Source organism: Neolamprologus multifasciatus, chromosome 19 (genome assembly GCF_963576455.1).
Source record: "Neolamprologus multifasciatus chromosome 19, fNeoMul1.2, whole genome shotgun sequence".
Classification (NCBI taxonomy): domain Eukaryota; kingdom Metazoa; phylum Chordata; class Actinopteri; order Cichliformes; family Cichlidae; genus Neolamprologus; species Neolamprologus multifasciatus.
In genome coordinates this window covers 11647494-11787375 of record NC_140457.1, presented here as the reverse complement: position 1 = coordinate 11787375, position 139882 = coordinate 11647494, and the positions used below count along the sequence as shown (strand labels likewise).

Genomic DNA, 139882 nt, shown 5'->3' with positions numbered 1-139882 from the left:
AATGGGTTTGCAGTTAGAGTGACACACTCAGTCTTCAGAAATCACTGGAAAAAGACAAAATACGTCAAAGAGGACTGACCTTTGGTCAACCCATGGTGCTAGCACATGACTCAACCATGTCACTTCGTCTTTGTCAGGTTGTCTCCCTGTTTTTGTCTCTTCCTCCTCCAGGCTAAATAGGTTTTGGTAACTGAAATGCACATATGCTGTGAATGGTTTCCTTTTTTAAAAAAAAAAAAATGCTGATAGTAAATGGTTTGACATTTCTAAATGAGATCTTCTCAGAGGTTCTCAAAGGCCATTTTGTATTTTTAAATAATATTTTTCAAACCAACAATAGGTTTATGGTTTGTCTCAGGAGTGGTGTATTTACACAGCAAATGCATACCTTAGTATTTATGAATTCATTATTTTCAAATTATGGCTGGGACAGAAAATGTCCTGCAATCGTATGTTGACCCAGATATCTGCAAATAGGAGGATACTTATGGCTGTGGCTGATGTTTATCTGATGTTCCACAGCACTTTTGTGGGGGCTAAATTCTCAAAGATAGTGTGACAAAGAGCTTAAAGGCTTTAAAAAATACTGAGAATTCTTTGATCCCCTGACAGAAAAGAGAGAATAAATAACAAAAATAAAATGAATGAGAGTACACATTAAAAGAAAGTAAGTCAACGTAATCATTGGAATAAACCTAGTAAAACTGCTGTTCAGTTACAGTGCATTGCATGATGCCAATGACTAATCTCAAATGTAATTGAATCAAAGCTGTGCAAAACAGGAAATTATTAAGACTCGGTTTCCAAACAAATTAAATCTTCAGCTGTGCTGAATATACGCTATAACAATTGTTCCACAGCAATGCACCGTAGTGGTGCAGGGAAAATATCACAGAGCGTGCTAGATAGAATCAAACAGAAATAACTGTATTGCAATCTTGCAGTTTTTTCTGCAGATGGAGCTATATTACAGTAATCTTACATATCTTTTCACTGGATATTTTATTTTTATTCAGATAAAATGGGATAGTCTTTTTACAAACCACATTTTCTTAGGGTTGTATTTTTAGTATTTTCATTTTTAGTATGTTATTATTGTCATATGCAATATATATGTGTAAAAGTAAGGATTTAGAAACTGTGATGTAAATCTAACTCTACTGCAGTACTTTGCTGACATTACATTTTTATTATTTATATGTGTTATGTCTGTGTCATGACTTCTGTATGACTTCATCTCTCAAGTCTCTCCCATTGATGCAGATGAATTTTGGCCCACTTTTTCTTTACAATGTTGTCTCTGTTCATTGAGGTTTATAGGCCCTTGTTTATCTTTAGCTCTTTTAAGATCCACTAAAGCATTTAAATCAAGTTGAAGAATGCCCTTTGACTGGAAAATTGCAACACCTTGATTCTTTTCCAGCTATTCAGTTTTAGATTTGTAGGTGGCCTTAGCGTCTTGGTGCCCAGGTCCTGTGGCTGAAAACCAAACCCATATCATAATGCTTTCACGGCTGTGCTTCATCGTTAGTATGATGTGTTGATATGCTGTGTTTGGTTTTGTGATTTATGGTCACACATGTCCACTTTGGCCTCATCTTTCTAAAGGACATTGTTCCAGAATTCGTGTGGTTTGTTTAAATGCAATTTTGCATACCCAAGCTGTGCTACTTAGAGAGAAGAGACTAGAGAAGATGGATTTTTTTTGCAATTTCCCCTATATCGCACTGTGTAGCATTGTAATAACACACATCTGAGTCCTGCGGACCAGCAAAATGCCAAAACCTCTGCTTTTATAGAGATGCTCACACTTGCTGATGATCATTTGATTACACCTTGCTATTACTTGCCCTCTTTAATTAGAAGTATTTTGTGTGCACTTGGCTTTTCACAGAACTCTATGCAGTCCTGTTTAAACTTTCTATTTCACATGACCGAAAGCAGAGTTTTGAGGTAACTTATTTACCCCAACTCCATTACAATTGTTTTACTATATCATATTTCCTTTCTTTAGATTGAACTACAAGAACATCACGTAATCACTACATGTAAATGCAACATTCTTTGACAATATCTTTGCTGTCGCACTTTTTTTTCTGTTCCACTTAAATAAAAACCGTGTATCATATGTTTTGTATTGTAAAATACACTTTTCATCACTGAGTCTTATTGTTTGTATAGCAATGGCGTCTTTTGCTTAATGCCGCCCCCTAGTGTTATTGATTAAAAAAAAACGCCTTTTGTGGCCGCGTTCCAAACCAAACCGATTGTATCCTTCATATTATCCTCTAACATCATTTTCTCATATCTCCTTTGTACGTCCATATACGATGACACTCCGCATACGCTTTGGGCTGGGAAAACAAACGCAGACGCGGTGACTGTGTACTGCGCGTGCGCGCAACGCTAAACCGCGGAGACGAGCTTTAAAGAGGGCCCCCTCGCGCGCGTGGCCGTGCTGTTGCGAGGGGCGATCGAATCGGGGCCGCGCGCGCAGGAAGGCTGCTGATCATCACAGAGTTGTCACGTCACGGATCCGCAGCGACAGATAAAGATGCTGAGGTGACAGGCAGAAGGAGAAAACGGACGATCACACTCAGACATATTTCCTTCGCTCCTCCATTCGCTCTTTTATTTTATTTCCAGTCACCGACAACTCCACTACCACCTCCGCCTATGGACGCTTCGCTCGCTATGGGATTCCGCTCGTTGTCGTCCCCGCCGCCCCCAAACCAAAAGGATTTTTCGTAACCACACCCGGCTCTTCTTTGGAACAAGGGCTGGCAGCTCAGACCCGAGGTAAGGATCCAGATGATTCAGTGCCTCCTCTTTTTTTCCACCACTCTTAACACCCCCGTGTTTGTCGGCGGCAGCTGCGTACATGCGTTCGGTTTGTTAACCTGCATGTTGTCAGCGCTTAAAGTCAGGCAGGATGGGCTTGCGTGGCCTGCGGGTGGCCAATGTGCGTGGACGCGCCTGAGTAAATCTGCTGTGGCAACCAAATCGCTATGCAACAGCTCTCCACAGCAAAGCCGGGTCAGTCAATGCAGACAAGAGAAGGGGTTTCATTTTGCAGAGCGGCGTGACACCTTTCCTGGAACTCGGCTGTAGCTTGTTATCGACACATCCCGTTGAATACGATACAGAAGGCCTCTCTGTATTTGCTTGGTCACTGTGGTATGCACTAATAATGATAAAAAAAAAAAAGATGCACTGGAGGCAAGTGTAGCTCTTTACGTGAATGCATCTTTGATTCCCTATATAAACACACTTTCTGGTCCCATCCTTCCCAGCTTCCCAGTCTCCTCTTGATAGAACCCACAGTTCTGGAGAGAAGTCAGTCCAGACATTAATGTTCATCCAGCAGCAGTCTCTCCGTCCTACCACTGAACCAGGCCACTCTTGGATTAGGCAGAAGATATTCTCGTTGGATCCAGGCTAATACGCATGTATGCATAGCAAGCTTTCAGGGTCAGGTCTGATTTGTTGTTGTTGTTTTTGTGAATATTCACCATCAAATCACATTTATATTCACTCTCAAGGAGAGCTACTTTGCGGCAGAATCACTCATTGACATTTCATGATGCTTTTTGTAGCTGTAAACTTGCAGCTTCCAGCAGACCGAAAGGGCAGAGGCGATGACCAGCTGCAGTCAGCAAATGAAAATGGCACTGCACCATCGTCGCCATGGAGATGCTGGGGTCAGGAAGCGGGATGCATTATGAGGCAGGAGCTGGCTGTCATACGCGGCTTTTAATTTTGGGGTCCAAAGGCTGCTTCTGGTGGGCTTGTTGTTTTCTCTCTCGTCATTGGCGGTGTCTGGTATGGAGGAGGAGGAGGAGGAGCGGAACCGTGCCCCCTCTGTAAGGCGTTAGATTAGTCACAGCGTGAGGCAGCCGGGCTGGCTTGTGCAGGTGTGTTGATTTGTGCAATATGTGTACAAGGTTATGTTTGAATGAATGCTGGTGTGTTTGTGGGTCAAAGATGGCCTCAGATGAAGCCACTATTTAAAACCTTCTTTCCCCACACCCTATTTGCACGAAATAACAACCTCCAACTTCTGACTAATTGTAAGCCAATTATCTGCTACAGCCTCTTATATGTGATACCCAGGTGTGACCCTGTGGAAAAAAACATCCTGAAGGAAAGCACTGGAACATGGGATGACCTTGAAGTTCTCACTCAGAGCACTAGTTATTCAATCACAGAGAAAGTTGCCCATCCTTTGAGGATATGAGCATTTTTGTGTAGCACGTTTGATGGCATGCTCTGTGATTTTGCATAAGCAGCAATTAGCTCAACGTTGAGAATTTACAGTTGGCTCAAAGATTTGCTGTGTTCATCTCTAATTTATCAACAAAAATACCTTTATAGAAGTTTAGTTTAGGATTAAAAATATTTCCTCTTTTGATTTACCTTTGATTCTCTTGAACCAAAGCATGATAAAAGATTCAGGAGGTATGCTCAGGAGAGAAGAGGAGTTAGAGAGAGACAGGTGTAACAGTGAAGCTGGGGGGAGCGGAGGTAGTGAAGGTGGTTGATTTGAAATACCTGGGGTCAATCTTTCAAAGCAATGGAGAATGAAGAAGAGAGTGCAAGGCAGCGTGGAGTGGGTTGGAGAGTCAGAGGCGATTTGCGACAGTAGGATGTGAAAAGGAAAGGTTTACAAGATGGTAGTGAGACCTGCTATGACGTATGGTTTGGAGTTGGTGACACTACCAAAAAGACAGGAAGCCAAGCTGTTCAGGTTGAACAGTTTGTAGATAAAGTTAGAGAGGCAAGGCTGACACGTGCAGAGGAGGGATAGCAGATATTCTGGGCAAAGGATGTTGATGCAGGTGCAAGGGAGGCGGAAAAGAGAAACATCACAGAGCAGCTTCATGGATGTAGTGACAGAGGACACGCAGAGGGTAGGTGTGACGGAAGAGGATGTTAGGGATCATGGGTGAGATGGAGGCAGAAGATTCACTGTGGCGAGCCCCCGAGGGAGCAGCTGAAAGAAGAAGAGTGAATGACCCAATGCTTAAAAGAACTAATGGTTAAATGAATGTCAGCACTCACTCTGCTGTGTTTGGTATAGTAATTGGAAAATTCTAGCATGTGAAATGGTGACCGTGATCTCTGTTATTCCAAGCCTGCTGACAACAGAATGAGTGGCGCTCCTGTAGAGCATACTCTAGTATAGTTCGACAATCTAAAATGTTTTAATATCATTAAATATGGTTTTCAGTCATTTATACACAATAAAATGTAAGGATTAGGATTAGGGTTAGCCTCAAGGCTTCTTCAGCAGTAAAACTGTGCTACATCCTAGTTCATAGCAAAACAGTACAATGTAGAGATTAGTGGGCATTTTAAACTAAATCAGAGCATATATACTGAATATTTGCAGTGTTATAAATGACCGCACACAAATTTCCAACCTTGCATTGTCACAAGTCTGATCACTCAAAGCCGCTTCATTGTACTGCACTGGCCAAAATGCACAACCACTTTAATGTCATCTGATATTTTTTACACTGTGCTGTTTTTACGACATTTAGTAAGTCATTGTTGATTTCGAATTATCGCACGTCTCTTGATTTCAGTTAAGTTTTTCCATTATGAAGATATTTGGTTTGTCGTGTATTTTGTTGAGCTCTATGCATGCCATTTGTTACATGTTTGATATGTTTAACCGCCTATAAATAAAGCATAAATTAGCTTATTATTGTCCTCGCTACACCAATTCATGTAAAACAAAAAAACTGAAAAGCTGTAGGAGATGTAGACACATTCATAGCAGGAAGCATATATAAATATGCAGCTGGGGTCATAATCAAGCCCCTTCTGTCCCGTGAAGGTAAACATTTTAAAATAGACTGTAGTGTTAGTGTAATGTAAGTCCATTACAGTAATTGCGAGTCATTAAAAGGGATTTGTTTGGTCCAGTTGTGTTGTTGGATCTGTGTAGCTTCAACAAAGGCCATCTTACTCCTGAGCCTTAACCTTGGGTCACATTTCATGCTCATCACTTCACTGTTATCTACTCTAACCACACTTCTCCCTCTTCCCAGCCTCACTAGCATGCTGCATGATGGGATTGATTCCCTCCTTGATGCCGGGATCATGCCCTGTAACCAAATAGTGTTTTGAAGGCTCGTTGCGTAACCGTAGATGCTTGGGCGCCGTGTACAGAATGATGAATCAAAGTCGGCTTGCTGTAAGTGAGTGTTTGAAGGCGGACTAAAGGAAGTATCTAGCGAGTGCTCTCCGGAGGAATGTTTATCTGCGACACGGATGTTGTATAATGCAGGAACACGGACTCAGTTTTTCAAAAGGAAATTCCATTTTAAAGTTGATGTGCGCTAAAGGAGTTTGGCCACATCATGTCAGCCTAATTAAATGATCAGTAAAACTTTTTAACAGGTTGTATTTTATAGAGATTCTATAAATTATTATTAAGTTTATTAATAATTATTCTATTAATGCATTATAAGCCTTCAATTTGGCTCCTCTGGAAGGTGTTTATCCTCCAGCATGGTGCTTTTTAGACATCTAGTCCAAAAATGTTTTATTAACAAATGATTACCATGTGTATATGTAGTAATACTGACACAACTAACTTTATTTAATATGAACTGTAAGTTAGAATTATTACAGAATGATTCAGTATTGTGATAAATGTGATAAAAAGAGTTCATCTACAGCTGGATTTGACATGAATGGTCCATCTTTTCTTTCTTTTATCTTCATTCAATTTCCCAGTTGATGCCGATTTTTCTTTCTTTTGTATCAGGCGTAGGTATTATGTAAGCTGTAGCTTCAACCTACACATTTTTTAATCATTCAATTTCTCGTGATATAAATGAACAGAATAGAAATAACGACTGCAGATATCCATATTTCTGTTGTGTGGAATTAAAAATAAACTTAAAACTGTCTTACAAAATGAAACGAATGAATATGTAATTTATAAGAATAGTTGGTGCTTTGTGTAAATTCAGTTATTTATAAAAATGTGAATTTTTCTGTGGTTTGTTTTTAACCAGTTCACTACTGAGTCGATTTAAATTAAGGAAATTAAACAGACTCATTACATCTGATAATACACTCATAAGATCTGCTGCTTGGCTTTCATACACAGAAGAGGGAAAATGATACTAAGATGATGAAACCTCTTTGTAATGTAATAGTTTTGCCTGTGAGTTTGTTGGGGGAGCTTGTCTAGAAGGACAGCTGCTGGCAGCAGGTGTGGCAGCTGCTGCAATGGTCACGTATCAGAAAGCTTCAGCTATTGAGGCAACGGTCGGTCTCTCAACTGAGCGGCATGCATGCTTTCTGTAGTGTTTTTAATGCTGTAAAACCCACTGGATGTTAGCCTGAGATCCTAAAGTGCAGCTTGGTCAAATGTAACCAGATTACAGCTGATTTACTCCTTCCGCTTCTGACTGCTTTGTTTCTCTCTTGGACTTCTGTAGGGTTCTCCATCAGATCCCAAATGCTCGGCCCAGTGTGAGGCTGCTGGTCGTGGGGGAAGCAGTGAGGGCAGCGTCCCTAGATTTGCTGACGGGATGAGTGGGGGAGCAGAGCAAACTGACATCTTGAGCGTGCTCTCCCTGGTCAAGGAACGATGGAAAGTGGTAAGCGCCGTGTTTTCCAGCTACAATAGGCAGCGTGTTTGTGCAGCCCCATCACTGCCTGTCCCGAGGTCACCCTCTGTTCCACAAACAGGATTTCTTTGTTCCTTAAACAATGCTTCCCCTGCCTATGAGCGCCACCGCTTTCTTTTTAAGTGTCTCACCTGTGTTTTCGACAGTTTGGGGTCATGTCTCTCTGTCCAGGTTCTGCTGCTGCAGTACGGGTGATCCAAAAATAGCCTGTATAGCTATTTGTGGCAGTGCATTGTGCTATAGGCAGCAGCAGCAGTGCTCCCCAAAGGCCCATGTCTCTCACTGCTGTGCCAGCCTGGGCTCCATGTGAGGCTGTTATTCCTAACTGGCTCCACTTCCTGTCATCTAAGGAGTTACATAAGAATGCTGCAGCTAATCCCACAACTTTAGCTCCAAGTGCGACAAAAAACTCTGTGCGAGCATGGAGGACAGTGAAGGGCACATCGGAGCTTAGGGGAAATTAAAGCTGTAGTAGTTGAGATACAAGATGAGCTTGAATACTATTGGTTGTTGAGAAGCAGCTAAAAGAATGAAATAAGGACGATGCTATGCACAAGTATAGGTGAACTATAAACTGAGTCATATAAATTCCTGCTGGTTAACCAGGAAGGAAATTTCCCATTTGCCAGCAGTTTTAATCAGAATCATTTTTTTAAAGTTAAATAAAAAAAAACAAAACAAAAAAAAAACCCCTCTCATTATGTGTTTTCACTCATTTGGTGTTTGCTTTAGTAGAAGCCATTTTTAGAATTTTTCACATTAAGAGCCACATCCCAGTAATTAGTTAAGACCAAGTTGATTTCTATAGCACATTTAAAACCACCTCATTTAACCAAATGGCTGTACAGGTTGTAAATACATACTTAAATACATCTAAATACCAAAAATTTTAAAACACGAACACTGATTTTAAAAAAAGGGTTAGATAAAGGACTATTCAATTCAATTAAACTTTATTTATATAGTGCCAAATCACAGCAACAGTTGCCTCAAGGTAATCGGGACTACGCTGCAGTTGGTTGTGATGGCTCACAGAACATGTGACCTATATTTAAACACGGGATTCAGAGGGACGTTACAAAGCGTTTATTTGTGACGTTTTATGAAGATTAATGGATGGAGGATGGCTGGATGGACTGACGGATGACTTTTTTCTATACATTCAAATAAGAACAAAAAATCTCCAACTAAGGATCAAACCAAATCGCAGTTATGTCACGCCACAGAAAGGATAATAAATACTATTAAATCGCAAGGAGGTTGGTTTTAAAGGGGAATCGCCCCCTGCTCACCATCAGAAAAAGCACAGGTTTAAGGCCCTTTACAGACCCAAAGGCTACATCTGTCTTTTGCATACAGTTTGTGGGCTCATGTGCCATTGTAGTATTCTTCTAGTTGACAAAACACCTAATTGTCATAAACTCTGTGGAGCCTGAAATGATCTTCACCTCTTACTTTTACTCTGTAGAAGTAGAAGTAGTATTTTTATATATCATATGTGCCATCATGTTTACTCCAGGTGAAGAAGATCGGGGGTGGTGGGTTTGGGGAGATCTACGAGGCGACGGACCTGATGACACGGGTCAGTGTGGCACTGAAGGTGGAGTCGGCCCAGCAGCCCAAACAGGTGCTGAAGATGGAGGTCGCGGTGCTCAAGAAGCTCCAGGGTGAGTGCAAATGGATTCACTGATATCACTTATTGGTACTGGCCGATCGTCTGACACGTGCGGAGTATTTATTGTTATCATCCAGCAAATGTTTAAGAGAAGAAAAAGCATTCACAATGTCTATCCTTAGCATGTTTCCTTCCAAAAATCTCCTCCTAGGAGAAAATGCTGGTATCACTTGTTAGCATCAGTAGCAGGGTAGAATAAACTCTCCCTCTGAGAATAGATATAGATCTGAAAACAGTTTGGCCCGGGGTTCAGCACAATTTGCCTCAGTCCATGCTGTGGAAAAACATCTGTGGTGGTCCTGCTTTTTAACAGAAACAACACAGCAAGTGTACGGTTGTCTGTGCTTGGACACTCCCAGGGTTAACATAAAGTTAGATCCTTTAGGGGGACTGTGTTACTTCCATTTCTCTTTCTTTTATAAAAGAAAAAAGGCCCTTCCTTCTCCCTTTTACCCACAATGCTTTTTTACCTCCCCCTCCCAAGAAGAAAATCAATGGGCTGGGATCATGTTTGCTGTCTAATGGCTTTGGCCTGGAGCATCGTGGTCCTGTTGCTTCCTGAGGGAACCAGCATATAATTTGAGATGGGCTCAATTCCAGCCCCCCAACCATTGCTGACCCGCCCAGCTGTAGAGAGTAAATATCAACCAGCAGATATATAAAGCATAATGGAGTCAAATATAACCCACTTTCAACTTTGATGTATTTTTACCCTTAAATAACAATTTTAAGGGTAAATAACAATGATCTAAATAGTAGCATTTTTAGCACGAAGGTCTTGTCACTAACTATGCATGTAGACGCTGCTAGCTGAAGGGCTTTGGGGTGTGGCTGCAGCCAACCTGCCGGTGCAGCAATGTCCTTCCTATGCATAAACACACACACAAATGCTCAAGGCATCCATGCACACATGTCTAGACCTGGTGTCATGTGCTATATCCCATAAATCAGCAGGGAAATAATACAGTGAAGCTGCTGATGAGAGGGCACGGACATTGGATATGGTAGGGCGACTAAGTATGGGCACACACATCATTATGATTCATACAACCAGCCCTCAAATAATACAGCATGTGTAAGGTGAGAGGAAGGATCCTGAAACTCTCTTGTCCTTTTTCTCTTAGGTAAAGACCACGTGTGTCGCTTTGTGGGATGTGGCCGTAACGACCGTTTTAACTACGTGGTGATGGAGCTTCAGGTTAGTCCCAAAGGAAAAGACTCGTCTCTAAAAAGACTCTAAATGAAGCTTCTTTAAGAGTCAACTAAATCACTCACCAAGCAAGTGTCAAACATTTGCTGATTTCAGTTTGTGCAATAAAGATTTTTTGCCTTTCCGTGTTTCATATATTTGGAAATGTAAAAAATGTGGGAATTGGATTACTGGCTGTCCAAAGCATTTTAAAATCACAGAGTTGAGCTAAGTTAAAGCTCTAGAATTTATTTGAGTAAACTTTTAGACATTTTACTCAGTGATTATTTGGGAAATTAATTAAAAAAATAAAGCACAACCATGCAAAGAGTAAGAATAACAACACAAACAAAGGGAAAACTAAATTAATAAGAAAGAAAACTTATAATTGAGCTATTAAACATCCTCATAGCACCTATTCTGCTTTGATCACTAGCTTGTTTCTGTTTAGCGTATTTCCAGTCATGCTGTAACTGTGTCTTGTGGTGATAGCCACCATTCAGTCAATATGTGCAATGTTTGATTATTTACCCTGACCTTGATTGGACTTTGGGCTGTTGACTTGGAGAAATCATGGTGAGCTCTTACTCAAAGTTACTGTTATATAGAAGATGGTTACATGAAACCAAAGCAAATAAACATTTTAGAAATTTCTAAAAATACTGCTGCATGTAAATAATTCAGCAGCTAACCTACAGTATATGCAAAAAAAACCCCAAAAAACAAATATGGCCAAAAGAACAGTAACTATTTCCACTTTAAGTGCATGTAGCATTTTGCAGAATATCAGGCAGAAGCAAACTCAAGCTGCAGGCTATTGATAGACTGCATCACATGCTGTGAATTGCAGGTATAAGATTAGTTTTCCATCGACCACATGAGGCTGTGTTACCCAAGACATGATCAGAAATTATAAATGCATCCTACTTGAATTGGATAGTAGTTGGCCTTGGGGTGTTATGAACGTGTGATCTGGTTGTAATTTGTGCAACCATTCCCACAGGAATGTCAAATTTTACTGCACCACACTGGCTCCCGACCACACCATGTGTTTAAACTGTTGTGTGCAGCTCAGTTCATGTTGTACCTCACTTTTGGCTTGTTTCCTGCCCGCTGAACACATCTGTCTATCGCCCAGGCCAAACATTTCAAACAGTAAAGCCTTTGATGTGTATGTATCTTTAAATACTTTGTTCTTTTGTTTCATCATTTTTCAAACACTGTTCACTTTGTTTCGAGCACGATGGATGGATGGATGAATGAATGATTTGATTGATTGACTTGTTGTTCATTAAAAGCCAGGTGCAATGGGGAGATTTATCAGACAACTGCCTCTATACTAATAACTCGCTTGCGTGGCCCTTTAGGGTCGAAATCTGGCCGATTTGAGGAGAAGTATGCCTCGAGGAACATTCAGCATCAGCACCACCCTCCGTCTGGGGCGCCAGATCCTGGAAGCTATAGAGAGCATCCACTCTGTTGGCTTCCTGCATCGTGACATCAAACCGGTGTGTAGCAGGGAGTTGGGTGCAGGACATTCTTTAAATGCACATATGTCCCTACAGTATTTTCAAGGCAGATAAGTAATATAAATATAGTCATATTTTTATTTCTATTGTCAGCATTGGACTCTGCCACTGACATCATTTTTTTGTAACTGGCTGCTAACATTGCTGCTGATTCAGTAGTTTGCTTTTTGCTTGCAGTAAGTCGGCTCAGCATCAGTGTTGGCTAGATTCCTGAAACTAACCAAATGTAAATATTGTTTATCATCTGAAGTGCTGTCTTAAATTATATTCCCTTACTGGAAGACATTTCTTATCTATATATGTATATACTATTAATAGAAATGACATTTTATTGCACATAGATTTCACTCTTTTTCAACTTCCTGTTTCTGCTACAGTCCAACTTTGCCATGGGTCGCTTCCCCAGCACCTGTCGTACCTGCTACATGCTGGACTTTGGTTTAGCTCGCCAGTTCACCAACTCTTGCCAGGAGGTCCGACCTGTAAGTGCATTCTCTGTTATGGCTTATATACAGAATCTGAAGGAGCAGTATGTAGGATTTAGTGACATCTAGCTCTGAAACTGAGGAGTGGAACTACACTGAAAAAAAGGGATTGGCCAGCTCTTGGATTTACATAAGCATCTTGCGTGTATTTAACACAATTGCCTCATGCTTTAAAGTTAAGTGTAACTATATAGTGTAGAAACTACATGATATGCAGAGAGGGTAGATTAAATTGTTCATATCATGTTCAAGTGAAGTAAGTCAATAATATAGCAATGTTAAATCCCGCGACACTGCACGGGATTTCAGTCTCGCACTCTTTGGATCGTGGTTTCAGGAAGGCATCCATCTCAGTCAAGTCGAGCAGCCACCTCTACTTTTTTTGGTATACCAAAAAAAGTAAATTGGGTGGTTGTTACATTAAAAAAGTCTACCTTGTAATTTGAACACAATAATTTCATGTTTCTATGAACGTAATTAAATCATGTAGGATTTGCATAGAATTCAAAAACTTAATTTGTTCCTGTTGAGATGACATGATACAATCTAGTAAGAGTGGTTAGTTGCTGAACTCATGAAATTCACAAGATCGCACAAGATTTCAAACTGCAGGAAAATCAGTGGAATTATAAGAGGCAGAGAACTACACACACACCACGTGCATGCTATTGCTATTTATTGTGGATTAACCTTTCAAGGACAAAAACAAAAAAATTCTGCATCAAATACAGGAAATCATAGCTTTCCTGTATTTCCTAGATTGTTGGCATGGTGGTTAGTGCTGTTGCTTCACAGTAAGAAGGTCCTGGGTTCAAATCCACATTCACAGTTTGCAGTGGCTTCTCTCTGGTTATTCTGGTTTCCTCCCACAGTTAAAAGTCATGCAGTTATTAGAGTTAGGGTTAACTGGTGATTCTAAATTACCCATGAATGTAAGTGCACGTGGTTGTTTGTTTCTATGTGAAAGACTGGTGAGCTGTCCAGGGTGTACCCTGCCTCGTAACCTATCACTTCAGGGTTATTTCCCAGCTCTCCTGCAACCCGGAGGATGGTAGTCATTGTAAATCCATTCAATTTTTATGGTAACCAGGATCTAGACTTTGTTGAACATTATGTAATATGAAGACAACATGTAGCATTTAAGTGACCAAGTAGTATTGGGGTAAAAGTTATTGAACAGTGTTGAAATAAAATGACAAAATTGTGAAGGATTAAAATATTCCAAGAGCTCAACTTACTTCATCTGAACATGTTTCAATCGCGTTTTAGGAACACAAAATGCACAGGTTTATTGAATATGAAAAAGTTGTGTTGATTTAACTCAGTTGTTTAAGTTTCTGCCAAAGCAAAACATTTGTGTGCAACAAATGTCCACTATTGAATCAAGTAAATCCAACATGGCCTTTTTTTCAGTGTATATGAAAGTTCTATTTTAGCTCTATTTTAACTTGCACATTTAAGAACAGGGACATTACCACTGATAAAGGTTCTGCTCTGTTTACTGAGTTTTTGTGTAGCTTATTGTTTTGGTCTGTTGTAAATCCACAATGGAGACAAAGTTAACAAGTAACTTTTGAATATAATGCATGTTTTGCAGCTATAAAGACAGATACTTTTGTAGTTTCGTGTAGAGTATTGAAATTCAAACCAATTCTTATCTTGTTCTCCAAATCTCTGTTTGCAACAGGAAGCAAATTAAAAGTTTATGTCTAAAAGTCTTGTTTGAAACTAACCATAAGCAGGTTAGATATCATCAGCATCACCATTTAATGACTATGCCTGTCTTTATTTGTCAGCCCCGTCCAGTCGCAGGGTTTAGGGGAACAGTGCGATATGCATCTGTCAATGCGCACAAGAATAAGGTCAGTATCTGCCAAGTATGCGATAGAGGTTTTGTTTCATCTGTGATGCTGTCCTGCATGTGTCTTCCTGTTCTTTTCTTTTTTGACAGTCAAATCCTGTTAACTCAGAGTTGTTTTCATTCTGCAGGAGATGGGACGTCACGATGACCTGTGGTCTCTCTTCTACATGTTGGTGGAGTTCTTGGTCGGTCAGTTGCCGTGGAGGAAGATCAAGGATAAAGTAAGGGCACTGAAAAAAAATAGCTCTGTCCTGGTGGCTCCAAATGATGACATATAATTGTTGTGTGTTTGTGTATTTTAGGAACATGTGGGAAAGCTGAAAGAGACTTATGATCATCGTCTGATGCTCAAACATCTACCGGCAGAGTTTGGTGTGTTCTTGGATCACATCTCCAGCCTTGACTACTTTACGAAACCTGACTACCAGGTATGATTTACATTCAATAAAGAGTGGAGGTTTTCCTGTATCATAACCTGAGCAAATTGCTCAGGTTGGAGTGCGTGTATATTTTCTGCTTCTATCATGATGAATTGATGATTATATATTTTTGTGTTGTTGCAGCTGTTGATGTCAGTGTTTGACAACAGTATGAAAACCTACAATGTCGTGGAAAATGACCCCTATGACTGGGAGCGGACCACTACTGATGGCACGCTGACGATTAGTGCCAGTACCACGACACCTCAACATCACACTCGCCTCACTCCAGCACACATGGGGTATGTTTGAAATATATACATGTATAAGTACAGAAGCATGTTTTATGGTGTCTATTTTCAGTAACTTTATGTATGGCTGAAATTTCTCTTGGGTCCATTTAAAAAAAAAAAAATTATATATATATATATATATATATATATATTATATCTTCAGAGACATTGAAAGTGTGTGCGCCTTTTCTTGTTACAGTATGGCAAATGCGTCCCTGATCCCTGGCGATCTGCTGAGAGAAAATACAGATGAAGTTCTGCAGGATGAGCAGCTCAGCGACGTGGAGAACAACCCTGCTCCAGAGCGTCTGCCGGGCTCTCCCCTCCACCCGCACCGGAACCAGGAGACTGACGTCTGGGAGGAGCTGGATCGCAACCGTAACCGCATCAGGACAGCTGTCTGGAAGGTAAAAGCCACAGGGAATTCAAAGAAAATATAAATGCTTCTTTGGCATTTAAGTTACTTTTAAAAAAAACAAAAACAAAAAAACACTGTCTCCCACAGACGGCAGCGGACGAGGAACACTGCAACAACCAGGGCAACCAAGGGCACCAGAGCCCCTATGCTGGTCCAAGCCTGGGTTCCCCTGTCAAACTGCACTCTGAGGTGGCGGCTTCAGACCGTGATGGCCCTCTGCTCAGGAAGCTCCGCAACATCCACAGCTTTGAGCTGGAGAGGAGGCTTGGCCTGGAGTCCAAGCCCAGCTCAGAGCGCTTCGTGGATGCCTGGTAAGTCTCCTAAGCAACCAATACTTGTACTGCACGGTAATACTTACTTTCTTATCAAAATTCACCTTTAGGTAGACCAGAAGGTTGATTGTTTGCATTTGTCTTGTATATGTTCAGTTCAGCAAAGCAGCAGCTAGGCACTCAACAACAGGAGAAGGAATCTGACAGAGCTGCTATCATCCCAGTAACTCAGGCTCAAACTGTAATTGCCGGGGAGCGTCCTGATAGGGTTTGGCACTATGATGAAGAGTTCCTATCCGGTGGTGGTTCTCCTAAGCCAGCTTCCCCTGGATCGTTAGAGCAGGGAGAGGGGGCAGCCAGCAGTGGGGGATTTGTGGCCCTCAATTTGAGCTCTGGGAGGCAGGACTATGACTCAAGGGAGTGGGTAATGGTGGAGCGACCCAGTGGGTCCCCAGGAGTCAAGGCTACCACCAGCCCTTCGGAGGAGGATGAGGAGCCAGAGGTGCTACAACCAGAAGGACAGGATCCTGGATGGGAAAAGGGCAGCCAGAGCCCTAGATCAGGGAAAGCCAAACAAGAAAGCACGGCCTCTTCCAAAGGAAGTGTAAAAATGGACAAGTTGGAGCTTAGTGTGGGCCCTGCAGGGCCCTTGCCCCCAATCACTCCAACCAGCCCGGCTGAAGCTCTGGCTGAGGGAGTCCTTACACAGGTAAGCACTTTCATTTGATACCATATCATAACATGGCATACATAATCCTGACTATAGTCAGCATTTTACAAGGTTAAAAAGCTGCACAGAGTCAGAGTTCTAGGTATAGAACGTAAATGCTAATGTCATTCAACAGAGTGTCACCAGCTGCATCTTGCTGTGGTTTGAAGCTAAATGTTACTGCTTTATGTCTGCTCGCTTCTTCACTTGTGTGTATTTGTTAGAAAAAGATAGTTGTGACACAACTCAGAGCTTTTTATCAGATCACAGCATGGGAGAAAGAGGTCTTATGGCTTTGATTTACTTTAATTTGTAATCAATCTAATTATTTATTTGCAGGCATTTGGGTTAAGTGGTTGCTTTTTTCCTTTTTTGCTTCTCAAATCAAACTTTTATTTCCAAAATATGTTTTGATTTGCTTACCTTAAATTACTTTCTTGCTACTTACCTATTCATAACATCCCAGTAGTCTATATCTTCCATTTCCATATTGCTGCTCTGTTTCTGAGCTTAACTTTGACTGATTTTAACATGTAAGAGAACAGACCTGCTGTCTATCCCCTGACTTCCTCTGCAGTCAGAACTTCTATATCCAGATTGCAAACATAAACTGCCATAACAAAAACTCCCCTGACTGGTCTCCATCTTTCTTCACCAGTGTGTGCAAAAATTTTAGAACTTCTTTAATTGATCCCTTCATCACTTAAAGCTCTGCATCCTGCTCCCCGCTAGCGCAGCCTGCTTGTCCCACCTCACAGTACTTCCACTATACTTCCTCAGTCCCTCACAAATCTCACAACCCCTCCTCTCTCCACCTCCCACTTCTTTCCCTCCCATCTCTTAGCTCCCTACCTCTCCTCCATCTCTGCCCGAGGAGGTTGCGGTCCGGACATCCAGCCCCATCCCTCTGCGCTCTCCCAGTCCTCACACCCTCCTGACCACCTTGTCGGACCCACTGCACCAACGTCAGCTGCCTAGCCTGAGGCGCAGCCAGTCCGCCGACCAGCAGCCGCAAGAACGCCCCTCCTCTTCCTCCTCCTACCACGCCTCCCTACCTCTGCCACCAAACCCCACCCCCAGCACCTGCTCACCCAGTCGCAGGAAATTGCCAGCCATCCCTGCGGGTGCTGCCAACACCAAGTTTCCCTCAGTCATTCGCATCACCCGTGCCCAGCTTCAGCAGGTGATGAGCCCATCACAGTCCTGTAAAAAGACACCTCCATTCAGCTCCCTCTACATCAGTAGCATTACACCCGCTGTCAACATTTTTGTTCTTTTTTTGTTTTCATTTAAGTTGCTGGTTTTGGCTTCTTTTGTTCATTTGGCTTGCTTATTGTGTTGCTGTCAGGCAGCTCTCTCCAGAAACCATAAGGGGCATTGTGCAGGCCAGACAGAGCATGGGTCAGATGTGTCCTTGTGTCTGGACATGTGTTCTTGTGATCTGGATAGGGTTTGTGTGTTTGTCTGATTGTGGCATGTGTGTTTGGAATGTCGAGTCATGACTACAGGTTGCATGGTCTCTTTTGTTTCAGATCGTCTTTGTCCTCTCTATCTTTCTCTTTCTCTCTCTCTCCCTGTATTTGTTCCTCACCCTCTCTTCGCTGAAGCCCCCTGCGAAGTTGCGTGAACGTTTCCTGTCCTACTTGCTGGTTTAGTACTCACAGCTTGACTGACACTGCCATAGCACTTGTGTGTTTCGGTCTGATAATGGTAGCTATGGTATTGCATGCTGTTGCCAAACTAATCACCATTTATTACCACATTTTGTAAAATTGTGCAGTGTTCACACATCTGCAACAGGCTCTTGCTGCAGATCTACAGCACAACTCGCCATGTTGTAGTCTATCAGCAACAGACCTTTGACAATTTAGAATATTACTGCCATTTTTTTAGTCTTTTCTTTTTCTTAAATAATACCTGTGTCTTTTTCTCTTCCCTCCCATGTCTCCACCTCTTCCCTCCCCACTCCAGTTGACGGCTCAGCGTCCCTCTGGGCTTTCCTCCCAGTCAGGCTCAGACAGTGCTCCACAGTGTCTCCTGCTGGAGAGGCATGGCGAAGCTGAAGCAGAAGCTCAGCAGGTTCAGGAGCGTACAGTGGACATCAGCTCCCCGCAGGACCATGTGGCCTCCCATCCAGGGTCACCAGTAGACCCCCTGGCTGAGATGCTGGTCAATGGAGACAGCCGCACCAAAGCTCAAAGCCCTGTGCCAAGCCGCATGTCTTCCCCGCGCTGCCCTCGTTCACCGTGCTCGCCTCCTCCATGCTCAGCATCTTCCCATCGCTCTCCTCGCAGCCCCTTGTTTGCCAATGGCCGTCTTTCCCCTCCTGTTAACAACCAAAGGGATTTAAGTATTGGAACTTTCCTCAAGCTTAAAGACAATGAGAATGATTCTATCCCCACTCCCTGTGTCACAGAGCCTCAGTTGAAGGGGGAAGACCCTAGAGAAGTCAACCTGACCCCAGAACAGATCACTAGCCCAGCCTCCTCCACCCCGCTGGCTGCCCCCCGTAAAGACCCTAGCCGCAGGCAAAGTCGAATCCCTGTGCTGGAGCCCTCGGCCCTCCTGGAGCTCCCTCCACCAGGATCCGCCAAGGAAAAGCTCTTACAGAAGAAAGCCAACCACCAAGGCCAGGTCCCCTCACCCACTGCCTCGCCATCCCTCTCTGATAGGCGTGGCCCAATGGTAGCCTCCCTCACTAGAGATCCACTGTCCTCCACCTCTGACCGCTCTCAGGATGAGGACTCTCTCATGGGCTCCCGTTCTGACCGCCAGGGAGACGACGCTCCGTCTCTCTCCTCCTCCTCTAGCCCGCTGTCCCGCAAGAGCAGGATCCCTCGTCCCGTTCAGGCAGCTTCTTCTGCTGAGCAACTGGCTGCTCAATTCATGCCACGTCCACCTCCTGGAAAACCACCGTGTCGCCCCACAGTGGAGGGCAGGTAAGTTGTTGCCTTGCATCTTTTACTTTCATTAAGATACTATAAATATATTATCTCTTTTATTTCTTTAATTTAATAATTTATGCCAAGAAACTTGATTTATCTCCATTTGAGCTTTGCTGTAAAATATCACTCGCTGTTTTTCATGCTTCACTCAGGCTTAGACGTTACCGCATCCGAGCTGGCAGCACCAGTGACTCAGAACTGCTGACGTGTATTGCTCAGCTAATGCATGGCTCCCGTGGCTCCCCCCTTCACCACCGCTCCTCTGCCCAGCACGGGGGCTCCAGGATGGGCATCTGCAGCCTGACGAGCTCTCCACACCACCACCGCAGCTCGAGCGCCTCCCCCCGCAGTTCCTCCTCCCTGCAGCGCTCGGTCAGCTCCTCGCCCTCTCGCCACGAGCACCGTGGCGGCGGGGGAGGGGGCTGCTTTGGCCGCAGCCGCTCACCCCCTAGCTTCTCCGGCTCGCCGCCTCCCCGCCGCTTCTACCACCACCACCAGGATACATGCTGTAGTCGGCAGGCGCGCACCAGTCCGTTCCACCTGTCTAGAGGAAAAGGCTGCAGCAAAGAGAGCAAGTGCTCCAGCAAACTGAGTAGATAGACCCCACCAGGTTGAGTTGCTATAGCAGAGAAGTTGTAATAGGACAGACATCAGTCAGTGAGTCTTCCTGTATAATCAGTAAAATAGTCTGAACTTTACTCCTCTCACAGTTTGTCAGTGTTCTCTTCTCTCCTTCTGTTTTTTGCATAGGCTTTGTCATTCAGTATGTGTCCAGCTTTTAAATACCACCCCAGTGATTGTAGTTTTGCACTAAGGCTGCCGGACTCGTGGAAAACACATTTTAAAAAAGACTTTTATAAATCTTTGTGGCACAAGCCGGGATATCCAGAAATTTTAGTCCACCCCCAAAAATGCTGCCTTTCCCAAAACTCTGAGGACATTAAATACTTGTTCACAAGCTGAATGACGATGCATGACTAGCAGACTGAACTTGAATTGGTGGAGTGCGTCCTTTATGATAATTTACCAAACAGGCAATGTTGTGTCAGGGTCTTCTTTTCATTTTTACAATCAATGCTGTAGTTTAAACCGTTCATGCAGCGCTGTAACACATAAATCAGAAGTTAGTTGGACCAGTGGGCACATATATAAAAGTCTCCAGATTATTGAACTTTGATTTGTCCTGCACCGCAATATATTACAACTTATGTATCCCCAGCACTAATGCATTTGAATCATACTGATGGGATTTGCAACTTTAATTATTGGCCGGAGGGCCTAACTCAGATCAGGCAGGGTATAACGTTTTCTTTCTGCTAAATGTGAATGCATAATAGGCAGAATTTGTGTATTTATTGAGATATTTATTTTGATGCTTAGCAATGCTTACGACTCCTATCCTCTCGCGTGCGATCGTTAAAGTGTGGTTTTTGTGTCACATGCATTCGTTTTTAAAATGAGGGGATCGCTCAAAGCGACCCTTTATACAATCAGTCATGTAAAGCATGTGAGGACTCACACCTTTTTGTGCCTACTGTGTTGCTGAGAGGGAATCTGAAATGTCACACTGGAATGAAGGAATTAGAGGTTAGACTTGTGATGTTTTAGTAGCAGTAGTAAGTTTAAACGACTCAAGGTGCACTGATGTTCGTCTTAGCGCGTGCCTTGGCACTTCGGGCAGCTTGAAGATTCACTTTGGTGTGTTTGTAATTAGCGGAGGAAAAAAAAACAACAAAAAAAACCAAGAGCCAAAAAACAGACTTGTGCCAGCGGTTATAAGACAACCCTTTTCATTCATTTATGTAGAAAAGGTAGCAACACAAATGTTTGTTAATCAAACATAATTTGAGCAGCAGTTTACTGAAGGACAAAGTAGCTATTATTTGTAACAGGAAATATTAGCTGTCCTGTCTACATACCAGGCCAGTGTTTGAGATAAAACTCTGAACAAATGTGAATTTCAGACCTCAAAAAAAAAAAAAAAATTGTCAAATGTTATTGAAAATGGAGGCCATATGTACATATTTCTCACACCAAAATGATGCTCCATGCCTCCACGTGCGAGAATGTTTTATTTCCGTTCCCGTTTCTCCCGCACCGGAGAATGTCTTTTATATAACGACATACAGTATACGTTCTGTGCACAAGGTAAAGAAGCCAGAGTGTTGTTTGTGTTCAGTTTTTAGTCAGGATTCCTCACTAAAGCTCTCCTTCATAACCTATCCCCACTCCTCTGCTTGTAAGATACTGTAAAATAACTTCAGCTTCCTTCCAATGCTTCTCTTTGCATGCTCAACAGAGAAAACCCCCCAAATTGACTATTGAGTAAAAAGCCGCATAACACTCATCATTATATAGCATTTACCACATTGGCCATTTCCCGTTAGGCGAATCTCTAAATCTTCTCTGGCTCATATTAAAAACTTGCTTTCTTACCTGATGTTAGTTTTCTGCACAGACCTGGGATGATTCTATCATTGCATATAATTGTAGTGACATGCAAAAATAAAAGGAGAATAGACTTTCCTGCATTTTACAGTCTTGCATTGTACTCACTGAGCTGAAGCCTGATGGTAGTCACAGTCACAAACCACATCGCCAAATATTTTGATATACTTTGCAGTTTGAGTTGAGATGAGAGCGTCTTATTTTTGTCGATTTTAAACAACGCTGTTTCGTCTGATTCATGTAGATTTCGCAGGTACCTACGCTAGCCTCACAGAGCAGCTATGATGACTCATCCTGAAGGCAGACATCGTTCAGTCAGTCAGCCGCCTTAATGTCTCTTCTCTGCCCCTCTGTGCATAGCGAGGGATGACTGAGCCTTGTCTGTGTTGGAGATCATTCCAGTATTAGGCCAAGCCAAGCCTTTCTCTCTCTCTCTCTCTCTCTCTCTCTCTTATCTCTTATCTCTCGGTCTATAAATGGCATGTGCTACCATGCAAACCCTCGCCATTGAAATCAGTGCTGACAGACTTCTGTGTCAGAGCCGGAGCGCTCCACTGTGAGAATGTGTGGACCATTTACTGATCGACTGGTTGAAATCGGAGAATTTCAGGGTGCCGTATTCAAGGTGTGTTTGCAGTGTGATAGCTGTATGCTTTCAAATGGCTGCGCAATTTATACGTCGCCAGCGAGCAGTCTTTGAATTCCCCCTCTTTCAAGGCTTCGAAGTTCAGAACGCTGTTGTGCAGACTTTTAATATATACCTGTAAAATATTGAAAGTAGTATTTAAATAATATCATTATCGTACAAATATGACATATATCCTAACGGGCTTCAATGAAAGGGAAGGACAGACACTAAACAGTGTGCTGCTGATTTTAAAAGATAATCAGATTTCTTATCATGGGTTTTAATATTATTATCTCACAAGTGGTGTGTAGTCGTAGGATTAGTGTTACCTTCCAGATGAGATTTTTCTTTGTCACTTTTAAAAGTGGCTCGCTATTAGAAAGTGTCATATCTATAGTAGCTTGTTGGGGTTTTTTTTGTGGTTACACAAAGCCACAGACCAACAGAATAAAGCCAGCTGTTATGTTTTATTTTGAAAGGTGAGATGGAAACTAATAAAAGCTTTGGTATGCACTTGTACACTTCTCATGTCATGATATTGAATTACTTATAAATACTTGACAGAAATTATTTATTGTGACTTTTGCTAATTTGCCCATCTGTCATTTTCACTTGAGTTGTTGGGATTTTTTCAATGGTTGATATTTTTGTGTTGTAATTGTATGTCGTTGTTTTGAAATGTAACTGTACAGTCTCAAGGAAAGAATGTAACAAGCGGGAGTTTTGCATTGTATATACCTGTAATTATTTATGTTAATTCTATTATTTGTATCATATCAATGCCTTGTACAGTGTTTTGTTTCTTTTTGTTTTCAAATTATTTTGTATTTTATTTTTATAAACTGGTTACAAATAAAATACTCATTCCGCATGCAGAAAGAATTTTGTGACAGATTCCTGTTCATAATCCTGAAATGTTGGACACTGAGCAAGGATACGCATATTAAAATTGCTAATTTATAAAGTGCTTCTTTTTAATTGAAATAAAACCACTGGGCATTCAAGCTGTTGTTTTTTTTAAAAAGACAAAAAAAAAAAAATCCAACAAAACATAAAAAGTAACTGAGTTAACATTTTACTTGCTTGTGCTTTTAAGGTTACATTGAAAATTAAAAACAAGTAAAAAGGGTTTATTCATTGTTTTGTTTTTCTAAATGTAAATGTGGAATTAGTCCCAAAATTAAATAAAATATATCACAATTTTTGAAGATTGCATTCAAAGTCAGCAATGCTGTGTGTATCTTAATACAGTATGATTTAGACTCAATCATGGGTCTCCAATTTTAGGTCTGGTTAAATAAATAAATATATAGTGCTAGACACCCCTTATTTCTCTAATTCTAGGAACATAAAAAATACACTACCGGTCAAAGGTTTGGACACATTCTCAATGTTTTTTCTTTATTCTCATGACTATTTACATTGTAGATTCTCACTGAAGGCATCAAAACTGTTAATGAACACACAAGCAATTATGTAATAAACAAAAAAGTGTGAAATAGCTCAAAACATTTTTATACGTTTCTTCATGATTCTTCAAATCAGCCACCCTTTGCTTTGATTACTGCTTTGCACACTCTTGGCATTCTCTCGATGAGCTTCATGAGGTAGTCACTTGAAATGTTCCCAGAGATGCTGAGCACTTGTTGGCCCTTTTGGCTTCACTCTGCGGTCCATCTCATCCCAAACCATCTCGCCTGGGTTTAAGTCAGGTGACTGTGGAGGCCGTGCCATCTAGTGCAGCACTCCATCACTCTCATTCTTTGTCAAATAGCCCTTACACCGCCTTGAGGTTTGTTTGGGGTCATTGTCCTGTTGAAAAATAAATGATGGTCCAACTAAAAGCAAATAGGATGGGATGGGATGACATGTCGCTTCAGGATGCTGTGGCAGCCATGCTGGTCCAGTGTTCCTTCAGTTTTGAATAAATCCCCAACAGTGTCATCAGCAAAGCACCCCCACACCATCACACCTCCTCCTCCATGCTTCACGGTGTGAACCATGCATGCAGAGATTATTCATTTGTTGCATAAAGACATGGCGGGTGGAACCAAAGATCTCTAATTTGGACTCAAAACACAGATTTCCACTGGTCTAATATCCATTGTGTTTGTGTTGCTTAGCCAGAAGAAATCTCTTCTGTTCGCTGTTTTTCCGTAGTAGTGGTTTCTTAGCAGCTATTTGACCATTAAGGCCTGATTCGTGCAGTGTCCTCTGAACAGTTGATGAAGAGATGTGTCTGCTGCAGCAACTCTGTGCGGCATTTATCTGGGCTCTAATCTAAGGTGTTAATTGTTAATTTGCAGTTTCTGAGGCTGGTGACTCGGATGTATTTATCCTCAGCAGCAGAGGTGACTGCTGCGATCCTCATGTGAGCCAGTTTTATCGTAGCGCTTGATGGTTTTTGCGACTGCAACTGGGGATACATTCGAAGTTTTAGTGATTTTCCAAACTGACTGACCTTCAATTCGTAAAGTTATGATGGACTGCCTTTTCTCTTTATGTCGCTGATTGGTTCTTGCCATAATATGAATTCTAACAGTTGTCAAATAAGGGCTGTCAGCTGTGTACCAACCTGACTTCTGCACAACACAACTGATGGTCCCAACCCCATTAAGAAGGCAAGAAATTCCACAAATGAACCCTGACAAGGCACACCTGTGAAGTGAAAACCATTTCAGGTGACTACATCGTGAAGCTCATTGAGAGAAGGTGGTCAACAAAGCAAGTGGTGGCAACTTTGAGGAATCTAAAATATAAAACATATTTAGAGTTTTTAGCATTTTTGTTTTGCTACATAATTCCATATATCTTGCTTCATATATTTGATGTCTTCAGTGTGTATATACAATGTAGAAAGTAGTAAAAATAAAGAAAAATGAGAAGGCGTGTCCAGAATTTTGACTGGTAGTGTAGGTGCAGCGATTCATTGTAAGTTGCAAACATATGTAGAAATACAGTATGTGAGGCAAAAATTTTCAACACACCCCGAGGTTTTCTTGTAATTTTTTAAAGTTCTAAAGTAGTGTTAAGGAATAGTTATTCAGGCTATTTGAAGAGTATTTAAAGCTCTTCTTTGAATGCTGGCTGCCCTTTCTTTTGTTTTCTGTCAACATGATCCCACACTGTTTCGGTAATGCTGAGGTCCAGGCGATGCCAGTCCGCGACTGATAGTGTTTCATTGTATGTTTTTACTACATGGGCAGTGTTATCGGGATCATTGTCATGCTGAAAAGTGAAGACGTTGATCAATCAGATGTTTTCCAAAAGGAAGTGCATGATAGGACATGACTTTAGGATACTTTTTAGGATACTTTTCAAAAATTTCTTCCAATTTCCTCAGGTTATTTTAAGGCAACACAGCACACCATGCTATGATTTTCAGAAAGCCCAGAAAACTATTACGCAACACCACTTTAAAAGGTTTTTGAGAAAGGCTCCCTCCTTGGAAGCGAAATATTAAAAAATGAGTGGTGACTCGAGATTTTTTTTTTTTGCAAAGGACTGTATTTAGGTTGTTATTATTAGTGGGTGGATGACATGTGAAAGCAGGCCCTTTTAACGGTCCTTGAATGACTCTTGAAGGCTCAGATGACAAGCACACGTGGTTGGCATACGTAATTTGCAACACGCATGCGTACAGGCTAACCCCGCCCCCTTTCCTCTCAGTTCTTCAGCCGCGCAGCACTTGGCAAGAATGGCGGCTCTTTTGGAATCGCTTCTATCACAGAAAGTGGATATTATTAAGGTGGTGGACTGGCTAAAGAGTGCAGGGGTAGGTCTGAAACGGGTAATACTATCACGAGAGGAGCATTTATCTGCGTTTTATCTCCGCTTACTTTTTTCTGTGTGATGACACAGCTCGTAACTAATGGTAAACAAAACTTTTAGCTGCTGTGCTAGCGAGCCACGTTAGCTGTAGATCAGATCGACTACAGACAAGATGGTAGCTGTCAGCTTCCCTTTTTTCAGAAGAAATGTTTTCAGTAAAACCTGTCATAATTTACCACAGTTACTTAATAATTTTACTATTATTTTCATTCTCTTAAGACAGATGTGGGGTTTTGCCATAAATTAGCCAGCACGTTGTTAGCTAGGTTAGATAATAATTTTCTTAGATTAACTGTAGCTATCCAGAATATTTAATTGCGTGGATATCTACTATCTTGCGATGCATCTAGGATTTAATTGCGCTGATGATCCGAGTTATTTCGTGGTTGATAGATGGTTGATGCGCTTGTCTCGATCCAATTTTCCAACAGTTAAAGTCTCTCTCTTCAACAGGACGAGGACAAGCTGTCGATTAGTGAACTCGGGCTGACAGTTCACAAAGAGGAGTTCGTCCCTTTTATTTTAAATTTTCTGAGAGAGCAGAGCAGTCAAGCACTCACCCATGGCCCCGCCACCCCAGCTAAGACTCCCAGCCGCCCTAGGCCTGCTGCACAGACCCAAGTTTTCTCGGAAAAGAGGGGCTGCAAGTCTGCCAGTGGTGGAAGTGGTACTCGGGCTGCGAGCCGCGTCCAGCTGTTTTCTCCTTCATTTGTGTCACCTGGACCTGAAGGATCTCTCTGTCTGAGCGGGGTCACTGCCTTCAGCAGCCCCTCCTCTTCTACAACATGGAGCCCTGCTTCCAGGCCTTCAGGATCTGAGCGGCGTGGTGGGCAGAGGATCATGCTTGGAGACTACATGGTTTCTCCTCCTGACTTTCAGCACAGCCCTAGCTTCCAGTCCCAGAAAAGCCGCAAGAAGAGTGGTGGCAACATGTCATTGGGGGGGCGAGGACGTGGAGGGCATTATATTGATGAGACTGGGGGGAGGAGATCAGTAAGAGGAGGAGGAGGAGGAGGAGGGTATGGTAGGATAATTGAGCAGGTTTCACCTCCGTCTGTAGGTCAGCTCAATTTCAACAACTTGGAGGAGTTCCCTCCTGTTGGCTCCTCACCCATTTCTCCTGCGTGAGTCTGCACAAGTCTAACATAAGTAGAGTCATAAATATAGATTTGAACATGTAATTTTCAAACAATCTGACCACTTCTGTTATTCCTCAGGGCATCTAAGCCAACTAGAAGAATAAACCCGACACCAGTAAGTGCAGAGCGGCCACACTCTAAACCAAAGACCTGCTTCACTTCCACCCCGTTCAGTAAACCATCCAGCCCCCTGTCAGGAGTAGAGCCACTCGAGGGGTCGATGACAGGGGGCAATTCTCTGAGTCTGCAGGAAGAAAGGGAATTGCTTAAAAGGGAAAAGTAAGTGCACTTTTCCTCAATTTGGTCAGACAGATTTGAGTGCATTGTGGGAAAAATGTGTTTCGTTTTTGGATTGGCCAGTAATACATGTCTGCGAGTGGGTGCCATATTACTTACAGATGGATAATTTTTTGCTGTGTTTTACAGGGAATGATGGTGTAGTGTAATCCATATTTTGTTGGTAATCGTTTGTACACTCTGGATTAGAGTAAAATTCTCCTTCCAGTTTCTATATGTATAACAGTCTCAGCTGTTTTTGCACCAGCTGAAGCATCTTTTTTTCCACATCTCAGTTTATCTTTGTAGTTTTATGATCAGGAATTTCTTGTTTTTAGGACAAAGCGTGCCCAGCAGGTCGGCTCTCCTCAGCCGTCTTCTTTGGAATCATGCACCCCTACCAAGGCAGTGCTTAAAACAGGATCTAAAGTTACACCAGAACAACAGACAACTAGTCCTGAACCATCCAAAGTGACTTTCTCCTTGGAACTGGATCTTTTGGTTGAGCTGTATAGTACCTGCATCTCTGGTAAATGACCACAAGGTGGTGATCATTATCTAAAAACAATTACATGAGGATAAAATGAACTTGTACAAACAATTTTGCTAGATGAAGAACAGCTATTAGTAAATGCCTGTCAACAGGTTTCTGTTAAGTAATTAGAGTAATTAATAATGAGAGAAATTTAAATTAGTTAAAAAATCTTTTTATGTGTTTTCAGAAAACCTCGTACCAAACATTTTCCTGGAGCTCTTCTTTGTGATGCAGTTACTAACGTCTCGGTCCCCTCACACTCATGACGATGAACAGGAAAGTTTGTGTGCAGCTCATTCGCACTCAGGTGTGCAATCACGTAATATTACAAATACTAGGATTGCATATATCTGTGTGTGTGTGTGTGTGTGTGTGTGTTGAAGCTCCCGATCTGTTTCTAATTTTCAGATATTCTCGAAAGATGTTATTTAAGACTAGTACACAATTGTGTGTATTTTGCAGTGAAGGTCCTGGAGAATCAGTTTCAGTGAGTGTCTTTTGTTTTCTCCACTTAACCGACTCCTCAACATTCTTAACTTTTTGACTCATAACCATGTCTTCTTGTAATTTATCAGGTTGGTAGCTCATTTGGACAAGTGCACATTGCGACTGCTGGCAGAGAATGAACGGGTGGCATCTTTCTCTCCACATCTCAGGGACTTACTCACTCAGGCCCAAGATAAAAGCACGGCCAAGGTAACAGAGTTGTATTGTACAGCTGATGAAGTAAATGCAAACATTTATTGTATTTTTAAATCTTTCCCAGTGCTGTATGCTATGTTATAAACATTACTACCAACCTATGTTGTTAATCCAGATTCTTATTTTGACCCATCTTCACTTTAAAAAATAAAAAAAATGAATGTATTTCAGCTCTCTCCTTCAGTGTCCACTTTCATCCACTCGGTCCCTTTCCAACCTGATACTGACAACCGGTCCAACTTCAGCAGTGACAAGGCTTTCCACATCTTCAAAAAACAGAGGTATATTTCTACTTTTGTCCATTTTATAGAGGTGAACTTTAAATTGCAAACGCAATGTTGTTTGTCGATCGACACAGTGTGAAATATTATAGTTGGATAATTTGTAGCTTTAATTGTGAGATGAGAAACTTTTCTTGGTTGTTTGGTGAATTAAGGTTTCAACTGTTGAAATAAGTTGATTAAAACCACTGAATGAATTTTATTAATGATCAAGTATATTTTTTCCATTCATCAATTATCTTAATCACCTGATTCTTTTGTTCTTCTCACAGAGATATTTTTTATGAGGTGCTGAGAGAGTGGGAGGACTTTCACAAGGAACCCGGGTGGAATTTTGACACTGCACTTGGAAATAGGATCAGGTAAGTCCAGTTAGTTACAGCAGCTTTTTATTTATTTATTTCTCCCCCTCATGGTCAGGAATTGGGTGAAATTAAGGATTTCAATGTAATAAAGGATCCTTTTCTGTCTTTTACTTCAGAGGAATGATGAGTCAGATGACCTCTGCAGGAAATCATTCTCATTTTGCGCGTCTGTTCCTGAAGCAGCTTATTCAGGTAAATCATACATTTTAACAAAAGCTATCTATCTCATTGCAGAAGCTGCCACCACATGACATTCTTCTTACTTGGCCCAATAAGGTCTCAAATTGACCTTTTTTTTCCCTTTAGATGTGTAAAGGTCCCCGAGTGAACAGCACTTCTGGAGATGCTCCTGATGCTGACTTGTTAGGCATGTTGGGAGCTGAGGGTCTGGGTCGCCTGAAGCGTCTTGAAGAGCGTCTCATTCAGCCTCACGGAGTTGTTGGCCCGTGCTCACCTCCATCTTTTCCTGGTTACCAAGAGTTCTTCAGGGACTTCCTGCAGGCTGCTAGCTGGTGAGACAACAACATTTAAGTAAAAAGATAACAGCATAACAATAGCATAATAAATATTAAATTTCATATAAATTTCCTGTGTTCTTACTAGCTAAACTTTTTTTTCTTTAAATTTTTTTTAATGGACTATGTTGTTATAATCCGTTTTGTATATTGTGCACTAGCTGCCAGCTGAACCAGCACCTGCAGGATAGCTTGTGCCAGCAGCTACTCCAGCTGGATGAGGTGTCCATCCTGAGCCCTCCTGCTTCCATCTGTGAGCGGGACGAAGAGGAGGAGGAAGATGGAGACATGGAGCAGCAGGTATTTTGTTATCTGCATCTGCAGCTTTTGTGGGTGTTTTGTTAAAATGCTTTACAGCTGTATTTTCCTTTTTTATTTGAAGCAATGTATTTTAACCTGGGTACCTGGACAGCTCATCTTCTTAAACCTGCCCACTCTAAGAAGATGAGCTCTTATGCTGTTTATTATTTCATCCTTTTTAGGATGAGAAGCAGCGGTTCTCCTCTGTGTTGCTCCTAGCTCGTCTTCTAGCAAAGTTTCTGGGATTCATTTCCTTTCTGCCTTACCAAACATCCGAGAAGCCGTCCAGAGAAATACAGGATACTGCTATAGCCCTGCGCAGCAAGGTGACGAAACAAATACTTATTGCACCAAATGTTCAGGCCTGTTTTTAAATGGTGTATGTAAAAGTCAGAAGTAGTTTCAGTTCCTTTTATTTTCTTCCTGTACATCTGCAGTACAGATATAAATGTATATTTGATGCCATGCTACTTTTTTTTTTCTCTTCCCCTCTTTGTCCCACAGAGTGTTCCAGTGCTAGATGTGTGTGCTGTGTTGAGAAACAGTATAAGGAGAAGGCGCACCATCCTCACTGTTCCCTGGCTGGTGGAGTTCCTCTCCATGCTAGACTTTATCGGCCCTCTGCTGCTCTGCTACAGGACCACATTGGGCACACTGCTTCTCCTATATAGGTTTGTCTTCATATGCATGCACAACTAGTTATGACAGTACAGGTAAATGGTGTGTGTATATAGTAAAATACAAAGTCTCCTGTTTGCTTGCAGGAGACTGGTTCTTGATCGGTGTGAAGAAATGTGTTACCTAAATAAGCTACTGATGGTGTCAGTATTAGGCTGGCTCTTTCAGGTGAGTTATAATGTGTAGGCAAAATTTGTCTTTTTATGTAATAGTTTATACAGTGAGCAGCAGACTCGCCAATCGTGACTCAAAGATCTATTTAACACTTTTATGATGCCTGAGAATAATATTTATTTATGCGTAATGCTAACATATAGTTGAACTTGTTGTGTTTTAACTTGTGTAGATCCCAGTGATTCCAGAGGATATTTTCTTCACTAGTGAGTTTACTGAGGTTGCCAAGGTGGAAGAAAGCGACATAAATGTGGCAGGGCTTGTAAGTGACAAATAAACTTTAATAGGTGTTTGTTCATAAAACGACTTGTTTTTATATGCTTGTTAATTTTTTTTTTTTTTTTTTAGGACTGTATTCCTCTGGTGGATCAGCAGCTTCTTTATACTTGTTGTCCGTTTCTTGGTGAGTAGAAATGTGGAATGCTGAATGTAAATCTTATGTTTAAATTGGGTTTAAGGGCACTGTATTCTTATCTTAATTTATAGTAGCTGTTTATTTCTGCATGCCTTAATTTAGATGGTTTAATAGCCATATTAACATTGGAGTCTTTCCCCTTTATTACTGAGATTCATGGGAACAAGGAGTCACAAGTTTGGTACAACCAGCCAGCTGATTCGCACATTCATCTACACGTGTATGTTTATCTGTGAAAAGGTTTTGATTTTTTTTCGTGTGTGTGTGTGTGTGTGTGTGTGTGTGTGTGTGTGTGTGTGTGTGTGTGTGTGTGTTTTGTTTTGTTTTTGTTTTTTTTTTTTTGTTTTTTTTTTTTTTTTTTTTTACTGGTAGTAGCATTAAAAAAAATAATACTAATAAAATGGATTGTCTCACCAAGTATTTGACTTGCAAGAAAGAGTGTCTGTCTCTGGCTGTTACAATTATAGTAAAAATTATTACAGTGAATTACTTTGTATGTTATCAGTCACTTTCTTGGCTTTTTATAGAGTTTCTCTTGGGCTGGTTATGAGCTTTTTCCATAACAAAACTGCTTTGTCATTTCATCTGTAGGTTCGAGGTTGGTCCTCACGTTATTTTGTGTCTTTTAATTTGCATATGGGGAGCTGGGTTGTTGGACTAGCATGTCCTGGTCTTTTCTTTTGGTTAAAGTGAAGCTCTGTCTTGAGGATGGTAATTTCTTCTTTTTTTCTTTTGTTTTGTTCTACTGGTGCGATTATTCTTAACCATAGACGCATTAAATTTAAAGTCTTGCATCTACAGGACTCAATCTTTGCAGGATTTTTTGCCCTTTGATTGGATGCAGAGTAGCGAGCGCAAGAATGGCACAGTTCTTATAGGTTGTTTGGCCTTTTGTTTGATCTAGTCATTGGTGGACTCGAGTTTCACTAATAAGTTTGAAAAATAAACCGTCCTTTAATCAGAAACTGCACAGCTTTGTTCACGTTTGCTCAACACGTTCACCACAGATGAGCCAAGGGACAGCAACACGCGCTTTCTTTAGATAAATCCATCTTGTTTTTATTCATTCAGGTGAATTTCGTAAGCTTTTGGCTGCCTTTGTGTCCGGAAGCACATCCAAGAGCGGAGGAATTATCCGCAAGATTACTCCCACGTCTGCTGAGCTCAAGGACACGCCAGCAGCTCACAGGTCACAGCAGAAACTGCAGGTGAATAACCAAGCAGCAGAGCAAACAGGACTTCAAACGCAATCATTCCTGTGTGTGGGGTATTTAAATCGGTTGCTTGAATATGACAGGTGGACCTCGAGCAAGCCTTCTTTCACAACCAACCTCCATCGTTACGTCGCACTGTGGAATTTGTAGCTGAGAGGGTTGGATCCAATGCAGTCAAGCATATGAAGTGAGTATTGTGGAGCTTTCAGAGTAAGCTGGTTTTTAAGCCACTAGATTGCAAATTAACTGTAGCTTTCACATTCCTTTGTTTTTATTTAACCTGCCTTCCATTAGATGATCCTTTTCCAATTGAAAGTGACTCTGAGAAGAGTTTGTAATCAGCCTGCAGCTTTGGTTGGTTGCTTACCTAGGAGGCTAGAGACTGTCCAACAGCTTGTTTTACAGCACTTCAGTGGCAACTGCTGTAAATTTACCACTCTGTGTTTAAATGTGTTATATAGATACAGTGGGGCAAAAAAGTATTTAGTCAGCCACCGATTGTGCAAGTTCCCCCACTTAAAATGATGACAGAGGTCAGTAATTTGCACCAGAGGTACACTTCAACTGTGAGAGACAGAATGTGAAAAAAAAAATCCATGAATTCACATGGTAGGATTTGTAAAGAATTTATTCGTAAATCAGGGTGGAAAATAAGTATTTGGTCACCTCAAACAAGGAAAATCCCTGGCTCTCACAGACCTGTAACGTCTTCTGTAAGAAGCTTTTCTGTCCCCCACTCGTTACCTGTATGAATGGCACCTGTTTGACCTCATCATCTGTATAAAAGACACCTGTCCACAGCCTCAACCAGTCAGACTCCAAACTCCGCCATGGCCAAGACCAAAGAGCTTTTGAAGGACACCAGGAAAAGAATTGTAGACCTGCACCAGACTGGGAAGAGTGAATCTACAATAGGCAAGCAGCTTGGTGTGAAAAAATCAACTGTGGGAGCAATCATCAGAAAATGGAAGACATACAAGACCACTGATAATCGCCCTCGATCTGGGGCTCCACGCAAGATCTCATCCCGTGGGGTCAAAATGATCATGAGAACGGTGAGCAAAGATCCCAGAACCACACGGGGGGACCTGGTGAATGACCTGCAGAGAGCTGGGACCAAAGTAACAAAGGTCACCATCAGTAACACACTACAACGGCAGGGAATCAAATCCCGCAGTGCCAGACGTGTTCCGCTGCTGAAGCCAGTGCATGTCCAGGCCCGTCTGAAGTTTGCCAGAGAGCACATGGATGATACAGCAGAGGATTGGGAGAATGTCATGTGGTCAGATGAAACCAAAGTAGAACTTTTTGGTATAAACTCAACTCGTCGTGTTTGGAGGAAGAAGAATACTGAGTTGCATCCCAAGAACACCATACCTACTGTGAAGCATGGGGGTGGAAACATCATGCTATGGGGCTGTTTTTCTGCCAAGGGGACAGGACGACTGATCCGTGTTAAGGACAGAATGAATGGGGCCAAGTATCGTGAGATTTTGAGCCAAAACCTCCTTCCATCAGTGAGAACTTTGAAGATGAAACGAGGCTGGGTCTTCCAACATGACAATGATCCAAAACACACCGCCCGGGCAACAAAGGAGTGGCTCCGTAAGAAGCATTTGAAAGTCCTGGAGTGGCCTAGCCAGTCTCCAGACCTCAACCCCATAGAAAATCTGTGGCGGGAGTTGAAAGTCCGTGTTGCTCGGCGACAGCCCCAAAACATCACTGCTCTTGAGAAGATCTGCATGGAGGAATGGGCCAAAATACCAGCTACTGTGTGTGCAAACCTGGTAAAGACCTATAGTAAACGTTTGACCTCTGTTATTGCCAACAAAGGTTATGTTACAAAGTATTGAGTTGTATTTTTGTTATTGACCAAATACTTATTTTCCACCCTGATTTACGAATAAATTCTTTACAAATCCTACCATGTGAATTCATGGATTTTTTTTTTTTCACATTCTGTCTCTCACAGTTGAAGTGTACCTCTGGTGCAAATTACTGACCTCTGTCATCATTTTAAGTGGGGGAACTTGCACAATCGGTGGCTGACTAAATACTTTTTTGCCCCACTGTATCTGCTCAAGACTTACTAAGAGCATCGTTGTTATTTTATTTTAATATTTTAAATGTAATTTTTGTACAGTTGTGTTATTCGTTTTGGGCTTCCCGCAGGGCTACCTTAGTAAATGAGTTGGTGGGACGAGGAGAAAAGATGCTGAGAGACGGACTGGGGTCGGCAAACTCAAATCCCTCAAAACTGAATGACTCCATTTGTGCTCAATTGTGTGATGCGGGATTGGAGGCTTTGGCAAGAGCCACCAGGTATGAGAGCTTATTTTACAAGCGCCCAGCTGTTTTCTTGTTACGTGAATAGATTTGATTGGGAATTATTACAAGGTGCCACTTTCAGTTAAGAAAACACCCTCTTGCTTGCAGATTTTGCTGTGAGAAGAGCCCTGAAGCCATACGTATATTGCTCCCTCATGAGACTTCGCCTACTGTAAGTCCAAGAATACATATTTGGTTTAAAAAAAAAAAAAAAGGGAAGCAGAACATAAGTACAACAAAAACTACAGCAATATAGACTTTTAGCTAATAAATGGACTTTCTGATAAACCTTTGTGGATGAGTTTGGAATTGGATGTTTATGCTCGAATTTCTACGCAGGTACTCGCCACTTCGGAAAACATCACCAAACGTCTTGCAACAGAAAAAGCCTGCAGCTGGCTTTCGGCTAACATTACAGGTAATTAGTTAAAGGGATAGATCACCCAGAAACTTAAATATAGAGCTGTTTCAGATGTGCATTTTCTGCATGTCTGCAGAAGAAGATTATAATTTTTATTTATCTATTTATTGGAAGGAGATACAAGGACCGGTTGTTCATTTTATTTACGTTCAAAAATCGTAGCTTATACTTCAACAGACACAGACAAATTGTGATGTCATATTTATTCTAGAGAGGCATCTAGGGATGGGTATTGATAAGATTTTCACGATTCAGATTCCATTTTCGATTCTGTTTAACGATTCGATTCTTTTTAAAAAAGGAGAACACTAAAGTCGATTTGCTTAGAACTTTGTTTTACGTCTTCTCTTTGAACAAGATAGAAATTTAGGAGTAACATGGCCTTACAAACCCAACAGTGAGATCTTAAGAGATCCACAGCCTACGGCTCTTTAATGGGGCGTCACAGGGTCCCCAGAAAAAAAAATTGTAAATGTAAAATAATAAAATAAATATTCTTCTGTAGCAATAACAAAGTATAACAAATTATTCAGTAGCAATTACACAAGAATATCCAGTAATGTCCCTGCCTACAATTAAACACATTCACTTACTGAAAATCGGGGGTATCTGCTGTGGCAAATGGGTGCAAGCCTTTTACCACAAACTTAGTCACTGCTCGGTGACATTCGTCTATCCTTGCCTGAAAGGAGACGCTACCGGTAGACTGCAGTGAGAACTGCCAGCATCTGAGCCAGCCAGACTCTGTCTGTCTCATCATGGTCACCTAAATGCACAGTAATGGCAGGTTTTGTAATAAGGCAGATCACGCTAACATAATATGCACTGTTAAGTGATTATTTAACTGCCGCTTTAACGGGAGAGGACGTGCAAACGTTACCGCTGCTGCTGGGTTGAGATTCACGAGTCCGGAGCGGAATTAAAAACACGACATTCATTTAAGGTTATGTTTGTTTTGTGAGCAAATGCTTTTGCATATTCGTAGTGTTTCCTCCCTTAAATGAAATATCTACTTTGCAAGTATTGCAAGTTGCCCTGTTGTCATCCGTTCTCGTAAAGTATAATCAAACTTTTGAGCGTTTGAGCCGCCATGTTTCCTGCCAGGTAAATGACGCTCCGCAACGTGGTGACGTCATTCGGGGCGACTGGAATTGATAAGGGAATCGTTTGGGGAAAAATGGCAAACAATTCCAAGGAATTGAAACAGTGGGAACCGGTTCTCAACAAGAACTGGTTTTTGATACCCATCCCTAGAGGCATCTAATACACTTGTGTTTAATTTGATGGCGGCAACATGGGGGTCTGGCAGCTGGGGTGCGGGTAACAAAAGGCTGGGAAAGTGAGTGGTATTGAAAAGGACACGCCTGGAACAAAATCTTTCAACCTAATAGGTTAACTGAGATTGACCTTTGGACCCTCAGGCAGCACTGCATTTAAACGGGTATGATTCTTGAGTTTAGGAAGAGTTCCAGAAAACATTATGTGGGGAATTGTGTTTACAGACAGGTGGACCTCGAGCAAGCCTTCTCGAAGAAGCCATGTGTGAATATAATCCAGAGAACATTCTTCTCTGAGCCGAAGCTAATTTAAAATGGACTGAGGCAAAGTGGAAAACTGTTGTGTGGTCAGATGGATTAAAATTGCAATGAGGAGAAGAGAGGGAGCATCCAGTTTGTCATTATTGCTCAGTTCCAAAGCCTGGATCTCTGTTGGTTATGGGGGTGCATTAGTGTCCATGGATTTTGCAGTTTGCACAGCTGGAAAGGCACCATCAGTGCTGAAAAGTACATACAGGTACATCAGTCCCAGGTAGGAAATGGGGTTGATGAACTGTTTTTAAAATATGATGCACAGTGATTACGTGGCCCTATCTGAACTTTTTTTTTTTTTTGGAGACGTAGGCCTGCCACCCAATTCAAATGACTTTTTCCCCCCTTAAAATTATACATTTTTACAATTCAAACAATTTCTTCCTTTATTTTTTAAATGTTTTATTTTGAATAAAATTTCGGTTTATAAGATTAGCAAGTCTTTGTGTTTTTGTTTAACTTTTTAAAAACAGTTTTGGGAAGTCCCCACTGGAACATGAATGCACTGATTGCTTTGATCTGCTGAATGAATGTAAATGAAGGAAAGGCTGAATTTTATGGCAGGGCAGTAGTTTTGCAAGCTTTTTGTGCTCGACTTAGGCCTGTTTTACTACTAACTAAGCCTCCAGACTAAAGCGTACAAAAACATTGAACTGACCTCAAACTCTCTGTGGTGCCGGTATTATTTTATGAACATAATTTCCATTGTAGATGAGCGAAGCACTCTCAGGATATCTAATTTCCATTAATTTCTCATTATAAAGCACTCGTAAGACGGGAGTGGAAGAGCAGGTATGAGCGCGTGATGAAGGCTCTTGGTAGTCCACCTGCTCCAGACTCTGATGTGGACAGAACTGTGGTTGAGCTGGTCCCTCAGGAAAAGTCACAAACTCCCAAGAGGAAACAAGGAAGTGAGAGTGAGAGAGTGATGTCCTGTCCTCCCCACTGTGACCACAGTGCTTCACTGCCCTCTGACATCCTCGTTGAAATGAAGGTATTTTTATTTTATTTTTTATGTGTTAGTACTTTGTTCAGCAGTGCTTTGTAATAACATTTCATTTGTGATTCTTTTTTTTCCCCCCACTATGTCACACAGTTTACTGTTAAATCACGAGTGTGCCTCACCAGAATGTTAGAAAGTCCATGTAATAAAGAAGATCTTAAATATGTAAAAGTCAACGATATGTCTGAACTCAAAGGGTTGAATTTTTAATGTAGGAACTGCTGAGCATCGCTGTGGGCCCGAGGACGGATAAGGAGCTGCCGACTGGCTCTCAGCTCCTAACGCTGCTGCAAAAAGTGGGAGAAACATTATCCTGCAGAAAGGTAAATCAAAGAGAGAGGAGTGTCATAAAATTACACCGAATTTACTGATGCGTCGTTTCCCAGTGTTGATTACAGTCTTCCTTCTTTTTGCTTGCTTAGTTTTTGAATGTACTGTCAGAGCAGATGCTTCTGAACTGTAGTGTCCTACTGGCCTGCAAACTGGGTAAGAGATTCCAGGCCGTTTAATGTTTTAGGTGTTTAACTCTCATCATTCAAAATTGCTCTGCTTCTTAAATGCAAACATTGTGAAACGTCCTTGACAGACATGTGTTCTGTGTATCTGTTCAGTGTCGGCAGAGCTCCCGGTGCTGCCTCTGTCAGAGTGCAGCGGACGTGGCGGGGATGCTGTTGGTAATGGTTCAGGGTCAGAGCCTCCTGTCACAGCGCTGCTGGAGCAGTTCGCTGAGCTGTGGGAGAAAGACAGCTGTTCCTCCGCCCCCATCCACCTGCTCTTTACCCCACTTACAGTCACCGCTGTGCTGAAGGCCAGCGACACAGAGGTATGAATGATATAGATGTATTAATGATCATAATATGACAGTCAAATTGAACATATATCAAACTTGTTATACATGTCCTTGGATAGATCCTAAAACAACATTATAGATTGAGGTGTGCACAACATGTGGTGTGTGTGGGGTTTTTTTTTGTTTGTTTTTTTTTTTGGGGGGGGGGTGTTCTTTCAATTTTTATGTGTTAAAAATCTACAAGACTGAACAGTGTCGGCAAAATGGAACAGTTCTGTTGATGTTTCATTTCTTGAAAGTTTCTTCACTATAAATTGTTCAAACCTACTTGCCTAAACACTTATAGCATGTTTATACTGGATGGAGACTTTATTTATTTATTTATTTCCTTCCTGGATTCTTCTTCTTTGACTTATTTTCACTGCTTCTCCAGTGGGTTTTAATACTCCTGCTTTCCAGTCTGTCTGCTTTCTAGAGTAAACAGACTGGAAACGAGGCCGAGGGGAATGACATGTGAAACGGTCCCTGTCTTGAATTGAAAGATTTGGCCTCCAGCATGCTCCATCATTTTGAATTCTTCCTTTTATTTTTTTTATTTTATTTTTTTTGTTCAGTTCTGTCAGGCCCAGTGTTCCCTAAACAGTTTTATTTATATACATATTTAAAAAATTTAACCTTTTTTATAACCTCTAATTATTTAATTTAAAGTCATTTGACAATGAAATCTCTAATTTTCTAATAAATGTGTTTTTATTATTTTTGTTGTTGTTTTGTTTTTTTTAGAGGAAGAACTACCGGTTTGTAATTGGAAAACTGGTGGACAGAGGGTTATTGAGTGAAGAAGAGGTCAAATCCCATTGGAAGAAGCTAACAGAACTGGCCTTACCTGTGGTGAATTTTCATGTTCTTGTCATCTTGTATAGCTTTGGAATTATTTCTTAATACTAATGATCTGACCTCTGGCTTTTTCTGCTCTCTTGTTCTAATTTTCTTGTCATTTGTTTTCTCTTTAGGAGCAGATAGCGAATTTTCAGCTGAAGTTAAAGACCGTGAAACCCGTCTCACCTCTGGCTGAGTTACAAAGCCACATGGACATTCTGCAGGTCTCACATCAGACAGTAGAGGGAGCTACATGACAGCAATAGTACTCTCCAGTTTCCCCGCCACAACTTGTTTTCGCCACAGTGTTTAATGTAACATCTGCTTGTGTTGTTCAAGAGGTACACAGTTCTGAGTGACTTCTTTTTGCTGACTAGCTTTCTGCTTCACAGACCTTCAAAGAGAGTCAACAGTCAGCTTTTGCAAGCCTCAGGCTTAGGTTCTGTAGCTGCAAACTGAGAGCTAAGGTGCCAAGTAGAACCAGAAAACCCCGTCAGTCAGGGGTAGCATCTATGGACCACACAGTCGCATCTTAGATCCAAAGGAATTTCCTGCAGGCAAACCTGGATTGATGCTTGTGTCTTTAGGCAAACAATAAACAAAAGATCTAGACGATGCATAGATTGGAGTCACAGTAGATTCACGCTTAAGATTGGGCAATGAAATGGGGAATTTTTGCATTTAAAAAAAAGTTGCGTAATTAATATTTATCACGTAAAATGTATAACAAATACTACAAGTTTCAAAATTAGAAAAAAAGTCACGTTGTATAAGACACACAATTGTTAATTTGTCTTCATTTCAGTATAGCACTTTCACACTGCCGTTGACCGCTTCACTAGTGACTGCGTTTCTTTTATAAATGCAAGCAAGCATTTGTGATCATGTTTTTGTTCATGTTGAACAAGCGCCCTACTCCCTGCTGCTTTTAAACTGATTTTCTTTTTAATGTTGCCGCATAGTTTAAATTCTAAATGACAATGATGTATTCAGATTTAAGTGTTTATTGTGTATTGTCATGTTTGCAATGAGTAACATACAATTTTGTAATGAAAAAGAAAATAAAGTTTATCAGCTTGAACAATCTGTATATTTTTGGGGGGTGTTTTTAATCAATGTAAAACTCAATTTAAAGACCTTTTGAAATGTAGAGAAAATTAAATAATAACAGACATGCAAAAAAAAAAAAAGGATTTGAATGTGGCTAAAAGGGAGGAGTATCCAGCAGCATCCCCTCCCTCTCCTTCCATGTCTGCCCTGCAGGAAGTTTCACTTCTCTGCTGAGACTTTTGGAGACGCGGCGGGCGTTCGGATTCTCGATCAGAAGTCCGGAGATGGCTTGAACAAGAGCGGGGGGGCTTACCGGACAACTTTGCCCCATTGTATTGGAGAAATATGAAGCGATGTTCACCATGCTCACATTAAAACCGTTATTTTACACCAAGTCCGACTTGGACAGCTGCTGAGTTGCGTGTAAAACCCCTCAAAACAACAACACATCATGGCAAACGTAAAAGTTGCGATTCGAGTCCGACCTCTCAACGCGAGGTAAGTTCCCGAGTTAGCTTATCCAGCTAATACAACATCATTTAATAGTTTATTATTGTTGTGTTATTGCTTCTTTATGTCTCGAGTGCTGCTATCGGTATTTAAAACCACGCAATGTTACCTGCTTCTTGGTGTGTACAACAAGGCGTTATACTTCGTATGTTGCCCTTTTTTGTCTCTATTTTGTCCGTTTTGCTGCTTTAAATCGAAATCGAGCGTTAAACTAGCTCGTTAGCTAGCTCAGTACAACGCCGTGGTTTAAACGATGAGTGGTGCACATGTTGAATGATGACAACTGTGGCTGTCAGGGGTGCTGCCTACTAAAGCAGGCGGTGTAGAGCTGAGTAGTAGTAGAAAAATGCAGGAAATATGTCTAAATTCAGGCAGGAAGTGAATGAATTACATTTCTGACTGACCCCTGCTTAAAGCCTTGTTTCGTGGCTTTTAGCTACAATCATATAAGTCATTATATTCCATTATGTCTGACAGTGTTATGCATATTCCATACAAAAACTTTTTTCACTTTGATCACATGGAAATGTGATGCATATTTTTAAAGGCATTTGTTACCTTAACCCTCTGGTCTCTATCTGGCCATTTTTGGCCACTTCACTTTTCGGTTTTCAACCATTTTTGTTCTGTTAATGCAAATGGAATGAAACTTTCCAAAGGTGTGTATTTTATTAAAATTTTTTATTTTTCAACATCAGCTCCTTAATAATGTCAATAATATTCACTATACACCAAATTGTTCCCATTTTACTGATTGTGGCCATTTTTGGCCAATTGAAACCCATTATAACCACCTTTTTTGATTCCTTGTTACTGGCAGTACTATAGCATGCAATTTAGGTAAAATTGCTTTCATTCTAAACTCAACACATGAAAATTGTAGTTTTTCATTTTTTCTACCACATGACATCCTTGGGCCATTTTCTGCCAAGCAAGCAATTTCATGTAATATTCTTGGTTTCCACTAGGTGGGGTTGATGGGTTACCACACTCCAATGGACCAATATAATGAAACAATTTTGACATAGGTTTGGTCTTAAGGATCTGATAGTTTGTGTTTGTGCATGACATTGCAGCACAAACATGTATTTGCAAGATAGACTGGAATAAATAATGACGCATCAAACATTACATAGGCTGCAGTGAATTCCTGTGGATGCAGGATATTGAGCTTTGAGGTTCCCAGTCAAACTTAGCTTTGAAGCACATGTGAAAAGCACTTTTACTCTTGTATTTTTCATAAAAAGAGACCATACCCAAAATATTAACTCTAGAAACAAAAACAAAAACAAAAAAACCCCCAATCACAGGACATTTTGCACAGTTCAAACCTGCAGCTGCAGCGCAAACAACAACAAACACTGTTTGTAAACGTGTCCTGGAGTTTATGCAGGTGCAGACGTTGCTACTGCTGTAAGTAAACCTAACAGCTTCCAGACCATTTATTCTGGCAATATGGCAAGAAGGTGGGAGTGTCCCCCCCCCCAAGAGGGACAAAGGGACCCCCTGATGATCCTCTAATCGCCTGAGCCAAGGTGTGAAACTGGGTGTGAACTCTGGCTGATTGGGAACCACACCCAGTTCAAAGCGTATAATATCTAAATTTTAATTATATTTTGGTTTTCATGACTAGGACTGGTGCTAATTTAAAAAATCAAGTCAATGAAAGTAGAAAAATGTTTTAATATATATGAATTTTATAGTATTTTGAAAACGTAAACATGGGTGGTCATTTTTGGCCACGAACAAAATGAGAGGGATTTTTTTTGTTTTTCTGTCACTGCACAAAAAACCAAAGATACATAAAACTCATTGATACTTTTAATTATTGCTATGCATCTAACCTCCATCATGGTTAGAAAATAAATCAGTTTGCATGTATTATTTAGAAAAAAAATGGGGATTTTATGCTTTTATCCCTTTATCCCTTTATCCCTTTGTAAATCATTAAAATTATGTAATTTAACTGGTATTTAAAGGGTTAAAAGTCTGGATTTGAATTAAATTTTTTGTCTTGATGAACAGCACTGATACTAATCTAAAAAATCAAGTCAATGAAAGTAGAAAAATGTTTTAATATATATGAATTTTATAGTATTTTGAAAACGTAAACATGGGTGGTCATTTTTGGCCACGAACAAAATGAGAGGGATTTTTTTTGTTTTTCTGTCACTGCACAAAAAACCAAAGATACATAAAACTCATTGATACTTTTAATTATTGCTATGCATCTAACCTCCATCATGGTTAGAAAATAAATCAGTTTGCATGTATTATTTAGAAAAAAAATGGGGATTTTATGCTTTTATCCCTTTGTAAATCATTAAAATTATGTAATTTAACTGTGATTTAAAGGGTTAAAAGTCTGGATTTGAATTAAATTTTGGTCTTGATGAACAGCGCTGATACTAATCTAAAAAAAATCATGTCAAAAAAAGTGGAAATTTTTCTTAATATATATGAATTTTATAGCATTTTGTAAATGTAAACATGGGGTGGCCATTTTTGGAAGTTTTTATGTTTTTCTGTCACTGCACAAAAAAACAAAGATGTATAAAAGTCATTGATACTTTTAATTATTGTTATACATCTAACCTCCATCATGGTTAGAAAGTAAATCAGATGGCATGTTTTATTTGGAAAAAAATTGGGGTTTTGTGATTTTTTCCATTTATGAGTTCCTAGGATTATGTGATCTAACTGGTATTTAAAGGGTTAAAATTATGAATTTGAATGAAATTTTGATTTTCATGAACAGCACTGGTACTAATCTAAAAAATCATGTAAAAAAAAGTGGGAATTTTTCTTAATATATATGAATTTTATAGCATTTTGTAAACGTAAACAAGGGGTGGCCATTTTTGGCCACAAACAAGCTGAGAGGAAGTTTTTATGTTTTTCTGTCACTGCACAAAAAAACAAAGATGTATAAAAGTCATTGATACTTTTAATTATTGTTATACATCTAACCTCCATCATGGTTAGAAAGTAAATCAGATGGCATGTTTTATTTGGAAAAAAATTGGGGTTTTGTGATTTTTTCCATTTATGAGTTCCTAGGATTATGTGATCTAACTGGTATTTAAAGGGTTAAAATTATGAATTTGAATGAAATTTTGATTTTCATGAACAGCACTGGTACTAATCTAAAAAATCATGTAAAAAAAAGTGGGAATTTTTCTTAATATATATGAATTTTATAGCATTTTGTAAACGTAAACAAGGGGTGGCCATTTTTGGCCACAAACAAGCTGAGAGGGTAGTGATTTTTATGGAATCCAGAGGGTTAAACAAGGCAGGAAAGTTGGAATGAACACATTGGTTTGGTATAATTTTCCGCTTTATTGTTTAGGTGGGAACATTTTGTTACATTTTATAACGCTATGAAATCTGCTGAAACTACCAAAAACACGCCAGGAGGTTTAAAAAGCTGCGATTTACATCAACAGGAAATTGCTACAGTATGTTAAATGCAGTTTGTTATTTTGAGGGGGTCTGGAGAAACACTTCATACAAGTTCCATGGTGGTATATTTAATTATTTTGAACTCTGGCAGGGTTGCTTAAACTCAGAGGCCACTACAGTACCTTAACAAAGCATTATTCAGGCTATGAAAGGCTGGACAATGATTCTTTCAGTTGGTCTTCCTGGTGTTTTACATAACAAAAGAATTTCTTATATTAAATGTTCACTGTCATGCAAATCTGTCCTTCCTGATTTGGGATTCTGACACCCTCATTTTGCTCATCGCTTTGAAGGATGTATTTCCTTCCTCCATAAATTTGAATAAGGACCTTCTGTGTAACAGAGATAACATTTACACCAGCCAGGTCTGCATTCTTCATTCGACCTTGCATTTGAGCGTGTTGCTCTTCTGTTTTAGTTGACCGGCAGGATTTAGTAGGTGCCCCTGACAATGTGGGCAACATCTCACATATGCAAACAAACAATACAAAACATGTCAGCCTATCTGTGCTCATCTAAAGTTTGTATCAAAACACGTTTTTGTGCAAGGTTTACTGTTTTCCAGTCCCCAACCACCTCATGTACACGCTGGTTAGAGCCTGAGATTGAAGGTTGGTGGTTTTGGGTTGGGCCGCTGCTGGGGTTGGCAAAATGAGTCCCACGTGGTGAAGCACAGGGGGATGATTTACAACAGCCGCCTCGTGTGTCCCTAGCCCACCACAGAGATGGAGCTAGATGCCACTGCAGGCAGCATTTGCCATCATTATCACTCCTGGAGATCGAAATCCTCTCAGCTCCGTATTGCGATTGCCTTCAGTTTTGCTTGTGTTGCATCAGATTTGCTTGGTCCAGCTGCTGAAGCACATGCACACACATACACATACAGCGCACACAACGGATGACACAGTGGTCTTGATTACGCTCACAGAACCCTTGTGTGCTCTCTGGACTTTGTGGAAACGGCTCCAGCTGCATCTCAGACAAGGTTTTTGCAGAGCATGTCGGGGTCTGTTTTCATTTGAATCTTGGACTGGTCAGTGGTGCACTTGTGTAGCAATTTCATGGATCACATGCACACACACACAATTCATTGTGTTAATTGTCATGTGATGGCCTCAAGGCGAGTGGAGCCAGCGTAAATTTATCTCGACACTCTCTGAATTATATCAGCTGCAGCAAAAGAGGAATTTAAAAACCGATTTGAAACAGTGTATAGGATGATTATACAGCTTCTGAATTTAGAGTGAAAAGTTCTTAAAGCTCTGTCTGGTTTGCATTTGAGGTGTGAGATCCTGGTCAGTACTGATAGCGTCCCGTAGGGCCATTTCTCTCTAGTGGAAGCATCAACCTTCTCAGTTGTTACCCACACCTAATAATAATAATAAGCATACACTTTTTTTTTCTTTTCTTACTCACAGGGAGAGCGCAGATGGAGGAAGACTAGCTGTTCAGGTGGAGGATAAGTTTGTGAAGATCCGAAATGTGAAGGTGAGTAGCCCTGTATACAAGTGTGACAGAATGGGAGTTGCACATAGCAACAACAGGATGTTTACAGGCTTAGTTCAACTTTTTTCCCCTCCTTTAAGCTGCTTCTATTTGTTGTACAGTATGTGTTGAGCTCACACACACACACCGCATAGCGACCCTTCCTGTCGAACACATGCAGTCTGAGCCCTCGGTGCACAAATATAAACAACAGCGCAACTACGTCATACTTCAGATACCTCCCAAACATCTCCAAGAAGAAACTGTAAAAGATAAAAACACCATGCAGTAGCTTTACTGTTAAATTAGGGGGGTTTATGTGAATCTGGCATGTGGCTGGAGTTATTATTCGAGGTTTCATTGAAGTTCTTGACATTTGGAACTAATTATTTTGTGAGCTTACAGTCTTGTAAGCTGATACTTTCACCACATTACCAACCTGCTGTGTCATATAGCTGAGTAGGCATGTCTGATTGGTTGAGCTGCATTGCCTGCAGACAGTCTAATGCTGTCTCTACAGCTTCAGTATGGAAACTGTTAGACTTTATTTCTGATTTGGAATATCTGTATGAGCTAATATAGAAGTGAGAAAGCTCTATTTAAAGGGTCTAGCCTGTGGAAACAACAGCTATTATTATGATTCAAAACGATAAAGGACTTTCAGCTTGAAACCAGTTTTGAAACTCGCATTTAATCTTAAAGAAATGCTTCTCTTTATTTGCATTTTTGTTTTAAATGCATGCTTTCAGGAAGAAGGTTTGGGGTAGGACTAGAGAATCTGTTGCACATGATGTGACAGGAGACAAACCACATATGGCCTCCCTCTGCCTTGGAAAGGGATCGTGAACCCACGGCTCTTGCAGATCTCATGGGAATAATTATTTATGGAAACTGGGACAGTTTTGGAGCGTCTGAGACAGAAATAATAAAGACTGGATTTCAGTCGCAGTAAACAGCAAGTGAAACAACCTATAAAGACCTACTGAAATTAGCCTGTGTAAAACAAGAAAGAAGTAAAGAATAATGTTTTACAAGTTGTCAGGTTTCTTTAATATAAGTGGTTGGAGCTTTGTCGTTCAGGAGATTTGCCAGGGGCTGGTGTTGCTCTTAGTTCATCCCTCACACTACAAGTTCATTGTCCGTTTCCTCACAGTGCACAGGGGTTAAGTAGTCATGCTTTCAGGCAACCCAATTGCTGTGAACAAAATTGAATCCCAGGGCTTAGTGCTGCCTAATGCTGCAGTCAGTAAACGATTACTTACACAGATGATAGAGTGGGCTACACCTACAAGACTCTTTTTCCAGCCCCCTTCTTGGTGCTTTTTTCTTTTTTTAACCGGCTGTAGTTGTGCTGTTATTACAACAGAATCTGATCTGAACAAATGTAAACACAACATGTAATGTCAGCAACTTTCTCAATCTAGTCATCATTTTAACCCAACAAGGACTACGTTCACCTAGAACAGCAGAAAGAAAAAATAACCTTCCTCAAAGCCACTATGTGTTCAGATATAATCTTTTATAATAATAGTAACATGCTATCTTATATACAGTACTGTGCAAAAATTCTGATAACCCCTGACTCACATTTTGCTAGAAAAAAACATTAAATAGATGCAGTGATTTATTAAAACATGTACTCATGTAAATGAAGATACAGTATATAATTGTACTGTATCTTCAATTATACAGTATATAAGTAATTGCACAAACAGGGTTTGTGCAATTCTAACAAACTTGAAAGTCAATATTTAGACTGATCACGTTTATTCATCAACAAACCCAGAACACTCTCGGGAAAGCTTTCTTGTCATTACTTTAGTAATGACAAGAAAGAAAGTAGTCTTTGTGACATTTAAAGCACTGGTTAGAACATGGTCGGACATATGTACTGGAGTGAAAATGATTGAAAATGCAGCCAGTGTCCACAGAAAAGTCCTTCAGATAGCTGGCTGTACCAAGGCCCAGTATAAGAAAATATAATGAGCTTAGTAGGTCTACTTTAAGTTCAATGACATAAATATAATTATCACCTTTTCAACCACCGGCAAAATATTAGATTGGGAAATTAAGTGCAAGAACAATAATAAAACATAAATGTTATCATGAGCAGATGTAGCAGAGACTCATTGGATCCCCAGTAAATTGTAATGATTTTTTTATTTTACATTGCAGGCAGTGACTTAGAAGCATTGTTCAGGTGCTGGTTCAGTGCAGTTGTTACGCACGAGTGAATGCAAATGCTGCTGTGCTGTCTTTCCTCAGTTCAGGATTCACTTGCAGTAAGCAGACAGTTGTGCAGTGTTAATGCACTGTGGCAAAAGAAAGAACTGGAGTAGGAGTAAGCCTGTTGCTAATGAATGGAAAAAGCTTGCTTGCAATTCCACACTGTTGTTTAGAGCCTCATAAACAATGTCCATAGTACTCACTTCATGACTGGGATGTTTTGTTTCATTTTCTTGTTTTTTCATGTTATTAAAAGCATGCACGCTGTAAAGTCTGTCACTATGCTTATTTGTATAAGGTAGAATTTAGTACTTACTGATCATGCTGCTTTACTGTGGTAAGCATTGTTACTTATGTATGTTAAATGTAGACTAATTATACTTCTTACACTTTTATCTCCTTCCTAAAGTTGGATGGACGGACAGAAGGAGCTGTAGATTCCAGGGAGAAGCTTCTGGAATTTTGTTTTGACTACTGCTACTGGTCGGTGGATCGTGCAGACCCTCACTATGCATCGCAGGAGGAGGTAATGACCTAACTCCCCAACTTACTGTGATTATGTTACTCACCGCAAATAACATGGTATCCTAAGTGATTATTTTTACAAAGGTGGTTGCTCACTGACTTATTGGTGGTAGTTATTTATGTTGTAAGCATCTACACAGTATATTAAAACACCAGAGTCTATGTCTATCATTTAGCCTCAAACATAACCTTTCTGTAATGTTAAGCCTGCAGTTCAGACCTTTAAATCCACAATCAAAATTTAACCAAACAGAATTCTTGAATATATTATTTTTGAATCCAGTCTAATAGATAAAAATATCTATGTATTTTTGGTGAAAAGGATCTGGTTTGATGTGTAGTTGTTTGCACTGCAGCATTGCCCAAAGCTGTTTCTTGTTTTCGTGCCATATTAGATGCACTATTGTGGGTGGACACTGTGTGTGCGCTGATCCAAGTTTTGGCCACAAGTTGACTCTGGGCAAACCAAATCTCCAAAAGAAGAACCCAGAGGAAGCACGGTCCTTGTAGACAAACCACAACAAGAAGGGTGTGTGTTGTTTTCTATGTTTTTACACAGAGGGCCACTCGGGGGACGTGATATCAGCTCCATCTGTTACCCTGCAGTCTCTTTGCCTCAGAAATGGCATGGCTAGGGTCGGCTTGCTTTTCATGTCCTGACTGTGACTGGGTGATTAGATATCTTCGCACTGCTTTGATTGGAGAATGTTACTGGAACCTGAGATGGGCTTGAGATTAAAACGAGGTAGTGCCCATTTTTCAAGGAAATTTCCTCATATGGATTTTTCTTATTACACATAGGTTTGTCTCATTATGAATTTCTTTTTCCGTCACGTTTTGCTTATCGCAAAAGCTTAACAAAAAAACCTTTGGTTTTAGAGCCAGTCCACTTATTCTGTCCTTTGTTAATGGGGTTTCCTTCTCTGCCACGCCCTCTGTGCTGCACTCCACTCTTGTCAGTACTGCTTTTGTATGTGTTTGAGAAAGACTGGGCTGTGCCGATGGCCCACACACTGCACAGAACTATAGACAACACAACACTTCTTCCTGTCTCTGGTTCTGGCTTTATCCGCTTCTGTCCTCAGCAGAATTGTGTCCAGTCACAGTGGCCTGAAGACATTCCTCGGATGGCCTGGTGTGGGAGAAAGGGCACCAGTGATGGACTGACCTCTTTAAATCTGACCTCCTTTCCAGAACTAGAATCCAAAGCATTGTCTCCTCAATAGATTATGTATATCGTCATGTCAGCTGCTTACTGATCAGACATTATAGTTGAAAATGTTTAAACTGAGGATTTCTCTGATGGATTTGATGACACAAGGCCTGATGTAAAAAGGAGAAAAGACTGATTGCATGCTGCAGGGCAAGAATCATGATTAATGGCGCATTGCCAGGTAGACTTTCATGTTCAAAAGCCAGTCGTAACTATGTTACCAAACAAACTGGCAACCGAACTTTGCAACAATGCCCTGTTGTGCTACCTCATTTAACTGCCATTACATTTTGGTCATTGCTCCAACGTCACCCCTATGGATTTTGTTGTTTTTGTTTCCTAGCTTAATGAGGTGATGCTATTTTTTGCCAGTGCTGGATTTCTCATAGTTTCTACTCAAGCAAATTATATTTTTGCATACTTTACTTTTTTTTTCATAGCAGGAAAACAGACTTTGCCTTGCATGCAGTGTAGTTCCCAGGAGACTGAGACAATCTGAAACAGTGGGGGAATGAGACATGGAGAAACTGGATCTTAACTCCTGCTTTTCCAGTCCAGCAGGACTATCTCACCACTCCCACCTCCCCTCTCCTCTCCCCATGGATACATGCCTCCCCCTCCTGCTCTGTGCTGTCCACTATACATGTCCATGCGTCACTGATAGTTTACACTAGATGCTTGTGGTGTCTTTCAGCTTCATACACAGTTATAGTGAAGAGTGAAGACAGAAATGTAGTGTCTTATATCTGATTATATCTGATTCTTTTCAATGAGGACTGTTCACAAAAAGTTGACCCTTTAGGTTGGGAGGTTTGGTGTTTAATATTTATGTTTATAGGAGAAGGCTGAGTAGGGAGGAATGAGAATGGCTTTGCCAGGTGATGAAGGGTAAGATTTTGGAAGAGATTTATAATGCGTAATGAAAGCCAGCTGTTTGGCTAATGTAGCAAAACAAGTGGGACTATTTGTCTAAATGGTGCCTTTGTTTTTGGCTTAGATATTAGGCAAACAAATATTATTTTCCCCTTATTTATTACCACAAACCCCTCAGCTTGTTTATTGCTTCTGTCTGTAAGAAACATGGAAGGGAAAAATTAAAGAGAAGCAGCGGATTTGAGTTTGGATAGAGACAAATGGCAAGAGAAAGTGATTAGAGACAAAGAGGGAATGCTGCTGAGGAGGAGGGGATATGGGCCGGGGGTCCGCTGTGCCTCTGCAGCCCCCAGCTCTCCCCTGCCAAACTCACAGCTGCCTCACTAAGTAATTTTTCACAGTCAAATTTCAGTGTGACAACGTCACTGCTGGGGATTCAGCTCGGAGCACAAGGTTTTCTGTCGATTGCCAAATGGACTCAGATTGCAGGGGCTTTCCCCTCCCTGTCCTCTGTATCTCTGTGAATTTTGTCAGTGTGCTGTGCGATTTAAATATGGCAGCAGTGTTTCTAGGTCTGTGTGTCAGTGGTGCTGCAGAGTGAGGGGAAGAATGGCTTCTCTGTGCATTGGAATAATCCTTCACACGCATGTGAGCAGTCGGCCGAAGCAACAGCCAACAGCCCTCTTCAGGCTGGTTTGAATTAACTACAAACATGGCACCACATGATGTCAGCATAGAAATCCGAGATCTATGCCATATGGGTGCAGTGTGAGCACCTGTGTTTTATGGATACTCTGCCCTCACTTTTTCTATCAGCGAGGGAAGCAGATGAAAGGAATAATTTACGACAGCGAGTTAAAGTGTGTACATAGAAGCGTACCACAAAGGATGCGGTGAAGTCATTTGAAGACAACTGTAAACTTCAAATGGAGCCTGCTCTCTGTAACATGTTCACTGTGCACACTTTAGTTGCTGTAGAAAGAACCTTGTGTGTGTGTGTTATTTAAAATGGGACACTTGTTACTGTTTTATTTATAGTAGACATACAACATTGATATGTTAGTGTATTATGAAGTGTGGTGTGAATGTGTGGACCTCTGGAAGAGCAGCTGCTACTCTATAAAAGCTAATGGGGAGCTAACAATATTTCAAGCCTAAGTCTGGTCCCTAGTAAATGAGACTATATACTGCGCCACTCTAACCTACCCATGGGGGATATCACACAAGGCTCCCACCAGTCTGAAGCCTGCAGAAATAATTCCCAGCTTCCCATAAAGATTGTAATATGCAGGTCCACTGTACAGTGTTCTGCTTTGGCCTATTTAACAGCGATATGAGGGGGAGGAGCAGCAAGTCCCCAAACTCTTTCCAGATATGGTTTTATTTATTTGTGTTAAGCCTTGCCTTTGCCACAGTAGTTGCATCAGAAGTCAAGGCAAAATGAAGTGAAATACACTGTTGGAGTGCCCCCTGCCTTCATTTTTCTTCACTTCCCCTTTCCTCTGCTCTGCTTTTCTTTCCCTGGTGCCCTTCATCATGTGTAGGGATGCCTGAGTAATGAAGAGCAGCCTATCTGTTTGGCCTGCACATCTCTGTCTTCCCCTCCTCCCTCTCATACAACCTCTCTGCTCTTCCATGCTAATTTGACCTACAAATTCTGTCCAAGTGTGACAAACGAGAGCGTTGTTGAACTCTGGCCAAACAGCTTCCTCTGTGTCTCTTCTTGCTGCTTGTGATTCAGCCTCTGCTGCCCGTGTCCTCGCGCTCCCTTTTTCCTCTCTGTGATGTTCCCTTTCCCTTTTCTCTCTCTTTCTAATCTAACTCTATAAACCCAGATTCCTTGCAGGAAGGACAAAGATCTCCTGTGACATCTTTTTTTTTTTTTTGTCCCATGTCTAAACAAAGGCATTTAGTTTTGCTCAGGGCCCAGCTGTTGTGTTTGTGTAACCCACTTGGAAAGTGTAGGACGGGAACTGAGTGACCCTTATCTCTGCTGCAGCTGTCCACCTCTGGACAGAAAACTGGGAGTAAAACCATTTTCACATGCAGACTCTCAGCTATGCATTGCTGTTGGTGACGCCCCTTTTGCCCGATCCTTTTGGTTGCGTCACACTCGGCTAAAGCAACGAGAAGCCAAAGTTTTAAATGTGGTTAAATGCTTCGCTCTGCTGGCCGTTTGCCATCACCCTTGACGACATTTACACATATTTACACACAGACACGCTACACATAAATACTTCTCTGGGGTTTAGCGCAAAGCAGGCCACATAAAACCAGACCAGCAGTTGGCACTTCCACAGTGAGCGATTACAGGACTTAACTCATTACAGAGGCATTACTCCATGACTTTTTTTTTCCACCGTATTGCTGTATTTCTGTGCGGAAATTGCTTTTTCGTCAACCTTTCTCACGCACTTCATTTCCTTCCACCACTTTTCCCTTGTAGTTTGTTACCAAGCCACAAACTAAGCTCTGTGTTTGGGAAAAATTAGTTTTGCTCCGTGTTTTAAAACAAACTTGAACACAGTATTTGCCAGATCTCTGGCATAAAAAACAGCCAGATTCTTGTTTTACAGATCTGCTCCAGCTTACTTTGACGCGCATGAGGTAACTCAGGATTTTAGGTCTGTTGCTTATATAAACTTTTAGTAGATATATACTAGACAGGACTCACCACTTGTTTAAAATATCACGTGGCACCATTTTAATGTAACATTTCTTTGCTTAAGTTTCATCATAATTTGAAGCAGCAAATGCATTTTATTAAGAGATGACGGTGTGCACAGTCTATTCTTGCGTAACCAAATGTTTCACTTAGTGCATCCCTGCGTAGCTGGATGATAAAAATAATATTCTGTGATCTGCATTTTAAGTAATCTTTCCTCTGGAGGCTCTGAAGGCAGTTTTTCTCCATATTCTTCTTGATAATGTTTTTTTTCACACTGAAGAGAGGGATTTAGCTTCTGCTAGATCTGGAGCCCTTCTGTTTTGTTTTCTTCTTTCCTGCTTACTGTGTTTTGACAGTGACTCCGACCGGTGTTTCCTTCATTTAGAATGAAATCTATATTTTGCTTTTTCATTGTTAGATTGTTTTTCCTCAGAGGGCAATGCTTTTGTTCTTGTTTTGGTTGCTGTTTCGCAGCCACTTAACTGGTCAGATGCAGACATGGGCGCGTGCACATGCAGTGACCTTCCTGTTCATTGTGGTGTTTAGTTTCTGTCTGTTTTGAGGAGTTGATCAAGCCTGCACATTTGCTGTCGCCTTGGCCTGGAAGTTTCAGTCTCCAGGCTATTTCATTATTCCAGAAATGCCATCTGCCTCATATGTCACCTGCTTTGTTAAGCCAGAAATGCATCCTAATGCTGCAGGGTGTTGCAAACTGGGAAAGTAGGTTGTGACAGAAAGCCATTGTGTTCACTGAAGCAGGTTGAGGACAGTGACACAAATTACAGTTTACTGATTTTAATTTGGTGTGACAATGGCGACAAACAACGGGGTCGCTTTAATATTTCCTGACACTGGCTGTTGATACAAAACTCACACACAATGTTATTGTGTCAAGAAGCTGAATTAAAGTCGGGCTTCTTCTTGTGGTTTTTTTCTCAGAGGTCATTTAAAATATATAGTCAACTTTGAATAAAAACAGTATAAATTTCTTGGTAGAAACAGAAAACAATTGTAATGGTTTACTAGACAGTACAGAGACAGTCAGGTTCAAAGGAGCGAAAAGTTAAAGGAAAGTTCCTGCTCTTTGTGCTAAGCCTGGAGGGACACTAGGCCTTGTTGTAGCCCCCATAGAATGAATTTAAGAGGGTCAACTTTAACAAGGACTGTATTGATTCTCTGTGTTTGAGAGGGGAGACGTTGTCTGTGTCTGTTTTTCAATAGCACTATGAAGACAAGACAGAGGCGGCAGTGCTTTTTGTCTTCATGTTTAAGCCTTCATTCAGCCAAGAGGCAGGAGGTAACACTTGGTGGTCTGCACCCAAGTGGGCTGCACACTTTGGCATTTGTAGGAATGAGAACCGTTATTGAGCTACAGTTACACAGTTAAGGTGCTTTCACTTTCAAATGATCTCTTTGTATCAAATATTACACTTTACTTTGGCTTTTTTCTATTCTATTCTCTTTCTCTGTATACAGTATATCATACTGTATATTAAAAGTCAGGCACAAATGATATTCTTACTATCAAGACCCCAAAAGGTTTTAAGAACAGATGTTATCTTAAAGATCTTCTGCACTAAAGATGGTTAAAATCAATTCCTAATTTGGAGGGGAAATGATGATTTAGGTATTTCTACCTGTGTGTCTGTAGAGTGATTTATGAGGCCATTCAGAAAAACCAGCCGTCATGGCAACACTTTTACAAGCTGGATGTGGCTCTTTCTGTACATTTCTTTAAACTGCATACATTTTCATGGTTTTTATTTCAGAAGTGCCATGTGGTGCTAGTTAATATTTGAAGCAGGTGTTTACTATTTATATGAAAGTTTGACAGTTTGCTTTCTTGCTGGTTTTTTGCTACAATAACACGATATGCTGTTGGTCTCTGTGTGAGCTTCACTCCATCATGTCAGTGCTAAATATTTTACTTGTGTGGTAATATTCAACAGCCTTGGGTTTTCTCAGACAGCCTCACACAGTCCTAAGAAGAACTAGATGACCACTGAATACATTAAGAGTACTTTCACAAGGCTTGAGTCTTTCACAAGAGTTTTCAGCCACATCCAACTTAAATCTGGCCTTGCAAAATTGTGGGAATAGAGTATACACAGGCTTAACTCCAGGTTCTCACATCTCGTCAAAGCAGTTGGTAGTGTGATACACATGTGTGCACACACACAGGAGGCATGTTAAAAGTATTCCTTGATCTTTGGAGGTTGTGGTAGCTTTGAGAGGGATCCTCCTCTCTTCTCTGTGTACCCACCACCAGTCTCCATGGTCCAAACTTGAGCCTGGGGGCCTGGGAAAGAAAACCCCTCTCTGATCCCCGGGTGTGTTATGGTTTTTGGGGGAGAATGTGCATCTCAGGTCTGGTCTAGCTCAGGTTCCCAATGCCTCCAAAGGTATGTGTTGCTTTTGGACATAGCTTTTGGGTTGCAGCTGAGGCCACATGTCCTCAGAAACGGGTTTATTGATCGGTTCTATACAATAGACAACAATCAGGTGGTTTATAATTTGCCCAGTCGTTGTTCATCTAACCCGCATGCACATAGTGGTCTGTATAGCACATTTTATAAGTGATAAACAACCACTTTGCTTCATAGAGCCTGTTCCCATAATAGAAGATGTTTGGCTTTGCTAAGAATCACAATAAATATTTGCTGATTCTACACCTCTGTGATGCCAGGCGAAGCTTTTGAGCTTAATTGGTACTAAAGGGTCGAACACAGTCCAATAAAATATCTCCCAAATTCAGTATTCTGACCCCACCATTCACATGTTACAGGAGAAAATGAGATTTGCCAGCAAAGGGAGTGTTTTTCCAGTCTTCTCTTGTCCATGTTTGGTGAATCTGTGTGAACTGTAGCCTCAGTATCCTCTTCCTAGCTAACAGGAGTGTCACCTGCTGTGGTCTTCTGCTGCTGTAGCCCATCTACTTGAAGGCTCCACATGTTGTGCATTCAGAGATGGTCTTACACATATCTTGACTGTAATGAGTGGTTACAGCATTTGAGTTAGTGTCGCCTTCCTAGCTTGAAGACGTCTGGTCATTCTCCTGTGACCTCTGGCCTCAAATACTCGTTGTTTTTGCTTAGTTTGAACTGGAGCGGGTCCTCTTGACCAATGCCTAAATGCATTGGTTTTCTGCACTGATTGGCTGCTTAGAGAGCCTGTGTTCAGGAGCAGTTGAATTCGTGTACTGCAACAGGCTTTTTCACTTTGTATATGTTTATTGAGTTTAAACAACAACTGAGAAGAGCCCAGCTGCTGAGATAATGTCTTAATTGTTTTTGCACAATAGCCATATGCCCATTGGAAAACAGATTTCTTGTCTATAAATTATGACTGTGTTAGATTAGTATCTTAATAACTGTTGAAAGTGGTCAAGATTAAAATCCTGATTGTTTGCTGTGCTGATTGTAAAGTTCTTTGAGGCCTAATCATGATTTATGATTCTATATAAATAGAAATGACTTCACCTCAGTTTATAAGACTTTATTCAACCCTTATTTGGTATTTACTGCCTATTACTCTATGATTTTAAGACAGAGGCTCAACATCCTGGATTACTGTTATATAGTATATCTGTTTAGATTTTCAACTGTTTTGACATAAATGCAAGTAATAAAAAGCTAATTTGTAAAAATGCAAGTTGGGATTGATAACAAATTCTCCTACACCCTACAGTATCTCTATTGCAAACACAAAATGATATGACTGCATTTCATTTGCCAGTATAGGTTTCAGGAAAAGTCTTTGTTCTCCTATAAAAATAAGTAGTTGAGATTTGGCCTTGTGCTGGTCATCTGCATGCTCTGGAGCTCAGATGCAGACACAGTAAGAAGGAAAACAAGAGGCCTCAGTTGATTGTTTTAGCGGGGCTTTCCGGGATCCCCTGTCCGAGGACTTTGCTGTTAGTCAAAGTTTATTTTCCTGACCCAGCCATTTTTCAGTCTTTTTGCCCTCACATTTGTTTCTCTTACATCTGCGCTCTGCAAAATTGTTTACCTTGAGTATTAGCTGACCTCCATGCTCCCTGCACAAATACATCAGCAGGAAGGAACATTACCTCCCCACCACTGGCCTCATGCCACAGCATTGTGATCAAGAAACCTTAGTGTAAATCTATACTCGTGTAAAACACAACTGCAGTGCAGATCAAGGGCTTTCAGTTACATTGTAAACAACCCAGCAGCCCTTACTTGTTTTATTAAAATAATCTTCGAAGGGATGGAAGGGAGGAATCCAGGTGTGCTGCATACTCTTTGTGCATTTCTGGTTAAGGGAGTGTGTGTGTGTGTGTGTGTGTGTGTGTGTGTTAATTTCTTCAGGTGTTCCAGGACCTGGGTGTGTCGGTACTGTCCGGAGCTTCTGAGGGCTACAATGTGTGCCTGTTTGCTTATGGTCAAACAGGATCTGGAAAGACTTACACCATGATGGGGATGCCGGTGAGGAGAGTCACACAATATTAGATGCACTTTTTTCATGCCTTAGTTAATATTATAAAGGACATTGGAGGGTCCAGCTCATGCTACACAGGCAGAAAATGCTTTGTTTTTTAAATCTTTCGGTTGTGGCCCACACGTTAATGTTGGTCACTATCTTTTTTTCAATTTTCTTTAGGACTCCATGGGCTTGACTCCTCGCATTTGTCAGGTAAGGTGGTTGATTAATACTCAACTCAGGTGGCGACACGAATGAAGTGAGCATGCTGAGCATTCATCTTCCTGCGTATCTAGTATTGTAGGTTGAAGTAACCTGCTGATCTTCTTTCCTCCCAGGGTCTCTTTCAGTCTGAAGACACTTTTTCAGATGGGCAGAACTCAAGCAGAGTGGAGATCAGGTACTTCTTTATTGCATAGATCTGTGTCTTCTGATTTTAATCAATTTAATTGGGCCTTTTGCTGAAGTTTAATTCAAATTAGACAAGAGTTTATGGTGCGGTTATGCTGAAAAACTGTAGCCAGCAAAATTAAAACAGGATTCATTTCTGTTTTAATTTCTCTGGGAAAATTTGTTCATTTTAAGCACTTCCTGCCCTTCACTCATAAATGTTAAATGGACTCGCACATCAGTGGAGATGGAGCGCCAGGCTGGAAAGACTTTGGCTTCAGTGTCTTCTCCAAGGACACTTTGGTTTGCGGAGGGGCCAAGGATCAAAGTACTAACTCTGCCATTAGCGGACACCTGAGTACACGCCACTTGAGCCAAAGCTGCCAATTGTATGGTTATTACAAGGAAAAATACAGGGTTTTTACCATTTAAAGATTACAATCTCTCTAGCATACACACTGTTTCCCAGTTATTTGATTTGCTAAGCAGTTTAAAACACTGCCCGGGTAGCCATGATTACTACCTGGCTGAACTACAGCCAGCGTTTATTGTGTTTTCTAAGCTCTCAAAAAATAGAGCAGAAATAAAAACCTCAGAAGAGTAAAATGTAAGACATAGACATACAGATAATGAATGGAGTAGATTTAGCTAGACATGTGGTGTGCATCTAAGTGACGTTAGGGATATAAAAGACTTTAAGCTGAACTTGTATTGAAGCTGATTTTTTTAAACCTCTGCCTCGTTATTTCTCTGTCCTTGCAGCTTCTTGGAGATCTATAACGAGCGTGTAAGAGATCTGCTGAAGGGAGGAGAACAGAAGAAGAAAGCCACACTGAGAGTTCGAGAACATCCTGAGAAAGGACCCTATGTACAAGGTGAGTTTTCATTCCTTTCCACTGCTAGACAGAAGAATGATAAATCTACATTAAAACCCCCTAAAATCAAGATGAAAATATTGCATTACAATGTTTAAAACATGACCTAGCAGTTCCAGGTGTTGATGCACTAAATGTTGATCTAACGGACCAGCTTCAAGGAGACACAATTCCCTTTGGGGTTGCATCAGGAAGGCCATCCGGTGCAAAAATCTGCCAAATTAAACAGACAGTGACCCCGTGTGAGTAGGGGAGCAACCAAAAGTATCTTGCATGAATGCACACTTAATTAAAAGTCAGAATTTTTTTTTCCAAGATGTCTTGTTTGTGTTGTTTACAAGTTACAAGTCTTCTTCTCTTCTTGATTTAGTTTTAGTCACATCTATTTTTAGTTGGTAGATTCCTGTTGCTTCTTTTATTTCACCTTTTCTCTTTTCCCCTTCATCTCTTCATCCTTTCCCTCTCGTTCCCTCCATTTCTTTCTCTCCCTGTCATCCGCTGGACTCTCCGTATTCAGAGCCCCACATCCACTCATTGTCTGTATCAGGAGAAATCCCACTTGGCCAGAGGAAGTGAAGTCATTTCCTTGTGGTTCCAAGCAGTTCCACACACATCATATCCCATTTAGGTTTTCCAAATTCGACTTCTAATCCCTCAGTGCTTTTCCATCTAAACACTGTTTTGCTGCCACTCCTGTTTTCCTTAAATAATTTAACTCTTTGTATTGAATAGCTTAGAGAAAACAAAGAGGAAGAGGCTAAATGATGAGCCAAGAGGCTCCATGATGATCTGTGTGCACATGTTTAACAACTTTTTAAGTTGGTGATTCATGCCTGGAAGTAGAGCATTGTTAGAAACTGTTGTTTCTAGATGCTGTGGGAAATATTAAAAAGCACATGGTGGGAGCAAGGATTGATGCATTTCCTGTTTGTGTCTCTTTTTTATACTTCTTTCCTCTTAACATTTTAATCCCTGCAAATAATCAAAGCAGCTTTTTTGTCTCATCTCCATTCAGTTTCATGTTTTTAGAAGTTTTGTATGATGTGGAATAAAAATCGGATTGTGTTCAGTCTTGCTCAGGGTTGACCAATACAAATTATCATTCTCTTTGCGTCCCTCTCATCAGACCTTTCATCACATGTGGTCTCAGACTGCAAACAGGCCATAGACCTTCTGGAGGAAGGCATCGCCAACCGCATCACCGCAGCAACACACAACCATGATGCCAGCAGCAGATCCCATGCCATCTTTACGATTCAGTACACACAGGTCATCATCTCTCTCAGACTCTGCATGTTGTGCTGTTACTTTTTTCCAGATATTCTCATAATACTCCAGAGTATTGAATTTGTATGACAACTCTATAACTGACCACTGATCAATATGCAGACTTTGGGTTATTTACTTTTGCCTTTTCTCTTTAGGCTATCCTAGAAAACAACCTTCCTTCTGAAACTGTCAGCAAGATTAACCTGGTTGACCTGGCTGGGAGGTGAAAATGTTATTTCCTGCTGTCGTGTGCCCTATTTTTCCCCCTTCAGCATTGTTTAAGCCCAAATTGTTGACAAAAGTGCCCCCTAGTGGATACTGACTCTTGCCCTCAGATTGCTGAACTCCCTATTTCACACATTTTTTAGTAATTTTTTATTGATATGATCTCATACTTTGTTTTTGTTGTGTCTACCAGTGAGAGAGCAGATCCCCACTACTGCAGGGATAGACTGACAGAGGGCTCCAACATCAACAAGTCTCTGGTTACTCTAGGCATTGTCATTTCAGCTCTCGGTAAATACATTTTTTTAGTATTTTTATTTTACTTTAATAAACTTCCAGAAAATTCACATCGATTCTCTTGTGTTCTCTTCTGTGCTTGCTTTTTTTGGCACATCCTTCAATCTTTTTGCCACCACCTCCGCAGCTCAGAACTCACAGATGTCAAGCAGCTGCCAGAGTATCAACAGCGTGGCCTCTGAGGGCGATGGTAGCACAGTGGGTAGCCACAGCAGCTCGCTGTCTGGAGGTGGAGGTGGGAGGAGGCACTGCTTCATTCCCTACAGAGACTCAGTCCTGACATGGCTTTTGAAAGACAGTCTGGGTGGAAACTCCAAAACCATTATGATTGCAAGTGAGTTCAAACTGAGTGATTCCACAATCAATTTTTATTTTCATATATATTCTAAAACTGTGTTTAAGAAAACTGACCACCTTATGCCAAGTAATGTGAGCGTTAACTGCTGCTGGCTTGTGTGCGTTTCGCGTGTATTTTCTCTTGCAGCGGTCTCACCCTCTGCCAGCAGTTATAACGAGACCCTGAGCACCCTGCGCTATGCTGCCCATGCCAGAAATATTGTCAACAAGCCTCGGGTTAATGAGGTTAGCGGCTGTTTGGAGTCAGATGCCAAGGTTTAATGTTTGATCTAATTGTTTGGATTAGGTTAACGTGCACTTTGATTTCTGTGCAGGATGCGAATGTTCGGCTGATCAGGGAACTGAGAGAGGAGATTGACAGGCTGAAGAGCATGCTGCTCAGCTTTGAAATGGTATGGTGACCTTTTATCGCTAGAGCGTGTCTCTAACTCTCCCAGGGAGACACTCGGCTGCGTTTACTCCCTTAAAAAAAAAAAATCCTTCTTAGTACTGTAAGGCTTTGTATAAAAGAGATTCCCACATTACACATTTTTCTACCAAATCCTTAATACAGTGTTTTATATCTTGGTGACATTTCTAATCCCCTTAGGTGGTCAGGACTGAATTGCATTGTAATGTCTGTGTGACATTTTCCTTTTGCACAGTATGTTGACTGATCATTTCTTTACTCTCTTGATTGACAGCAACGTAATCCCAGTCCATCCTTGAGTGACGAAAGGGATGGAAATCTTTCTGAAATCGTGCTGCAGAACGAGCTAAAGGTAACGCAGGGTCGACACACATGCTTGCATCTGCCTGTCTGAGTCTTTGACACGTTAAGCAAGTGTGACTTCAGTGGAATGTTTTTATCAGGTCGCTGCTTTTTCCAATATTTACCATGTATCTTCTCAAAGATTAGACACCGACACTAACTGAACTGGGATTTTATTTTTTGTTCTGCCTTACTAGGAGACATTGGAAACTTAAACAGTTAAACAAACCAAGTGTTAGAAATCACTCTATGCGAAGAAGTGTTTTCAGTACTACTATCTATAGGACTGGACACTAGTAGCAGATGTTGGTGCTAACGTTTTCTACCTCCCATTCTTCCTGACATTCCTTTCCCCTTACCCATTCTTGGGTTGCAGGTGGAGCAGCTGACAAAGGACTGGTCAGACAGCTGGAGAGACAAGAAGGAGCTCCTGGAGGAGTACAGTGTGGACATCAACAGAGACCGGGCCGGCTTCCTCATCAACTCCCTCCAGCCACACCTCGTTGCCCTTGATGGAGATGTTCTCAGCACCGGTGTTGTCTTTTATAACCTCAGGGTATGATGATAAAAAAGGAAATACAGGGTTTATATTCTTTCTCTTTTTATGCACGTTTCTTTGCAACCCAGGAGATACGTATTTGTCATTTACAGGCATGCCATAACATTCAAAATATATTTTTTTGCACAAACACCAGAATGCAAACTTTTGCATTTGCTCTACTTTTCTGAAATCTCAAGTTACTGTTTTTGTCAGCTGACTTGACTAAAACCCTCTCTGTTTTTCTACTAGATCCCTCCAATCCTCTCAACTTCTTGTACTACTATTTCTCTCTGTACTTCTAGAAAAACTCTTGAGAAAAGGTGCGTTTGTGTTGCCTTTTCTTTTCACTGTATCTTCCAACTGTCCTGTCAACTTCCCCTCTGTGTGTACGTGTGTGTGTCTGCGTGTACCTTCTGCAATGCATAAAACTCTGTTGGATAAGAGGCTCTTAGTTCTGAGGCTAGGAGTCAGGGGAGCTTAAGCTGTCCTGATTCTGACAATGACAAGCGTACCCTTAGGCCTGACAATTACACAGTTTCCTGCATGTGAAGAACTGAGGCCACCTGGGAGCACATGTGGACGTGACACCAAATAAGAAAGCCTTTAATCCCATTAGATAAGACTTCAGATTAAACAAATCACATTTATTTTTCTTCCAGGTAAGTGTAAGAATAGACGTTAAAACCCCTTCACAGAAGATTTTGTCAAAATATTTGCTTGTTTTTTTTTTATAGATATTTACGTATTGTATGTGGATTTTGATTAGAGCTATCATGTTCACAATATATTTTTTGTTATAGGAAGGAGTTACCTGCATTGGACCTCAGGACGAATTTGAAGAACCACAAATAGGTATTTATTTATTCTCTTAAAGCCATGCAATAAGAGAGGTCTGGAAACAGAAATGATATAATACAGACAAAGTATATTTTTATAATATTGAGTTTGTCATGTAGGTTATTGCACACAAGGTGCAGAGTACATTATGACGATGTGGATGTATTATAAGCTCCCTTTTCATTAAATGTTGCATTAGACGCTGTAAATGTTGTGCAGTTGAGTAGCAGCAACGGTACAGCTTTCTAAATCAAAATGTGTCACAACATTTCTGCATTCTGTGTGTAGTCTTGCAGGGCAGCGCCAGCTGTGAGATTGAAAACCACGGGGGTGTGGTGACGCTCAGGCCAGTGCCGGGCTGCGTCTGCCTGCTCAACGACAGAGAGGTCACAGAGTCCTGTAGACTGGCTCAAGGTCAGCTCATGTCCTCAGCAGAGCACTTTGTTCATACTGTCTTTGGTTCCCAGCAGGTTTGCCCCAGATAATGTGACAGAAGCTGGTTATCTTGGTACAAAAAGGAGAAAAAAAAAATGCATGTTTTAATGTTGGATTTGAGCTGTGCGAGTCCAATTTTGTGATTTGATTGATTTTTTTATGTAGATATTGTAAATCAGCTTTTGGTGAGTTACTGCTTTGCACTGCTGCACGTAAAGCTAATTCATGACTTTAAATGCAGTTGATGCCTTTTGCTTAATTAATGCTGGCCTTAAACGAAACTTGAATTTCATCCAAGAATCAAAAGAACATGCTGTGAGCAATTTGTCTTTCAAATAAGCAGGGGAAAAAAATGATGTTCTCGACACACATATACATTCAGCAAAGCTGATAAAAATATAAATGGCCCAAAGATTTACAGAGTTACCTTAAAGATAAAAATGCAGGGTACACACACACACAGCTTACATGAACACAATGCCATGGGTTTAGCACAGCTCATGATGAAAGATTTGTCTCTCGGTCTCCAGGGACAGTGATTACCTTGGGAGGAGTGCATAAGTTCCGCTTCAACCACCCGGCTGAAGCAGCTGTCCTTCGGGAACGCAGGCGGGTAGGTGCTGATCGTCCCAAAACGAATGTGATGCTGTTGATTAGGATGACAATCATGAAAATATTTATGATGATTGGGTGATACACTTGAATGCTAATGATACACAGACTTTCCCTTTTCTCAGAAAATTCTCATAATAACACATTTCTTATTTTGTCTGTAAACACTAAAATATTAATTTTTCTTTTAAGGCCAGTGAAGGTGGCATGACCTGCACCTACACAGACCTTTGCCTTGTGACTCCTGATAACAGGTAAATACTGTTTTAAGGCAATGTTTCCCACTCTGTGAATATATGTGGGTTAAACAGGTATTTTTCTGTCCCCACTTTCATATTTGATAAGAATTACAAATCCAGTGACCTTCCTGTAGATTCATGCATAAGTCCTTCCACTTGGTGGAGTGCGTGTTTCCATTAGCCCCCACCCTTGTGAACAATCCCAGTTAGCTGTTTACGATTCAGGCTCAGGGGTTGCTTAGTTACTCATGAGACGCTGAACACAACAGTATCCTCTCTGCCACCAAACTGTATAATTCTAGACATCAAACTACACATAGGTGAGGTAAAATGATCGTTTTACTCTCCCTGGTTGTCTTTTTTCTCTCTTATTTCATCATCATTTCTCAGTCTGTGCTTCATCTGTGTAATGCGTCTCTTTTTGTAGTGTCGAAGAAGTGAATCTCCCACAGCAGGTGGGTGCATGCTTCTCTCCCGGTGAGGAGCCTTCTGCCAGGCAGCGTGTGGAGGAGCAGAAACGCTTCGTGGAGAGTTTGCGTCAGGAGATTCAGGCTGAACAGAGACGGGCTGAGAGAGAGCTAGAAAGGGAGCAGGCCTACCTCCAACAGCAGCACACTGAGAGTGAGAACTCTTTGCATTTCATCACTTACACAAGTATTATTCAAAATCCAAGTTGAAAATCTGCATCGTTTTAAAAAAAAAGGATGACATGCCAAAAGTCATATTGAGTGTGATTTCTAGTGCTCAAAATGTCCTACTTTCTGTCTTCAATCAACAGTCCAGCAGTGGATTTTGAAGGAGAAACATCGCCTGACAGCTGTTGAGCAGAGGATCACTCACGAGTCTGGAGTTCAAGCAGACCTCCTCCCTGCACCCCTGCTGGAGAGGTTAACAAGCCATGTGTTCAGGGATCAGAAAGATGTTTCAGTGGATTGTCCATCCCAAGTGATAAGAGCCAGGAAGAAGGCAGTGCAGGATGAATTGCTAAAGCATCACGCTCTCTGCCGGGCCGAGAGCCGCATTCGGCGCAAAAGGCTGCGTTACCAGCTGGAGAGAATCGCCAGCAAGCAGCATCTGTTGGAAGCAAAGAAAGAGTTACAGCAGCTGGAAAATACTCTGCCTTTAGGACCAGACAGCCCAGAATCTCCTGAGGCTGGATCGCCCTCAAAGGTCAAAGGACGACCGTTTGATTCTCGTAGACACTCGTTTTCATCCGATCTTTTGTCCCGACTCTACCCACAGAACACACCCATCTTCAGGTAAGGGGACAGTAAAATCTGTTGGTGAGGATTCAGGAAGCAGTTTTTCAGGTTTTCTTAATTATTTAGGTCTTGACTGTTAAAACATCAGTTTTTCTCCTTCTCCAACAGACACTTCCTCAAGAGAAACAGATCCACAGACCTGACTTTAAATTCACCCAAAACGTCCGATTGGACTGGTAGCAGGAAGTGGGTTTCGGATGAGTGTCTTCCTCGGGAAAGGACCCAAAGTTGTTCTGATTCTATCTTCTCAGAGCAAAATCAGCCCCGCCAGAATGAAGTAACCTCTCCTGAAAAGATCACGCAGACTGCCAAGGAGGGACCACAAACCCAGCTCTGCCGGGAAAGGCCAGAAAGGAAACCTCTGCTTCCGAACCGAGACCTGTCTTTTAAGATCAGGTCAGACCAGAAATCGACGGGTACACAGAAGTTGCCTCTTGGATGTAGTTTGCTGCTAGTCGGCCAGGAAAACTTTCAAGGATCATCCACAGACAAACCCAGTTCAGAGAATGGCCCTGTTATGCATGACAAAACATCCTGTCATGCAGATAACAGCAGATTAGGAACCATCAGCAAGTCGTTTCCTCGTTCTGTGGGGCCCAGGATAAAAAGAGCTTTGTCTAGAGTGTTCAGAAAACCTCCCTCAGGTGTGAATAGACAACTGCCTAAGCCGCTTGGAAAATTTACAAGTAAATTTCACTGGAAACAAAGAAGAGACAAGAGCCTTAGAGACACCAAAATGGGTCAAAGGAAATGTACCATTAAAACTACAGTGTCGTGTGAGGAGCTTGACCAAAGGACTCTGTTTGAGAGCATTAGACATAGACGGTGGCATAGTACTGAGGCTCTGATGAACAAGACTAGTAGATGGATCGATGAGCAGCATGGACTGGTTGGATGGGAGGAAGAGCGAGAAGTCAAAGACAATGGGACATCAGACTGCGAGAGCCTTTTCTCTCTTGATTCTCTGTCCTCTGCTTATGCCACAGCTCTAGCAGAGCAGCTGAGACATGAGGATGCAGCTCAAAGCGAAGCAGAGAGTGAAGACAGTCAAATGTCTAAAGATTCACTCAGTTTGGAGAGCACTGTTAAATTCTCAACAGTGAAGAGATTTAGCCAGACACTGGTACCAACCTACTCACTGGTGACGGATTCCACTGATTCATCCAAGCTGCACACTAAGACAGCAGAGACCAGTTTTGAGTGGGACAGCCGTCAGAAAACAGAGGCATACTGGAGCCATCAAAGCTCCCCGAAGACAAGACAAATTGATACAACAATGAAGCCTTCTTCTCAAAGCTCATTAGTAGCAGACTCCAGAGGCAGAGACACTGTACATAAATTAACTCAGGACTTTGGGAATGTGGAGGCCACTTTAACCAGTAGCCCACGCTCTCTGAGCAGCTGCAGTGTGAGGGGGCCAGAAAACCCGCTGGTTCTCACTGATGCCTGGTCCTCCACAGATGCAGCAGAGAGTCCCAGGATGCAGAGGGATTCTCTACCTTTTCAAAGAAAAATTATGTTCCGACACGCAGAGATCAGCAGCAGTAGTCCCAGTCCGACAAGTATGAATCTGTCAGGCTCTCAGGTTGGATCTAGAAGCCATAGCTCTATGTCCACTAGCACTGAAGGTGTAAACATGAAAGTGGAAAAACACGACCTTGAAGTTTTGGGGGGTTTTCAGGCACTAACAACACCAGACAATGCCCTGAAGTCTGATAATCAGAAGGATGTAAGATGTTGTGCAGAGTGTTTAGGAGAACCCACAAAAATGAGCGATCCTTCTTTTACAGGTACTCCAATTTTCAGTTACAGTCAGCATCCAGCGTCTTCATTAGATCAAATGGAGACTGAAATTTCCCAGACCACACAAACAACATCAAATTTGATTCAGGTGTTTGCAGATTCCTCCAATATGATGTTTGCTGACATTACAGTGTCCTCTGACCATGAAATGTGTAGCTCATTGTCTCAGTCAGTAATCCATTTCTCCACAAATCCTACTAACCCACGTGAAGTACTGGCTGAGATGCCTGAAGCTGCAAGTCCCTTAAAACCTTCTACGGAAAAGGCAACAGTATGCAGTCTCGATTGTGGAACAGAAAAGGTGAGAGATTTACAGCAGTGTACGTTTACAAATACAGAAGATGCATTTCTTATAAGGGATGGAATCAAAGACACTGAGCAGGCCACTGCACTACAGCAGGAAGTTGATAAATTAACTTGTAAAAATTCCAGGAAGAGAAACAAAGACAAAGAAGATACTTTCATGGGCAGCTTGAAAATACCAAATACACAGGACAGCAGAGAGTTGGTAAGCTTCTGCTGTGCATCAGGTGACAGCCATGAGGAGATTTGCCCTGATGACAGTAATAGCACCGGGGATTCTAATAAAGAAGAGCCTGCAGTAGAAACTAGCAGCAGAGGATGTGTTTCTGTTTGTGTTGTTGGCAGCGTTATACAAGATACAGTGTCTTTGGTTGCATTGCCAGTATCTGATTGCAGCAGTGGGAAACTCGAACCAAGTCGTGGCGTCTTTGAGGACTGTCAGTTTGGGCTTCAGAGTCATGAAAAAGATTCACAGAATAGTATTTCATTTGGCGATAATAAAGTAGTCCAAAAGGTGGGTGTAACCCTAAAGGAACAGTTTGCAGAAACAGAACAGAGAGAATCCCGAGTGAATAACCATGGAAAAAACCAGGAAAGGGGAGAACACTTATGCAAGTCAGATGCTATTTGCAGCACTATTGATCTGAGAATCGCAGAAGTGGTGAAAGAGCACATGAAATTGTCATTGATGGATAGTGATGGGGCCAGGAAGAGCTTGAGTCAAAGTCTGAATGCCTTGTCATCATCTGCAATTCATTTTGTTTCAAACAGTAATGAATGTAGATGGACAGCAAAACATCTGCGAGATGAAAGGAGTAATCAAGCGAAAGAAGGAACAAACCTGAGTGGACATCCTACACTGGAAACTTTACTGATAAGTAAAAATAAGGTGGATAAAAGTGAGAACCTGGCTTCAGCTATGCCAGCTGAATTGAGGAATAGCAGCAAGGTTGTATGTACTGAAGTGACGGAAACCTTTGACAGCGCTCATAGCGTGTCTGATGGAACATTAAACAAGCAGGTCTTCAGCCCCTGTGTTTTCCAAAACTCACTTCCAAATATCCACTCAAGTCTGACTCTGTGCAGCCAGGCAGGGTGCGAGCACGCTAGCGACTCTTTGTCAGCAAGTGATGCCTTTGTAACACAAAAACAAATTAATGATGCAGGCAAATGTGAAATAATAGCTAATCTTCATCCAGTTATTACTGATATTTGCTCCAAAAAAGCAGACAGCCAGACAGATCCCCCAGCTTCCAATGCTAAGCAGACATGCCCACAACTTAACCAAATAAGCCCTGAAACACTTTTCACCACTGACTGCATAAAAGTGAATTGTAGCTGTGCTGCTATGGGGCGCACTGGTATGGAAACTGCATCAAACGTTGTCAATAAAGATAATTATTCACCCAAACCAAACAAGCCAAAGATGATTCAACATTTCCAAACCAGTGGCGAAATATCTGGAGCCATGAAGTTATTAGCTGGTGGTGGATTACATCAGTGTAAAGCAGACAGAAGCTACAGCAACCAGAACACACCCCGTGGTGAGGATGTCTGCATGAAAGGCTCGGCTTGGCATGATGTAAATGTTGAACGAGATACCACAACAGGAGGCAAACCTTCTGTTACAGCACAGCATGAGTTCAGCTATCGACAGACTGGTTCCGATAACTCGTCTCAGAGCTGCTGCAAAAACAAACCCCCAAATTTATCTGAGTCACATCCCAAATTTAATGAAAATACTCAAATCATTAGCAGTGGAGATTGCATAATGAAAAGTGACAAAGAGACTTTGACCCAACCATTCGTGCCACACAATCGAGCAGTAACGGCGGAGTCACAATCTAAAATGCTACAGCAAAACTGCTTTAAAAATCCAAGTTGTTTTAGACCTGTAATCACCAAAGAGCCCAAGAAAACTGGAGGCATGCTAGGAAATTCTTCTCTTATGATGCAAAAAGGCAAAACTAAGCGGTTCAGAAAGTCTCACATCAGGACCTGTCCCACATCTTCCTCTGACTCCTCTCTTAAGTCATCAGACGAGGATGAGGAGGACCACGCCGCCACTAGGATGCATCACAGCAGGCTGGCATCTAAATGGGTCAAGCTTGACATTCAGAATGATGTCAAACCTGAAGTCAGACAGCCAAGAAAAAGCAATGCAGGACAATCTACTGTAGCACCAGCAAACAAATCAAACGTGAAGACTTTTTCCCATGGAAACCCCGGCAAAAACGAAGTTAAGCTTAGTAAAGCTTACACGCTAAAAAGACACTCCTTACCTCTTCGGTCAGTGTCACAGAAAACGGAACAAATTAGCCCGCATGCAAACAAAAAGGAGCCACAGCATGTGCCAAAGTCTCAAGACTCCCCTATTCATTTTGTATCCAGTGACATCAACCCTTATGTTCACCAGTGGCAAGAAGACGACTCAGGCCAACATTGCTATAAGAACCCAGCGTTTGGAAGCGCTGCTGACCTATCCAGTAATTCTCCACTTTTAAACAACTCAGAGAAACGTATAACAAGGTGCTGCAGTGTCGATAATGGGCTGAATGGGCAGAACTCTCCATTTAATTCTCATCTTAGCACATATGCTACAAACAAGGGACTTTCCAGTACTCTTAGTAGTGTGGAGGATTATAAAGAACAAGCAACTAAAACATCTCAGCTTACACCCTGTCAACAGGCATTTGCGAATATCTGCAGTTGCCCTGCTAATCTGACAGCAGACAGCGGATCTTCAGTCAACAGTATTCCTGGCGATCCTGGCAACGCTTCCGGTCGAGTAGATGAAATCATGTTCGTTTACTCATCTGAGCAAGAGTGCCAGACGAGCAAAACAAACGCACAAAGGAGGACATGCGAACACAGTACTCAGACTGAGCGTGAGCTTCAGGCGCAGGGTAACGGTAAGAACTGTAGCTCTCTGAAGAGGAAAGATCGTCACAAAAGGAGCAACACAGATGTACCCGTGTCGCAGAAAAACAAGGTGGATATCACAGAATCTCCAACTTGGGCCAGTATGGAAAGCATGTCAGCTCACATTTCTAAGTTAATCAACAGCACCTCAAACCTGCTGGGGGACGTCCAGGGAATGAGGACAGGTGAAGTTCGCAGTTCCAGTTCAAGGAGTATTAACTTCTCAGATCTTAGCACATCTTACGTCGAGTCTAATAGTGGCACCAAGAGAGACTGCTCAACTCAGACGGCTGCAGATGTTGGGATCCAGACTGAGAGGCTTGTAGCTCCAGCAGAGAAGAAAGCTGCTGTTCTTCTGTCACCCAGTGAGAAGTCTAAATCTCATGAAGTCAATGTCATAGTCAAAGTGATTGGTTCTGATGCTGTGAGTGTCTCTCAAGACAAAAATATCCACTGTGTGGTAAAAACAAAATCTAACACAGTTGAAAAGATGCAAAGTATGCCTGACCTGAGGTTTAACACTTCTGTTTCCTCACAGCCTGCGAATGACCCTCTCAAAACTGCTTGTGCAAAGACTGCAGCTGACTGTCAAAGGCGTGTAAGGTCTGCTTCATCTAGAGTCTCTGAAGCACTGGGCCGCAGAAGTACTGCAGTCCCTGAAATCACGCATAGGTCATCAAAAATCTGCTACCAAGAAAATCACAGCCCTTCATTAACACACCTCACATCTCCTCATCTAAAGAAAATGGTCACATATACAGACCGTGCGTCATCTCCTATTCTTACAGTGGGAGCCAGATTACGCACGAGGCTCAAGGGTAAACAGTCGGTAACATGTTCTGCAAAATGTAAGGCTCAAAAGACAAACCATCCCTCTGAGGATGACAGCATGACCATTCCTTCTGTTTTGGATGACAATCGGATGTCCTTACGGGATTGTGATTCTTCCTCTGACAAATTAGAATCAGTATCACTTGGGAAAGTGAGTGAAATTAGTTGCACAAGCTCCAAAAGTTTAGATAAGTGCTCTTCAAGTCCAAATCCATCAATGGAAACATATGCAGACTCTGATGGGAGACATGTGAACTATCAAGACAAGGACAACCACAAGCTCGGGTCCAAATGGCCGGTGGCATCCCCGCAGTGGATGCCTACTTCAGCAAATGGTTTAATTTTACAGAACCACATTTCCCCCACATTAAAACAGACTGATGTGCACAAACAGCAGGCATCAGACTTCAGAAGACTTGTGCCTCATGCTGGGGATTTTAACTACAGTCTATCTCCATTCAGCAACAAGGCTGATCAACCTCAAGAGGATGATATAATGTCACTAGCACCCAGTGAATGCAACACAGATGTGCTTGTGAACATTGAACCTGTCAGCGATGTGTTTCCTTGTCAAGATAATCAGAGAGTCCCGGAGGACCTGCCTATGCACAACAAGTTCACCAACTGGTCGGGGGTTAATCAGCAACAGTCAAAATGCTCAAAAAACCTGACCACATTTGTGACCAGTGAGCACAACAAACGCAGAGAGTGTGCCGAATGGGGTGAAGTCGGGAGCTTTGGTTCAAATGCAGAATCTGTGGTGCAGAGCGACAGGAGGGCAAAGGAGATAGTGAAGCTGCGACAGGAGAGAGAGCAGGTGATGGCGACGGTCAACCTCAACATGAACCCGACACCACTGACTGTGGAGCTGGCAGAGGCTAAGCTTCATTACAGGCTGGGAGAGACGGACACACTGCTAAAGATGTTGTCCCCGAGGTCCAAAGAAGAGCTTGTGACGCCAGCTTCTGCTTCTACAAAACAGCAGCTGTATGATGTGTAAGGATACAGTTGACATAAATGCTCTATTTTGACATAAGATTTGCTTTAAAATGTTTAATACACACCAAAGTGGAAATACCTAATTAAAAAATCCAAAAGAAATAATAATAATATTCTGACCTGACATTCAATGCCAGCTTTTAAAGCATAAAACACTTTCGTAATTGATACTACGGATACATTGATATTTTTTAAAACTGGTCTTCTCTTAGACTTCATTGACGTTACTGTTTTTTAAATTTGATCCCTCAGGCATCGCAGGAGTATTGAGGGTTTGAGGCAGGAGAGGGAGGAGCGCCTCCAGACTTACCGGAGAGCTCGTAGCCTGAGTCCGAGCAAGCACCCTCGCCTCCGTCCTCAGGAGACTGCATCTATTGCAATGCCCAGTCGGCACAAAGAGCATCTTCAAAGGCTTCGGCAAGAAGTGATAGAGAGCACCAGGTGAGATGCTGAGTTTCACAAAATCAGCGCAACGGCTCCTTGAATCTCACATTTCGTGCTTAGGTTTTCAGGAGTGATGTAAACAGAAAATCTATTTGGCTCTTATTTGTTTTTAATGAAGAATGCCAGATGCTCCAAGGGAAGAAAGCCAGTATCCATCTGACATTGAGCAGCTGTTGCGGGACTATGGTCGAGCTCGGGAAGAAGCCAGGACGGAGATCGCAAAGGCACGAGAACGACTGCGAGAACGGACTGAGCTTGAGAAGAGGAGGCTACAGCAGCAGGCCCTATCTCAGGAAGACAAGGTCAGTCAGATCCATATCACAGAGAATAATTAAAGATCCCAACCAGTGAACTCCAGGGTCTTCATCCTATCATGATAAAAGTGACTATAGAGGGGATCCTGTGTGCTGTGCAGCATTTAGATGTTGTTGTAAATGTTTGGATAAATAGTTTTGTCTGTATGAACTTGACTCTAGGTGACGTGTGCCGGACAGGATGACTTGAGGCATCGGACAAGGATAAGCAACAGCACTTTGTGCACAGGATCCAGTCTGAGTCTTTCCTCTGGACCAACATCAGGGTACAACAGTGGCAACACCACCCAACTACAGCAGGGCAACAGACCAGTTCGAACAGGACAGGTCTGTATATTAATGCTACATGATACATTAGATTTGAAATGAAACTGAGATTTAAGATTGAGCTAAAAAGGCTCAACTTTTCTTCTGTCCAGATCATGAAGAATGAAGGGCTGAAGGTTGGGACACGTCCTCCTATTTGTGCTCCACAGAGTGTGAAGACACAGAGAGGGTGGCTGTCAGCCCAGGGTAACAGCAGGACAGTTAATCACCAACCCCAAATAGATTTGGGCAATAATCATGATTAATTATTATTTCAGTAAGACGTCCAGATAAATCATTGCTATTTCAGGATTTATATTTGCCTTCCTTGGAAGCTTTGGCAATTTGTTTAATATGGCAACTAATAAATGAGATTATTGCCCAGGTTTGTCACCACTTCTTTACCGTCTTCTTTACATCCTCTGTATCTAAATGTGCTAATAATATCATGTGATTTATTAGACGTCCAACAGAGCAGCGGGTTTGAGCCTCTGATGACTTCATCTCCGGCCTGTACACGCCAGCGGACAGCATCCGTCGGCTCCTCGTCTTCCATATCGACAACCTATCAGGACATCACATTCAGTCTTCTCGGTCGAGCTCTGGCTGAGGTAATATACCCGAAAAGTCAGCTGTAGAAAAACGTGCTCTAGGAGAGACATTCTAATTAGTATTTTGTATTTGCGTTGAAAGATTCACATAGTAATTAACTGTCCTTTATAAAAAAAAATTGGGTTTATTCTCACTGGTATTTGTTTTTGAGTTGAGTAAGACATTTTTTTCTCGACAGGTGCGACTGGCTGCCTCAGGGGATTTTGGCAACCTGGTGACAGGCAAAGCCGCAGCAGGCTGGAGGTGAGCATTCTCCAACCATCTCCCTTTTTCTCGATTTCCTCGGTGCCTGCTCCAGGATAATTTTGAGCAAGTAGACAATTTGCATCACAAAAATCATTTATGTGCTATTAGAAAATGAACTTTGTCTATCTTTACCCAGTTACCAAGGAGATGAACGGGGAATTCAGGCATACTACAAACCCTCTTCCTGCCCATCTGTCCACGGTTTCCTGGGAGCTGGGGAGCTGGACAGACCGCTGGATAGCCTGTGGAACCTAATCTCCCAGCTGTCCAAGAGCCACATGTACAATCAGTCAGTCCGCTCAGTGTGGACACGACCACTAGATGACAGCACTCAGCTTGGTGAGCCAACATCCTCATAGGCAGCAGTTTTAATGACAGTATATTTAATCTTGAGTTATCCTGAATATCACAATTTTAAGGAGATTTCTTGAAACTTCATTCCTCTCTATCCATTCATTTGTTATAATGCTAGTAGTTAAAACATCATCTTAAAAAGTAAGATGCTTATTTTCCGAGAGAGTTCAGAAACTAAAACACTGCTTAAACGTCATTGCTCAGAAAGAAAAACTGATGAATTATGGTTGTGTAAGGTGACCTTGTGCAATCCGTTTACCTTGCAAAAACCTTTGTGCTTTTGCTAAAAAGCAAATCTTAAAAATAAAATAAAATATTTACACTTTTATCTTGACAGCAAAACTATTTATATTTTGTGCGACGCAGTTAATAGAGCCTGCAAATTCTTCTCAGCGAACGCATCTGCATCCATTAACTATCTGTACTACAGCGTGGTTCAGCACAGTCTCATTCATCACTGCCAAGTTTGTTTTATTACGCGGCCAGCTCCATCCTCACACCTGCAGTGTGTTTTCATTTAATACCTGCAGCCCACCACGAGGCCTTTTTTACTTCTGCTGGCCTCTTGTTCTCCAAGTTTTCATTCTTTGTACAATTTTTGTTTTTTATGCAAGCATGTAGACTTTAAACTAAAGTATCAAGTCACTGTATCGTGAATATGACATTTTATTTAGTGAACTTTCTTTCTACCAGTCTAGTATCCCAGTATTAAACAGAATTGGTGCTGGATAATTAAAAGACGTAGTAGAAAGTACTTGAAGGTACATGATCTGTTTATAGTGTAGTTTTTCTTTATATGTGACTTTGTTTTTTAAATATTGTATTTATTGATTTTTGTACAGCATACACAATCACAAAGAACAAGTAAGAGTATGTCAGACACTAAAATATACATAGAGAATTGAAGATAAAGATGCAGCGGCCCGAATTGAGTCCAACACGAGGCCCTTTGCTGTGTGTCTTTCCACTCTTTCTCATAATATTTTAAGGAAGAAATACAACTAAGAAGATAATCAAAATATATGTGCTCAGGGGGTGCCGGTGCCAGTTCTGGTATTCTCTGGCGATTGCCTATAGATATGCACGGTACTGGGCTGTAAGCACAGGTGTCATGAACGGTTGTCATGTCCTCGTGATGTCCGTTTCTGACAGTTTGGGGCATAAACATGCACAAGTGGCTCGTTGGAGGGCTCTGGCATTGCTCCTCCTGTTCCTTACACAAAGGAGCAGATACTAGTCCTGTTGCTTTGTTGATCCAGGTCCTCGTGTAAAGGCCTAATGCTCTTCCACACTCCTGAGACCGTTATAGGAGACACATCAAAGCTATCAAAGCCATGTGGGGGCTGCAGGTACCGTCTCATGCTACCAGTCACTAGGAAAAAGGAAAACTAGAGGGAAATCAGCCAGGAAGCATAAGAGGAGAACACCAGGAGTGCACTTGCTGTCACTTTCACTTCACAGATTGATATTCCTGCAATTTAGCTGGCGGGGTTTAACCTGTGATAATTGTGCAGGCCCTTATTTTTTTAAGTATTATTTTTATTACCTTTTAACTGATGGAAGTCTGAAAAAGGCGAGATATGTCATGTGTGGTTTGTTGTGAAGATTATGAGTAGGCTCGTTAGTGTATTCATGAAAGTCTGAGAAAGAGCCTTGTGCTCAAACATCACACTGCAAATAAAATCCTTGCACAGGAGCTGTTTGGTTTGTCTGTTTCTATAGTAGTAAATCTATTTCCAGTATTGGGCTTTTATTACATTGCCCCAGTTGTTTTATTTCCAGGTTTGTATCGAATATACTTGATCATTTTCACGTATCTCTCCATTTTTGTTTAGTTTACATTCTCACAGATTCGTCCACCTGTCACCTCAGCCAGCCGCGAGATTTCTGCTGCATCAGCTCACAGTCCAAACAGGTGAGCACAGCTTCAACATTAACCAGCCGACGCGCATGATTACTGTTCATCTCTCTTGTGTAAGGCTCAGGGAGTATGTGCAGCATTTGCACGCGTTAGCTTGACAAAGAAAAATCCAGATTACATTGTAGTGCAAACAGCAATTTAACAGCATGTTCCTCATCCACAAAATGTTAAACATGCTATTTAGATACTACTCATGCTTAGAAGTCACCGAGCATAAACAACACTCTGACTCAGAGGCAGTGGGTGTGGAGGAAATCGTGTCAGCTGTTGGTTGTTGGTGTCGGTGTACACTTGCCTCCCGGCTGATCAAAAGAGTGCGGCACCTGTTTTATTGATATTGTTTTCTCTGCCGCAGGGTGGCCTGCACGTGCTGGCAATGCAGTCTGTGTTTGAGGAGTCTCTCCCTCGGCCCAGCGTGGACGCCATCCGTGGGGAGATGTTGCCCAGTTGCTGGATCTTGCAACCAGTTAGACGTAATGAAAAGGAAGTAACCAGAGTCATCTACCTGCTACAGGTAAAATATGCTTGCCAGAAATACATCCACAGGCTCTCATGCATCACTCCCTATTTCATTGGGTGCAAAAGTAATGCGGTCACATAAAGCAAGGTTAAGGTTTGTGAAGGTTATTATGTTCGGTTTCTTTTTTTGTGGTCATTTTGGAGGCTGCAGTTTAAAGGCCAAAATACCTAAAAGACACTTTCAGTGAATTACTTCTATATTCCACTATATTACTTTTAGATTTCGATATACTTAATAGAGCAGTTGTGTGTATTGCAATACAACCACCAGAAGGGTAGCAGAGTTGAAGTCTATGCATTTTAACCTCCAGTAAATCAGTCTTTCGAGCTGATTATTGAGGCTGATTGTGCTGATCTAAACAGCAGGATGACTTTATGGCTCTCCACTGGCAGGCCTATCACTATTAGGGAAATTAGTTTCATGGAGTAGAAGCTTTTTTTTCACCTTCCACCAAGTTTACCACAGGAGCAGCTGATACAGCACAGACAAAGACTTCACTCAGAGTCCATCTTTATAATGAAAACGTAATTGTATTTTCATATTTGCTGTGTTTGAGTAACTTGCTCACTGGACATTTTATTAGGTATACCTATTTAACTACTCATTTATGCAAATATCTAATCAGCCAATCGCATCGCAGCAACTCAGTGCATTTAGGTATGTGAACTACAAACGGATGGAGAATAAAGGTTATTTAAGTGACTTTAAACATGCCGTGGTTGTTGGTGCCTGACAGGCTGTTTTGAGTATTTCAGAAACTGCTGATCTACTGGAATTTTCCCAGACAACCATCTCAAGAGTTTACAGAGAATGGTCCAAACAGTTCTCTGGGTGAAAATCCCTTGTTGATGCCAGAGGTCAGAGGAGAGTGGCCAGAAGCTGACAGGAAGGCAACAGTAACTCAAATATAACCACTTTAGGCAGCCAAGGTATGCAGAAGAGCATCTCTGGTGTACAGCAGCAAAAGACCACAACAGGTGCCTCTTCTCTCAGCTAAGAACAGGAAAGTGAGGCTACAATTCACACAGATTTACCAACTTTGGGCCGTAGAAACATGAAAAAATGTTGCCAGGTTTGGATCTCGTTTTCTGCTGTAATATTCAGGTGGTGTTGGTGTAAACAACATGAAAACATGAATCCATCCTGCTCTGTATCAGTGGTTTGGGCTGGTGGTGTAATGGTGTGGGGAATATTTCCTTGACGCACTTCAGGCCTTGGTACCGATTGTATCAATCCCTTTATGATCGCAGTGTGTCCCCATCTTCTAATGGCTGCTTCACTGGATGTGCAGCTAACAAATCTGCAGCAACTGTGTGAGGCGTGGCCCTCATGTCAATGTGAACCAAAAATCTCTGAAGAATGTTTTCAGTACCTTGTTGACTCTTTCCACAAAGAAAATGGGGTCCAGCTCAGAATTAGCAAGGTGCACCTAACAAAGTGTCTGGTGAGTGTAATTTGCAGGCTGTACTACATGGATGTCATTTGTTATCTCCGTTTCCTCTTCTGTTTATTTTCAGCTGGACCTAGGAACTCCATCTTTTCCTCACCGTCTCGTGAACGCTGTTGCCAGACGACAGGCAGCCGTCATCGCCGATCTTGATGTTTTCCTTTCTTCGTAAATCGACGGGACGTGCAAAGACGCATCATTAGCAGCGAGCACTTAGATCCTCTCCGTCACGGAGTCGGTCTGTCTTTTGAATTTGCACCTGAAATGTTATTTACTTGATTTTTTTTAAGGGCACTGTTACATTTTATATCCAGACACAAAGTTGAAGCAGCTTTTTTTTTCTTAATGAAGGTATTTTTGTAAAATATTGGTGTTTTTCTATATTTGTACATGCACATGATGATTTTCAAGACTGTTTTACCAAAGATTAGATGTTTTTAATTGAATGACTTGGCATTGTAGTTATTGCCAGTTGCTTTTAGGTGCTTTCAGGTTGAGACCACTTAAGTTTCCCCTCTAAATCTTATATCCCCCTGATAAATAGCAGGCATTTTACCTCCTCAGTGACATTTTCGTCTGTTTACTTTCTTTTATATGTTGACTGACAGATGCAGCCAGTTCTGTTAATGTTTTAAATCCACCAGTGTACATCTTTGACTGCTTCCTCGCACATGCACAATAAAAAAAAAAAAAACAGTGTAGTGATAGACAGAACAAAACTTCACTAACTTCTCTTTAGTCCTTTTCCCGCTACATTTGTGTGCCTACAGCATTTCCTCACATATTCAATAAGATTAATTCAGCAGAATATGAATTTCAAATATCTCTTAGCAATTCTCAAAAATGGAAAAGAAAGATATGTAAGCTATATACTGTATTATATAGTAGCACCATGTAGGCCAACCTGGAGGAATGGTAAGGAGTTGTTTTGTAGCTGAAAATGTTAATCAGCTCACTGCAGAAAAACACGAGGGGAAAAAAAGTTTTGTAGCAAAACAAGGAAGAGGAAAGTTGGGAACCTTTTGACTATTATCAACTCTTAAGGGCATGAGGGCAGATCAGTTTTGAACCAGAACATGATGGTTCGTGCCCTCATGTCAAACATGCAACGTGTTGATGAGACTATTATCCAGCTCCAGGGTTAAGCTCTCATAGTTTTCAGTACCCCGATTCTGCATGAGGTGAGCTTTTAAGGTCTTCCCCTCCCACTTGTTTCTGAAGCCTGTTATTTATTTAGTTTCTCTTGCCTTCTGTTTGAAATGCTGTTGAATGTGTTATGTAGCTGTTCTTCGGAGTGCTGTGTTTGTGGCTGCTTGCACAAAACCTTTTCTGCATTTAGTAAAATTGAAGAGGATTGTAAAAAGGTTGTTGTTTTAATGTGTACAGTTCTTTTAACTAAGATGAGAAAAGGCCAGACTGCTCTCAGACAATCCGGGTCTTGTGTATTTGGATATGAAGCCATGTTATGTGGAGTCATTAAAAGACAATGTTGACTCTGAAAGTAAAGTTCAACTAAACCTGTTCCCTGAGGCACCAAAGAAAAAGAGACAAGTGAAAAATGCAGTAGGAGCTGTATGGAAGGTTGAAGGAAAACAAAACTTTAGCAGGAAAAATTAATTGCAAGATTTTAACTTGTCAGAATTTTGAGATGCCTAACTCAAGATTTTGACTTACAGATTGCAATTTTAATATTGTCAGTGAAGCAAACCTCCATACAGCTGTTTGTAATACTTTCTTGTTTTTTTTATAGCATATTTTTATTTCTTAAGAAATATATATATTTATGTTTTTCTGGTGTGATATGTATGTATTTTATTATAAGCGCCATACTTCTTGTTGCTAATAAGTTGTTATTAGCCATTTTTCAAATAAGTTTTGTTTTTTATGACACAAACTGTTGCATCAAAACCTCTTGTGTGTTCAGTTTTAGTTACCTTGTATGTAGCAAGCAGAACATTTACCTTTAGTGCTGACTGAACTTCTTTTTGGATATTGTTGTACTGAAAGGTGATATTAAAAAAACAAACAAACATATTTCTCCGAGTGCTTCTGGGTTAGAAACATGGTGTTGCACTATATCTTTAATGAAGTTTCTAATAAGATTATATCGGTGCAGTTATATCGCTTAAATGGTTTCCAAATGAGCTTTATTCCTTTTTTGATGTCATTTCTTCTGACTCTGACTTCATCACACAGGTGTGTCCACTCTCCATGTCCTGGCCTCTCTTCTCTGCCTTGGAGGTGACATTTCTGAAAGGGTCTCGATAGGTAGGTGGGTGGTTGCCGTGTGCGCGATTAGAGCCCTTTCTGGGCGGGGTGGAGTGCACTGAGGTGGGGGTAGGAGGCGTTGCATAGGACATCAGAAGTGTCTCTGCCATTTAGAGTCACCAGCCCTTGTCAGGAATGTCCGTCCCCTGCGCGCAGAGATCATGTACTGGATGCGCCAACTTTATTTTTAACTCTGCAGGGTGGGTCACTCGCCTGGCTTTCGGGAATGACCGTGGAGCGCGCGGCGCCTTCAGCCCCTTTCCCTAGTCCCCAGTGTAGGACTGTGCCCACCTCGAGCTGTGGAGACCTCTGTGCGCTCTGACCAGGACCCCCACTGAGTCAATGGGATTATAACTGGTTTACTGGCAGGAAGAAGACTAAAGATAAACACTTTCGGACAGAAGAAAAACCAGAAGCAAGTAAGTGTAAACTGAAAGCAGAACTAATGAGCTATTGCAAAATTAAATTAATGATCTTTGTGCAAATAGTATGGGAGCCGTGTTCATTTATTTAGACTACTGTTCGCAGTTGTTTGTTGGTTAAGTTTCCTCCAAAGTACCTGTTGATCCGGGCTGTCATGTTTAATAATAACGTAAAAGCTCTGAATGATTTATCATTGTTATAATATTCACTGATAAAACCGCTAAACATTGTTTTAATAAAACTATATACAAATTCCCAAGTTATTAATTTTTCTTTTACTGTAAAACAGCCAGGGTGGCGTGCGTCTATAAATTTGCGCAGAAATAGGCCATTGCGCGCGATTGCGCACAAAACTATGCACTTTCCAGAAGGTATTGCGGAACTATTCAGATAATTTACCAATCTAAAAGAAGCAACACTTAGCTCAAAAGTAGTCTGCTATACTTCAAGTATACTTCCGTCACTTAAAGGAGCACAATGCTACTGAAACGTGTGCTTAGACATTTCCGAAGTACAAGTACTCAGAAGGTGTCTCCAGTGGGCTTCCTGTCATATTAATACCGGTGCTTTAATGTAGGTAATACTTTAATGCTACTGATGTCATATTAGTTTCACGTCCAATATATTAGGAGTTGCATCATGGTTCTTACGCCTGTCGTTATTTTTTTTTTTTTATAAAAGTGACCCAAGAAAAGCGCCAGAAATATGTATTTCGTTACATTCCATCGCTTATGTTTGCCAAAGCTTGAAAACATTCCACTGTAGCATGTGAGCTAGTTTTCCCTTTGTTAAAGCACCTTGCAAAGCCTTTTCACCTTTGATTGAAAGCAGTCTGCTGCCCTTTGAAAGGCAAAGATATGGCACATTTCCTGCTCAAAGAAAGTTCAGCTTTATTCCCCTTAAAAGGACAAGTGAGCATGTGTGGCTCTGTCTGGCCAGGCAGGGACTTCAGTGTAAACACACTCCAGGAATAGTTTATTATCGATTCATCTTAACCTCTTGCAGGATCACACTCAGTGCTGTTGAAGTCCAAACAACACTGACCACAAAAAATGAGCTTCTTCTTTTCGCTTATGTTTCATGGATTGATATCCTTTCAACTCTTGGTTTCGGTATTCATTCTTATATATAAAAAAAGCAAGTAATTGTTCTTTACTCCATATTGATCTCTGAGTGCTTGGTGTTTATGTCTCAGATTTACTCTCAGCTGGACCGCAGGCCTACCTCTCCTCAGTCCAGTTGCTCCTGCCGCTACAGTTTCACGAACACACTGTAGGTCACACATCTCGACCACACCCATCTCTTATTTCATCCTCTCCATCTGACTCTGTGCTGCTCAGAATAATGCATGGCCAGCTAATGTTTTGTTCTGCTCAGAGTGCAGAGCAAGCACCAGCGTAACATTTACTTACAGCTGGAAAAATGGTCTGCAGAGTTGTAATTCAACTCAAGTGCTGATTTGATGTTTGCATTGGACATACTTGTTCACAGTGTAGTTTTGCTATTTAAAAAAGGGGGTCCAGTAAGTCCAGTAAGAGGAAGGTTACCAACTAATTTCGGCCAAGCATAAAGGTAAAACTTTCATTCACATCTTTAAATATTTTTTCCAAGATCCTATGCTGGCATTATATGCAGAGCTGTTTCCACAAAAGTCCAAGCTCATGTTGCATATACTTACACGCACCCAGGTCATGCAACATGTGGGGATCTGAAGGAATTCCAGCTGACATTCTTATCATCCCTCTTGACATTTTACTGCTTTGGAGAGATTATCCAGCACCTCTTACCCACCAACTCACAGCGTGCAGTCACTAGAATGATTTATGTACAACAGGAACATGTTCTGGGGTCTTTATCTACTGTAGGTGATAGAAATCTATCCACAATCAGCCAAAAAAACAAGATTGAATCAAATTAGGCTTTATTAGTAGAGGCGTCAGAACTTAACTGCAATGCACACATGCCTTTTATGCATACCAAACTGTACATCTGTGTATTTGTATTTTTTAAATATTTAAAACATTTTCCAGGGTGACCTTCTGTGAGCAAGCAGGTAGATTAGAGTGTTCCCTCTCACTCAAGGACACCACGAGAGGACACCTTGCTATTGAGACACACGTGCTGTGGCAGGCAGAGAACTTGTGACCTTTCTTTCACTGGACTTTCTATAATAAGGAGTTCAGCATGTCTCCAAATGGAACTGACTGCAGCATCACCGTGTATAAACATGTTTGGATTTGTGTTCAGCTGCTAAATGGAGCAGTCGGTCAATCCCCAAACACGATTTGATTCTCACAGCTTTGTGACAGTTTGTGAATATAAATTTGTGGGCCGTGTTAGAGAGGGTTTGTGCAGTAGAAGTGCGTCGTGCAGTCATGCCGGGCCAGGTTGTGCACGAGGTGATAAGGGGATCCCTAGTGGTGGGTGGAGCATCCCTGTGCTGATAACAGCCCTCTGCTGAGGACTGATACTGAGCAGGAGGAGGAGGGACACCTGTAGGATGCCATTACTGCGCATCACTGAGGGCCTCTTCTCTGAATGGACTGAACAAACAAACCTCTGTAGTTTGTAATTTGTGTCAAAGTACATTTAGTAAAATAAAATACTTACAGTAGAGACATTTTAAGTTTTTTTTAATATATATGTTTGCCACCTTTTAAAGTAATATTGAACTAATTATAAAGATGCAAAGTACTGAATATCATATGAAATACTGAGCACTGTGCAGGTAAACTATTAAAAGTATTACACTTATAATAACATAATGCCAGTAGTGAAGATAATCTAGTAGAGATGGAGTGCATCTACTGTTTTTAGTGAACTTTAGAATCACATCAAAAACTACAATTATTATCATCAGATTACAAATTATAGCCTTTATCTGTAATCCATCATTTAAAGCTCTAATGTTAGTAAAAGCAAAATGCACGCGCCCTTAATTTGTGCTGTAAAGGGGGATTTTGGCATGTTCTGTACCCCATGCTTCATCTCATGGAGTATTAACCTAAGTTAGACTCCCCGCCTCACTTCAGCTCACATGACTATTCTCACCAACAAAAAGACGCAAACACGAACACGTTCGTACTTCGAACTACGTGAGCGGCATCATTCAAAAGAAGGCGGTTTCGTCATGTTTCTGCTGTACAGAGGGGTTCCCCTCCCCCGTGTGGCATGATAAGAGAGCTATGCTGCACCCAGATAGAGCTATCTGAGTGGTTGCCCTTCAACCCGCCATTCCACACGAAGAATACACAGACACACTGCGCTGTGACAGTTGACCAAAGTCACACGTACAAAATGGAGACTGTGAGGAGGGGGCATAGAAACTCATGTGGGCAGCTTCAAAGCTGCCATACATTTGATTTTTGTGTAAAAATATCCTAAAACTGCAGCTGATATCACACCAATGCCCCAAATTAAATTCTGGTGTCAGTTATAGATACAGCCTTGTATAGATTGAAACTTAAACTCCCCTCCCAAAAAAATGAACTGCAGAATTTATCAATAGTTGGATGGCAACTAACTGTAAATATCATCACTGGTTGTGATGCAGATAATATTTTGACATTTTTAGACTATTAGATTGGAAAACTGCCTTTATATTGTCCCTAAATTAATGTTACATTTTGCAGCCAACAGCCCAATGATATACAATTAACTGTAAAAGCACTAAATTCTAACAATTTGCGGAAAATATTAAAGAAAGTAAATCATACAGTTTGTCATTTTTTTTCTATTAATCATTCTAACTTAAATAATTGGGGCAGAGAATAAATGATCATTTGTTTAGAAATGACCAAAGCTGTTATTCTTGTATTATAATCCTAATCAATCATAATGTGACGTGCTCTGTGTATTTGCCCTCTGTTTCAGGTCGCCTTCAGCATTCCCGGTTCATCCTGCCGCTTTTTCCATCTGCTCATCTCCCTCTTCACCCAGACCACCTGAGGACACCGCCAGCCGTCCCCCCGCCCGCTCGTCACCCTGGCTGCCGCCATGACTTCCACCACAGATTTTGACAATGTGGAGATCACGCAGCAGTACAGCCACATCAACACCCGCTTTGACCTCTCTGATGAGGAACTAGACAATGACAACAGCTCTGCCAGGCTGTTTGAGCGCTCGCGCATCAAGGCCCTCGCAGGTGAGTGCCTGCATAGTAAACAGGCTGCGTCCTCGGTGACAGATTTTTGAGATGACAGTCTTTTTAAAAGCGAAAGAGAAGGGCACAGAGGATGAGCTGTAAAGGGTGAGCACCTGTTTAACTTTAGTTGGGTTGAATAAAACTGTAACCTTCACTCAGATTTCTGTTACAAAAATTACAAAACTCCCACCGCAGGTCAGCTTTGAGTTTAGTCCACGGCTTTTGCTAGCACTCTCCAGGGTTGGTTGTGTATGGATGAATCTAACAGTTACACCCAACCAGCAGCTGAGCCCTGACACTTCTCCACACCCTCTGCAAATAACTGGGATCACTTGCACATTCCCTGAATGTCCAGTGTCTGACCGATCTGGACAGCTGCCCTGTCTCTCTTGCTCCCATAGCACAGATCTTTGGGATTTCTGGCTAAGCTGGTAAGCTGTGACCCACCTGTGGGCCTGCTGCTCTGAGTTTTTAAATAGCAGTGTTCCTGTGGTAGCAGGAAGCGAATCACAAAAGGGGAGTGATGGAGGGTCAACACCATGGTCGGTGCACAAGAGAGATGATAGGACACAAATTAATCTCTGTGGAGTTCAGACTTCTGGAAGGACTTAAGATATTTAAAGAGATTGTAATGATGTTGACACAGAAACGTAGTCCTCAATGAACTTTGAACAAAAGCATTTTTTAAATGTTAAATGTTGTCAAATACACTAGTATTTAACACATCATCACCACATACAGTTTAAATGACAAACCTGTTAGTGGGCAATGACACCCAGCAGACACTGAGCAACATTAGCTTTTCCCTGTGTCATCTTTGGATCCACCTGACCAACACAAGTCCAATATTTACTACTTCTGGCGGTCATACAAAGGCAGCAGCGGCTGAACCAAAACATCTGCAGGATATAAAAGCAAAAAATATGCTTAAAGACATTTAAAAGGATCCTTTTATCTCAGCAAACTGAGGGCTAATGGAGAGTTAGCAATCTGACCCACTATAATAAGAAAATAAATATTTAATAGAATGGCTTTAACAATACAGATCAATGTAGTTGATCACTGACACAAAAGTTGACAACTTCAACTTGTGACTGGATTTTGTGTAAGCACACACTGGCTCTTACATTCTGTGTGATATATATTATGCATGAATGCATGGTTTCCTGTGAGGCCGTTAGGGGCGGGTATACAATTTGAGTCCAGTGTGGAAAAACTGGGCTCACCGACCAACAAGGAAAACCGCTTTAGGGAGAATTATGTTGCAGACACAGATGACTGGTGTCACTTAGCTGCTTTACCGTCATCACGTTCAATCATGTTAATGCTGCTTCTCTCACTGCTGCGGCTCATTAGTCTAACCCAATTTCCTCCTTTTACAAAATTTACAAACAATTTTGCAACCATTTGCTTCAAGCAGTGAAGGCGCCAGACAAAAAACAGAAAATGGGCAAACACAGAAGGCAAATCCTCTGTAAAATTCTGGGCTGGATAACAACAATTAAAGTAGCAGTTTTGCCGATGAACATCAACCTCTCATCAAAACCATCTTTTTTTTGCCGACAGGCACATGTCAGTACCAAAATTGTGATTTGAACTTAGATTCAGTAACTCCCATATCTTAGTAGTTTTCAATATTTGATACTCTGGACAAAAGAAATCCCTCAGGTTTGATGCCGGCTCCTATTTTGGGTTTCCAGTATGGTTTTTTTTCCCGCCTTTCCAGGATATTTGTTGTTTTTTTTTGTTTTTTGTGTTTATAAAGAAGCACTACTTTTCCTGCTGTCTCTTTAAGTGATGAAGGCTTCTGTGTGTGGGTGCTGGTGATGTTGTGTTAGAGTGCTGCTGCTGTAATGCAATAAGTGTTTCCTGTCAGAGAAAGAGAGAGAGAGAGAGAGTGAAGGAGGGAGGAAAGTGATAAGAGAAGCAAGAGATGAGAGAGGCTGTGAATGACACCCGCTGCTGATTTACAGCTTGTGAGCTCAGAAATATGCTCTCAGCAAGCCATCAAAGAACATACAGGCCGTACTGAATATACACTAGTTTACACTGCGTCTTACTTTGGCTTAGAAAAGACGCGTTTCTTTAAGATACGCTTCAGTTTCGTGATGGTTTATTGGCTCAAAAAAAAAAAAAAAAACTCTCCATGTGTACAGTTAACATTCAGCGATGTCACGACTTTGTGGGAGTGTTTGTCTATGGGGAGGAGGGGGTTTGTGGGAACACGTGGATGTATTGAAACATAATGTATGCACGGCTGGAGCTGGAGAAACCACTCAGATCTGAACTGAAGGCTGCCTGAGCTCTGGTGTTGCCTGAGAGTGGAGGCAGAGCATCACCACGGCAGCAGTGAGGAGAGTGAAAAAGTGGAAGGAGGAAGAGGAGGGAGGGAGGGAGCAGGAGTGAACGTGAGAGGGATCTGGAAAGGAGGACAGAGAGCCAAGAGACTGGGAAGAAGAGAGACGTGGTGTGCCAAGCTCCTCTGCTGGCTCCAGAGGCGGTGTGTGTTCCTGTTGTTGTTGTTTGGGGGTCAAGATGAGCAGCCCGTGCCTGCTGCGCACTGCCCCTATAAGCCAACCCCGGCTCAGAGAGGTCAAGATCAGCGTGAAGGCCAGCAGCAGGGAGATTACAGCCATTCGGAGCAGCAGCGGAGGGGCCAGGGAGGCTTCCAGTCGCTCTTACATGCCACCTGAAAAGGAAGCACCTGTGAGGGTCAGCGTGAGCAGCAGCCGGAGCAGGAGCACGCCGCCGGTCCACAGGGCCCAGAGACCCGAGAGCAGGAAGTCATCAGGGGGAAGCACCTGCAAGCAGCAGCAGCAGCCGGAGCACCACCCGGAAAAGAACGGCACCATCCTGCATGTCCCGCTTGGCGTGGCGCCCACGGGGCTGTCCCCTTTCTCCTCATCCTCTTCCTCGTCCTCCTCCTGCACTCCCAGACATCAGCGGCCCTCTCGCCCCCATGTTACCCCTGCCCCCACCCCCCTCCTCCTCTCGTCCTCCTCCTCTTCCTCCTCGGCCAAGAGTATGAAGCGAGCTCGCTGGCTGAGTTACAGCACCTCTAACATCTGCTTCAACTCCATCCTGGACGGGCGCTTCAGGCAGCTGCAAGGTACAGGGTGCTGGTGGCAGAGCTGTGCGTGTGTGTTTGTTCACCCTCTTATGCCTCACAGACACTTTTCCAATTATGCCCCTCACTTACCCAACTTGGGTTTCTTGTTAGGCCTGGGTGAGATGGCAGGGAGGTCGAGCTGCGAGTTGTGTAAGTGTAAGGCTAGTTTGTCATCCTGTTGTAAGAACTGGAAAAAGGCAGCAGCAAGTAAGTGCAAACTTCCATAGCAGTTGCCATTTTATTAAATGTATTTGGTTGTAATTTATTTATTTCCAGGAAGCTGTGGCTCTGCCCCAATTGTTCACTGACTTGACTTTAAATAATTCATAGGCAAACTCCTAAAAAGGTTGTGATGTTTTTCCCTCCAAAGCCATTCATGGCTGGCTACTGTTACGCATTCTTCTGTGCCCTGTTTTTTATTTATAAACAAGAAACATATCCGTCATTGTGCCACCTATTCTCCGTACGGCCCTTTCCACTTATAAACTCTTCCAAAGTACAAAGTATGAGTGCGTTTCGTTCCTAACCTCCTTTTCCCCCGAATGACTTGCGTTGGTGGTGTTAAAAAACAATCAATTTCTCTGATGGTTTTACCTTCTCCCTGCCCATGTTATTAAGGTTTTAAAAGAGAGGTCTGCCGTCACAGTGGATTTTTGTTAGCTTGCACTATGCTCTCCAACTCCCCGATGACAGGAGTGCATTAGTGAGTGGAAGAAAATGGAGGAGACGATGCAGGAACAGAGAGGGGAAATGCTTTTTTTTTTCCCTGCCTCTGCTAGATTTCAAGTATTGACTGATTCTGCAGACTGCAGAGGCAACTGATACGTGAAGCAGCAAAGTTTTGAAGCCTCCCCAAATCAGGGATGCGTCTTGAGATGTGTATTGATCCGCCAAATGCATTTCATAATATTTTATTTACTTCCTATTTACCTGCTATTAGGGAGATATGGCCAAGACTGCATTTGGGCAGAATAAGATTTGTGTTTCACGTTTATTGGTTTACTTTTGAAATGTACACATGCTCGCTGTTGTCAAGTATGTCTGCCGCCGAGGTTACAAGAAGCAGTCTTTGAGTTGTTTGACTGACCTTTAACCCTTTTAGTTTTCACCAGTGGTGTATGCACCTCTCTCCAAGCCCTTAATCCTTTGCTGTTTTCTAATTAGAAATACAATCTCACCATTGGATTGATTCTCAGATTATTTTTTATGTCTTCTTTAAGCTTGAGCCAGGCTTTACAGTTCACTTGCTTCTTTTGCAGCTGCTCTAAATACCTTTGCGTGAGAACGCATCAAGAAACCCTGGGAGCATCAAATATGCATTAATATGATGCTCAGCAGTTGCCAAGTACATGTAATGAAGACTCAGACAATCCACTTGCCCAGTAAGCAAAATGTTTTAGTCAGTTAGATGTCTAGAAGACATCTGTAGTAGTACTGTTGTGCTCAGATATTTAGGGTAAAATCTGGTTGAAAGGTCAAGCTTTAGTAGTTGTACCAAATCTCACATAGACATTGTTTAACCAGCTATATATCTATTTAAAAAAAGCTTATTTTTGCATTGAGACTGGATGCTTGATGAATGATTTAACCTACTCACCTAGATCCTATCTATGACTGCTTCTCTCTATCCTAGAATATATCTGCCAAAGTATAGCCTGCTTTTAGCCCAATCCAACATTTAGAGATGTTTTTGGTGGTACAAATATGTGATAATAGGAGGGAAGTGTTGGTCAGTCTTGTTAATAAAGCACAGTATGATAGCTGCGGGACAGGTTGAGCTGGCAGTGTCATGACTCAGTCATGTAACGGGGTGCTCTAAGACCTTTGGGCCAAACTCAATAAGAGCTGACTGTGGGAAAAGACGGATCAAGCTTTGTACAGGGAAACTCCATCAGCATGAATAAGTCATCGGGCTTTCGCTGGAGTCAAAGAGTGGACGAGAAATTACAAAGTAAAAGCATGTGAAACAGAGGAGTGTTTAGTAAGGCTTGCATTGATAGCAGGCGGGAGGCTGGATAAGGGACAAAAAGCAGGCGTGACAAGACACAGCTGCAGTCCAGGGGAACAAAAAATGAAAGCGAAGTGAAAGAAGTTGGACATACAGTATGACTGCTGCACTTACACTTAATATTTAATAGCATGGCAACAGCAGGGCAATGAACAGATGAACAGTAAGGTTATACTCAGCCTGTATCACAAATTATTAGTACAGCCAGTTTTATATTTATAAGCTGGACTTAAATGTTCATGTTTCACTTCCATCCAACATTAATGCTTTCGAATAGCTTTGATTGATCAGTTTACAAACTGCGATACGTTTGCATTTCACACTAGCTTCACAGATTTTTAAGCCGAACTACATAAATAATGTTAAAATGAAATATTAATCAAAAACTGAATTAATAACCAATAAACCTGCTCAGTTTCATAAAATCATGGATTTTGGTGCTCCAGTCTTCTTTTTCCTGGTGAGTCCACCAGATCTGAGTTGATGTTACTGTTGGCGTGTCGTTGAACACGGCGCAGACAAACATCTCAATGGCTTTAACACAAATATACAACATATTCCATATTAGTAAGTAATCAGAGGAGGCGTGTCCCGATTCCTGCTTCTTTCTGTGACTGAGTTTGAGCTCGCCTTATTTTGACGTCTTATTTTTGAAACAAGAGAGCCAAGAAAACTTTTGGACTTAAGAAGAAATGCTATCTTTGTCTGTGTTAAATATAGAAGGTCAAAAAGCAAATGGAAAACCCAAACCTATGACCCGTAGAGCTAGGGTGTCTAGCTAGGCTCTCTTATGCAATGTTATGGTTCGGATCACTGCAAATCAATACAGCGCTGTCCTCGGTGACATTCCTCCTTATGTGAGTGGTCTCTCCAGAATAAAAGTGCATCCCTTCCAGCAACTATATGTTATATTATTTCCATATTTATTTACTAGGAAGCCAAAAAGCTGCAGGAAGTGTAGTGGTAAAAGGTTCCAGAGCAAGCACGTACTCTTGAAGCTTATCCAATAACCTATATGTAACAGTCTCCTAGGCAGCAAACCGCTCTATTTGAGCTCTCTATTAGTAAGTACTCTCAAGTGTATGAAACCCCTGACTTACATTTACAAATCTATTCTGCTCTCCATCAGCAATTCATGGTGTTAAATCGTGTATTCTTTAAATAATATTTGAAGGTCATAATTCAGCAGGCTTAGTGGCCTCATATTCTCAAAGTGAAGTGCCTCTAAAATCATCAGTGGTGACACTAAATTATTATTATTATTATTGTTATTGTTATTATTATACAGCTATCTGGTCTTAGTCACCCTCCAGATTTCATACCCTCAGTTACACTTTAAATTTCTTCCTTAGTAATTTTTGACCCCAGGTGTCCTTTTTGTCTTCATCTGAAATGTAAATTCTAGTTAACCACTCAACAACTGTGGGACTGTGAAATGTCCAGAGGGCTCTATTAATTTTAATTGGATCTGCAATAGATATCTCATTACTTTTAATTGATGTGATTGATTTTTTTTCTTTCTTTTTTTGTTCACTGTAATTTGCTACACACACTTTCTGTGATATAAATGCAAAAGCTCCAAATTTTTATTACATTGTAAATCGACTCTGAGACCAGCAAAGAGAAACTCTTATATGTATCTCAATACTCGAATATTAAAATCACAGATGTAACCAGATCATGAGTCAGTAATCAGGTTAAAATTATAATTTTCTGCTGCTCTAAAAACCCATAACTGAGTTTATGGGATTAAACAGAACTTAGTTTCCCAAAGAGGGCAGAAGGCTTTTTTTTATTTTTACAGAGCACTTATGTCATATTGAGCTTGTTGAACTGTTCATCTGGAGACAGCTCAGTGGGGTGCATGCAAACAACAGCTTCCCTCCCTTACACTCTCCCCTCCTATCTTCCCTCCCCCGTTGTCCTCCCATGCTTCCTAAATGGCCGGGAGCATCCATGTGGGCTGCGTCCCCTCTCAAGGTCTCCCGATGTGAAGTGATACGGCAAAACTCTGTGCATGTCGCAGGGATGCACTGTAATTGTCCTCTCCTCTCTAAAACCCTCTGGAGGCAGCACTCCAAATAGTTCAGAAAGGATTTGTTACAGTTTTTTATTTTTATTCGAGCCTTTTTGTGCGTGTGTCTCTGCTTTCTGTGCTGCTGACAGATAATGATGTGACCACGTGCTAAATCAACACTGACACCACTAATGGAGCTTTGCATGTTTTAATTGTCATTACTTTTTCATGGCGCAGTTATCCATGTGGATGTAGCTGAGCGGTGTGTGCTGTTGTTCTGCGGAAAGGAGCAGAATGAAGCATGATTTATTTACAGTGCTCCGCTGCACCTTGTGTTTTACGTACAAGAACGCCTGATTTCTTCTCTTTGATATGCTAAAGACCGAGCTGCTGCTTCAAAGTTGCTCACTGGGCGGTTTTTAAAAGTAGGGACGATGCTGCTGGTGATGTGTCTTGGTCTCTTCTCCTGGATGGGTCTCTTTGGACTAAACCTAACACTGCAGTCACTCTCCCCATTACTTTCTTTCAGATCTGACTCACCCTCTTTTTCCTTTCGTCCTCTTGACAGGTTTACCTAGCAGACTCCCCGTCTCCCCCCTCCTCCCTGTCCTTCTTAACCTTTAAATCAATATCTTTAACAACTTCCCTCTACTACCTCTTCTTTAGTTCCTCCTCTTGAGCTGTTCTTTACTTGTTCTCGACAACCTCAGTGTTTGAATCATTTATTACACCAGTCCTTAAGGATGCAGTCCTTTGCACTCCGTGGTTTGCAGCTGTATTCGGGTTCGGGAATAAAAGGGCGATCGGCAGCAGGCATGCCAAAGGGAAGTCATGTGGTGCAAGCTGGGATGACTTGAGGAGAGAATGTCTCATCACTGAGCTAAAGTTTAGGAAGCTATGTGTGGGATAAATCAAAAGCAGGGGAGAGGTGGGGATTTGTACTGAGTTGTGAGTAAAATCAAGGTCAGTATAATCAAAAAGCATCACTGCTGCAAAGTAATTTGTACAAATGTTTCTGATTTAGGTTATTTTTCATGGAGTAATAACTGCTAACATTTTTGTCCGTTTATCGTTATCTTAGTTTTAATTTTTCATTGTCTGGTAGTGATACCAGTGACTTATTAACAGCCATTCATCTTCTTTCTTAATCAATGCTCAGAGGAACTGCAAAAATAATTAAAGCTACATATCAGATTTGTCTAAATCTTCAAGTAAATAACCTGAAGGGCTGTTTGGAAGGGTTGCCAGAAATAAAAAAGAACGTGCCAGCAAAGCTCAGTTTTGCGAAATTACAAGTGAACAAAGTAGAAGACGTCTGGAACAATGCCCTTTGGATAGACAAGGCCACCATGGAGATGTCTGCCATAATGCACAAAACCAAACACAGCCTAATGACAACAAACACCTCATACCAACTGTCAAGCACGGTGATGAAGGGGTGATACTGGGCACCTCTGTATAACAAAGTATTCTAGTCTCACATGTGGGGACATATGTCCGACTGCTAAAGCTTGCTCCAAACTGAATCATGCAACAGGACAAAGATCCCGATCACAGCAGCAAATCTACAGCAGAATGGCTGAAAAAGGAAAAAAGAAAAAAGAATCAAGATGCTGCAATGACTCAGTTAAAGTCCAGACCTCTACCTGATTGATATGCTGTAGTGGGCTCTTAAGAGACACATGCATAAACAAATGCCTGCAACCCCACATAGTGTATAAGAGTAATTTCGGCCATATTTCAGAAGCCTTGAGTTGAGGATTTCCGCCATCATCGTTTTGGTTGGAAAAAAATAGATGTGATGAGAAAGTACAGATTGTGACTTATGGGTAATGACACGTGACTGATAGCTTGTTAGCCAATTCCATTTCATACCACAGATCATTCATTTTAAACATGGCACAGTATGACTAAAATTTACAAAATAGACTTTATTTTTATTTAGTATGGCCTAAAACGAGTGACTGAGTCGATAAAGTCAGCAGAAAAGTGTTCTCAGAGGTCACGACAGAAAGCCCCTTTCCCATAGACTTGCATAGGACCACTAATCTTTTTGCAACCACAACCATTGCCATCTAGGGGCTTTCAGACAGAATGCAGGCAGAAGGCACTTTAACATTGGCTTCATTTTTCTGACCCAGAGGCCACATCTATTTTTATACTGTCTGTGTGCAAAAGTGCATGAACTGAAGCAAAATTGTAAAGAATTACTGGCTAAAAATTCTCTAAAATGATGTGAGAGACTTACAAAGTTATGCAGAAAATGATTACTTCATGTTAATGTTGATAAAGGTGGTTATACAAGCTACTGAATCATGGTGCGTGTACTGTACTTTAATACACTGCTTCTACATTTTGCTTAGTTGGTTGGTTTTATAAATAACACTGAAATATGTAATGAATATGTAAAAAAACACTGTAATGTGTCATATTTAGGTCATTAAGGTAGGTCTTATAGAAACACACCGAATGCCCATTTATAGCAATACACCCACTCAGACCTCCCACATCTCCATTCACAGTGCATTTGGCCACAAATAAAATAAACAGAGTGTAGTACATTGGGTCTTTCTGCCATATGGTCCCATCAAAATTGGTTTTATTTTTGCTGCTGAGTAGGAGGAATATCTTCCGTACATTTTAATATGACGCACGTGTCTGCGTGAGCGTGATGTGTCACCATGTGGGCAGCGCTCATCCTCCCAAAAACCTCTCAGTGTGCGATGCTCATGCTATCTTCATCTTTCTGCCTTGCCATTGCCGAGCTCTCGTGCAAATCTCCCGTGGAGCATTTTCAACAAAATTACAACACGTGGCATAAATACGCTGCATCATGTCTGAGGAGGCATTGATAGTTACAGTAAAGCTTTTCCCTTGTGAGCAGACAACAAACCTCCATTATATAAAAAATCATGAAGACATATGAGCAGTCATGCTATTTACCAGTTTAAGCGGAAGTGACCGCTAATATCTGCTCCATAATCAAGTAAAAGGTCACAACTGCCAGATTTTGAGATTTTTCAGCATTTTAAGAGGCTTGATGGATGGTTTGATTGGCATGCTGTTCGGATTCTAATAAAATAGATGCACTGTACAAATACAGTGGGGATAATGGGACCTTATCCCCTTAATGGGCCCTTTAAAATTGGCTGTGTCATACAGAGGAGGTCTTCTCCAGAAGGGCAGCATGCTGATGAGATTGATTGTTTAATGAAGATTCTGTTAGGTGGATATTGATGGATTACTGAACCGGCATACGGGGCACAGGCCTGGAGGCCCAGAGCCTGATTCTTCCTTTGAAGTGACATTTCTTGTTGGTGCTCACAGTGTTTTGCACCCGGTTGATCGGTCTTTTAATTCTGTCTGCCAATCACATTTAATTAAAATACAGTAAAGTTGGTGAAGGAATATAAATTAGGGGGAAGTGGAATAGTTCTTTTTAATAATCTGCAATGGTTTTCTATGGAATTTAGGTCTGGTGGTGTTTCCAATATTTGGAAGGGGTTGAAGTTCATTTAAATGTCTCATTGTCTTATAGTCATTTATGCTGTTGAAGTAATAATATTTCCTGGAAGCAGATTTGATGTACGGCGTGAAACAACATTATTAGCTGAGATGAATTTAACAACTGGAAACAATTTGAGTGGATGCTGGCTGCAGACAATGCTAACTTCATGTTTTTTAGCAGCAGTGAAGCAGAAGTATACACCTTTGCTTTACCCTGTACTAAGAATTAATTTAACTTGCATGATTTCTGTGGCTCTGGAGCAGATTTGCAGATGTTCTGTAACTCCTGCCAGGTTCTTCCTTCAGCCTCCCAGGCTTCCACTCGTCTAACGTGCCCCTGTGCAAGACTGTAAATCCCTACCAGCTCCAGCGCTGCTCCTCTGTAGCTCTGAGGATTTTGCATTATTCATGGGGCTCATGTTCTTTCTTAACTTTGTGCTCTCATCAGACGAGCGAGAGGCGGTTCAGAAGAAGACCTTCACTAAATGGGTCAACTCAATTCTGTCCCGGGTTGGCTGTCGCATCTCTGACCTCTACCTGGACCTGCGGGATGGACGCATGCTCATTAAACTGCTGGAAGTGCTGTCTGGTGAACGACTGGTAAGAAACATTTCTGTTTCAGTTTATATTCCTCTTTATATTCAGTATATTACTCAAAACTCTCTTGTAGTCATTCATTTTTCTTTGAAATGCTCTCCTAAAATCGTGTTTTTGTTCTGGTCTTTATAGCCCAAACCAACGAAAGGCAGGATGCGTATCCACTGTTTGGAAAATGTGGATAAGGCTCTTCAGTTCCTCAAAGAGCAAAGGGTCCACCTGGAGAACATGGGTTCCCATGACATTGTTGACGGCAACCATCGCCTCATCCTCGGACTCATTTGGACCATCATTTTGCGTTTCCAGGTAACCCTAGGACATGTGATTGTCTGTGTCATGTTGTTTTAGACTATTCTTTCTGTGTACATTGAGATTAAAGAAAAAGAAAAGGAGAACAGAGACCAATTGTTTGTAAATGTAAACACAGTTTATCACAAAAGCATATAAATGCTTCTCATTTCTTTAGTTGAATCCACGGGCAATGCAACTGATAATACAGACTGACAGGCATAAAATATTTTTTTGTGCCACCGAGATGATTCCCAAAGCGCTATCAGTCATATCTCAGCATGGTGTGCAGTGTGTCTCTTAAACATCTGAGGAAAATCAAAGCTGGAAACACAAGAACTGGACTAAAAATCAGTGATAACAGGTGTTATGGACTCTCGGTCTTGTCTAAACAGATGGAATTATGAACACAGAAAAGTTTGGTCAGATTTGGATCCTCCATGAAATGCCAGAAAATACACTTTCGAACACACTCAGTCATGGATTGGCCTCCCCAGAATCTTGACATTAATGTTTTTGAAGCAGTGTGGGATCATTTTGACAGAGAACGCAAAAAAAGGCAGCAATTATTATATATTCATATATATAAAATACTAGTGTCATTAATATGTATACTATACGACAGAAAGGTAATTCATATAATAACATCATAAAAATATCATTATTTTTATGTTATTATATGTAAAAAAAATTGAATTACACTTCAGCAATCACGTAATATTCATGTTTTTTCAGCATGCATGTTAAAGGTTCATCAAACCTGATTAGCTGATCTTATAAGTAGTACAATCACTTCAAGTATGTTATTGTACTTCATATGCTATACTCTAATTATGCTACCACTGACTAACAGCATGCAGCCTCTTTTATTTAAATGAATCTTAATTACATTCTAATCACATTTACATTTGCACTGAAGTGAAGCCAGGGTGTACAGCATATACAGCATGCAGTGTTATACAGACAGCCTCAGATAGTTTCAGCTGGCTGCCTTGCAGTGTTTTTTTTTTTTTTTTGTTAGTGTCTGTTTTCCCTCAGAACCATGCCTTCAGGTTCCAGCCATTATTATCTGCTGCTACAGGAACATCCAAAGCATCAGAACATGTCTGTTTGACTCTTTTATCATCTTGGAGAGGCTGTATATTTATTTTTAATTTGACAGCAACTCTGCTATTTTTAGAGATGTTACTTCAAACAATATAGCCCGCTGCATTATTCAGCCTTTTCAAAAGGACAAAAAAAAGAAAAAAGAAAAAAAAGAAGAACAGGAAACAGAAAAGAAAAGAGTTGACTCGGTCCTGTCTGTATCTTAAAGTCTGCATAAACCAAGGAGAACCAAAGCTGGCTAAATTTAGCCGCCCCTCTCTCAGGGCCTGTCTCTCAGATCACATCACTGCTCTAATTACTGGCCCACTGTGTGGGAAAATAAAAACTTCGATTATTACCACTCCTCTTTCTGTCAGTTGGATCTGATGTCTAGTTTTGTGAGAATCCAGCCAGCAACACTGATGATGTATCACTTTAAGTTATTTTTTTTTTCTTTTCCACAAATACCCCCCCCCCCCTTTTTTTTTTTTCTTAAAGCTGTGATAAATGATGCATTTCACAGTGATATTTGTGCCACTTTGACAAACTGTTCCCTTCTGGTGCAACCCATTAGCAAGATATTAATATTAGTCAGATTTCTTGTTTGTTCTTGTTTGATTGCAAACATGACACATTAGTTAAGTTTCATTATTTACCATCCAGCTGTGCTTGTTGCTGTTTTCAGATCCAGGACATCATTGTGGAAACGGGCCAGGCAGACCAGAAGGAGACACGCTCAGCCAAGGATGCTCTTCTTCTTTGGTGTCAGATGAAAACTGCAGGGTAAGAGCTACATGTGACCCCTGGCATCATCAAACTATTGCAACTATCCTTTGGGAATAACTCAATGTGCTTCTGACTTTTTATTAGTTTAAAATCTTACAATTCCCCATATCTTTTTTTTTATTTCACAACTGAAACATAAAGTGTCCTTAAGAGTCTTTAAAGCTGAAAAAATAAGCCACGATTTTCTTGTTTAATTTTTTTACGGTTATAAAGTGTTTGACATAAGTAAGCACAATTACAAATGCTTTCAATTTTTAATATAATGTTCATTGTAATGTCCCATCTGCACAGTAAAAATGTAAAGTAATCTTCTTTTTATAGCAGTGGAAAAAATAATTACAGCCAAAATTTAAATAAATGACCAAATATGAAGGTCTCTATTTTCTACTTGAATATTTAAAATAAAATAAACCAAGTAGTACCTAAAGTAGATAAATGTGCTGCTGTGTAGAGTTCCTTTTTTTTTTTTAAATTAAGCCATAAATAATATTTCTCATAGGAGTACTTTGATGTTTTTTGATATACTCATTAAATGTTTGTTTTATGAGTAGGCTGGTAACTCTAATCATGTCTATACCAACTAGTAGATGCGGAAAAAGGAAACCCAACATGGCAGAAGTTAACAAAATCCCCCCTGCCTAGTTAACAGAGCTGGTGTAAAAGACACTGTAGACAGATTTTGCTACCTTTGTTCTCAGATAGCTCTTTTCTTCTTCCGCGACTTACAAACTAAGCAAATCAGTGTCTGTCTTCATTTTTGGTGTGGAGGTACGAGTGGGAGCAGTCTCTTTAAAACAAATGCATCTCCCAAAAGATGTTCATTTGAAGTATGGTTATTAGCATCCAGCTATTATTAGCATATAGCTGTTATTCTCGCTATGTCTGTCAAGATCCTTAAGAAAAAGTGTGATCTTTTGAGTAAATAGATGCTGCCGTTCTGAGAAAGCACACCATTTCCTTCAAGGCTTTTAAACTGCAGAACTAAAAGCTTGAGAAGTGGGACGAAACCCAGATGCTGATTTTAAACAGCAGCCTCCTCCTGTTCAGTCCGTGACGTGTCCTCGCTGTTTTACAGATATCCCAGCATCAACATCACAAACTTCACCACCAGCTGGAAAGATGGCATGGCCTTCAATGCTCTCATACACAAACATCGGTAAGGGGAGATGAATAACAAAGCCACTCTCTCCAGCTTTAAAGTGTAAACACACATGAAATCCGTCTGCTCGTTCTCTCTCTCTCTGCAATATACTCTCTTACCCTCTATATTTCTTTCCCAGCCCTGATCTGGTTGACTATAACAGTTTAAAGAGATCCAATCCGACCCACAATCTCCAGAACGCCTTCAACGTTGCAGAACAGAAGCTTGGTGTGACCAAATTGTTAGACCCAGAAGGCGAGTGACTGTGAACATTGTGCTTCCTGGAAAGAAGACGAGTGATAGTTTCTGGTTTGGCTGGGAATGACTTATTTGACTTGTTTTCCATTTTCTTTTATAGATGTTTTCACAGAGAACCCAGATGAGAAGTCCATCATCACTTACGTCGTGGCATTTTACCACTACTTCTCCAAGATGAAACAACTCGCTGTTGAGGGCAAGAGAATAGGAAAGGTGAGTTGGAAGGGTGGTGTGCATTTTTTCTGCGAGTTTGCCCCATTCACTTACTTTATCTTATTTATTCTCCAGGTTCTGGATCAAGCCATCGAGACGGAGAAGATGATCGAAAAGTACGAGACGCTGTCGTCAGACCTGTTGATGTGGATCGAGCAGACCATTGTCGTGCTGAACAACCGGAAACTTGCAAACTCTCTCAGTGGCGTTCAGCAGCAGCTTCAGGCCTTCAACACCTACCGCACTGTAGAGAAGCCACCCAAGTGAGTCAGTGACAGCTTCAACGCATTACAGTTACAATGGAAACTGGATCAGGAGCTCAAGACAAACTCACACACACAGACACACACTTGCACTCTATTTTTCATGTCTTAGTGATGACATCTAATGTACATAATGGTTTCCCTAGCTGTAACCCTGACACTAAAACCACATTTTGAGTCTCTGATGTCCAGCAGTACTTTTTGTGCACTTTCTTAATTTCTTGTTTTCTCTCAGGTTCCAGGAGAAAGGTAACCTCGAAGTGCTGCTGTTCACCATCCAGAGTCGAATGAGAGCCAACAACCAGAGAGTTTACACACCTAAAGAGGGAGCCCTGGTTGCAGATATCAATAGGGTGAGATGCCTGGATGCCATTTGGAGACAAACCAGAATCAGAATGCAGAAGATCAACTGTAATAGGAAGATTATCTTTGTGGTTTGGGGTTGCTCGGGTGGACAGAGTTTATTAATTTAGCTAAGTTCATGCTCGAGGCAACAATTAAAACACAAATGAAATTAATTACCCCTGCAAGCCTGTTGTGTATTTTCCTAAATGACAACATAAAAGCCATTTTATTGAAGAAAATTAAAAAATAACTTTAAGACAGAAAGGAAAGCACAGCTTGGTTTGAACTAAGTTGAAGATTTCTTAGGCGTATCAGTAGATATCTACCCTGTAGTGTCATTACACATAATACTTAAAGCGTACCAGCTCCAGGAGGGGTGCTCTGAACGTAACCTTTACTTTTAAACTCTTTAAAAATGAGGAAAGCTTTCTCATTTTCAGATCTTAAAGTATGAAATTGCTGTAGTTGTTATGATGACTGACTAACGCAGATTGCAAATCCTCATGATGATTCCCATCATCTATGTGCAGGCTTGGGAGCGTCTGGAAAGGGCGGAGCATGAGCGGGAGCGTGTCTTGAGAGACGAGCTGATCAGACAGGAGAAGCTGGAACAGATGGCGAGAAGATTTGACAGGAAGGCTGCCATGAGGGAGACTTGGCTCGCGGAGAACCAAAGACTAGTGGCTCAGGTAAACCGACAGCAGCTGAACTAAAGCTGTTATGAAATGTTTTGTGGGGTGACATGGTGGATTAATTTTCTGAAGTTTCAGTCTAAATCCATAAGTCTTTAGTCAGTTTTAGTTAAAAAAAAATTGTCCATAATTTAGCACCCTCCATTCTCTCCTCCTCAGGATAACTTCGGCTATGACCTGCCAGCGGTGGAAGCGGCTAAAAAGAAGCATGATGCTATTGAGACGGACATCGCTGCATACGAGGAGCGTGTTCAGGCCTTGGTGGACATCTCAAAGGAGTTGGATTCGGAGCGTTATCATGATGCCAAACGGATTGATGTGAGAAAAGACAACGTCCTGCGTCTTTGGGACTATTTGCAGGACCTACTGAAGGCTCGAAGGGGGCGTTTGGATAAGAATCTGACCTTGCAGAGGATCTTCCAGGAGATGCTCTACATTATCAGCTGGATGGATGAGATGAAGGTAAGAGCAAAAGATTTTAAAAGGAAGAAAGTAAAAATGAAAAGTTTAAGTGAATTAAGTTGCTTCTTTTCCTCTGCAGGACCGTCTGCTTTCTCCTGACTTTGGGAAACACTTGTTGGAAGTGGAAGACCTGTTACAGAAACATGCTTTGTTGGAGAATGACATTGCTCTGCAGGCAGAGAGGGTGGAGAATGCCAGTGCTGCTGCTCTGAAATTTGCCAATGGAGATAGTAAGTCCAAAACTATTTAAAAAGTAACATGAGAAAGTGTGCAGAAGGTATTTTTTATGAAGTAATCATTTCAAATAATACCCAACCACTAATTTTCTCCTTCTTCTTCACCTTGATGATGCTTCTTCATCTTTACCTTCTTCTTCTTACTCTTCATCTCTGCATCTTCTTCTTCTTCTTCTTATCCTCCTCAGATATACTTGACAATAAGATGGATTGGACACAGTATAATAAATATCAGTGGCATTCAATATGTGTTAGTACGTACAAGCTGAAATAGATGCACATAGACATAGATGATACTTATGTTGTCATTCGCTCTCTCCTTAGGCTATAAGCCATGTGACCCCCAGGTGATCAGGGACAGGGTGCAGCACCTGGACTTGTGCTACCAGGAACTTTGTGCTCTAGCTGCCCAGCGAAGAGCTCGCCTGGAGCAGTCTCGCCGCTTCTGGAACTTCCTGTGGGAGGTAACAGAGCTGGAGAGCTGGATCAGGGAGAAGGAGCAAATTTTCTCCTCCCTGGATTATGGCAAAGACCTGACGAGCGTGCTGATTCTCCAAAGCAAACACAGCGCTTTTGAAGATGAGCTCGGAGCCCGCCGTGCCCATCTTGAGCAGGTCCTAGCTGAGGGAGATAAAATGATTGAGGCGAAACACTTTGGCTCCCCGAAGATTCAAGAATGCAAAGATGACTTAAAGCAGCAGTGGCAGCAGCTGGAAGAGCTGGCTGCATTTAGGAAACAGAACCTTCAGGACACGCAGACATTCTTCCAGTTTCAGGGAGATGCTGATGAACTCAAGGCTTGGCTGCTGGATGCTAAGAGGCAGATGAGCAGCGATGACGTCGGCCACGACGAGTACACCACTCAGCGGCTGCTGAAAAAGCACAGCAACTTGAAAAACGAAGCCATCAAGAATGGAGCCACTATTGATGCTCTGTCCAAACAGGCCAACGCACTACCAGAGGAGCTGCAAAACACCCCAGATATCCAGAGACGACTGAAAGACATCAAGGACCTTTACATGGAGCTCATGTCCCTGGCTGACCTGAGGCAGAAGAAGCTCGATGACACTATGGCTCTGTACACCATCTTCAGTGAGACAGATGCCTGTGAACTCTGGATGGGCCAGAAGGAGACGTGGTTGGTGGATTTAGAGGTGCCTGAGAAGCTGGAGGATTTGGAAGTAGTACAGAACAGGTGCACAGACAAATTATATTTTAAGCATTTAATCACTCCTGAATTAGATTTGCATGTCTGATTAAAACTGTGTATATTTTGCAAATAGCATTACATCTACTAATCATGTATTTTTATCCAGTAGATTGTGCAGGTGCTGTTTTAACCAACCTTTTCTTGTTTTCAGATTAAGTATTTTAGCTCAAGAAATGGGAAATTTCCAGTCACGAGTAGATGATGTCAACAGAGCGGCAAAACAGCTCGAGGACAGCAGACACCCTCGCACCAAAGAAGTCAAGGAATGTCAGACGCGACTGAATAAGAGGTGCCGTTAATGAAGTTCACAGTTATACCTGAGACAAATAACAAAAAAGATGCATATCTGAAGCTTTAATACTGTATAAGGTTTCGAAATGACTTTAATGCAAAGATGACATTCAACAAAATTTCCAAAAAGAAGTCTTTAATTTAGTACTTGAAACTATTTTTAGTTTATAACAAGCTCTGCACACCACTGCAAAAATGGGCATGCAGAAATTTGTCTACAGACAAATGAGCTTTCCTTATTTTAAGAAATCACACATCCATAACTAAACATTATCAAAGATACTTTAATAACAACAGTAACCCACGGAGTATTAACCTCTGTTATATAAAATATTGTTTCCTAGATGGGAGGCTTTCAAGGCGATGGTAGAGGAGAAGAAAAAGAAAGTAGATTCTGCTCTTAGTCTGCACAACTACGGCCTGGAGTGTGACGAGACAGAGGCCTGGATCAGAGACAAGACACGGGTGATTGAGTCCACGCAGGACTTGGGCAATGACCTGGCAGCTGTTATGACCATCCAGCGGAAACTTTTCGGTATAGAGAGAGATTTAGCCGCCATCGACGACAAGCTCAATTTCTTGCGGAAAGAAGCTGACCAGTTGGCCCAGGACCACCCGGAGAATGCAGCAGGCATTTTGGCCCGCAGAGGAAAGCTGGACGCTGCCTGGGACATGCTCAAAAACACCCTGAAAGACAGAGAGGACTCTTTGGGTGAGGTCAGCAAGTTGCAGACCTTCCTTCAAGACATGGATGACTTCCAGTCCTGGCTTTTCAAGACCCAGAAAGCTGTTGCATCAGAGGAGATGCCCGCCACGCTGCCAGAGGCTGAGGAGCAGCTGAGCCTTCACGATGCTGTGCGTGAAGACATAAACAACCACGAAGAGGACTTTCACCGTGTGAGGGACACTGGCGCTCAGGTTACCCAGGGTCAGGAGGACGATCCTCAGTACCAACAGCTCGACCAGAGGCTAAAGGGCATGGATCGTGGTTGGTATGAACTCCAGAAAATGTGGGACAGCCGCAAGAACTTTTTGGACCAGGCTCTGGGCTTCCAGCAGTTTTTGAGAGATGGCAAAGCAGTAGAGGCGATCCTCAACAACCAGGTAATGCATAAATAATATGGCTTGTCTTAATGTTGTGTTCAAGTGGAACAGTCACCAGTTACCACATGGGATGGCTTGCTAATGAAGGGTTAGTGATCCTACAAGTATTCAAAAGTTTGTGATATGAAAGAATGGGACACGGTCAGTTCAAACGCCCAGTGCTGACACACAGTCTTTCTTAAGGTCGTGCATTTTTCTGTTTTCTTGTTATTTTTTCCCAATACAATTATTTCTGATTTATTGCAGGAGTACACTCTAGCCCACATAGACAAACCTGACACGTTGGCCGGGGCAGAGAAGGCTTTGAAGAAGCATGAAGACTTTGTGAGCACCATGGAGGCCAACGAGGACAAAATTGACGGAGCGCTGCAGGCCGGACAGCGACTGGTGGACAACAATAACCTGTACTCTGGGAAAGTTCAGGAGAAAATGGGCTCGATCCAGGAAAGGTCAGTCAGCATGGTTTTTGGTCAGCATTCATTCAAGTGAAGTGTTGACAGAAGGGCAGTGCATTGGAGAAATACGGTTTTGATATAATAGTATTTGAGCTTCACGTGATTTCAGCAATTCTAGAAGGGATCAAGGAGTTGATGATGATTTAAAAATCCTAATCTGTAGAGTAATTAGTGACTATGAATGTTAAATGAATGTATTTCAGTCTGAAAAGTCATACAAGTACAGAAAAGCAATGGATACTTAAGCAAAAATCTAATGTGAAATTCAGGATTTTAGCAGGATTATAATGTGAAGGATTTTCCTATTTTCAAAATATAACCACAGGTACTGATCTAATCTGTTCAGATCAGCAACTAAAAGACATCAACAAGACGGTGTATAGAGGGCATGGGAGCGACTCCCATTAACTCCCATAATTCAGCTTGGTAGATGGGCACCTGCAGTAATGGATATTGATTGTTAAGTCAGAGGTATTCTTCACAGTGTAGCAGAGAAGCCGTTTTTTTTGGTGGAGGAGGAGCTCATGTAGATACGTGAGTTACATCTTGTTTGAAGTGTGTCACAGAGGGATTTCTTAGAGAAAAGAAATACTGTATGTTTAATGCATTTTCCTGTTTTTTTGTGTGTGTTTCTTTACTTCAGGCATGACAAGAATAAACGAAGAGCTGAGGAGGTGTCTGAGAAGCTCAGAGATAACCGTGACCTGCAGCACTTCCTGCAAAACACGCAAGATGTAAGTTCACTGTCAGTTTACAGTTTATTTGGCCATTGGGAAACATCAATTAGCACATTAATTATTAGCTTAATTATTCCTTCACTTGCACTTGACATCACAGTGTTTTCCTCTTTTTATCTCGTGATTATTTGAGTTAATTTGCCAAGCGCATCCTGCTGTGCTTATTCTAACGCTGTGCTTTTGCCTGTCCTAATGTTTAGAATTGAGGTCCCATTTTACTAATTGGTAAATGCTGTATTTGTAAAGATAATGAAGTAAATCCCGCTTGTGTAAAGTTGCTTCTGCATAAACATCAATAGTTAATGTTTAGATGACTTTCCAGAGTATAGTGGGCATTTTTGCATGGATCTTAGATGTTCTTACTCTTGCTTCAGTTGACAGTATGGATCAATGAAAAGATGCTGACAGCGCAAGACACATCATACGATGAGGCCAGGAACCTGCACACCAAGTGGCAGAAACATCAAGCCTTCATGGCCGAGCTGGCCTCCAACAAGGACTGGCTCAACAAAGTAGATCAGGTCAGTAAAAGTTAAACGCTACCCATTACTGAACTATTATGATTTCTGCTTAAGAGCTGCTCAATCTCTTTATAATTGCATTTTACAACAACTAATTAAGGCTCCCTTTAGTCAATGAATGTCATGGCTATTCCAATAAATAAGTAATGTAAGTGGTAAGATGCCTATCACAGATTAGAAATTAGGTTTTATTTATTTAGCATCGCATATTACTTATATTACATGTACAGTTTTAGAGGATGAGGATGACTGACTGCTGCTCAAATCACAATGGACTGAACCCCCACAGCTCCCCCTGTGGGTGGTGGGCCCACAGGAGGCTGAACCCAGGTACATAATTTGGACTAAGCTTGGCTAGGCGCCATGGATTAAGGGACAGTCACCAGACGCTCACTACTACCCTGAGCATGTGTCCAGAATGACCTCTCTGAATGGCTCTTCATCTGCCGCCTAAACCAGGACAAATTTGCCATCGGAGATACTACCATGGTCAGATCGGCCCCAACAACATAGCTCCTAGCGCCTACAACCCCCCTCCACCACAATAAGGTGGTGATTCACACAAAGGAAATGAATCAAAATGCCTCCTAAGTGAGGTGTTTTTGGCATGTCCTACTGAGTGTAGCCAGGACATGCTGAAGATATTATCCAGTGGATGGATGGATTTTGCATATGGTATATAGGGTCAGTTCACTGAAAATAGCAACAAAAATCACTTTGTGATTGCAAAATTTAAAGATTCAGAAATGTTATCTGTCACAAGCTAATTGAATATGTTCAGTGAAGCGCAGGGTGATGTGCTATTAGGAGCTAGTGTGCAACAAATAATTTTAATTGGAATAAAAAGGATGTAAGTTAAAGCAAAGGAAAAGAAGTATGAAGGATAAAAGAAGGACACTCAGAGTGTGCAGATTTCACTCTCTTTGAATGTCAACAGATAAAAATCTGAAATGTACACAGGTACTAATATACTCATGTACTAAGTATTTCTCTTGCTTTAGATAACTTATAGAAAAGCAATACCTGGACCTTTTCTATAAGGAACCAAATTAACAAATGAATTCATATTTGAGGCATTTTACAGTAGGTATTGACATTCCCCATACATGTACCTTATTTAGAAAAAAGTCATACAGTGTTTTTCCTTCACAGAAACATTCGTCTTTGTTTTTTGCAAGTACAGGAAGGTCAGGAGCTGATGGAGTTCAAACCAGAGTTTGAGCCAATTGTGACGGAGGAGCTGGCCAAACTTCATGAGCTGTGGGACAAATTGGAGTCCACCACCCAGGAGAAGGCACGGCTGCTATTCGATGCCAACCGCTCTGAGCTTTTCGACCAGAGCCTGGCTGACATGAAGAAGTGGCTGGGTGAGCTACAACAGCAGTTACAGAGTGGAGAGGAGGATGTTAAAGACTTGACTAAAGCCAACATCCTGCTCAAAAACCACCAGGTTTGTCTCTTAATGCACCATGCTCTGCACACTTTAGATTTGTATGCTGCCTTTTCTTTGCAGTTCCTCTTCATACGAGCACCCCACTAAACAGAATTAAATCACTGAGAATGAAGGCTTTATAGTTTTAGGATTTATTTTGTGTGATCATCTTTGTGTTTACTATTTGCATCTAAACACAACAAACTCCAAAAAGCTTTGCATTTGTCTGAAAGAAAAACTGGAACACAAGCTACGCTAAATACTAAATTGTAAACATAAGCGCGATCTGTACTATGAATTTATATTAGAAAATTTACATGAATTAAAAACTGTGTCTGAGCTCAGTTTCATACATAAATGGCATGACTAACTTTTACCGTCTGCTACATCCTGATTAGTAGCTTGAAAGGTTATTCATCTTCATGCTTTTTTCCTATGCCAGATGATGGAGAACCAGGTCCGTGACCGAGCTCGGGAGCTGGAGGAACTCCAGGAGGCTGTCAGGAAGCACGGCGGAGGCAGGGAGGACCAGCCGGAACTGGAGGCTGAGCAGCAGGCCCTGCAGAGAGACTTCCAGCAGCTCCTCACCCCACTGGCCCAGCGCAAGGGCAAGGTTGAAGCCGCCAAAGCTGTCCATCAGTTCTACAGAGACTTGGCTGATGAGCTCGTAAGCATGGATCCATTTTCACAGCAAAGTGTTCAAAGTCACTACTCTGACAAAATGACCGATAGCAGAAGTTGAGAATAAAAGCCGTTAAGTGCTAGAGTTACATTTGTGTTTGCTTTTGAATACCACAAAGCTGAGACCTTATCATAACGTAAACTTTAAGGTTTATTTCTTCGCTAAAATTTGCAAACCTAAAGTATGAACTAGCAAAACTACTAGCTCTCACTGTGAAACTTCCTCTCAAGGTGAATTTGGGTAAAGAACAGTTTAATCCCTCATGGGTTGCACTGCCTTAATCCACTCTAGTCAGCTGAAGAGAGCTTAAAAAAGGATTTTGACTGTTTAAGACATTTGGTCAAGGGTTAAACATTCAATACAAGTCACTTGGTCATGGATGTTTTTTAAACAAATACATCATAGATTTATAAATCTCTTCACCAATTTCAGCTGTGTTCTGTCCTCTTCATCATAACCTACTTTTCCTTTATTTTTCTCTCTCTCCCAGCTCTGGATTGAGGAGAGGATGCCCCTGGCAATGTCACAAGAACATGGCCACAATCTTCAAACTGTGCAAATGCTGTTGAAGAAGAACCAGGTAGAGGTTTATAGCTGCATAATAACTTGTGGTTAGCTAAAAATTGTGACACTGATTAATTTCATTGATTAATTTACTTTCTTAATTAGTCCATAAATCACAGCTTCCATAACATGTCAGAAAATAGGGAAAATGCCCCTGATTGCTTCCTAGAAACCAAAGCGAGATGGGTCCTGTTATACTACCAGTGGTTAAAGATAAAAGAAAAGCAACAAGTACTCTTAGCAACTTGAAAAATTATCTCAATAGTTGCAATCATTTCCATAGATCTCGGCATAATTAAGTAAGTAACTAATTGTTTCAGCTCCATCTGCTTTGTTTTTACAGTATACTTGGTGTATAATATGTAATAAATTAATTTTCAGCTGAATATATCTGAATATATGTTTGTCGGCTGCACAATATATCAAGTCTTTGTTTCTGTATATCAAAAAGCCTTGTTGAGGTCCACAATTTTTTTGTCCCTCAGACTTTGCAGAAGGAGATCGAAGGCCACCAGCCCCGTGTAGATGAAGTACTAGAGCGAGGAAGGAGAATGGCCATCGCCGCCGGGGCAGAGGGCAAACCAGAGGCAGAACGTATCACGGACCAGCTGAAGGAGCTAGAGGAGGCATGGGCCCGGCTGCAGGATGAGATGGTGAAGCGCCGAGAGCGGCTGAATGGCTCCAACTTGGCCCAGCAGTACTACAATGACGCTGATGAGGCTGAAGCCTGGATAGGGGAGCAGGAGCTCTACATGATTGCTGATGAGAAAGCCAAGGTGAGGCTAAGAAGAAGACCACAGATATATATATATATATACAAATCTGATCTAATGATCTAAATTAAAACAAGCCATATTATGCTAAAAAAAAAACCCAAGCAGTTCTGCATCCATTAACATAATTACATGGTTTGAGTTTCCTTTAATTAAGGTGGCACACTTTTTTATAAGTGGCAGCCTGCACTGAGAGTTCATCTGGAGTACTATAACATACTCTTCTTTTCCTTCTCTCTCTAGGATGAACAAAGCGCCATGCTAATGCTGAAACGCCAGATGATCCTTAAGCAGGCGGTAGATGATTATGCCGACTCCATTCAGAAGCTGGCTGACCGTGCCCAAAAGATGTTTGGAGAGGAGCACCCTGATGGGTTTGTACATGCTGAAGAAAATCATTTGAACTCTTAGTCAGGATGCTAATTCACTCATGTTGTCCCAGTCAGTTGTGGTTTAGTGTGATAAGACTGACAACCATGCAAAATTGGTATTTTAATCATATGCCTCATCTAGAGTAAACCTAAATTCAATCTCTGTGAGCTATTTTTTTCTAATTTCCCTAGATCTCATTTTCTTCTGCTCTCTCCTTTTACCTTCTCTGCAGTGAAGAGATCATCAGGCGACAGAGCCAGGTAGATAAGCAGTATGCGGGCCTGAAGGAGTTGGCAGAGGACCGCAGGAAGAAACTGGACCTCACATTCAATCACTTCCTACTGAGCCGAGAGGTGGAGGACCTGGAGCAGTGGATCTCAGAGAGGGACGTGGTGGCATCCTCCCAGGAGATGGGCCAGGACCTGGATCACGTCACGGTATTTTATATACAAACAATTATAGCACATAGAGGGAGAGAAACTGGGAGACAGGCTGGCCACAAAATGGGAAAGATTTTCGTCCAAGTGACACAGATGGACGTTTTTACACTCACTGGGATAGATTAGTGCAGCGCACTTCCATGTGGTCTTCCCCAATTATTCTGCTTAAGTGCTAACCTTTTTTTTTAAACCTATTTCAGTCCAAACATAAGGATGTGCTCACAGCGATTTAAAACATCTTTCACTTGCCTTGTGTGAAAGGGTTTGAGAATTACTATTTAAATCTGAAGATCAAGTTAAAGATTGAATTTATTAAGCTGTGCAATATATTTGATCCTACTGGGGTTTTTTTTTTTTTGCCACAGCTTCAAAGTTTTTGTTCATTCTTACTTCTTACTGACTTCATTTTCAGTGATTTTAGGTGAAGTGAAGTCAGTCAATCACTTAATCACATATAAATTCTGTGTTGTTTTGGATTTTTTTTAAAACAAAACAATCTTTTTCCTTCAGCTTCTGAGGGATAAATTCAGAGACTTTGCGCGGGAGACGGGAATGCTGGGTCAGGAGCGAGTGGACATGGTCAACCAGACGATAGACGAGCTGATCGAAGGCGGGCACAGTGAGGCGGCAACCTTGGCGGAGTGGAAAGACGGCATCAATGAGAGCTGGGCTGATCTGCTGGAGCTCATCGACACTCGCGCCCAGCTCCTGACAGCATCTTATGAACTGCTCAAGTAAGAAAAACAGTATTGACAAACCGCTCCACAGGCTGAAAGATGTCCAGTAATCTGAATGGACATAAACAGAAGCTTTTGTGTCTAATCCTGTAATGTCACATGCCCAAATAAGTGAATACAGATTGATTTAGGCAGTATTAAACTGTGGCATGACTAAAGGCATCAAAACAGAAAACATATGCATGCGATAACAGCGTCACAAAGAATTAAACCTAACGTGATGACTACATCTGATATTTAAGTAGGATGATAAACACAGAGCTGAAGAGACAGACATCGATCTGTTTTCTTTAAGGTACTTTGATGATGGAAAGGAGTTGGTGGCTCAGATCCACGACAAGCAGAAAGAGCTGCCTGAAGATGTGGGTGAGGACTTCAGCAAAGCAGAGTCTTTCCACAGAATGCACGCCGCGTTTGAGAGAGACATCACCACTCTAGGCAAACAGGTAATACACACAAAGGGATCAGGCCTTTTACTCAGTGGGAACGCAGTAGGCAGTGGCCAGAAGGTAACTTTAATGATTCATATCTAGAGGGGGGAAGAGAGTGCTGTGATGTTTGGGTAACTGCGAGGAGTTTTCTCAAAAGGTGAGAATCAATAAAAAAGCTGTGTGAATAGTAATTCTTAAATTTGCCATCCCTGCCCACAACTTATTGCAAAGAAGGAGACTATAACAATTAAAGGTCTAGGAATAAAAAATATTTATGCGCGTTAGACCGATCTATGTAACGTGAAAGGTGTTGCAGAACTACGGCCTCATTCAGCAGTATCCCTTTGACGGCATTGAAATCTTTTGCACCTTTGCATAATTTTGGTTTGAAGACAACTAAGGGGCTCCCAGCATTTTAAGATACTTTAGACACTAGATTGGAGGGAAATGTGAAAAGCTTAAAATTCATAAACATCATTCATGTAATGTCCTTAAAGTGACGTGCTGTGATTTTAAAAGGTTTCATGCTGGCTGCAGGACATCAGCATCTGCTCTTTTATAAACAAGACAGTGAGGAGAAAAAAGAAACATTATTTTATTTTATAAGGAAAGCCTTTCTGTTTTAGTTCAGCCTCTATTTGGTTCAGTAACACTAAGTTTGGAAATAGTATCCAAAGTTACAAAGACTGGTAAATACAGTGGAGGATTTGGCTTAAAGAGGTCTGTACTCCCCCACCCGGGAGTTGGTGGACGATAAAAACAGAGCTAAAAGCAGTGGATATTTTGCCTGCATTCTCCAGATTTCTAAACACAACTTCAAATGAATGCAAATGCTGCTGCGCGTCTGTTAGATGTGTAAATAGGCAACTGTTTGCTAACCCGTTAACACCACACTGTAGCAACTAATGTCACGGCCTCTCAAAATTCAATAATAACTACTTATAATACTGACCACGTTAAAAGTCACAGCATTACCCTCAACATACTGTGCAAATATTCATATATAAAAAAATCTTATATTTCAGAGAAGTGCAATGCAAAAATAAGTGTTCCCTAGTCACATTTATCTTGTGATCTTATCATTCAACCAACTAAAGATCCCCTTCTAGTTTTACATAAATAAAATAATAATAAATTAATTTAAAATATTTTTTAGAATATTTTTCTCTGACATGATTCTCGTCACATCAGGGAAACCAAAACCCCTAAAGCATCTCCCTTGGCCAGACGGTCCTCCATATTTGATCACCTGTCATTGTTCAGATGACATCCATGTTTTGACTTGTACTTGTCCCTCTCCTTCACTCCAGGTTCAGCAGTTCCAGGAAACAGCTTCAAGGCTTCACGCCCAGTACGCAGGGGAAAAGGCAGATGATATCCAGACTACAGAGAGGGAGGTGGTGGAAGCCTGGAAGGGCCTGCTGGATGCCAGCGACGGACGCAGGGCAGAGCTGGTGGACACAGCAGAGAAGTTCCGCTTCTTTACCATGGTGCGAGACCTGATGGCCTGGATGGAGAGCATCATCCAGCAGATAGAGACTCAGGAGAAGCCCAGGTGATCAAATATGTCAGATGAGGACCGTCTGGCCTTTGGTTAGCTGTGCTGCATCCAATCCCGGAGCCTGTCTCCAGATATTTCATCTCCCCCCTGACCTGGCGTCCTGGCTCCCCCTTGCCGTAGCATGTTTGTTGTTGTACCTCATCAATCTCTAGCTGTGAGAGCAGTCCCTGAGTTTAGGAGAGCCAACTGGATACAGATGCCCCAGGTGGGACTCAAACTTGTGACTCCCGCTCCAAAGGCATGTAGTCTTACCACTACGCTATCCAGCTGCTATATGGGATGCACACTCAGATAAATTAATAATCAAATTCATCTGCAATATCTGAAATGATGAATACTCAGATAGAAATTGAAGAAAATAAAGTATACAAGAGATAAAATCTGATTGTGGTAGCTGAAGACCAAAAACTGTGCCAATATTTGTTTTTAGGAGGTGGAGGGAAAGAAGTGGAGCTTTTTTTCTGGGGTTTATCTCTGCACATGTATTTCCTTTTTAAATAACAGAGTTAAAAGAACAGAACAACTTCAACTAAGTAATAACATATCTATTTAGTTAATGATTATAAAGTATGTCTTTCACTTAATATATTTGTAAAACAATTTCTGCTACTATTTACATTTGCATTTGCATTTTACATTTACTTTGTTTACTCATTTGCTCCAAATGGATTTGTTTGTGTTGCACATTAATTCGCTTCTGGATGAATCATCTTAATGAGGAATATTCAGATATGCGGCAAGATATATTTTATTGTCTGATTTTAGAAGAAAAGCTTTAATTTTTCATAAATGGCACTTTGTTCACAAGAGATAATAGCTCTGTCCTATTTATGTGACACAATTCATCTTCCTAAAGATATTCAGCATAATATTCTAGAATAGAGAACACTGGAAGTCTGCCAGAGCCGACTGCAACAATGCAGTTCCAGTTGTTACCAACAGAGGTAGGTAAACTTCATGCATTACCTGTTATCGCTTAACATCCATCATTTCTCTGCTTCAGGGACGTCTCATCCGTTGAGCTCCTGCAGAAGTACCACCAGGGGATCCGCTCGGAGATTGAAGCCAGGGGAGCCAAATTCACTGACTGCGTCGACCTCGGCAAAGCCCTGCTGACACGCAAGCACCGAGACTCTGCTGAGGTGAGCCTTCAACAGCAAAGACAGCTCCTTTTCATCCTCAGCTGGGCTTCAAATTGCTGCTTTCATTAGATTTAATTACTTTTCTGGGAGTGATTGTTCTTGTCTGGCTCAATGGAACCAATTGGCTTGCCGTGAAATAAAAAATTCCACTCATCTTACATTCATCAGGGAGACTATAGAGCAAACACTAATTAGAAATGGAAAAGCTAAAAGAATTTAAATGAGCAATTGACCCCGGCCTGAATTTAATATTTGGTTAATTACTCCACAATACTAATTCTTAGAGGATAATGGGCAGTCTTGGGGCTGAGTTGTTTAATAATACTGATATGTAACTGAGACCATACTACTTGTGTCAGATCAAAGAGAAACTGGTGCAGCTGATGGAAAAAAGAAAGGAGATGATGTTCAAGTGGGATGACAGATGGGACTGGCTCCGGCTCTGTGAGTAATATTAAACTTATCTTATACTTCAACCCAGAAAATATACCCTAACCCTTTACATACATTATCTCTTTGGAAAAACTAAAAATCTTTACTTATATCCCAAAGGCCATATGGTTAAAATATGTGAAAGCTCATACTTATAAATCCCTGTTCAGAAAGTAACTCCCAGGCGTTTGTTCATCAGAAGCCTCCATTAACAACAAGGATACAAAAATAGTTGCTTACTTCCAACAATGCCCCAATTTGTCACATAATGCACCCCCCAGTCATAACATTCACCTTACAAGTGAGGGATCGCCGCATAAAATGAACACATCTAAAAGAAAGACTTTTATATCTTAAACTTCTCATGATGACGTGGCTTCATTGCGTCCAGTGCTGGAGGTCTGTCAGTTTGCGCGAGACGCTTCTGTGGCGGAGGCGTGGCTGATCGCTCAAGAGCCCTACGTGACCAGCAAAGACCTGGGTCAAAATGTGGACGAGGTTGAGAAGCTCCTCAAGAGGCACGAGGCCTTCGAGAAATCCACCGCCACCTGGGAGGAACGCTTTTCCGCACTGGAACGCCTCACTACAGTATGCAAAAATCTTACCCGTGGTTTACAGTAATTTCACATGTTCACATGTTTCATTTACCCTGTAGCTAGCCAGGTTACTGATCCTTGTTCGCCACTGTGTTGCAGTTGGAGTTGTTGGACCTGCGAAAACAGCAGCAGGAGGTGGAGCAGTTCATTAAAGATGGGCAACGCTCAGATAAAGAAAGCAGGTAAACATACAACACACTGGCTTTCATGTTCGTACTCTATATGCATGAGGGCATAGTATTAATTGGTAGCAGTATCATCAAAGTCTGGTGATAAAGGCAGCGTAGTTTTAAGTCAATCCTTCTGTTGTTAAGCCCCAGAGAGAAATACAAAAAACTGCAGTGAGCATCTGTTAAAGGAAATTAGTCTGTTAAAAATGAAAGTATTTATATTAATACCCTAAATTGTGCAGAGCAAAAAAGTATTAGCAGCCAAATGCAATGTTTTGCAGACTTTTAATGAGTCGCATTTGATCTCTCTTTCTTCCACATACACACTTCCACACCTGCTGTTCTTAAAAGTCCTCTCATGCTGCCCTGTTTCCTTTAGGAGAGAAGACACGGGCTTTGTGGAAGAATCTTCACAGTTCTATACTGCTGAGGAACAGACTCTGGTTAGTACCGCACTCAATCAGCACAAGCTTTCTGTATTTATAATGTTGTCAACTCTATTTCAGCATACTGACTCAGCTCTCATCTCTTCTCCAAGGAGACAAGTTCACTTTCTCATGAACCCATTTATTTATTTTTGCTTTAGTCTGGTGAAGCGGAGCCTAGTTCGGGTCTGCAGGAGGGGACGGCTGGTGACTCGACGGTGCCCATAGAGTCAGAAATGAGAGAGAGTGCCTCCCTGGAACTGGAGCCCTCTGTCTCGGTGGTGACCCCAAAGGAACCAGAAAAAGCAGCCACCATGCCCTCGGACCCCCTCAGAGGCCAGCCTGTGCTGCAGGAGGGCATGTTGAGCCGCAAACATGATGTAGAGGGCTCAGGAAAAAAGGCTTCAAATAGGTAGATAACGAATGGACCACAGCACTGTGTTTGCCTCTAATATGGTCTTTACATCATGCCTTTGACTATTCTAGACATTGTTTCCTTTCTTTATGTTGGGAAAATCTATGAGCCTATTATTACTTGCTTATGTTTGTTCATCCGTCACGGTGAACATCGAGACTTTTCCTTATTTTACTGACCGCACAGTGCTTTCGAAATCACACCACATCTAAAAAGCATTACAAAAACCGACCACTCAGCACAATTTGTGTTCATTGTGATGGATTAAAACCAACTCGAGTAAGTTTGAAACTTGTTAAAACAGCAAAGGGAGATCTATACTTTAACTCAAAGTATGGATCAGTTCTGCTTTAAATCAATTTTTCAATAAACAATGTGCCAAAAGTAGCCCTACAATAAAAGTGCTTTTTGTCAGGGATCTTGCGGGACTTCGTTACAAGAAAATATTATTACTTCTATTTAAAGATATGGCAAAACAGTGGGTTTTGCAGGTTTATTTAAAATTAATGTTCACAAAATAAAGTCTCGATGGAGTGGTGAGGTAGCTGCTCTTTAATGGGGATTAAATGAAATTCATTTCGTGTTCTTGCCAGAAATTAACCTGAAATGATGTTAAAGTCCTTCTTTTTCCTGCTCCTGCCTCTTCTTCGCTGTCAGGTCATGGAACAACTTGTACTGTGTGCTAAAGCCCCGTCAGCTCTCAGTCTATAAGGATGCCAAAAGCTTTGGCCATGGAACGACGTATCATGGCGAGGATCCCCTGCCCCTCACCAACGCCAACTGGGAGATCCTCACCAACTACAAGAAAAAGAAGCACGTCGCCAAACTACGGTAAGAATTATATCATAGGTTTACCTGAGTCATGTTATTTGGAAAGGTAAATATACTATATAAGACCTTATTAAGAGCTACAAGAAAAGGTGGTTTGTACTTGTATTCACCAGAGTTCTTTATTTTGAGAAGCAAAAGGTGCTATAAAAATTCATCCGACTGAAATTTCATTACATTTACTGGAAGTTACTAGAGACATCGGGAATACACCCCTCAGCCCCCGGTCCCATTTACAGCTGAGAAATAGCCCTTTGTCACCAAAACCTCCTCAGCTTAGTAGCCATTACTCAAATGGGAAGTTATTCAAACAGATTTAGAGATACGGAAAAGTGGATTTTCTTCCTTTACCTTTGGACAGAGGTAAGCTGTTTCTAAACTCATCACTTTCTGACTTCAGTGTTATATTTAACAGCGTTATATGGATGTTGGTATTACCATTTAACATTTGCAAAGGGAGCAAAAAAACCAAAAAACCAAAAAACAACATTTCCCAAAGCTTCCTTTAAACTGATAAGAGATAGAAGCTAAATGCAAACTCACATTCCTCACGCATACAAGTGTTAATCAATACACGTTGAATTTAGTTGATTAAATTAAATTAAATTCTCTGCTCAGAATGGATTGTAGCAAGTTTTTACCTTGGTGTGGTTCTCTGGTTTTTAAAAATCAACCACAGCCTCTTGATTTTTTTCATGAAGGAAAAAACAGGCAGCCAAGACAGATTTATATGCAAATTACAAATGAATATAAGCACTGCTCAGCTCTTTGATAAAATGGTCTTAGATCTTAACTGGTTAGATATTAATTGTCATAAGGAATTGTCAAGGTTTGATAAATGGTCTGACTTTTAAAGTTTTGGTATCACTCAACAGCCATGGGTTGTCCTAGGCAGCTGACTGAAGTTCTGAAACCAAAGACTGCTGATGTCTACAAAGCAGCTAATACATCAATGTGCTTTCAGCTTGAAATTTACAAAACCCAAAGAGCCATTAAAAAAAGAAAAATCATAGTTAAGGCAAACTGTGGAAGACATGAAAAATACTGGAGACCAAGAAAACTTCCAGAAAAAAAAAACCAAAACTACAAATCTGCTTCACACTACAGCATTGATGCACAAACATGGTTCACATAGAAGAGTCCTCAGAGGGATAAACTAGGCAGATCAATTTAAGATTGAGTCCTATTTGAATCAAAGAAGCCTGAAAAAAGCACATTGGCAACTGTAAAACATGGGATTTAATATATACTGCTTTAGGGTGGTGTGGTAGTCATTGGCAGGAAACACTGCACTGATATTAACAAATTCTGAATACGAATGTTTTTGTCTCGTGGCGTCAAATACTGCTGCTCTCTGTATACACACGAGGTGGCCTTCAGCACTGATGCCTTGGGGACATATGTGCCCGTTTACAACATTAATCTCTGGCATTGTTAGATGTTGAGAAATAATAGTCTAGTATTGAAGAGCATGTGTTATAAGGATCAAGAGGTGGCTTTGGAGTTTGACATCCATTAGGCAGCAGTTGATTTAATTCACTGTTTTGTTTTTGCTTCTGGGTTAGGTTAGCAACTGAAAAGTAATTGCTAAGGTTTGGTAAAAGATCATGATGTGAATTAAAATATCCCCCCTCGCATCAACTCTAGAGCTAAAAAACATCAAGGTCAGCCAGTGTGACCTTTACAAGCATCCATAAATAATTATTTATCATTACTGGCTGAACCAGGTGCAAGTTGGACAACTGGTGCGTAATCTTAATTTTGCCAGCGCCTTTGATAAAATGGCAATATCTGACAACATGGTTTATTGCACCATATGTGCAATAAAGAGCATGCATTTGCTTTAATGACATGACTTCCACTCAAATATCTAGTGGTTGTTAAGAAATACACAGACAGGCAAAACTTGGCATGCAGTAAAAGAGTTTTTCACTTATTTGCCAATTTCAGGGAAATGTCTGGATGTTAACATGATTTCATTCTAGCAATTTTAATGTAAAACACAAGTGCTTCTAATATTTATATAATTTTAACCTTTTACAGGCTTGGAGATGGCAGCGAATTTTTGTTCCAGTGTAAAGACGAGGTGAGTTGAATTACATCTGACTTTCTCCTGGACTTGAATTATTCTGGTCAAAAGGCATCTCATATAATGGCTGACCCTATGTAAAGCAGTAATCACAGGTTGCAATGCTACAGATAGCAGTTACGCATTTGCATTTAATTTTCCGAACTGTTTCCATTTAGCATTGCTGTCCATGTCTAAGCAATTTGGCAAGGTTGTAGATTCTGACATAAATGAGGTTATTTGTGTTTCTTTCTGAATCACTATCAGCTAGTGAGAAATTTACCCTACGGGAATCATTAAGCCTCACAGAATAAGAATGCTGACAGTGAGTTTGTCTTTATCTACATTACCCCAGTTTAACCTCACCAGCATTTCAAGTTTCATTGTTAAAAGCATGGCCACCTCTGCTTGTTTATGCTAATAGATTGGGAGACCAAAACACTCACTGCCCCTCCGGAGGTAGACTTCCCTTTCTAAGCTGCTGCGATGTGTGCGTGTGTTTAATTTCAGGAAGAGCTCCAGCGTTGGAGCCAGGCCATGGAAAAGGCCGTTCAGCCCCTGGCAGCTGAGGAGGCATCGGGGCCCTCGGGGGCCAAAGCCCAGAGCCTGCCCCCTCCCTCCTCCTCAGCTGCACTCCCTGAGCCCAGCTCTGCCAAGAAAGACAAGGAGAAGAAGTTTAGCCGCTTTGCCAAGAAGAAGTGAAAGAGACGGGAAGGCCATCAGGAGGAGGGGGTTGTCTAGGCAACCTGGGAAGAGAAAGTATTGTGTACAATCAATCAAAGTATGCTTTTTGTCACTAGATTTTCTATATTATTTTGTGAGAATTGCCATAAATATTGTAGTTAAAGTCATCACTCTTTTGCCTGTATTTAAGCCAGTGTATGTCTACAATGGTCCACTGTTTTTGTTTGTTCTTTTTAAGAAATGCCAAATTCAAAGCATTAAATTAAAGCACAGGAATGCTCCTCTTCACACACAACCAAAGAATGTTTGTAAAACTTTTCATTTTGATAATTTAGCTGAAGTTTTTTTGTCTTTTTTTTGTTTCACTAAGGCATGCTTTGATATAGCCATGTATAACATGAAGGCCTGTAATGAAGATGACTCAAGAGTACTGAAAAGTACTTTTAATAACCTGCCTTATCAAATGGTTGTGAACTGTAATACTGTGCTGTTTGAATTTGGAGCACTAAATGCTACGTAAAGAACCAGAGTTTAATAATCTTTTTTTTTTTTTAAGAGCTTTGTAAATGGCATGTAAGATTTGGGGATGAGAAAACCTCAGCATAGTGCTGTACAGTATATACACACACACTCTCCAAGTATATCTGCAGTTATGCAAACTAAATGCTCTATGCACTGTGAATGATTGACTTGAGATTTTAAATTGCTTACCAATATTGCACGAGCGGTCATGTGACACCACAATGTGTCAGTTTTGAATAAGGACCCATTCAGGTTTATTCTCAATTGAACTGTGGCAGTGTTCATGTCTGTCAGCTTGAAATATATTTAACACTTGTGTAAACTTAAATTTCAGAGCTATCCATCAACATATACCGTATATAATATATATATATGCAGATGCATGAAGTATGCTTTACATTAGTTTGATACGGTGCTATTGTCATATTCTTAAAATTTCAAACAAGACCAACTTGACCTGCCTTGTTTGTCTTCAAATTTGGCTTGTAGTGACACACGTAAAAAGTGTTGGAATATCTGAGGGGTGCTTCATAAAGGTGGCTCAGAAAAGCAGTGGTTATTCAGGTTTATATGCATCAAGTATTAATAGCATTTACAGTCACAGATCATCTTAATTACTGTTTTCAAACGCACAAAAAAAGCAGAAATAAGCACAATCACTGCCATGTACAAAAGACAGCTTTTGTTATGGAGTTGTAGGTCAGTGATGAGCTCAGACTCACAAAATAGGGATCAAATCTGCAACACTGAACTGTTCATTTGCAGGTCTTTACCTGTAATTATGACTTCACGGGTTCCCGTGAGAGTAGTTTTTCTTTGTGCAGTTAAAGCTAAAACTTCAAGTGCAGTTGAAGTTTTATTGTAACGAAATATAAAAAGCAAGTGTTTTTTTTTAGAAATCAGAACTTCTCCATCTTTGAATTGTACTACTTGGTTTGTGAAAACATGATACTGGATAAATGCCTTCAGGTGTGTACTTTTTAATTACAGAAACATGCTGACCCAAATAAGGCTAAATAAAAAATATGGGTCAAGAAGACAAAAGCACAAGCCAAGTATTTAATCTGACAAATAAGACAAAGTACAGGGGGTAAATGACTACACAGAGGTGCAAAACAACTATGAAAATAAAAGACCATGCAGCAGCACAACATGATGGGAGGTTAGGGGCTTTTTACATGTACTGTATTTGCCCCAGAACCCCCGTTATGTGTTCATGCCCAGCAGTCCTTGCTTTATGAAACACCCCTCTAGTCTTGCAAGTTGGATTTTATTTATTACACAAATAGAAATGCTAAAAGACGACAAAATGTTAGCATCAGAATGAACTAGAATTTAAACCAGGTGCTGCGAAAGCAGTTTACAAGAGCCTGCATCATTATTTGAAGTTTTATAGAACTAGCCAAAGTCTAGAAAAGTCTAGGTTGCATGAGCCTTTCCTGCTTTTCCACACCACACAACAGGACCAGGCATGCTCCCCAACCAAGGAGAGGATCGTACAGTAGCCGTACTGAAGGAATGTGTTTTTAATATGAATGTAAGGAGTGGAAATAAGTTCATATGGGAATTTCCAACAATAAAGCCATTACAGAAATCAGCATTTTAATTAAAAGTGTGTACAGTACATGGATCTGCATTTATACTTTGATGCCAGGATGGGGACTCTGTCAGTCTCACTGCCGTTTTGCCTTGTCCCCAAATTATGATCCAACTCAAGTGACCTCACTGAAGCGATGGAAGTCAAATCTAGGAGGATAAATGTTCAGCTCGAGTGTTTTCTAGGAAACTTGGTAGCATCTCTGTCTACAGATTAAAGCAATTGTTAAGCCATGATCTTCTTGTGGCTGTATGAACACAAACTACAGAAGCTTCTGTGCGCCTTGTGCCAGCAGAACATCGTGACCATGCTACTCAAATTTTTTAGCACCTCAAAATGTTTTGAGACTTGCATCCCACAGATTCACTATGCTTTTTGTTGGTCGATATATCTACAGATTGACACTTCGACTTTGTCACCTTCATCCACACCGTTATTCCTTCACACCTTCCCTACCTGCCTTTTCCGTTTAGTGGTTTTTAAAATTGCATTTTGTACTTTCCAGGTATGTAAAATATCCAAAAATGTTGACCCTACAAAAAGAAAACAAAAACATTTTGAAATAAAGTTAAATTAAAATTATGATAATATACAAGCTTGTTTTGTTTTTTTTAACGAATGCAGTCTTTAATTATTGTCACTACATCAAAAAAAAAAAGTGCATTCAATTGAATTTCAGAATAGATTTATTGAGTATAAACAATTCAACAGTGGCAAGAGTGAAACAAGGCATTTTCACTTTGAGCAGTCATCCGCTCACCGAGCTAATTTCAGATAAGATGAGCTCCATATGAACATATTTAAAATACACAAAACTGTTGTATTTACATTCCAGTGGCTGTGGGTGAAACAATGAATAAACAGCTTCCAGACAGCAAGGCAGCTTTAGAATAGACTAATTAGATCCGAGCTCATACGTAACAGGCTGAGGATGATCACTTATAGCAATACAAAGCCCTGAAAACAGTTCATTTCAATCCTTACAAACTGAGTAGGTATATGCCTGCAGCACAGCATACAAATTAGCATTTTTCTTCAAAACAAATAAGCAAGAAGATTCATACGAGAGATCGTTTGGGCACACTGTATCCCTTTATCAATGGCCAATTTTCTTTAGCGAGCCTTAATACAACCCACCAGGACTTATTGTGCCTCTGTGTTTACCCCTTTAACAACTTTCACTTACATGTATACTTTTTGCATTTTTGCTGCCAGCGACGATTCTCCTTTCCATCGTCAGATGATATTGTACCATAGCTGTGCTGTAAAGACTATTTACACATGTAAGAGGAGCCTTTTACGATGCAGCGGCTGTTACAACACAACCGTACATCGTGTATAAGATTGATTGGGTGCCTACAGATTTCCCCACTTTTTAAAAATCAAAATGTTTTCTGGACTCATTTCTCTAGGTTATCGTTTTAAAAATGCCAAGATTTTAGTAACCAACTGGCCTGAACCTAGCACATAAAGAGACCTCACATCAGGTTAAACAATGCTCATCTGGGGTTCAGAACTGAACAGTTGCGCAATTATCAACTTGCCCTGCACAGGTTATTATGTCTCCTCTTGTAAGCTACTAATCTCCATTAACCATTAAGAGGAAACAAAGTTAAGAAATTAGATTAACAGGATGACTAGAGGCAATTAAACAGTATTTACATCAACACTGTGATCAAAGTGAAGAAACAGTGAACATGGAAGAGAGCAGTTCACCTACTGTTACATTTCCCAAGTTCAGTGTTATTGTGAAGTAAACTAAACGCTTCAGGGCAGGCAATGATAAACAGACCTCATGATCCTTGCAGACCTTCCTTCTCATAAGGAGGACGAGTGATTGCTATACAATGTTTCTAACCACAGGTCATCTCTTTGTAGCAAGTAATTACAATGACCTTAACTCCCAATCTATCAGAAATTTTAAGTAGTAACAACATCAAAATTCTTTCATTCAGGTACAACATTAGATTTTTATTTTTATTTTTTTTTAAATAGCCCTTTTATATGAACAGGCATAAATGGCATGGGAACAAAGTGTTAAAGAGAACTTTATTCGCAAGTCATTTCTGCTTCATGAGTAATTAAATAAGCAAATAATATCAAAGCATTACACATGATACAATAAACCTAATTACACAATGATAAGGTGTATGTATAAGGATTTGAGTAAGATGCATTTCAGACCAGAGTTGATGTTTCCTTTTAAACTACATGAGGCTGTACATACATCGACAAAACAGCTCATTATTCTTAGATGAGAAAGAAAAAAACAAAACAAAAAACAAAACAAAACGGAAAGCAGCAAATGTGCCGCTTCCCTCCCTGTGAAGGTTATATGTATGTAGTTTGGTATCAAACAGCAGTGATACTTCAGTAAGTGGCTGACTGCCTATCTCACACTGTTTCTCACAGTCCAGCATGACTAGGCGTGTGTGTAAAAGGGTGTGAATAGTGGTGGACAGTCTAAGAAGTTGTCTTCACTCTACTTACAACTACTACTGGCAAAACTTCTTCATGAGAGAATTTCTTTTTACTTGCAAAGTATGTTTGCAGATGCGCACAAATATTCAGTGTGTGTGTGTGTGTGTGTGTGTGTGTGTGGCGAGAGAGGCTCAAGGTTGATGAAACTAGCAGAAGCGGGATTTCTCGTCTATTTGATGAGCTTGTTGGCCCTCTGGTTTGCTTCATCAATGCGCAGCTTGTTCATGTCCGCCTAAAGACACAGACAGGTGGAAAGGGGCAGTTATACAGCTGTTTTTCCTTCCCCAAGTAGCAATTTATTATTAATTGTAAATTTTTATGAGTAAGTTTCCATTCTCTTCCTCTGTAAGAACATATGCATGTTTGTGAATGTTTTTACAAAAATCAGATATACATGAGGGGGTAACACCCCATCATATGGAGCAATGAGTCGACGCAGACATGAGCATCAACTACATACAATTCAATTGATTAAGGGGGGAGGGTAGAAAAACAAACAAACAAAAAAAAAACCCCAGCAACTAAGTGTTTTATGGATCAGTAAAGTAAATTTACTTGGACCCCTTTTTACATTTACTAGAGGTTCATGTGATTTTAAGCCATTTTTACCTTGTCGTTGATGCGGTCAATCTGTTTGTTCTGCTTGTCTATCTCACTTCCCATGTCCACAGCAAGGTTTTTCAAGTTGCCAATGATGCTGCCGACCGCCTCCAAATTCTCCTCCATTTCATCTTCACGTGCATCATTGGTTATTCTGTTATACATATGTTCTGCTAAAGTGACTGCAATAGTTTTGGCAACACCAAAAAGTTCAAGACTTTTAGCAATATAAAATAACCAGGACAGTACCTCTGGATGTATGGGCCTGATGGTCCCGCAGCATTAACCTGGACAGCCTGGCCATTGCGGACGCCTGAAGGCTGCGTTGAGACCACTTTTGAGCCATCTGCATCATTTTCACCTTCAGTTCCTCCAGTACCCCAGGTACGCTTATACCGTGAGTCATTCTCGATTGATGACACTCTGGAGCAAAAAAAAAACCAAACAAACAAAAAACAGCGTGTTAGGATGCACGAACAAATGCAGAAGTACTTAAGTTCAGTCACTGCAACAATTACAGATGTTCAGTAATAGCCATGAAACTCAAAAGATTCCCTACCTTATATCTTGATAATCAAAGAATCTTCTTCTCCAAAGTGAAAGCATTTTGGGAAGATTTTTTTTGCCATGTTAAAACCATCATAGGATCTTAATGTGCATGCAAAGTGACACTCCAAAATCATCGCTGCATGGAGGATTTTAAGTGCATTTAGCCCAGATGAGTATGCGGCTCACATTAAGAAGTTGGCTGGAACACCATCACATTTCCTATCTGTCCATATTTGATTGGTAATGCTCACAAATTTAATCAGCAATCTTCTCACCACGAAATGTACATTTGCCAAGCAGAGAGTTTTTTTTTCTCCTTATGTCACACACAGACATTGCGAGCCACATTTGGGCCACAGCAGCCAATCATGTATTCGTGAGAAATGTTCCTGACTGACCACTGATATTGTGGAGATCTTTAAGCAAATAATATTCAATATTTTAAGAGTTGTAAGCAAGAGGGTCACAGAGCTAAAACATACATTTTCCGAGGGTCTTGTTAATTTTCCTTGAAAATGTAAACGAATAAAGCCCATTTTCACAACTTGCTGTATAAAGTTCATATTACATACAATTACGCTCTAGACAGGACTGTCCAGAGCGTAAACGTGAATGCTTAGTATCCTTTGAAGGATTAATACTTAGAATACTCTATAGATTCTCGGGAGAAATGCTGCTTGGGAGACAGCTGCTGCTCTCTCATTCTAAAAAAAACAAAACAAAAAAAAACAACCTGCTTTGAATTTTTAAAAATTCAACCAAATATTCTGCAACAAAGTCCAGCTTTTGTATTAAGGAGCAAAACAAAGGTTTTATGCCAATGCAAACAGTAGCAAACTAATTCAATTGTCACTTAACATGCATAAAAGAAATTAGTGCAATTTTTACTTTTGTACAACACCAAAATAAAACTGGTTGTACTGTAAAATGCAGTTTTCACAGTTTTACACAGACTGCTTGTGTGTTTGCTTTGTATCATTGTGAACCCCCATAAAAAACAGTCACGTACACACAATGAACATACAAGCCAGCACAGCACAAAAAAACCCAGGGTGTTATGGATCCAAAAGTCAGTGATTTAGATCTCTCGGCAGCTCCAAGTATACACTATACCTATCACAGGGGCAGACACAGATGCCACAGCACTTGGAGAGGTCGGTAAGGTTTTTCTCAGCCTGTCTCATGTCCTGGTTGATCTGGTCCATGCCTCGCTCCACACGGCTCAGCTGTTCTAAAACAGACAGGCACAGCACACCATGTCAAACTCTGCTTGCTATGCACTAGAAAACGGTTGTAAATTGTGTTTTAAATATCACCTTGATTTATTCATTTTTAGAATAGATTTAATTATACTAAATGATCCCTGGGGGAATTTTCAAACTGGGTCAATAACTGGGCCACTGCAGCAGAAAAGAGGCATATTATAAAAATACTGCAGTTAGTGCAATAAATAAATACAAATACACAATTGTTTAGCATGGAACATAAACCTGCAACAGCACTCAAAAGTTAAAGCAAATCTTACTCAAATAAAAAGTATAACAATGGCCAATTTTTATGAATGGTGAATTTCAGTACGACAATGAATATATTTGCCTGGATGCTGCAAATTCAGATTTGTAAAACCCCCCCCCCCCAACTTAACACAACACTATAGCGTGCCTGCAGCCACTGTTGTTGGTGCAAATTAATTAATCTCAAGTTTAGAAAGTAAATATTTCAACTGGCATAACATTCTCAAGCATCTTTACACATTCTTTTCTTGCAATTTATTTTTTGTTTTGATTAAATACCAGAAAACCTTTTGTACAATCTTGACTTCCTTTGGCGCAAAAAAAAAAAAATTAAAAAAAATTTTAATCAGGAAATCTGTACTCTTAAATCATCAAAATTAGAGGGACAAAAAATGTTAAAAACTGTCATTAAAAGCTATGCTATTTGGCTGATTTTGACCACCAAGTATTTTTTTTTTTAAATCAACAAATGACTCAGCAATTCCTTAAACGTAATCATTAGCATCCAGTAATTGTCTTGATAATACCACAAATAATATTTAACAGAAAAAAAAACATCATCTACCTCCTTGTTGGTCCAACATCACCACTGTGTTGACGCCTGTTTGTTTGCTCTGAAAAACAAGAGTTAAAAAGTCAAATGTCTACAAATTAATTTATGCATTTAAAATAATCAAGAGTTTGTTAGATTTCAGAATTAGGATAAAAGGGAAGTGGCCATTTTATCCTGCGTCCTTTTTCTGGTCTACAGCTCAAGCACACAAACCCTCCAGCTCACACAGCCTCTCTCAGAGAGCAGAACAAGGACCAACATTTCTGGTTTCAGCCGAAAAACTGACAGGTAGTAACAGATGCTTTGCTAAAGCAACAGCACAGTCTAGGTATCCCCAATCAGGGTTTGGGCATTTAAATACTAACAAAATTATAAATCTGGATGCTTAATCAATCCACAGTTCTTGATCCCACTTCAGGTAATGGCCTACGACAAAAAAACAAAAACGAAGAAAAAAAAAAAAAACCTTGTCTGGCTGCTACAGCAAGACTCCACTGAATATATCACAGTGGTTTATTGGCAAGAGCAAAATCAATAGTCTCACCTCTTCTGCCATCTGTAGCATCCTCCGTGTGCTTTCAAGTGACTGTAAAGCAAAAGACAAACAGAAGGCATTAGAGTGTAACGAGAATTTGAGGTTCTAGTTAAAAGTAATCTGTAAACAGACTGAAAAAACTCAAGTAGTAACTGTAGTTACACCTAAGACTTCTTATGCTGCATTGCTTTATCTGGCTCAATTAGTGTGCAATCCCATGCTACAAATAAGAGGCAGCTAACAGGGCAGTGTTCTGTGAACTTAACTATACATATAGTTTTAAAACTTGGATTGCTTAACTGCTAATGTAAACAGATGCACTGATTATTGTGCGAGAGAGAGCGAGAACGAGAGAGAAAATCAGGAAAGTGGAAAGATGAAAGTGATAAGCAAAACAGGGAAGATGCTACACATCTGATATTCACATATAAATGAAAGTAGATACCAGCAAATTTATAAAACCACATTTAAGAGTATGGAGCTGTAGGTTAATATGGTATACTGTCTGATTTAATTTCCCTGTACTCTAAGAGCACTGCTCAGCTGTAAGCGCCTCAGCACTCTGCAGTCATTGGGGGAGAAGTGTATGCACCAACAGCAATAGAGCTGATAGTGAACACTGATTCACTCAGACTCCTTCAACACAAAATTAAATCTGACAACTCTGAACTAATGGCTTTTTTTTTTAATTCTTGAAGAAAAACCAACTCATTCCTTGTTCCAGTCAATCAGTTGTGAGGATGTGCTGTATTTCTGTCTTTGTTGTTAATTGAAATGTTTGAGCATCCTGACATGGTATGCTAACGTCACTTTTCTAATGTGCACACTAATAAATAAATAAATAAATATATATATATATATATATATATATATATATATATATATATATATATATATATATATTATATTAATTAATTATTAATTAATTAATATATTTATATATTAATTGTCCATCTGGTGAGATGGATAACGCTTACAAAAAAAAGCTAAAGATTTCTAAAGACAGCGTGGACAACAATACAAATACACCCACAGACACAAAGTGACAGCGGTGAACTGGAATGCAGTCGGTTCAGGTGAGTTACAGCTTTTGTTTCTCTATTAATAGTAAACGCAGTGAAGAGCATCCAGAGGAGTGGAGGACTGAAGCACATATGCGACTTCATTGTTACCATCACTAATGAACTGCTAACGAGAGCGCGAGGACCAGATTCCTCATTCTCTCTGTGTTATGTTTGCTCTGAATACATTAATCAGTGAGCTGAGAAACAGACAAACACAGAATTGGCGAGAGGGATATGATGAGCTCAGCCAGGTTTCTGTTGGCTTAGCCAGAACATCACTTGGGTGGATAAACATTACATTATGTCTCCCAAAATCCTTGAACTTGGCTAATTAAGCTTGAAACCACTGTCTTAGCCAAATTTTCCAGATCGGGGTGCTGCGACAATTCTTTGAGAAACAGATGAATCCTGAGGTGTTTCTGTTATTTGTTAGGAATGGCTTAATTGAAAGTAAAGTTAGGTGAGATGCATGACAGTTGTTATTCTACACACAGAGAAGCAGAAAATTGCTTATGGGTATTAACTGGCTGCAATATGTCAGGATTATCAGAAAGTATCACAAACATTTAACTAATTTTACAGCCTCGAGGGTCTTTAAACCTAGTTTTTATGACTGCAAAACATCCGTGATATTAGAAAGACACCTCATATTTAGCTTCCTAAAGATAATCCGGTTTTATAACCAATTCCTGTGATGCTCTGACACATTACCAGTCCCTGCATGACAGTGTTTCAGGTATGATATGAGTGGTTACCCAAAGCCAGAGCGGTAAGCATTAGCAGAAGGACCCTCCCAAGCCCTGTCCCTTCCTCTTTTCTCCTACGTCAACCAGGCAGCAGCAGACAGAAGAAAGATTAAAAGAAGATTGCAGGTTAAGTCAGAAAGCACACAAAGAGAAAAAGAAACAAAAGCCACATATAATTAGTACAGTAAAAATTACATGAAGGTGAAGTGCACAGCTACAAACCCAGCTAGCAGGTTAATTTGCTTCCATTTGATTCAGATGGCTGATTATATGATACCCTGAAGTGCTGATTAAACAATTATCTCCCTGATAATAAAACACTAAGATATAGCTGACAACATTTAAACTGTCAAAACCAGAGGGGTAAGGGAGCTATCAGGTTAAATTAGGCGTAAAGTTTTACACACGCGCACGCACATGCATGCGCACACTTCCTATGAATACTGTTAGTGGTTTAAATATTTCAGATTTGTTGCTTATACTTATGAATACTATATAAAATATTCAAGAGCTTTCCTGCCAGAGTTAAAATAAGATGACCAATATCTCTCTCGGGTATTTATGCCAAATTTGTAGCTATAGCTTATGTTCTTTTCTAAGGATTCAAAAACAACTTTCATAGGTGCTAACTGGTGGATAGTTTTAACCTTCAGTCAGACCCTGGTTATTTCTCCTGCACACAACCTAACTGTGGTTTTGCATGCGCGACGTAATAGCTGCCCAGACTTACAATGCTAGGCTTCTGGATGGCTAGCATTGGTTTGTCATCAAGCAACACTCAATGAAAATCCCTTTTTATATTCAAACTGTGATCTCTTATTGAATGCTGTCTGGGGATAAACAATTTCTAAGTCATTACCCAATTATTTATTGGGAAGTTTCCTGAAGAATTATGTGATTTACAAGTAATTATTAGGAATTCTTGGCTGCTGTAATGAAATGCTAAATTTGAATCCAAGTAAACATTCATTCATTACTAATTTAATTTTTATATAAATTTGGCTTGCCTCTAGGCAGATTTCTACCATTTATACTACACTGACCTTACAAATACATATACTAGTCCTTTATACTGATAAATGGAATACATTCAGCAGATGTGTTTTGCCTTGTAGCCAAATTAAATTGACGTGTCTAGGAAAATTTATACTGAAAAGCTCATATACAGAGCATATAAGCAAACTTATGAAGTGCCTCCCTTTCAGCATAATCCATTTCCCTGCATGACATTCGTACATTTACAAACTCTATATTACAAACTCACTTTAAGGAAGTTTCACAGTTCGTCAGATGATGACACAATGGGTGTGAGTATGCATTGTTTATGAGTCAGTACCTCATCAGTCACTTGGTTGGCCCTAATCGCCATCTGTTCCACAGTCATGTCATCCATGTTGCTGGTGTCCTGTTTGGAGGCTCCTCCCGCCTTACTGAGCTCAATAGTCTGAGGCCTGCAAGAGGGGCAGAGTTCAAAGGTCACTAAATAGCATCAGAGTGCATCAATTATCATGAAATTGCAACTTATTTTTTAAGTTGAGCACAGTTGCCATGTGAACTTTGCAAGTGTTGACAAAATTTAAAGAACAAAAAACAAAGATGGTTATATAATATGTAACTTATATAATATGTAATAAGCTTATTTTACATGAATTTCCTGCAATAAAACAACTGACACCAGCTGATATATCATAGCTTCTGATGCAGCCACGATATCGACAATAGCAGATGAAAGATATCAAGGCCACACTTCCCGTTCACCAGTCATTATCAAAACAAACCAATGGTTTCCGACCTTTTAACCAAAGCCTGTTGAATAGGAGAAGTGGAAACCTGATATTTTCAGGTATCAAGATGATGTTGCTTGCAGATACTGCTTATATTGTGCTTACAGATGTGTGCTTATAGAGATTACAACTCATTAAATGTTCGGTCTACTTTGTTTCCTGTCTTGTTTGTAGCTAAATCTACCAGAAAAACTGTGATAAGTTGTGGTGGAAAGTTTCCTTACATTGACAACCCGCTACAAAATTATCAAATCTGATTTGACATTTTTTTTATTTTTATTTTATTTTTTTTTACAGCAGTGAACCATAAATGTAGAACAATTAATGTTTTAAAAATAAGGATAAATGAATCCACGTGTTAAGGTTTGGAAAGACCAAAAAAAAAAAAAAAAAAAAAAAAAAAAGGCTCAGTGTTTTACATTACTAAAAATAGAGGACGCATTTAAAAGGTTAAGCATTTAAATGTGCAATCAATGTTCACCTTGTTTGTATCCATCATATGGAGAGGGAAAGAAAAGATGCAAAATCCAAACAAATCAGGCTCTTTTCCGTCCCCTGAAGGAGTGTTGCGAGTCTGGGCACAGAGCTGGCTTAGTGATAAGGCATGTAAAGCTTAGCAGTGGGATGGCTAGTAGAATCATGTATGCCAACAATGAGGGAACTTGGATATGGAGCTTATGATATGGAAATCAGAGGCGTGAGACTGGATAGTGACAACTAGCAGGAAACACACTTATCGTGCCTGCCTACGATACATAAGAGTGAATTTAAATCACTGGTTATTGTTAGACATTTTAAGGTTGCAGCTCAGTGAAATAACCAGTAAAAGTTTATAAAAAGCACATGAAATAAAGTCCTTAAGGAATATTTAGACGTTTACGGTGGTATTTACAGTTGTTAACTTATTCGACTACAACTAAGTGATGAGCTTGTGATTTTCTTCAGAATTTTCAAAATGCATCAACCTCCCGCTGCATGAAACAGATGCAGTGTACGTCACTAAATAAAATTGGAAAAGGAAAAATCATGATACCATAAACTGATAACAAAATAAAAAGTGAGTTTTTACATCTTAAGTCAGTACCAGAGCTACTTTTAACACAGAACTGTGAAAATGAAGTGCATAAATACCTAAAACATAACTGTTATGCTACATTAGAATAATTATATAACAGCAGATGCTCTCTATGGTTGGTTTAACATGAAACTAATGACAGAATGTGATTATAAGATAACAGGCTGTGCACTCACTAGTATCTTTATGGTAGGCATATGTACTGAAACACTAAATCAACTTAATTAGAACAGTATAACGTCCATAAAATCCATGTCCTGTCATATATCCATAAAAAAAGGTGCCTTGTAATGTGAATCAAACAACTTTCCTTCCTCTGTGTTAAACACTGAATTCTTAAGAAGCTTCATTGTCAGTTACTCAGTCACCAAAAACTGGTAATGCCTGAGAACAAAGTGACACACACACAGCAGTTTTACTACTATAATCTTGGATGTGATTAACATCCAGAGCTGATCACATCAGGATGCACAAGTCCATGTTTGCCAGCTCAGTGCATGCTCTGTTCAGATCAACATTCAGATTTCATGATCATGCACAATTTGTAAAAACAGCAGGCTAGGCATGAGGCAGTATCATCAAGAAGCTGTGAACAGCAGCAGGAAGAGCTGACCGTGTCTAGCAACTAAAACCAAGAAAGTGTGAAAACTGCCTGTTTTTTGTGCCCTCTGTAGTTTTCAAACAATGCAGAGTATGAATAGTTCAGTCAAAACGAGACAGATGAAAACAGATTAGAAGAAAATGCTTATGTTTGTTAGAGATCTAAAAACAGGATACATGAGGAACAAGCTGTCTGCCAACTTGTATTGTGCATTTCAGTACAATTCATTTAGAGGAACAAAGTGTGTTAATTGTGCAGTTATAATTCGGATCACATAATGAGTGATGTTACCTCGTGCAGGAGTTTAGCAGATACAAATCCAATCCAAACAAAATTACTTTGTCAGGTGACCTTCATGCAGTCTTGTATCATGGGATATGCTAAAAATGACTGGCGTAATGGCCTCAGACAAGCTTTGGTGAACAAGGCAACATTAGATAAAGCTCATCATAACCAAAGAATTAAGCTTGTTTTCCTATCACTGTACTGTCAAGGGCAGAAGCAGTAAACTGTAAAAACAAAGCTGAATCATTTACTCCAAGGCTAGAGTTTTTAGATGCAAACACTGCTGCTTTTTTTCTCAATTTTCCTGTCATCTGCTTTTCCTTGTTAATATTCAAGTGGCATTTTCCTGTTTTGCAAATAACCCCTGAACTTCAAGTTCCCTTTCAAACCTGCAGCCCCTAAACATCCTGAGGAGGAAAGGAAAGGAAAAAAAACAAAACACGGATAGTCTACTTGGCAGACAGTGCAGAGGATTTAATGTTGTTGACTCTGCTTTTTTCTGTTTTTTGGACAAGAGTGCACTTTATTCACTCAGGCTTCACTGCCTTTTCTGACTGATTATTGGACTTGGCAAGACACTGATGTGAGTTTACAACTATAACAATGAAGGTGGACTCCTTTACACACGTACACTCTTTAGATAGCCACGATGAGGGCAGATGAACATGTCAGCGATACAGAATGAAATGTGATAGTAAAAACAGAGCTTTTTATAAACTGATAGCAAATTTTCTCTGTGTTTAGCCACATATGTGACTAGATTTACTAAGTATATGACTTAAATATTACATTTTGTTTATTTGCACCCCAAACTACGTACCCAACCCTTAAATTCATTCCACAGTTAATACAAACAGAAAAATGTTAGTTCAGAGGAACAAAGGAAATAATACAACCGAGGCTAAAGAACATACCGATTCATGTTGCAGTTTCTTCACTTGACCAAGCACAAGTGGCAAACACCACACAGGGAAATTCGTTTCTTGTTCTTCTACCCAAACCTGTTCCTCCAGATTTGATTGGAGCACAGGTGGCGTCTTATTCCAATCACGTTGAACACATATCCTCATTTCACTCTTGATGTTTTATTTTCTTTAAACAATCAGACAGAAGCTATTGTTCAACGATTTGTCCAGACAGGCTGTCTTGAATAAAGACAACCTATTTATTATGCCGAGGAGGAAAGTGTGTCATGTTTTGGGTAGGAAGGTTGACTAATAACAAACAAGGGGACCCATGACATCATACCAGACAAGCAAAGCCTAAACCACTATTTATAAACGATAAAAGCAGTTTTTTCTGACTATCAAGACAGAAGACTGAAGAAAATACGACATGTGGTTAATGAGTCCTGCTGTGTATCCACACACCTGACTGTGGTTAACTGCCAAGTGGCCACGTAACGTGGATCACTTGATAAACAGGTGACGTTAGTCTGAATGAGAAACAAACCAAAAGCATTACAAGAAACCCCCGTAGTTTCAGGCAGTGTCCCACACCCATTACACCATCACTGGAGCCGAGAGGTTTCCAAAACAACACTTCTTAAACTCAATGAAAAAGTTACAAAAGAGGAAGAGACAAATGTCAAACAGTTTATCAAAGCGAATTAAACTTGTCTTACATTGTCTGAAAACTTGCAGTGGTGCTCAGCTATCGCAAAGAGGGTAAAATCCGAGAGAGTAATTTCTTAAACAGGCTAATGTACGTGCTGGCCTGCTAGTTAGCTAGTTCCGCTTTCTTGTCAACTAACGCTAACACTGAAACAGCTGTTGAGAGGAAAGTGTAGGTAGATATTTACCAAGGGAGTAAATACTTACAGTTAACCCTCCTTGTTTTTTTAAAAAAAGATGACCTGAAAACTCCTCCTTCTTGACGGTATGTGAACTTGGCGCTGGCAACTCCCGAATTCCTTCACTGGTTCCGCTGTCTGTCCGAAGAGTTACGATGGTGCTTTCAAATACTGTCGGAAATATGAAAACTCGGACCTTGCATCCCACGTAGCACCCAGAACGATTTGAGGCACGGCATGCATTATTTCTCTCCCATAGGTTTAACAATCTAAAACTGAAAAAGTAGTCTGGTTCTCAGGTAGTCAACTTTACACGAAAAGTTGACTTAAATATAACTGTTAAACTACTTGTGTTTTTCTGTGTTTATCTTTCAGCTGCTGTATACTGATTTAACAAAATCACGAGACAATACAACTTGTGTGAAGTTACTTGGCTTCCACTTAAGATTAGTGTTTCTTTCTTGCTAATCAATTTTCTTTGTGGCCTTACTGTGCATCAAACTGCGACTCATAGAGAAGTGAGCGTTCCGTTAGCACTGAACGCAACACTTAATGATGCGCATGTCCTGTCATATGACTCCAGAGGAAAAAGAAGAAGAAAAAAAGCGCTGCTCATTTTCCCCACATGAGTGCAGCATTTACCCTTCACCTGGACCTCCCCCCTCGCCCCCTCGCCCCACCCCTCTTCTGGTTATTTTACATGAAGACAGACTGTTGGATATTTTTCATAGTGTTTCTAAGCGATGCTCTGAAATCCGAGCCTCTAGCAAAGAATCTGCTGTGTAATTCCCCAAGTTTTATGGTTTAAACCACAAAAGCCTTTTGAAGGTGACTGCAAAGACACCGGGCAGAGTGCCAGCCACAATATCAGCTGACAGTGTCTAAAAGGCAAGTTTTATTTTTCTCTCTAACTGGAGCTAAATATTTTCCCTGTTGGGTCACCTATAGCTAAATATGTACAAGCTGAAAAGCCTGTTATAGCTCCAAATTTGCACAAGGGATGCTCCAACGCTGCCCTCACCAAACTGGCCATGGTGCCTGAATGATTCTTAGCTCTCTCTGCCCATGTATCTTTTATAGAGTCTACATAGCATGCATTATTCAGCAATAACACACGGCCCATCTGGACTCCTGCAAATGTGTTTGTGCATGTGTCTATGTAAGGGTGTTGGGGTCCATAGTTAACTTTCTTGCTGTGCCATTTCACCATTTCACGCCACATCCAACAGTGCCTGAAGAGCTGAAATTATTTCTTCTGTAATTACAACTAAGGTATAATGTGTGTGTGTGTGTGTGCGCGCGCGCATGTGTGTGTAAGAGAGAGAAAGGAAGGTAAGGGCAAAGAATAGAAAGAGAAATATATTAGGTGAATGTGTAATAGTGACTGCAGATGGCACATTGAGGAACAAGCTCTTTCATCATCCTGTTCCTCATTAATAGAGATGGGAGTGCTGCCCTAATTCCATAATTCCTAAATCATGCTAGTTAGTTGAGTATGAGGAGACAAAAATACAAGGGAGAGAGGAGAATAGATTAGCCTATACCCTAATAATGTGTTTGAGAGCGCAAGGAAGCATCAGAAGAGGAGATGAAGGGGGAAAGGGAAAGAGGGGGGGAGAAAAATGGAGATCGCCATCTGTATTTCCTCGGTTGCTTTTTGATTGTTGCCAAAACTAACATCATATAGGCCAGGTTTATTCTCGCCAACTATTGTCCCATGTGTATGGCAGCCAGTGAAAATAGATAAAATAATCAAGTAATTAATTAGATCTGGAAGAGAATACATGGGGATATAAAAGAGCGTGTCTGAGCCTGTGTGTCAGTGACATAGCCCTGATTTCTTGTTTCTCGTGATTTCAAGGAGCACATCTGTTCATTTCTGGCGCTGCTCCAGTTGGATTGTACATCCATCTTTCCTCGCACAAGGACCGAGACGTGGGAATGTTTCAAGGCCTTGCTTGATCGGGCTTAATTTAACATCAGGCTAATTCCGCTGATACCTGATACTTGTCAGGACAACGAATTGGCTGACCAAGCGTGCATCTCAATATTCAGAGATAATTTCATTCCCTCGTCTCCTTTTCACTGCAGTCTACTCTTTCTCCATTTGAATTGAGCTCTCATGTGAAGCAATTTGAAGGAAACTAGAGACATCGATAGCCATTAGCCCGCTTTGCACAGGAGGGCCAAACATGGAAAGCCAAAGTTCATCTATTATTCATGTGCCTCAGTTTTCCCCCAAAACAACATTTCTGATATTCTTTTTACATCTCGTTGCCAAAAGCGACAAGTCAGTAGTTTCAAATAACGCTTTTAAAACAAAGCTGATGAATGTTTCAAGCTAGCACTAGCCCTTACAAACCCCAAAAGGGAAAAGTGCCCATTGTCTGTCTGGCTGTTTATGTCCGGATATGGGGGAAACCTAACAAGCTTAAGTGAACATTTCATTTTCACTTATTAAACATTAAACTTTCTTGTTAGATCAGTCCAGCTGCAGAGACAGTGGAATGGTCACAATCTTCCTCCTCCAACCAGCATTACTTCCATGTTTGTTCAGACTTGACCTTTGACCTTTCATACTCAAATGTTTATGCTTTTAGACATTTGTCAGTGTGTGAATTCTCGATTTATAGGCCAAAAGGTCTGGGAAGGGGTACAAAATAAATGTAGGGTAATAAATTGATGAATTCTACAACAATTGTTTTTTAAGTTAGAAAACTAATTCTCATTGATTTACTTTTTG

The 139882-nt window shown here is 40.9% G+C and overlaps 5 protein-coding genes across 10 annotated transcripts; 4 read left to right on the top strand and 1 right to left on the bottom strand.

The window, feature by feature from the left end:
- Window positions 1-2461: 2461 nt before the first annotated feature.
- On the top strand, window positions 2462-23527 carry ttbk2a (tau tubulin kinase 2a). 3 transcript variants are annotated; one of them, XM_085143959.1, is made up of 16 exons: window positions 2462-2799; window positions 7461-7622; window positions 9172-9319; window positions 10452-10525; window positions 11884-12024; window positions 12423-12527; window positions 14327-14392; window positions 14520-14612; window positions 14694-14819; window positions 14955-15112; window positions 15303-15510; window positions 15609-15832; window positions 15950-16502; window positions 17347-17685; window positions 18474-19441; window positions 19600-23527. In XM_085143959.1, exons 2-16 carry the CDS (start codon window positions 7554-7556, stop codon window positions 20045-20047), a joined length of 3720 nt encoding a protein of 1239 aa, XP_085000085.1. In that variant the 5' UTR covers window positions 2462-2799; window positions 7461-7553; the 3' UTR covers window positions 20048-23527. The 3 variants fall into 3 exon arrangements, with proteins under 3 accessions (XP_085000085.1, XP_085000088.1, XP_085000087.1); XM_085143961.1 differs by lacking the exon at window positions 2462-2799 and adding an exon at window positions 2812-3914; XM_085143962.1 differs by lacking the exon at window positions 17347-17685 and having other exon boundaries at window positions 2464-2799.
- A 2021-nt stretch (window positions 23528-25548) lies between these two features.
- Window positions 25549-41042, top strand: cdan1 (codanin 1). Its single transcript, XM_085143958.1, has 28 exons — window positions 25549-26298; window positions 26808-27478; window positions 27572-27772; window positions 28108-28298; window positions 28492-28611; window positions 28713-28791; window positions 28880-29000; window positions 29178-29287; window positions 29560-29649; window positions 29769-29844; window positions 29959-30164; window positions 30329-30467; window positions 30650-30793; window positions 30972-31138; window positions 31232-31313; window positions 31492-31581; window positions 31668-31722; window positions 32806-32942; window positions 33032-33135; window positions 35121-35270; window positions 35385-35448; window positions 35616-35694; window positions 38051-38280; window positions 38505-38612; window positions 38712-38775; window positions 38901-39112; window positions 39863-39970; window positions 40093-41042. The coding sequence occupies exons 1-28, from the start codon at window positions 26221-26223 to the stop codon at window positions 40213-40215; spliced, it is 3999 nt and encodes a 1332-aa protein (XP_085000084.1). The 5' UTR covers window positions 25549-26220; the 3' UTR covers window positions 40216-41042.
- Window positions 41043-41149: 107 nt separating this feature from the next.
- Window positions 41150-81562, top strand: stard9 (StAR-related lipid transfer (START) domain containing 9). The gene is made up of 32 exons (XM_085143955.1): window positions 41150-41506; window positions 46402-46471; window positions 49104-49220; window positions 58305-58421; window positions 58597-58629; window positions 58755-58816; window positions 59569-59681; window positions 60808-60950; window positions 61106-61173; window positions 61369-61466; window positions 61600-61806; window positions 61957-62054; window positions 62144-62221; window positions 62513-62590; window positions 62957-63136; window positions 63922-63973; window positions 64247-64372; window positions 64924-65006; window positions 65198-65259; window positions 65672-65865; window positions 66023-66503; window positions 66615-73361; window positions 73617-73805; window positions 73927-74110; window positions 74285-74449; window positions 74542-74635; window positions 74891-75039; window positions 75219-75283; window positions 75423-75625; window positions 77476-77555; window positions 77917-78075; window positions 79599-81562. The coding sequence occupies exons 1-32, from the start codon at window positions 41460-41462 to the stop codon at window positions 79698-79700; spliced, it is 10644 nt and encodes a 3547-aa protein (XP_085000081.1). The 5' UTR covers window positions 41150-41459; the 3' UTR covers window positions 79701-81562.
- Window positions 81563-81682: 120 nt separating this feature from the next.
- sptb (spectrin, beta, erythrocytic) lies at window positions 81683-124113 on the top strand. Of its 2 annotated transcripts, XM_085143957.1 has the most exons (37): window positions 81683-82215; window positions 86093-86363; window positions 97453-97604; window positions 97734-97907; window positions 99661-99758; window positions 100837-100917; window positions 101042-101157; window positions 101261-101373; window positions 101449-101636; window positions 101872-101989; window positions 102512-102670; window positions 102833-103135; window positions 103215-103365; window positions 103696-104566; window positions 104733-104870; window positions 105217-105976; window positions 106223-106425; window positions 107075-107165; window positions 107543-107689; window positions 108873-109139; window positions 109564-109788; window positions 110294-110383; window positions 110853-111143; window positions 111384-111514; window positions 111745-111949; window positions 112463-112686; window positions 112985-113135; window positions 114431-114675; window positions 115685-115823; window positions 116183-116267; window positions 116647-116843; window positions 116951-117033; window positions 117401-117464; window positions 117608-117858; window positions 118519-118692; window positions 120733-120775; window positions 121268-124113. In XM_085143957.1, exons 2-37 carry the CDS (start codon window positions 86216-86218, stop codon window positions 121457-121459), a joined length of 7068 nt encoding a protein of 2355 aa, XP_085000083.1. In that variant the 5' UTR covers window positions 81683-82215; window positions 86093-86215; the 3' UTR covers window positions 121460-124113. The 2 variants fall into 2 exon arrangements, with proteins under 2 accessions (XP_085000083.1, XP_085000082.1); XM_085143956.1 differs by lacking the exon at window positions 81683-82215 and having other exon boundaries at window positions 86251-89472.
- Window positions 124114-124228: 115 nt separating this feature from the next.
- snap23.1 (synaptosome associated protein 23.1) lies at window positions 124229-137337 on the bottom strand. Of its 3 annotated transcripts, none has more exons than XM_085143983.1 (8): window positions 137168-137337; window positions 132939-133053; window positions 129802-129843; window positions 129270-129318; window positions 128304-128421; window positions 126891-127064; window positions 126651-126795; window positions 124229-126273 (listed from the first exon to the last, which is right to left on the bottom strand). In XM_085143983.1, the coding sequence occupies exons 2-8, from the start codon at window positions 132993-132995 to the stop codon at window positions 126211-126213; spliced, it is 648 nt and encodes a 215-aa protein (XP_085000109.1). In that variant the 5' UTR covers window positions 132996-133053; window positions 137168-137337; the 3' UTR covers window positions 124229-126210. The 3 variants fall into 3 exon arrangements, with proteins under 3 accessions (XP_085000109.1, XP_085000108.1, XP_085000107.1); XM_085143982.1 differs by lacking the exon at window positions 137168-137337 and adding an exon at window positions 136972-137153; XM_085143981.1 differs by lacking the exon at window positions 137168-137337 and adding an exon at window positions 136262-136965.
- Between the last annotated feature and the right edge of the window lie 2545 nt (window positions 137338-139882).

What these genes read in the sequence shown, in the direction of transcription:
- ttbk2a (XM_085143959.1), top strand. Translation starts at nt 7,554, where the DNA reads ATGAGTGGGGGAGCAGAGCAAACTGACATCTTGAGCGTGCTCTCCCTG. An exon ending in GAGCGCTTCGTGGATGCCTG is followed by an intron (nt 15,833 to 15,949) that starts GTAAGTCTCCTA and finishes GTATATGTTCAG; the next exon opens with TTCAGCAAAGCAGCAGCTAG. An exon ending in CGCCCCACAGTGGAGGGCAG is followed by an intron (nt 19,442 to 19,599) that starts GTAAGTTGTTGC and finishes TGCTTCACTCAG; the next exon opens with GCTTAGACGTTACCGCATCC.
- cdan1 (XM_085143958.1), top strand. Translation starts at nt 26,221, where the DNA reads ATGGCGGCTCTTTTGGAATCGCTTCTATCACAGAAAGTGGATATTATT. An exon ending in TCCTCACCCATTTCTCCTGC is followed by an intron (nt 27,479 to 27,571) that starts GTGAGTCTGCAC and finishes GTTATTCCTCAG; the next exon opens with GGCATCTAAGCCAACTAGAA. An exon ending in GAATTGCTTAAAAGGGAAAA is followed by an intron (nt 27,773 to 28,107) that starts GTAAGTGCACTT and finishes TCTTGTTTTTAG; the next exon opens with GACAAAGCGTGCCCAGCAGG.
- stard9 (XM_085143955.1), top strand. Translation starts at nt 41,460, where the DNA reads ATGGCAAACGTAAAAGTTGCGATTCGAGTCCGACCTCTCAACGCGAG. An exon ending in CATTGTCATTTCAGCTCTCG is followed by an intron (nt 61,467 to 61,599) that starts GTAAATACATTT and finishes CCACCTCCGCAG; the next exon opens with CTCAGAACTCACAGATGTCA. An exon ending in AGGGTGGCTGTCAGCCCAGG is followed by an intron (nt 74,636 to 74,890) that starts GTAACAGCAGGA and finishes GTGATTTATTAG; the next exon opens with ACGTCCAACAGAGCAGCGGG.
- sptb (XM_085143956.1), top strand. Translation starts at nt 88,899, where the DNA reads ATGAGCAGCCCGTGCCTGCTGCGCACTGCCCCTATAAGCCAACCCCGG. An exon ending in TCCTGCAAAACACGCAAGAT is followed by an intron (nt 107,166 to 107,542) that starts GTAAGTTCACTG and finishes CTCTTGCTTCAG; the next exon opens with TTGACAGTATGGATCAATGA. An exon ending in AGGACCTGGATCACGTCACG is followed by an intron (nt 111,950 to 112,462) that starts GTATTTTATATA and finishes TTTTTCCTTCAG; the next exon opens with CTTCTGAGGGATAAATTCAG.
- snap23.1 (XM_085143981.1), bottom strand. An exon ending in GATGTTGGACCAACAAGGAG is followed by an intron (nt 128,422 to 129,269) that starts GTAGATGATGTT and finishes TGTCTGTTTTAG; the next exon opens with AACAGCTGAGCCGTGTGGAG. An exon ending in TTGACCGCATCAACGACAAG is followed by an intron (nt 126,274 to 126,650) that starts GTAAAAATGGCT and finishes CTGTGTCTTTAG; the next exon opens with GCGGACATGAACAAGCTGCG.